This window comes from Canis lupus, chromosome 21 (assembly GCF_048164855.1).
Source record: "Canis lupus baileyi chromosome 21, mCanLup2.hap1, whole genome shotgun sequence".
NCBI classification, from domain to species: domain Eukaryota; kingdom Metazoa; phylum Chordata; class Mammalia; order Carnivora; family Canidae; genus Canis; species Canis lupus.
Genome location: NC_132858.1, coordinates 46,230,953 through 46,365,513, shown reverse-complemented (window position 1 = coordinate 46,365,513; position 134,561 = coordinate 46,230,953). Strand labels below are relative to the sequence as shown.

Below are 134,561 nucleotides of genomic sequence, written 5' to 3'. Positions count from 1 at the left end.
CAGGGCCTGTGCACGAGGGGCCGGCGCAGAAGTCTAGGGAAAGGATGGGGCCATTGTGTGGGTAGCGGTGAGCGTCCAATTGCAGTTGGTTGCTGGGGGCAGATTCTCGGTAAGCGAATGGAAGTAGCAATAATGATGCCTGGAAGAAGCAATAATGATGCCTGGAAGAAGCAATAATGATGCCTGGAAGAAGCAATAATGATGTCTGGAAGAAGCAATAATGATGTCTGGAAGAAGCAATAATGATGCCTGGAAGTACCAATAATGATGCCTGGAAGTACCAATAATGATGCCTTATTTTGCTTTTAGAGGAGGGTGAGGGTAAGATCTACCAAAATGAGATAGGGAATGGCGGGGATGGGGTCAGGGAGTGCCATTTTGGACCTGGCCCATTGAGTGCGGTCTGGCAGTTGCCGCCTGTGTCTAGAGCTCTGGGGAAATTCTGGGCTGAGGTCAGGGACACCACAGGCTCGCATCCCCACCTCCAAGCCCACTGCAGTCTCCTCTCATTGAACAGTCTCAAAACCACTCCTTTTCCTTACCTTCTTGTGGGAAGATTGCTGAAATAATCACCTTTTTAAATCCCCCGTCTGGTAGTACATGTCCATCCACACATGCTAACACCCAAATGTCTCCCTGGTCAAGACTAGAAAGGTCAGGCTTACAGAAAACCCAAATATGGCCATGTTAGCTAGTGTAGCAGCACAAACTCCTAAGATGGAATGCCATTGTTAACGTAAAAAAAGTTTTTAAGTTTAATCATTGGCGATAAACAGCTTATTTAAAGCAGCCACAAAGGATTGTGACGGGAGGTTGCACAAATACCTGTCGAATGGAGAGCCAGGAGGTCGACTTCCAGAAAAGTGAGCAATGGGAACACAATGACGGTCAACCTCGAGTTGATTAGTCAGCCTGTCTCAACTGCTTCTTGGCTGTTGAAAGCCAAGCTAACCTACCTGAAAGCAGAAATAGAATGGGTCGTTTTCAGCAAAGACTTCGGAAAGCTGCAAATAACAAAACCCCTATAAATAAGAGCTGCAACAGCAAACCAAAGACTATGGGTTTTTATTTGGCACTTTTGAATGTAAACCACGAGGGACTCTCGCCTTTAGTTCTTAGATTATTCAAATATATTATTCTCAGTTTTCTTAGAGTGGAAATACATGTAGGTGTATTAACAACCAGCTAATGGATACCATACTGAACTGGAAATGAGAACAATGATCTCGAGGCCCCTTTATGTTCTTTGTTCACCATATGACCCTAGCACGGTCACTTAACCTCTCCATGCCCTAGTTTCTTTGTAAAATAGAGATAATAATAACCCTCTACTGGCCTGCCTCTCGGAGATATTATAAGAAATAACAAATTAATGCTTTAAGAGCTCTTTGAGGTACTTGGATGAAAGGGTATAATTGTAACTATATATTATTAATAATTAACACTAATATCCAGTAGAACTCATGAGCATTCCTAAATTTGCTGCCTGGGCAACTTCAAGAACATGAAGGATTCTGTTTTTGAAATAGGCTTAAGTTTACAACAACAACAAAAAAGATAGGCTTAGATTTATTCCTGTGTTTAATTTTCATTATTTATGATCAAACCTTGTCTATTAAACATAGAATAAGTAAAGAGTAAAAGATTTTAGTAACTAATTCTTATGTTCACTGCTATTATAGCTAATCTGTGTTTTGGACATATACAGGTAGGTATGCTTTTGTCAGAATCTTGTTTTAGAATTAGTCATTAGTTTACTGTAGTCATATAACTGGAATTTTCTATGAAAGCATTACTCATGTCCCTATAGAATAAAAAGTTTTACCTGCAGTTACATGTTTGTCTGAAACAGGAAGCATTCCTGTGAATTATCTGTCATTCTCATCATTGATTAACCAGAAATACAAAATAAAAAATGTATAGGCCTATGAGGTTTTGTCCAATGTCTACCCTGCAGTAGATGAAGCTTTGCCCATTAGATTAGTAGATTTATAGGGATCTGGGTGGCTCAGTTGGTTAAGTGTCTGCCTTGGGCTCAGGTCATGATCCCGGGGTCCCAGGACAGAGCCCCACATCGGGCTCCCTGCTCAGTGGAGAGTCGGCTTCTCCCCCCAACCCCGCCCCCCCCCGGTTGTGCTCTCTTGCTTGCTCACTCTCTCAAATAAATAATCTTTTAAAAAAGATTAATAGCTTCATTATTTCTTTTTTGAAAGGTATATGCATATGTAAACACATTTAAACATTCATGGCTATGTAATATGCATATTTTTATACACATATGCCAATTTATAAAAATATGAAGGTACATTAACTACACATATAGTAACAACTGTCAACAACAAAACCCTCTGGGTGTATTGGCCAGATAAGAAAGCAGTTGGTTATTAGCAATTTGTCACTATTGATGGAGAAGCAACTCAAAATACATGTTATTGTCTATAATATCCACGATACCTTTAACATATTACTTCATTTTGTATTCACAACAACTTTGTGAGGCACACGTTGTTTAAAAAAAAAAAAAAGGCTCAGCAGACTTAAAGACTGGTTACAAATTGTCAAGTAGCAGAGTCAAAGTCAGACTTTTGAGCCTCAAATGCACTGTTCCCTGTAGTACTTGATACGTGGTTACCAGCTTGATATGACAGTTGTGCCAGGATGTATTTATAATATGGACATTTCTGGCTTATGATTGATTGCAGAATCTAAAATTCAGCCAGGCTTAATTTTTTTTAAACTTAAGCTACTATTCTTATGTTTATGCCTGTGTCTTCACCAAAAACTTTGGTTTGTTCATCTTCGTATCCTTTGTGACGTCAGGTGTAAATATTCAAAGTATTTTAGGGATGAAAATAAAAAGTATATTGTGATGATCAGTTGAAGAAGAAAAAATACCCATATATATAATCCCCTCCAAAACTTAATGTGTGTTTTCTGCACATTCAGGTAAAGATCATTTGTTTTAGATTTTTTTCTAATTTAAATTAGTGAGGCCGTTGCCTCAGTTTCCTTCTTCATTTTTATTGACATCGGGCCTTGGAAGGGTAGGCCTATACAGGTACTGTAGATGACAGTCACTTGTGTGATACCACTTCTAATATTTCTGTTTGGACTTAAATATTCTAGATAACTCTTGTTGTGGTCACTCTGTTGAGAATGTGTAAGGAATGGCGGTCTGAAAACTTAGGCTTTTATTATAGTTCACCACTTCATGTCCACCCTTGAGGGCCACATATTTCCATACTTTTTCCATCAGGGAATTAGATGATAAGACTGTGAAATGAATGGTCCCCAAGTGCTGTTGCTCATCAGAATCACCTATACCACTTTAAAGGAAAGTCCCAATCTAAACAAAGTCAATTAGAAAGTCTTGGGTGAAGCCTTACATACATAGTTACATAAATGCAAAAATATAACATATAAACTATAACACCCTCTTTTGAATTCTGATCGTCAGGTTTGGGAAGCTCTGGTTTCAGTAACTTATCCAAGGTTACCCCAGAACCGTAAATAGAGCCAGAATCAATCTCAGATCTTGTAAGTCCAAGTTAAATATCTTTTCACTGGACTTTTACTGATTACATATGATAGAGTAGGAGAGAAAAATAGCAACTTTAAATATTTTTTTTTTTACCATATCCTCTTACATGGTTTTATTTTTACTTATTTTTTTAAAGATTTTATTTTTAAGTGATCTCTATACCCCACATAAGGCTCGAACTCGTGACCCTGGGATCAAGAGTTGCAGATTGAGCCAGCCAGGTGGATGCCCCTCTGTTACATGGTTTTAAAATTAAATGAGTTTCTACCTGTAGGGTGCTTAGAACAGTACCTGGCATGTGGCAAGAAGTGTATGTGCTAAGATTGATAAGACTGTTAGATATAGGCATTTTCTGTGTAGAGAAAAAGTATGTAAAGAAATGGAATCCTCAGTCTTTTTTTTTTTTTTTTTTTTGGTCATAGAAGCTCTGAATTTGTAGAGCTGAGAGTATTTCTATGTTGTTTCTTTTCGTCTTTCCTGATACATTAAAAAAATGTTGATAACATACCTTAATAGGTATGTTTTGGACTTGTAGTTTTATGGTATTTTCTTCATTTTCTTTAAGATACAGTTATAGTTAAGGTGCATGAGAGGATTCACTATATTTGATATTGTCCTCCTATCATTAAACTAGTTCCAAAATCAATTCTTATTGTTGTGTAATTAAGTATTCATCGTTTGGAAGCCATCAGTTGCTGGGATTCATCTTTCAAATGATATATTCTTTGGAACGAAGTAATAGAAGCTTGGTTCTATTTATTTTCTCTTCTTCTCTATAGGTTTCTCTATAGTCTTTCAACCTTAAACAAATTTTTATACTTGTTAACTATGAATAAAACTGTGCATTTTCATCCCTAGTAAATGAAGAACCCAATTTTATATTTTTAAGGGCTTTTTGATATAGTTTGACAAACTCCGTGAAAATATGCCTTTGGTCAGCCTCTGTGACTGTGAAAACTCCTGCCCATCTTAGTTTTTGTTCAATTTTATAAGTTGGATTATTTTCCAGAGGAATTATCAGATACCCAGCAGCAATTTATAGTGTATTCTTTTGTGTGGCAGCGGAGGGGGCCAGGGTATACACAGAATGCCTTCACATCTTCATGCAGACTATGAATTTAGTCTTTAATATACTTCATTAAAATGAATTATACTATCATAAGTTGATTTGTCCTGGAAAAGGGTAGAGGTGTGGATAGGCCAGAACAGAAGGTATTTACAAAGTCAGGAGGGACCTGGTAGGTAGAACAAATCCTATTATTCCCTGCCTTTTAAAATGCTTATATTGGGGGTGCCTGGTAGGCTCAGTCAGTTGAACATCTGACTTTTGATTTCAGCTCAGGTCATGATCTCAAGGTTGTGAGATCAAGCCTTGTGTTGGGCTCCATACTCAGCGAGGATTCTGCTTGTCCCTCTCCCTCTGCTTCCCCCCCCTTCATGCTCTCTCTCTCTCTCCCTCCCTCTCCCTCCCTCTCTCTCTTTATCTCTCTCAACTGGATGAGTGGATAAAATCTTTAAAAAAAAACTGTATAAGGGCAGCCCGGGTGGCTCAGCGGTTTAGTGCCCAGGGCCTGATCTTAGAGATCTGGGATCAAGCTCCCAGCATGGAGCCTGCTTCTCCCTCTGCCTGTGTCTCTGCCTCTCTCTCTCTCTCACTCTCACTCTCTCTGTCTCTCATGAATAAATAAATAAATATTTTTAAAAATACTGTATAGTTTATTAAAAGAATTAAAAATTACATGAGATAGTGCGTATTAGTTATTATAATCAAACCCACATCTTTTGAACCATATCCATTCCTTCTTCATTCTTCCCACAGTAGAAGATCATCACTCTTTCTGCATCCTGAATCTCAACTCCTCCTGTCTACTGGAGCACCTAGCTCCATCAATGGTTTTCTTTTTGTTGTATTCACCCTCTCACTCTACTGGTTCCTCGCCATTAGTATTTTCATTTGCCGAAAGTATCTCCCTCATATCCTCCCTCCCTCTAGCTTCTACTCAGATTCTCCTTCCTTTCACTAAAGAAAATTTTCTAGAGAATTTTCTGTGCTTGCTATCTCCCCTTCCTCTCCTCCAAGTCACTCAACTATTTGTAATCAGGCTTTCATTCCCAACACTACTTTGAAACTACTCTGATAAAGTCTCCAATATAACCCCTATTACATGATGTCCTTTTATTCTTTTCTTTTTCTTTCTTTTTTTTTTTTTTTGAGGGTAATGGTGAGAGGAAGAGAGAGAATCTTAACCAGGATCCATGCCCACTGTGGAACCCAACACAAGGCTTGATCTCATGACCCTGAAACCATGACCTGAGCCAAAATTAAGAGTTGGATGCTTAGCCAACTGAGCCACCCAGGCACCCCATGATACCTCCAACTTTTTGATGTTTCAATAGCATTTGAATTTGTTGAGCATTCCTTTCTTTTTGAAACAATCTGTTCCCTTAACTCCTATAATACCATACTTCATTGTTTCCTTTCTGGCCACTCCTTGTTGTCCTTGGTCCTTCTGTCTTTGTTCAAATTTTGTCATTCTAAGGAAGTCTAAGGCTCTTATCACTCTAGTCTAGTCCACACATTCTTCTTGGATGATCTCATTCGTGTCCATGGTTTTACTATCTGTATATAGATGACTTCTTGCCATTAGCTCACTCCTGAGCTCGAAACTCATTTTTTTTTTTAAAAGACTCACTGTTGAAAAATTTATTTGGTATTTTAGTTGGTATGACAGTTGGTTGCATTGTCTTTTTACATTATATGGCAATGTATACTATATAGTACACAAAATAAGATCCTTTAGAAGAGTTATGCACAATACATGCAATATTGAATTTATACATTGGATCCCGGAAGAAAAAAAGATGGACTAGGCATGTCGGGTGTTGGGGTGAAGGAATCAGAAGTTACAGAACAGAGTAAATACACATCTGTTTTGAGGAGTAACTGCAACATATATGACATTGGCAGTGGTGCCTCTGAGATGGTGGAACTATATTACGTTAACCAATTTAGGACTACACAAGACAGGTATCATCCAGCATCAGGATACAGCTGCAGAATTTTGTGAACCATTCGCATTTGTAACTTTCCTTTTCTGATTCTGCCTTGTTCAACTCCCTTGAGAATTCCTCCACTATGGCTCATGCCTTCCGTGTTGGTGCTCCCAGTGTTCCATCTTTGGTTCCGTTCTTGGAAACACCCTATCTCTGGATGTTTCATAGGAATCCAGCTCAAACGCAGAATGTCCACACTGAGCTGATGCCATCACCCACCCAAATGCCCAAAACCAGAAATCTAAATGTTTACTTTCCATTTTCCATCTTCTTGCTCAACATCCACTCTATCACCACAAGCTTTTAAACTCTCCTCCTTAGTATATCTCAAAGCCATCCATTCCACTCCATTTCTCCTTCCACCTTCCTAATCCGAACCACTATTACCTGCTTACTATTACTGCAGTACAGATGAGTGGCTTCAGTGTATTTCCCCCCTATATCCACTCTTCACGCTGAAAGCCTCATGATCTTCTGGAGACAAACAGGTTCATATAACTCCTCTGCCTTAACCCTTTCAATACTTCAGTAATCTCAGGATGGGCTAAATTCCTTTGTGTGTCTTATGCAGCCTTATACAATCTATAGTCTCATCTCCGGTCACTTACCCACTTACCATTTCCCTCATCACACACACACACACACACACACACACACACACAGATCTAGCTCCTAGAATACAAGTAGTTGTCTGCTTCTGTACATACTATAGTCCCCCAAAATGTGTGAAAGTTAAATAAGCAAGAGGTAAGACATATTATACCAGATTATAATAGAAATACTAGAATATTCCTAATTATTGTACAAGGGCTTTATTTTTTAACTCCTGCCATAGGCATACATAATATATTTTAAACCTAGGTTAAGGGCAGCCCTGGTGGCTCAGCGGTTTAGCGCCACCTTCAGCCCAGTGTGTGATCCTGGAGACCTGAGATCGAGTCCCACATCGGGCTCCCTGCATGGGGCCTGCTTCTGTCTCTGCCTCTCTCTCTCTCTCTGTGACTCTCATGAATAACTAAATAAAATCTTAAAAAAAAAAAAAAACCTAGGTTAAACATTAAAGGTGATAAATTTCTTTTCTAAATTTCTTTTTAAATTTAGATTCAATTAACATATAGTGTATTATTAGTTTCAGAAGTAGAGTTCAGTGATTCATCAGTTTTATATAATTCCCAGTGCTCATTATATCACATGCCTTCCTTAAGTCCATCTCCCAGCTACGCCATCCCCCCACTCCCCTCCCCTTCAGGAACTTTCACTTTGTTTCCTATGTTTAAGAATCTCTTATGGTTTGTCTGATTTCATCTTATTTTATTCCTCCCTCTCTTCCCCTATGATCCTCTGTTTTGTTTCTTAAATTCCACATATGAGTGAGATCATAGGGTAATTGTCTTTCTCTGATTGACTTATTTTACTTAGCATAATACCCTCTACTTCCATCCATGTCATTACAAATGGCAAGATTTCATTTTTTTGATGGCTGAGTAGTAGTCCGTTGTGTGTGTGTGTGTGTGTGTGTATATATATATATATATATATATATATATATATATATATATATCTCACATCTTCTTTACCCATTCATCTGTTGACAGACATCTGGGCTATTTGCTTGGCTATTACAGACATTGCTGCTATAAACATTGGAGTGCAGGTGCTTCTTCAGATCACTCTTTGTAACTTTGGGATAAACACCCAATAGTGCAATTGCTGGGTCATAGGATAGCTCTATTTTCAATTTCTTGAGGAACTTCCAAACAGTTTTCCAGAGTGGCTGCACCAGCTTGCATTCCTACCAGCAGTGTACGAGGGTTCCCTTTTCTCTGCATCCTCACCAATATCTGTTGTTTCCTAACTTGTTAATTTTAGCCATTCTAACTGGTGTGAAGTGTATCTCACTGTGGGTTTGATTTGTATTTCCATGATGCCAAGTGATGGTGAGCAGTTTTCATGTGTCTGTTGGACATTTGTAGGTCTTCCTTGGGGAAATTTCTATTCGTGTCTTCTGCCCATTTCTTGATTGGATAATTTGTTCTTTGGATATTGAGTTTGGTAGGTCCTTATAGATTTTGGATACTAGCCCTTTATCTGATAAGACATTTGCAAATAGTAAATATGAGAAATTTCTTACCACACATTCCAGTTCTCCCATTTAAGGTGGCATTTAATAGACAAAATTCATTTTCATGTTGGAAAGAAGTTGATGTATATTTTGTAGAGTATTGATCATTTCTGTTAATGTCTTACAAACTTTGGAAAAGTACTGAGAGAAACTTGAATTCAGCTTTTTCTTGGTAGCAGGTTTATCAGTGAGGTGCACCCCTATTCTGTTTGCACCATGTTCTTTTATTTTGAGTCATGGGAATCCTTAAGGATGGCAATTATCAATCCATAATTTTAACCATCTCTCCATTTCCTGTGTCACTGTATCTTATGTTTGAAACACAACTGTCAACGGTAAATTTCCAGTATTTTCTAGATGTGCTTAAATATAGTTCTTTCCTTTCATTGAACTCACAGGAAATCAACTTCCACAAGCCCATCTTTGGGCTTAAAGATTCACAACATGAGGAAAACCTAATGACTTTTTTGGCCTTTGTCTCAGTTATACTGTTAATAACAACATTTAATGTTGTTATTATTTTAATGTTTTTCATTAATTTTTACAAAATATAAAGTTCTAGTGCAGTAAAATATTCAAATAACTGCACAAACCCGGGTGCACAAAGATGGCATTATCTGAAAATCAGCTGTTTGTTGGTGATGAACACCGCTGTGTAATAACTGCTTCACATTCTTTTCAGTGAGTATGTTGTGATCTCAGTTCAGCCTAGATGAAGTAGAGGGTGGAGTGGGATTGCATTAAGTGAAGTCTAGTACCACCCCGCGTGGTGTTCTTGTCCCTGGAGAAAAATCTCTCTCCTCCCCCTCCAACCTCCTACTTCCCCTTAGCTCCTCTTTCATATCACTTCACAACGACTCATCACTACTTTCTATTCTCCTTTCACATCTCATCTTAGATGTCACTGCATCTAAAAGAACTTTCCACACCTTCCCTGACTACCGCAGGTGACCTAGGCATATGCTCCCTTTGTGTCTCTGGGTTTTGCTTAGCACCTATCACTGTGTATTGGAATCAGTTGTTTGTATTTCTTACTCGCTAAAGAGGGTAGGAATTATATCTACTTTGTGTACAGTTACATCTTATCTTAGATTGATATCAACCCTTTAAAAAAAGATTTAATTTACTTATTTGAGAAACAGAGAGAGAGAGAGAGAACAAGTGCATGAGTGAGGGGAGAGGCAGTGGGAGAGGGAGAAGCAGACTTCCTGCTGAGCAGAGACCCAGGACTCCATCCCAGGACCCCCACATGGGGCTCAATACCCAGGACCCTGACACAGGGCTCCATCCCAGGACCCAGAGATCATGATCTGAGCCAAAGTCAGATGCTTGCTTTGGACTGCGCCACCCAGGCACCCCAGATATCAACTTTTTACATGAATGAATCACGGGGAGAATTACTGAGGTAAATGCCTTCTGTACTAATCAAGATTAGCTAGGCTATACTGCAGTTACAGAACATTTTGCTATCTCAGCGGCTTAACATCACAAAAGTTTATTGCTTGCCTGTGCTCCACGTCTGGTGCCAGATTGCTGGCATTCTCTGCTCTTCGCTGTCCTTAGGAACTCAGCAGTTGGAGGCACCAAGTGACATGTGTTTCTACAATCACCGCAGGCTCAGAGACCCCGGCGCATCCTGCACTGGCTCTTAACATGACGTATTTCTGCTCTTGATTCATTGGCAAAACACATAGTCGCGCCAACTACATTTGATTAACTGTAGATTGCAAATCACTAAACGGTTTTATATGGCTTCTCAGAGCCACCATATAATGCTCTCTCAGATTTTGAATTTTTTAGATATCTGGGTCTTCTAATTTGCCTCTCAATCTAGAGAGAAAATACAGGGCATACCCCTGTGTCTGCACAAATATAGCGACTGGGATGTTGTCTGTATCCCACCATTCACCTGGTTCTACCTCCATGCTCGGAAGAAATCACCCAGGTAGAGTAAATTTATGCAGCACAGAATCACTTTTTCTTTTTGTTCTTGCTGTGAGCACAAAGTAATTGCTGTCAAAGAGAGTGAGAGTAACAGCCTTTGTTCCTTTTGTATGTGATTTCCTAATGTTAAAATAAAAACTGCAAGTGAATATTGAATAACATTCTTTTCATTGCTGGAAATTCATTTAATGAAATATGAAGTCTAAATCCCAAATATCTCTATATTTTTGAATTGGTCATTTTAAAATACAATCTATTGTTCTCTCTTTTCTACTTCTGACTCATTTTGCTCAAATTTCCTTTTTCTCTGAGCACAAAAAAAGTAAACCTGGAAGTCTCAAAGAGAAAAAAATTATGGAACCAATAAATTAACATAATAATGGGATTTTGATGTTCTAGGAAACTTTTGAAGTGGTCTAGATCCGAGAATTTCTCAAAAATTGTTTTACCATGACCTCTGGAGAAAGGGCAAAAGATTCGGGAGCCTGTTTCCATTTTCTTTCCTTACCACTTTAAAAAAAAAAATTATTTTTAAGTAATCTCCACACCCCGTTTGGGGCTTGAACCCAGAAACCTGAGATCAAGAGTTGCATGCTCCACTGACTGAGCCAGCCTCCCTGTTTCCATTTTCTAATGAGAACTCAACAACGATGAATGGATCAATAAAAATCAAAGTTGAACCAGAATTCTAGTTTTCCCCAGACCAGCAATAAGTAGAAAGGATAATCTGCAGAACATGAATCATTCATCTGTAAGAACTGAAGAAAAGACACTCACTTTGTGAAAAATTGTCCATCCATGTATGTCAGGGTTCTCTAGAGAGAACCAATAACAGATATCTATCTATCTATCTATCTATCTATCTATCTATCTATCTATCATCTATCTACCTATCCATCTATCTATCTATCTTATCTAGAAATTGGCTCACACAACATGGAGGCTGAGAAGCTTCAAGATCTGTGGTCAGCAAACTGGGGACATAGAAGAGCCAATGATATAAATTGCAGGCCAAAAGCCAACAGGCCGGAAATTCAAGAAGAGCCAGTGTTTGTTTGTTTGTTTGTTTTTAAATTTTATTTATTTATTTGAGAGAGAGAGTGCATGAGAGGCAGGGGAGGGTCAGAGGGAGAGGAGAAGTTGGGCTCCCTCCACTGAGCAGGGACCCAGGACCCTTGAGATCATGACCTGGGCCGAAGGCAGACACTTAACCGACTGAGCCATCTAGGTGCCCTGAAGAGCCAGTGTTTCAATTTGACTCTGAAGGAAGAAAAAGGCTGATGTCCTAGTTCAAAGCAATCAGGTAGGAGGAATTCCCTGTTCCGTGCAGGAGGGTCATCCATTTTGTTCTACTCAGGCCTTCAACTGATTGGATACAGCACACCCACATTAGCGCAGGTAATCTGCTTTACTTAGTCTCCTGATTGAAATATTAATCTCCTCTATAGACACTCTCACAGACACATTCAGAATAATGTTCAACCAAATATCTGGACATACTGTTGTCCAACGAAGTTGGCACATAAAATTAACCATCACAGCCCATGAAATAGGGTGCCAGCTTACAGTAGGTTACAAAGTCACTCTGACCTGATCTGGTTTCCCACCAAAGCAAGAATTTCTCAATAGCACTGCTGTGAGCTGTCCATGTTCATTTGACCTGAAGGGTGTCTCACTGTAATTTCAGCCAGTTGTCCTACTTCTAACCTGTGGAACTACTCAGAATATATCTGTACTGTATTCCACATACTAACTTTTTGAATAAATTAAGACTCCTATTCTCCAAGTGTTCCCGTCCCCCCAGGTTAAATAGCCCGAATTTATTCTTCTAATTCTCACAGTACAGGATTTCTTTGATACACTCTACTTTTGTCAGTTTTCATAAAATGTGATGCCTTGAACTGAACACATTTTTCTAAATGGGTTCTAAGTCCTTTATGCTGAAAAAAAACAAAAACCTTTGAGTCTCTGTTTATATTCTTCCCATAAAGCAAAAGGAACTTGTGAGAACCACTAAAACCATTATTTATGACTAATAATCAAACTAGCCTTAATATAGAATATACTATACTTAGTATATATATATGTGTGTGTGTGTGTATACACACAAACTACAAACCATATACATGTGTGAGCATAGCTCTTACATATCCTACAATGTATCATTTTCCCTGAGACTCAAATACTGGTGGAGGTTACAGTGTATGTCCAAAATCTTGATTTTTTTTTTTAGGTATCCACCCATACCCGCCTTGTGACTCAGGTGCAGATGACTCATTCCCAATCCAGGAGTAAATCTTGATTGGTCTAAGCCAATTACGGTGTTTCTGGGTGGAAGCAATCTCCCTGGTCAGGAGATTGGTTTAACGGCAGGTGTGTGATACAGTTCTGGCAAATTAGATGTGTACGGAAGTCTGCTGGGGTTGCTTCTTGGAAAGATTTCCTCATTCATAAAAAGGAGATTCCGAGAAATGGACTCTTTCCTGCCTCTGGATATTATATCGGGATGTATTGCCAGGAACTGCATTTTGCTGTCAGCTGGAAATGTCAGAGTGAAGGTATTGAAAGCACCTAAGTCCTTAATGTCAACCAACCCCTCCTCCATATTTTCTGCCCTTCCGACTTACAAGTATATGAGATAATTAACTATCTTATAATTTTTTTTAATTATTTTTTTTAATTTTTATTTATTTATGATAGTCACACAGAGAGAGAGAGAGAGAGAGAGGCAGAGACACAGGCAGAGGGAGAAGCAGGCTCCATACACCGGGAGCCCGACGTGGGATTCGATCCCGGGTCTCCAGGATCAGGCCCTGGGCCAAAGGCAGGCGCCAAACCGCTGCGCCACCCAGGGATCCCATAACTATCTTATAATTTAAGTCAGACTGAGCCAGGGTTTTCTGTCACTTGCATCTAAAGTCCTCTTAATTGATAAACTCTGCCCTTGACCTATTTCAAAAACTGAGTTAACCCTCATCTCACAGTTGGTGGGACATCCAGAATCCTCCCAATGTTTCTTTGGAGCTCCTTGGGCTAACATTCTTCATGTCCAACTTCTTGATTCTATTGAAGTCTTTTTTTTTTTTTTTTTTTTTTGATTCTATTGAATTCTTGATCACTCATCTCATCTCCTGTGGCAAAGCGTTTCCTTACGCTAAGTGTTCATCCAGCCATGGAACATGACTTCTTTTCCTCACTGTGAGTTTTAAATAATATGTTCCTCCTTCTAGCATTCTTGTAATGCTAATACAATCAGTGTGTGAGAATATTTGCAAAGTGAATCTTCTCAGAAACTTTGAATCTTTTTGTGCGCTAAAGACCTGGACAGGGGATCCCTGGGTGGCGCAGCGGTTTGGCGCCTGCCTTTGGCCCAGGGCGCGATCCTGGAGACTCAGGATCGAATCCCACATCGGGCTTCCGGTGCATGGAGTCTGCTTCTCCCTCTGCCTGTGTCTCTGCCTCTCTCTCTCTCTCTGTAACTATCATAAATAAATAAAAAAATTAAAAAAAAATTTAAAAAAATTTAAAAAAAAAAAAAAAGACCTGGACAGAAAAAAAAAAAAAAAAAAAAAGACCTGGAAAAAAAAAAAAAAGACCTGGACAGCATGGAAATTCCTCCTATTCATGCTAAAACTTTGAGTAATATAAAACACGACTTTTAAAAACTCTTAGAATCATATTGTCTGCATACCTCTCTGCAAGTGTCTTAGGTATCAAGGAAGCCAAACTGTGTCACTGTTTTTGCTTCGATGATGTATTGGCTGGATTGGGCTAGAGTATGATGTCTTTCTGGCAGCAGCAGATTAGTGAATTTTCAGGGAGAGACCATATAGGCTTTGTGAGTGCTAAACTTAACCATGTCTCTCTAACCAGATATTCTCTTAGGTCTCCTTTCTGACTGGCTCTTTTTTTGAGTCACTCTAGTCTGTTTCCAAAAAGGATGGAGGTAGCAAACATGAGAATTCAAAAGAAATAGTGCCATAAGCAGATTTGCTTACTAGTGATACTTGGCTCTGTAAACATTTTATAATGTTTTCATAAAAGCAGTAGAGGTGATTACAGAACTTGGACTCCAGTAAAATGAAACAATGAGATTTATTCTGTTGCTGACCTCAGTTTGCTTCCTGTAGCTACCCGCTTGGCCAGCTGTCATGTCAGATACTGAGCATGGCTCTTGGCATAGAGCTTAGCAATATGATGCCATTTCCAAAAAACTTAGATAACTTTTTAGAATTGTGCCTACCCAAAAAGTGATTTCATTTTGCTCTTGATATGTTTGGTTTGAAAAACATTTGCTTATGCAAAATAATACTAACTAAAGCTTCTCTTTCAGAAGAGATTCAAACCACCAAGAACTATACTTATAAATAAACATACACAGTTATTTTAAAGATGATGATGCAACTAACTTATTGAATTCATTTCCTTAGGCTGCTGTAACAAAGTGCCACAAACTGGGTGCCGGAAACAGGAAGACTACACAGTTCTGACACTAGACATTTAAGTTCAAGGCGGACAGGGGTTGGTTCCTTCTGCCAGGATGGGATTGTGAGGGAGAATCTGTTCTGTGCCTCCCCTCAGGTTTCCTTTGGTCCATTGACGATCGTGGGTGATCCATGGCTTGCAGACGCATCACCCCATACCTGTCTGCATCTTCACAGGATGTTGTCCCTGGTGTATGTGTCTGCCCCCAAGTCTACCCTTTCAATAAAGCTATCAATAATACTGGATTAGGGACCTACACTTCTCTGGTATGACCTCATCCTAATTATATCTGCAATTTTTCCAAATAAGATCACATTCTGAAGTACTGGGGATTAGGACTTCAACATAAGAATTTGGGGGTGGGGAGGAGCACCCGGACAGCTGGATGGGTTAAGCCTCTGACTCTTGGTTTCAGCTCAGGTCATGATCTCAGGGTCCTGGGATGGAGCCCCGTGTCAGGCTCTGTGCTCAGTGGGGAGTCTGCTTGAGATTCTCTCTCTCTCCCTCTCCCTCTGCCCCCCTCCTCATTTGCTCTCAAATAAACTAACAAATAAACAAAATCTTAAGAAAAATAATTTTGAGGGGACACAATTCAACCCATATCATGTGTAATTAAAATTATGTTTTGTAATAATTTTTCCTCCATCCCTCAACAAATATTTCCCATTTGTGCGGCAAGCACTATGGTAAATACTGGCAATACCATAATAAGGAAGACATACACCTTGCCTTCAAAAACCTTTAGTTCATGGATTTGTGCCCCTTTTCACTTCTGAGAAAATGAAACAAAACACAAAGGGACTATAAATGATCATAAACCATATGGCAGGATAGCTAAAAAAAAATAATAATGGCCAACATTTGTTGAACATTGTGCAGTGTCATCCTGTAAATTATCTCATTTAACCCTTAAAACAACACTACAAAGCAGGAATTATTATCACTTCTACTTATAGATAAGGAAACTGAAGCTCTGGGAAAGCTAACAGATGGCCGTGTAAGAATTTAACCCTAGCTGGTCTGGCACTCCAGCTGGATTCCCCTGCTACATAATCCATACACTGACACACATCTTGTAATGGCTGGAAGAATCGAAAACATGTCTTTCCATCATCTTCCAATGGTGTGTAAAATAATATCTATGGTTAATCCAGGATAGAGTCATAATTCCTTCTCTTTCTCTTTGTTGCTTTCTTTCTGACTTGTCAACCTTCACAAGACCATTTGTTTCTTTTGTCAGCATTTCTTCCTGTGTATCTTACTTTGCCTTCCTCCCCCTTTTCTGTAGAGGACTTCTCTTTCTACCCCGAAAGTGAATTTGTGCCACAGAGTCTGTGAAATCCAGGTTCTCTACTGAGAAGTTTATTTTTCTTTAAAAGATTTTATTTGTTTCTTCATCACAGACCAGAGAGAGAGGCAGAGACACAAGCACAAGGAGAAGCAGGCTCCCTGAGGGGAGTCTGATGTGGGACTTGATCCTGGGACCCCGGGATCAGGCCCTGAGCTGAAAGCAGACGCCTAACAGCTGAGCCACCCTGGTGTCCCCCTACTGAGAAGTTTAGTGGGAAGGTAGTTGGCATACTATTCTAGGTCCGGGAACAGAGAGCATCCTATCTTTTAGAGATAAACCTTTTGGAAATTGTAGGGGTGGGATTAAGTTCTTTCCAGAATAGAAAATAATCCTGTTTTCAGGCTGTATCTATTGACTCCACCCCTTCCTCCATCAAAAGCCCAGTATCTTGGTGCTACTGCTAATACTGGTTTCTTATTGACCTGGTGACAGTAGATAAGGGGTTGCTGTCTCATCAACGGTGTATTTTTTTCTCCAGGATGTAAGGCAAAATCTTAACTCAGCAATGACACCTTTGTGAAAAAAACCAAAATGTAGTAAACTGAGGCCAGCTAGTTCTTAGAGCTGATAAGTCTCCAAAATTAAACTCATAATAAATTAACCAAGTGTCCAGTCATACATTCCACTGTCTCTTTTCTAATAAGTGACACAATTCTGAGGGTGAAACCATTTTGTTTAATTATGTAGTGCATTTTGGGTAATACAAGAAGGGTATCTGGACTAAATAAATAAATATATATATATATATATATATATATATATATCTTTTTACATTTCCTAAAGACTTTAATAGGATTCTTTCTACTGTGAAGAAGGCACAGTTCAAAAATAACTCCATTTTAGGGACAAGTCTTGGATTTCCAATCTGTTAAATGATGGCAAACCCCACAGTTACTGTGACTTATTCCAGAAATGTCTTTTAAAGTTTACTTACTAAGTATCATTGGAAGCACAAGTGGAAAGGTCAACTCCAGTTGATGTAGAATCGTATGTGTTTCTAAAATCTTTCTCTTAAAATGTTTATAGATATGTCCTGTTTATTTATTGTAATGGTAATTAATTTCCCTACATTAGTTGCAGCGTGGGCACAGTCATTCATTTATTTAACAAACGTGTATTGAGGATCTACTTTATTTCAGATACTGACCTAAAAGCCAAGGAATCAAAGTGAAGTGAGAGATAAGAGCATATCCTTAAGGAGCAGAGTGCCTAATATGGAAGACACGAGGTAAATAGGGCATTTTGATGCAATGTAGGAAGTCATAGGATGAAAGCATGCACAGAGAACATGCAAGCCATAGCCTAAGCCAGGCTTGTGAGGTGAGCGGAGTCAGGAAAGTAGCCCAGGAGATGGAAACATTTAAGCTACCTCGTGAGTAATATCTATTATTAGAGGTTACTTGCAGATCGCCGGATCCGGTAAAGTTAGATTTTGTCAGTCCCCAAATGTTCCAAATAATAAGTGCCTTCCTTTTGCAAACTCTAAAAAAAAGTATTGTTTTGATGATGGAGAATTCAGCCATGTGTGACTTCCTGGGACTTCTCTGGCTCAATTAATTAAGACCAGAGATATTAAGAAAAAAATGTGTTCAATTGGAGAAGGACAATCATTATATGGTCTCACTCATACGACGAATATAAGAAATAAGGAAAGGGATTGTAGGGGAAAGGAGAGAAAATGAGTGGGAAAAATCAGTGAGGGTGACAGACCATGAGAGACTCCTAACTGGGAAATGAGAGTCTCCTAACTAGAGACTCCCTAAAGGGGAGGTGGGAGGGAGTATGGGGTGACTGGGTGATGGGCACTGAGGGAAGCACTTGATGGGATGAGCACTGGGTGTTATGCTATATGTTGGCAAATCCAACTCCAATTAAAAAAATACAAAAAAAAAAGAAAAAAGAAAAAGACGCATTCAAAAGAGAAAATGAACAACCAGGCAGGAACTTAGCTGCTTAGTTAGAGAAAGAAATATCCTATATACTGTCTTAAATAGAAAAAAGCAGGTATGATTCCTTCCTATCTCAGGAGGGCTTGATGTGAGACAGCTTTCAAATATACTCCTTAGATACAGAATCTCTGTTTTTTCCATCTTTAAGCCCAATCACTCCAGACTTCAAAGTCAGCCATGTATCTGTTTACTGCCACCGCACATATCTTTGAATGAGCGTGATGATAGCAACAATAATTGTACTGGAGAGTCAGAGCTGAGGGGCCCATTTCCCCTTCCATTTTTAAAAAGGTTTTTATTTATTTACTCATGAGAGACATAGAGAGAGAGGCGGAGACATAGGCAGAGGGAGAAGCAGGCTCCATGCAGGGAGCCTGATACGGGACTCGATCCCAGGACCCCAGAATCATGCCCTGAGCCAACCACTGAGCCACCCAGGCTTCCCTGGGTGGGAGGAGCCAACCCTCCCTCTCCATTTGTAATACAGCAGTTACTGAAAAAGTTGTTTAGGAACATTTTACTCAGGTATTATTCATCCTTAAAAATTATAGTATGATATGTAAATTATATCTTAATAAAGCTGTTTTTTTAAATGTTTTTTTAAAAAAATTATTTACTTATTTGAGAGAGAGAGAGAGGGTGAGCAGGGGGAGGGCAGAGGGAGAGAAGCAGACTTCCCCAGTGAGGGCAGAGCCTGTGGGGCTTGATCTCACAACCCTGATGCTGGACTGAGCTGAAATCAAGAGTTCGACGCTTACCTGACTGAGCCAGCCAGGTACCCCAATAAAGCTGCTTTAAAAAGACATTTATAGTGTGCTCCAATCTCATCTCCCACAGCCTCAGTGAGACCAAGATGAGGGGAGAGGATGTCCTCTTTCCAAATGTCTTATTTCTAAAAGGTGAAAAAAAATCAAAGCGTAGTTTGGTAGGGAGCAACGGGGTTGGTATAATTAAATACAATACAGAGGTCTCAATATGGAGCAGATTTTTCTTGGTTAAAGAAAAAAATGAGGTTCCACCTCCATTAATGGTTGAGTAGCTTGTATCAGATCAACCGTTCCATAGGTAACACGTTTAAGCTTTGTGAAAAATAAAACAACTGCATGAAAGCACTGAAAAGTGGCCAAAATAGGCAGACAGTAGAGAGAATTGACACTTGGAAGAAGGAAAGGACATCCGGTGAGTTTTCCATTTTTTGTGACTCTAGCTGAGGGCAGACTCCTGCCAGGACCATGCAGTGTAGCTGAGGCTCAGAAACTGCTGATCTTACAGGTTAAATGTTCAGAATCAGTGCTTGGAGCAAGTGCAGCAGGAACATGAAGGAATAAAATCCAGAAAGAGGAGAGCCATCGAGGGGTCTCCAGTTTATAAATATAAACTGCACGAGCATCTGGTTAACCCCTGCCCCATGTGGGTGCAGGGAAGAACCCAAGCAGCCTCTGTAAGCCTCAAAGAATTGAGCCGAGATTTCAGTGGCCAGGTGACATAGAGGAGTCAGAGTTGGGAGCCCACGTTCCGCCCAGCTGTCTTCTGTAAGAAAAATTGATATTCTTGAGAACATAATGGAGTTCAGTCTCTACCGTGTATCATTCCACATGTCCAGCACACCATCCAAAATTACCAAGGAGGAAACCGGAAAGTGTGACCAGTACTCAAAGAAAAAGATAATCAATAGGCAGCAACCCTAGGATGTCTCTGATTATAATGAGCAGAGAAGGATTTTAAAGGCAGTTGCTATAATATACTTAAGTATATAAAAGAAAATATAATTGTAAAGAACAAACATATGGGACATCCCAGCAGAAAAACAGGAATTAAATAGCCAAACAGGGGCACCTGAGTGGGTCGGTTGGTTAAGCACCTGACTCTTTTATTTTTTAAATATTTTATTTATTTATTTATTTATTTATTTGAGAGAGAGAGTGTGCACATGTGCATGCATGCGCAGTGGGCAGTGGGAGCAGAGGGGGAGGGAGAGGGAGAGAGAAAGAATTTCAGGCAGACTCTGCACTGAGCATGGAGCCCGATGTGGGGCTAGATCTCACAATCTTGATATCATGACCTGAGTGGAAACCAGGAGTTGGACGGTCAACCACCCAGGTGCCCCAAGTGTCTGACTCTTGATCTCAGCTCAAGTCTTGATCTCAAGGTAGTTGAGTTCAAGCCCACTGGCCATGGAGCATACTGAGAGAAAGAAAGAAAGAAAGAAAGAAAGAAAGAAAGAAAGAAAGAAAGAAAGAAAGAAAGAAAGAAAGAAAGAAAAGATAGAAGTAGCCAAATGGAAATTCTAGAACTATATATTAAAACACCTAATATAACAAATTCACTGGATAACTTTAATTTCAGATTAGAGATAACAGAGGAAAAGAATTAGTACCCTTAAAGATAGGTCAATGAAGTTCTCCAATCTGAAAAAAACAGAAGCAACCCTGGAGAAAAATGAGCAGAGCCCCAGTGACTTGTTGAACAATATCAAGAAGTCTCACATTGTTTGTAAATAGAGTCCTATAATGAGAGAGAGAGAGAGATGTCTCCAAATTTGGTGAAATATCCAAGATTCTTGGCAAACTCCCAAGCACATTAAGTACAAATAGAACCACACCTAAGCACATCCTCTTCAAAGCACTGAAATCCCCAATCAAAGAGAAAATCTTTAAAGCAGCCAGAGAAAAACAGCACATTGTAAACAGAATGATACATAATAATAGCTGACTTCTTACCCAAAGCCGGTAGGTAATTAATTGGCATATGTAAAGTGTTGAAAGAAAAAAAAAAACCTTGGAATTTCATAACTATTTTATATCTAGTAAAAGTATCTACACTTTTACATCTGGCAAAGATACCTTCAAGAATAAAAATGAAATAAAGGCATTTTAATGTAAATGAAAACTAAGAGAGTCCTTTGCCGGTACAGCAGCATTTTACAAAAAACTAAAGAAACATGGAATACTGTGTGCCAAACAGGATCCTTCATGTTTTATGTAGTTGTTTGTGTTCCCGAGAAGCCACGCCTGGAACAAAGTTTCATTTGGAGTAGTTGATTTAGTAGAGGTTATGGGCTGAATCATATCCTTCCCAAGTTTGGATGTTGAAGTCCTAACCCTGTACCTCAAAATGTGAGGTGCCGTATTTAGAGATATGGTACCTTGAATTTTGAACATTTTCAGAGAAAAAGAGGTGATTAAGCTAACTGGAGGACTTCTGGGTGGGTCTTGATCCAATATGACTGATGTTTTTATTTTATTTTATTTTTAAAAAAGATTTTTTTTATTTATTTATTTGACACACACACAGAGAGAGAGAGAGAGAGAGAGAGAGAGCGTGAGCAAGAGAAGCAGGAGAGGGAGAGGGAGAAGCAGCCTCTCCACTGAGCAGGGAGCCAGAAGTGGGACTTGATCCCAGGACCTTGAGATCATGACCTGAGCCCAAGGCAGATGCTTAACCGACTGAGCCACCCAGACTTGGCACAACTGATGTTTTCCTAAGAAGAGGAGATACAGGGCAGCCCGGGTGGCTCAGAGGTTTAGCACCGCCTTCGGCCCAGGGTTTGAACCTGGAGGCCCGGGATCGAGTCCCACGTTGGGCTCCCTGCGTGGAGCCTGCTTCTCCCTTTGCCTGTGTCTCTGCCTTTCTCTGTCTCTGTCTCTCATAAAAAAATAAATAAAATCTTAAAAAAAAAAATGAAGAGGAGATACAGACACGGAGAGATACCAGGAATGTGGATACATGAAGAGATGACCCTGTGGAGGACGAAGGGGGAAGGTAGCCATCTGCGAGCCAGGGAGAGAGGCCTCAGAAGGAACCACACCAGCTCACACCTTGATTCCAGATTTCTCGTCTCCAGCACTGTGAGGACCTACATTTCTGCTGCTGTGTTAGCCACCCGGACTATGGTATTTTATTATGGCAGCCCCAGCAAACTAATGCAGTAGGTGGTCCCAGGAAACACAGCAGAAGAGTGGGGAAGACAGAAGGGCCCCCAGGGCAAGGTGTATTATGAAGCTCTGTGGGCAGCTGCCAATGTGGGCACTCCAGTGGACAGGCCTGAGGGGAGTAGCTAAAGATCACAGTATTTAGGGGGACAGGGTTTGCTGCCAGGAAGGCAGGGGTTCAATCCTCCTGGCTCTTAGTTTATCTGTAAAATGGGGATAACAGCACTTAAATGAGAGTAAAATAACAGTTTCCGTGTAGACCCCTTAGATGGTGTTTGACATAATCGAAGTGTTCAATAAGTGTCATGATTTTTATCATTTAACATATAAATAATTAATAATAAATAATCATTTCATGACGATTCTGTGAGATTAGTGTAAGTGATGATAATTATGTCGAAAGTATCTCCACTAATCGAAATAATTAAAATTTAAGTTATGATGGGAATCTTAACTTTATACGTGTTTAGCATATTATCTTAGAAAATAATATACTAAGTACTTAAATATGTAGTGTATGTTCGGTAGTAATCCACTTACATACACATGTGATTTTCATGTTGCTGGGGGCTGTGCTGTACTGAAATTACACTCCCTTGTGTTCTGAATTTCCTGCTTCTACAATCACAAACTGTAAAGTATAACACTTACATATTTTATTCGTGACATATGTCAGGTGTTTACTTCCTCTAAGTCCCAAGGTTTGGAAAGGGACTTTTGGTGAGTCATCCTCTCAGTAACTCATGATGTATGACCTTATTGTCTGCCTGCTGCCTCCGAGCATGGCTTCCTGAAATAAGGCTTCATTTCCCTAAATGCTGACTGGTTGCAGCGGCTTTGTTACTGTCTACATGCTGGGGCCGGATTCCTGGAATCGCCCTTGAGGGGCCTCATGGTGCCTCCTGGCAAACTCAAGTGAATTTTGTAACAGAGGTATCAGGTACTTCAGTAAATCACCTTCAGGTATGGAAAACACGAAGGCTCATAACAGCTTTAGTGATCAAAACGGATTATCCTTTCACAAGCAGTAGTCTTAGAATCAAAATCTATCTAAATACAGAATTACTATGGTCACGTTTTATTCTTTTTTTTTTTAAAGATGTTATTTATTTATTCATGAAAGACACAGAGAGAGAGGCAGAGACACAGGCAGAGGGAGAAGCAAGCTTCCTGCAAGACCCCAGGGTCACGCCCTGAGCTGAAGGCAGATGCTCAATCACTGAGCCACCCAGGTGCCTCTATTGTCACATTTTAAAAAACAATTTTCAGATTATACGACTGAAACTGAATGGGCCAATTCACTTAAAAAAAATCTTCATTAAGAGAATGTTGAAAACACATTTTTGATAATTTTGTTTCTATGAAAATCACAATAAGCATTTTATTGATTTCAATGACAGGAAAAAATCATTTTGTGTGGGCATTATAACCAATACTAGGACTTGGGGGATTTAAAAAAGGGTTTGACTTAAAGTATTCACTCATCCATTTAAGATCTTTATTAAGCACCACATATTGCCAAGCACTAGTCTAGGTGCCCATAGTCACAACTGTGAATAAGATACAGTTGTTTCTTGAACAACCTAAATTTGAACCATGTAGGTCCACTTACGCATTTTTTTTTACAGTAAAGTACTGTAAGTATATTTTCCCTTTTATGATTTTCTTAATAACATGTTCTTTTCTCTAGCTTACTTTATTGTAAGAATACAGTATACAATACCCACAACATATAATATATGTGTTGATTGTGTATGTAGTCCGTAGTCTTCCAGCCAAAAGCAGGCTATTAGTAGTTAAAGTGTTTGGGGAGTCAAAGTTATACATTTTGATTTTTGACTGTGCGGGAGGTTGGCATCCCTAATACCTGCATTGTTCAAGGGTCAACTGTACACTTAAACAAATAACTTTTGGGGTGCCTGGCTAGCTCAGTCCACAGAGCATGTGACTCTTGATCTTGGATCATGAGTTCAAAGCCCCACATTGGGTGTAGAGATAGCTTGAAAATAAAATCTTAAAAAAATTACTACTTTCACATTTGAAAGAATTATTTCAATCAGCAAAATATCTGGAATAAATTATGAAAGAAGAATGAACAAAAACAATTCCTGACATTCAGCAAATGTCAGAGAAATAGCCAAATCCCAGATGATGAGTCAGGGATAGGCCAATTACTTCCAATTTGGAAAATGACTAAAAACAAAAGAAAAAACCAAAATAGAAACAATCACACATTACACATAATCAAAAAAAAAAAAAACTACCATAAAAATGGTTAGGCAATAATTGCACAAAACAGTCTAGGAATGTTCTTGGCCATTTAAAACTTAGGCCCAGGCGCCTGGGTGGCTCAGTTGGTCAAGCATCTGACTTCAGCTCAGGTTGTGATCCCCAGGTCCTGGGAATGAGTTGTGCATGGGGCTCCTGGCTCGCTGGGGAGCCTGCTTCTCCTGCCCCCTCTGCCTACCACTTGCCTACTCATCCTCATTCTCTCTCTCTCCAAAATAAACAAAATCTTTTAAAAAACTGCCACAAAGCCATGTACCCATAAGCAATCCCAAATGAATCTATATATAGCTATCAGATCCAATATGATAAAAGTCTAGGGATGGAATAAAATAAACGAGGAAGAGCCAACAGTCATCTGACCATTCCCACAAGGTCCATGTCTTGATGGGTTCCCTTGGATGCATGAATGTGTGTTCAGCACATTCTATTTTCTCTGTTCAGAGCAATCAAGTTCTGTCAAATGGCGCCGTATAAACAAAACTCAAGAGACCTAAACAAACCAGACCAGTCACGTCACTTTATTTATTAGTATCTTTCCAGGGGACAAAATCCTCACAGACATTCAAGATAACCTTCCGCAGAAAATAAAGGGACTTGGAATGAATTTAAGGAAGTCTCATCTAGGCTGTGTGAGAGAGAACCATCCCATGGAATGTTATCTGTCCAAAACATACATATTGAGCACTTACTAGATGTCTAGCACTGTACTAAATGCTGAGGATCCAGATTTTAATAAAATCTGTTCAATCCCTGTAAGAGCTCACAGACTAATGGGGCAACCCTGAGGACTAATTATAACACGTGATGTGGCAGTGTAGGAGGTCCTAGGGAGGCCAGGAGGAGAAAGTCATTACTTGGGCCCTCACAGAGTGAGTAATGGCTTCCTAGAGAACTTTAGTTTAGTGTAAAGGAGGAGACAGTGGAAAAAATTTATTCCAGGCACAGCAATAAATGCTCAGAAGAACACGGAGTCCTTAGGGAACAGCATGTGTTACTATCACTGGTGGGTGGGTGAGGCTTTGTCCTACCAACAGGAGATGACGTTGAAGAGGAGAACTGGGGTCAGGGTGCCGGGCGGGCGCAGTCAGAGGAGGAGCGTGCGACTCTTGATCTTGGGGTTGGAGTGTGAGTCCTATGTCGGGTGTAGAGATTGCTTAAATAAATAAATAAATAAACTTAAAAAAATTTGATTCTCCTTTTCCTCAAATCCACCCAAACAATCAGCAAACAAGTAAATCGGTATGTTTATCTCCTGTTAGGCATTAGCCCTCTATCTCCCCCCTGGACTTCAGGAGATCATCTAGATCACTGACAAGATTTTAAGAGAGGATAACTAGTATGTATTGAAGCCTAACAGTTAGGTGCCTTACCAGATAGGTAGGAAACCGGTCTTTTGTTTTACCAGGATTCCTCAGGTGTTTGGGAGTCAAAAGACAATACTGCCTTTGGGGGGTGGGGTGGGTCAGATTTAGACTATTTGGGTTAAATACCAGCTTGAAGAAAATCAGGTTTCTTGCATAGCTAAGAACCAAGTTTGAGCTATTTTATACTCTATCCAAAAGACTATGGGGACCTTTTCTAAAACCCAAGAGGATTTGGGATCCCCAGTTACATAAGAAAAGATAATTTATCTATAATTTATCTATCTATATCTAAGAAAAGATATAATCTAAATATGTCTATAAAATGAAATTATATAAGAAAAGATAATTTATCTGTATTTTTATACACATCAATGAGACTGAACACTATTATTTTCTAATTAAGCAATTCAGATGCTGCAAAATTGACATCCCCCCAGGATGCATTTCAGTTTTGGAACACCGCACTTCTTTGTTATGAGTTTAAGGACGTTCAAAACATAGCTTCAATTTCAGATTTCAGATCCTTAAATACACAGGCTCTTGAGGCCACTGAACTAGCTATATAGAAAGTTACATAGTAGGAATTTTTATCTACTGCTACCATTTTTCAAAACTCATCAGTTTCCAAGGTAAATTAATTTCTATTGCTTCTAAAATGACCACAAGCGACTTACTTTATAGCTTTTTTATTTTACAATAAAGTAAAGCAGATTTTGTAAAGTGTATTAGTTTTTAAAGTAAATCCTAAAAGTAAATCCACTAAAAGTGGAGTGTGATTTCTTTAGAAATCAGAAGCAAGCAAGAAAATAAACAGGAATCTTGGTTGATTAGTAAGAACAAGTAAGTGGAAGTAATCTGTGAACAGCTTCTAACCAAATAGCCACATACTTGGTATGAGTGGGGAAGCCTTCTCCTTCAAGAGGAAACTTATTGCCAGAAAAGAAACGCTGGAAACTCCTGTCCCTGATGGGTAGTATGTGGGGTAGCTGTGATTTTTTTTCCCTCTTCCAAGCTTTGGCGAGTTTACAAGGTCCCTGCAGGTACAAAGGACTAAGTGTCACTACTTTTCAAAACCAGAAAGTCCACAGAGACATGTTAATTAAATCTAGGCTGGAGCAAAAAAAGACTGGAGAAAATTTAACATCTCCTAGAGACAAATATAGTTTCAGAGCTTTTAAAAGCCCTGGGGGAAAAAAAGAGAGGAAAAAAAAAAAAAAAAAAGCCCTGGAAACCAGTAGAGACTAAGAATAAATTGGAGCCAATTAGCCAAGAAAAGGAAATAAAGAAACTAAACAGAATTAAAAAAAAATTAAAAGTAGTGAAGAGGGAGATACATATAAAAGTTTTTGTTTTCCATTATTTTATCATAAGTTGCTACCTCTAAAGCAATGGTTTTTAGATGAAACACTTTTCTGTAAGCAATATGTTTTCCATAAGTAGTAATGTATTCTTGACTCCCTCAAAGTGAAATTTATAGTAACTTACCTATAGACATAATTTTAAAAAATGTGATGGGGGCACCCGGGCGGCTCAGTTGGTTGGACCTCTGACTCTAAATTTCTGCTCAGGTCATGATCTCGGGATTGTGGGATGGAGCCCTGGGTTGGGCTCTGAGCTCAGCACAGAGTCTGCTTGGGATTCTCTCTCTCTCTCCCTTTGCTCCTCCCCCTGCTTTCTCTCTCTCTGTCTCTCTCTCTCTCTCTCTCTCAAATAAATTAAATAAACTCTAGGATTCCTGGGTGGCTCAGCAGTTTAGTGCCTGCCTTCAGACCAGAGCATGATCCTGGAGACCCAGGATGGAGTCCCACATTGGGCTCCCTGCATGGAGCCTGCTTCTCCCTCTGCCTGTATCTCTGCCTCTCTCTCTCTCTCTCTCTCTGTGTGTCTCTCATGAAAAAATAAAATCTTAAAAAATTAAACTCTTTTTAAAAAGGGCTGTAATTATAATATAAAGGAGAAGTAAAAGGAAAATAATTAAACAAAAGCATCAGTATTTTTTTAGATTTTATTTATTTATTTGAGAGATAGAGGGTGAGACAGAGAAAGCACAGGATGGGGAGAGTCAGAGGGAGAAGCAGACTCCCCCCTGAGCAGGGAGCCTGATGTGGGGCTTGATCCCAGGACTCTGGGATCATGACTTGAGCCAAAGGCAGCCGTTTAACCACCTGATCCACCAGGGTGCCCCAAGAAAGGGTATTTTAAGATGTAAATGTGGGGCAAGGCATGGCAGGGTCTGCAGCCCAGAGGGGTGGTGTGACAGATAAGTTAGTAGCATCAATGACTTGATACCAGGAGCAGTTTGTTGTCACTTGGCAAAATTTCAAACACAACCCATTACAACATTCTTTTCAGGTAGTAATTGCATCTCCAGAAAAATTCTCTGTGTACAACCAGTACAAAAAAAAAAAGAAAAAAAAGATATTGTTGTTTTTAAAGAAACCATGGCACAAGGATGGCCAAGGAAGGGGTGGTAGAACAAAAGATTGAACAGAAGGTCGGGACACCTGATCCCGAGTCCTGAATGTCCCCCTGGTGATGGACACTGGCTGTTTTGAGTGCCAGGCACCTGAATCTCCTTCCTTGATTGGGGGATCCTCCCACCATATGAGGTTCACTGGCAGACGCAGCTCTTCCCCTGCAATGTGAGGCACCGCATATTCCTCTTGCCTGCCCCTGACAGGAACACTGGCCTAGAACTTAGAATCTGAAGGGAGTGGAGAACAATCTTGGAGTAGTGATGGATTATTTGTGGGGCAGTCGTGTTGCAGAGTTAAATGGCAGGCATGAGAGCCCATGTTGCTGGGGGGCCCATGGCTGGGTGAGCTGTGGAGCGCTCCTTTAACTTTCTGGGCTTAGTCCTTGCTTGGTTTCCCAAGATCCTGTAAGAAATAATTTTGGGGGGCTTCTGTTGACCAGCCACAAGCTCTGACAGGTCCCACTTCCCCTTGGTCTCAGTTAGCTCCCATGTGTGGTGAATAAAAGTTCCTTCCAGACTTGATGGTGTCCAGTCAGTGAATCCATGAAGGCCACCATTGGGGAGACACCCTTTACACATAGTCTGAGCTTTGGAGTTTCCAAAGGGCTCTCAAGTCTATTATTGCATCTGGCTTCGAGGTACGGGGAGTAAGACACTGTAAGCAAAGTGTCTATTCTGGTGCCTGGAACACATGAAGCCCTCAATAAATAAATGACAGTTACCACTGCAGACATAGGCTGACACCTAGAATAGATTATAAAGTGAACAGATAAAGCTGCCTTTTTTTTTTTTAAATTTATTTATGATAGTCACACACACAGAGGGAGAGGCAGAGACACAGGCAGAGGGAGAAGCAGGCTCCATGCACCGGGAGCCCGATGTGGGATTCAATCCCGGGTCTCCAGGATCGCGCCCTGGGCCAAAGGCAGGTGCCAAACCGCTGCGCCACCCAGGGATCTCAAAGCTGCTTTTTGTACAGTTGGTATGATTTCATTTTAGTAGGCATCTTGTTTTGCACACCAGAGTATCCTCTCTGAAAATACTGCATATTCGATATGTATCTGTTGGAACAATGAATTTCTGTAAAATAAAATTATGCCATTTGCTAGTATGTACCTGGGAAGATTCTAGAGGAATCTACAAGGGTGGTTTATCAGTTTCTTCAGGCTTCCATGACAAAATATCACAGACTGGATGGCTTAAAGAAAAGGAGATTTATTTCCTCACGGTTCTGGATCAAGATGAGGATGTCAGCAGGTATGGCTCCTTCTGGGGCCTCTCTCCTTGGCTTGCAGACGACTGTCTTCCCCAGTGTCCTCACATGGTCTTTCTTCTGGATCGCTGTATATGTTCACATTTCCTCTTCTTGTAAGGGAAGATTGGATTAGGGCCCCTCTACCAGCCTCATTTTAAGTTAATCACCTCTCCAAAGGTCCCATCACCAAATATAGTCACATTTTGAGGTATAAGGGGCTAAGGTTCCAACACAAATTTCGAGGGGACACAATTCTGTCCATAACAGGTAGCAGTATGGAAGATTTACTTTTCCTAAACAATAGTTTCTACGTTGTTTCTGTAGTGTTTAAATACTTTACAAGAAACCTAGTGATTTTGTAATTTGAAAAAGCAATAATGTTAGGACAAAGAAAAACCCATTTGTGTTCCTATGTAATAAGTAGTTAGATTCTAGGCTTATATAATTACAAACAGATTTTTTCACTTATGTAAATGTCTCCTGGGGCAGTTGAAAGTCGAGAGGGATGCAGGACCGTTCTATGTTGTGAAGGGTTGACCTGGGCAGTGCAGGATGTACAGTATCCTCTCTCTGCAACTCTTGCCACTAGCACCTCTCCTCCATCACTGTGACAACCAAAACAATGCCCCCAAAGTTTCCAAAAACTCTCCCATTGGTCATCACTTTAAAGTATAATTTTATACTAATATTCATAAATCTTTAAAGCATTTTCTTCTTTCCTCTATGTAACCATCTTACCTCTGAATCCCTGCTAAAGAAAAAAAGAGGAAGAAATCATACTAGTTACCTTTATTTTTTTAAAAAGACTTTTATTATTTATTCCTGAGAGACACAGAGAGAGGCAGAGACACAGGCAGAGGAGAAGCAGGCTCCATGCAGGGAGCCCAATGTGGGACTTGATCTCAGGACCCAGGATCACACCCTGAGCTGAAGACAGACGCTCGACCGCTGAGCCACCCAGCTGTCCCCACGCTAGTTACCCTTTAGCCAGGCCAGTGGGAAGCTCAGCTGTGTCTGAATCATAGCAGAATTTCATGATAACTAGAGTTGTCTAAAGACAGCTAAACCTCTTGCTGTAGTTTATCCAAATTGCAGGCATGATGTTCAGGAGAAAATAAAATAAATAAATAGCTGATGTGTAGCGAGAACTGCAGATGTACCAGGCATTGTCCAAAGAGCTCCATGTATACAAACTTATTCATTCTTTTCAACAACCCTATGAGGGAGGCACTATTATTTGAGAGATGAAGAAACAGGCACAGGAAAGTGATGGGACTTGCACATGATGGAGCTTCTGAGCAGACGATCTGGTTTTGGGGCCGCCATCCTCAGCTGCCAGAGAGACTGGCTTTCCCTACTGACAGTTTTCTGGGTATCCGACATTGAGGAAGCAGTTTACCTACATACTCTATGGCATGTGATCCTCAGAGAAGCAATGAAATTGCTACCATTACTTCTGTTTTAGATTTGGGAATTGAGAGGATCAAATCTGTTTGCAGAAGTGGATGGCATGTATGCATAGTTTGTTAACATGTACAAATAATGGCAAATTTGACCAATTATTGCCACAATCTAATCAACATGGAGAACCAAAGAAATGATATGACTATATATCTATATATTCTCTTCCAAATCTATTAAACTTAGCAGTCAGTCACCTCTTATTGAATTCTTTGAGGTTCTGAGGATATTATTGGGGAGGATGTATTGCATAGAAATGATTCATATGTATGATATTGGTTTTTCCCAGGAGTCAACGAAGAATAACTCAATCGGGTTAATAGGAATTCCAATTTTGTGAGCTGATCTTTCTCTTTAAAAATGGAAGCAATATTGTGACAAATCCAATAAAAGACTTTATTTTATTTTTTGCTTTGTTTTATTTTGTTAAGACAGCCCCAGAGATTTTTAAGGCCAATCTACTCCTGCTACTGAGAATCTACCCAGATTCCTGGGGCACCACCCAGTTGGTATAGTTGTTAATATCAGCTGAAGTAAAATCTTACAAGGGCTGTTAGATGGCTTCTAGCATACCCCCTTTCTCTTCCATAGGGGTTTAAAGTTGATTATGTATACTTCAAAGAATAAATTTCAGGTTTTGATATAATTGAAAAAAATTATAAACTTTATGAATTTTTTAAAAAAAAATTTGTTGTATACCCCCTCACCAGATAGTAGTCTGGGGATCTTTTTCTGATCCACTGTTTTTAAGTGCATTTGCTTTTTTTCCAGCTTCTGATTTTCAGGATAAAGCACATGTGGTTCCTTTTCCTAAAAAGGAATAGTTTTCCAAATATTTTTCTTATTGTAAAACAGCACAACATAAAAGAAAATTCTGAAAAAGAAAAAAACTCCCCTAATCCTACCACATTAATACATTACCACATCTGAGAATAATCTTCCAGTGTTTATCTGTAAAATACACGTTTTTAAACATATTTGTCCACATAGATATGTAGCATTTCACAGTGGCTTTCACTTAAAAATACTCTATTACTCTATAAGTATCTCCTGTTTCTCATAATGGTAACCTGTAATGGGTGTGTAACACTGCTGTGAATGAGATTATAGTTTACTTAGGTATTCTCTTTTTTTTTGTTTTTTTTAAGATTTATTTATTTGTTTGAGAGAGAGTGAGCAGGGGGAGGGGCAGAGGGAAAGAATCTTGAAGCAGACTCCCTGCTGAGAGTGGAGCCCAAGGCAGGGCTTAATCCCATGACCCCAACGTCTAGCCTTGAGTCAGGACTCAAGAGTTGGATGCTTAACTAACTGAGCCACACAGGTGCTCCTTATCTCTCCTTTTAGTGCTGGTCATTTAGGTTGTTTCTAATTCTTCCCTACTTCAGATAGAATGTGGCAGTGAGTATCTTTATGTTGAGTTTTTATTACCTATTCAATCATTTCCTTAGATCAAATCTTAGAAGTAGGGTACTTTGATTTGATACATGCACCACCATATCAACCCAAAAGCTGTATGATCTTTAGCACGCTTCTTTGTCAGCCTCTCTACTCATTCCTTCCATCAACTGAACAATATCTGTCAATGGCCACTTATTTCGCCTGACCTTTCTCCAGTTGTCCCTTGGTTACTTCCCTTGAGACAGTGGTAACCTGGGATGAGGTCAGAAGTCTCATGTTCACACTAAAGGGGTAGAGCCTGTGAGCAGCTGAGTGAACGAGGATCACATCTCTGACCTTGGGTGCTGCTGCTACTTTCATGAAGGCAGTCTTTTGTTCTAGCATATGGACAGAAATAAAAATGGTCTCTGAGCTGACAAATGGGGTCATAACGAACACTGCCAGATTGCAGACATTGTGGGAACCTCATACAGTCCTATGAGAAGATTAAAACACAGGCCAATCATATATTATTTGGCATCTTGAGTAGCAAAACAAAGTGATTTCAAATGACAATAGTTTAATTGGCTCCCGCTTGGGATTTAAATGTTTAAGTGCATTAAATGAGTTTTCCTACTTTATTCAACTCCATGACAATAATTTCTGATACAGATGAAATATTTGTGGTTAGTTTTTAACAAGTAAACAGCGTTATCACTGAAGGTTCCTAAAGTATGACTTGATGTTTTATGGTATAGTTTATAATCACAAATGAGAGTCCGCGATTATTTTAGGGTCTGATTTTGAAAGAAATATTTTGTAGTGTTTCCAAAGAAGAAAAAGAAAGATCTTGTATTTTCAGGTTATTTGCATTATATTTACATCATTTTGGTCCAGTTTTGCTCTATTGGCAAGGACTGTCAAATCATTTTTATTATTACAAAGGATCTGACATGTCATTATATCTTATGTTAAAAAACTTCTTATAGAACTTATATACTTATTTTTAAAAAATATTTATTTATTTATTCATGAGAAACACAGAGAGGAGAGAGAGAGGCAGAGGGAGAAGCAGGCTCCATGCAGGGAGCCTGACATGGGACTCGATCCCGGGTGCCCAGGATCACGCCCTGGGCCAAAGGCAGGCGCTAAACCACTGAGCCACCCGGGCTGCCCTATACTTATTTTATAAATAATATTATGTAATGGTGACCATGCAACTCCCCAGGAAAAAAGCTTAATAGTAGTTGGGAAGAGTTGTATTTGATGTGAGGAAAATCTCTGGCTGTAGACTTGATGAAAAAAAGTGTTGTGACATATTGGATAGGTTGACTAAGTTGTCTCTCCTTACTTTTAAATCCTGAGTAGTTTGTGTGTGTGAGAGAGAGAAGTAGAGACACACAGACAGAGATGAGATAGAGGGAGAGAGGAAGGAGGAAAGATGGGAGGGAAGGAGGAAGGAGGGAGGGAGAGAGGAAGGAGGAAAAGATGGAGGGGAGGAGGGAGGAGGAGGGAAGGAGAGAGGGAGAGGTTACAATAATTTGAAACATTTTAGGCACAGTCCTGCCTGACAAAATAGAGATGCTTCAGGCCAGTGAAATTATAATTTTGTATCACTTCTGATTAAAGACCATATACTTTGGGTTCTAGGTGTTTATTTTTAGGCCTCAGGTATTGGGAGAATAAATTTTTTATTTTTATTTTTTTGGTGAACAGGTTTTCTTATGATTGGTTATTCTGATTTAGAAAAATTCTCAGCACAGAATTTAAAAGGTGGGAAGGCATCCTTGTTTCCGGAGTTTCCTGACTCCCCGCGATCCCAGCGCTCTGGATGACCCCGACCGGATGACCCGGTCAGGATGGTCCCTTCTGGATGGCCCTGTCGGTATGGGCCCGTCCAGATGCCCCCGTCTGGATGGCCCGGTCCGGATGGCCCCTGTCAGGATGATCCTGTCGGGATGATCCTGTCGGGATGATCCCGTCTGGATGACCCCATCTGGATGGCTCCTTCTGGATGGCCCCGTCCTGACGGCCCGGGTCTGCGGGGCGCAGCTTGAGCGTTCCCTTAGCCTCCTGCCTCGACCAGGGCGACCGAGCCGCGGGCTCAGCACACGGCGGGGTGCAGCAGCGCCACCCCGCGGCCAGCCGGCCGCACCGCTCCTCGGAATTCCCGGGATCCAGACCCTCCACCGCCGCTCCTGCAGCCGCGAATCCCAGAACCGCTCAGCGCGCCGGGAAGAACGGAGGATTCACCTTCCCAACTTCCGCAGCACTGAGCCCATCACAGGTAGGTCTTGTGGAAACGTCTTTTTGGAAAGATCCGGCAAGGAAATGGCGTTTGGTGCGGGGTTAGGACTCTCGGCTCTTTGTGACACATCTGTAGCAATGCATGTGTTTGTAAGCGGTGAGCCCACACCCTGCTTCTGAAAGTTGAGTAGAAATTTATGAAAGCTAAAGGAGCATGAGCACAAAAAGAGGTGGCACAAATTATCCTCTCCATGAGGAGTGTAGAATGCCTAGGGAGTCCCAGGAGAATTTAATTTCTGAATATGCAAAAGGAGCTTGGCTGTACCACTCTCTGCATGATACAGATTCTCTCCCTCCCAGGAGGGAATGGTATTTTTCTTTTTCTAGATATACAGCAAACAAACTTCTGGTACATTTTTTTGTTCTTTGTAGCTGCTGATCATTATGGACATTTTATTAAAAAGTTATACTTGCAAACTGGAGATTTGAAAAATGCAGAAAAGTAGAAATGAACAGTGAGGGGGAAATACAGTTCATCATCCCTCTACTAAACACAGCCCCTGCGACTGGGCTACTACTCGGCACACATCTACCCTGAGAACAAACTCTGGAGCTAGTTTTGCCTTGCTTTAAATCTCACCTGGGCCATGTAGTAATGGGGAATTGAAGAGTTACTTTCTCTCAAGGCCTCAGTTTCTCATCGCCAGGATGGGGATAATTAATAGCTCTGCTTCATGGGATATGGTGAGAAATAAGCAAATTATTATATGCAAAGTTTTCAGAATAGTGCACACCGTATTTGTTAGCTATTTCTCAGTCTTCCATTTCCTCCAGCTCCTTAACTGCTAGCAGAGATTATGTATCGGGCATCCTGCTAGAAACAAGTATTTTTTTCATTGCAGTTTTTTTTTCTTGTGGTTTCTTTCTGTCCTTTCTTTCTTCATAGCTGAAACTACTCCAAAAATAATTTTTTTAAAAAAATTTAACTGTAATTTTATTCACTAGTGCATTTTTATTATTTTTTAAAGTTTTATTTATTCATGAGAGAGAGAGAGAGAGAGGCAGGGACACAGGTAGAGAGAGAAGCAGGCTCCATGCAGTGAGCCTAAAGTGAGACTTGATCCTGGGACTCCAGGATCATGCCCTGGGCTGAAGGCAGGTGCTTAACTGCAGAGCCACCCAGGCGTCCCTATTAGTGAAGTTTTAAATGATTGGTAAGAAATATTGCCTTTTTCCCCCCAAAGATTTATTTTGGGGGGAGAGGGAGAGGGAGAGAGAGAGAATCCCAAGTGGACTCCCCACTCAGTGCAGAGCCCACAAGAGGCCTGATCTCAGAATCATTATTTCAGGTTTTTTTTTTTTTTTTTTTTTTTTTTTAAGAGTTATTTATTTGAGAGAGAAAGAGCATAGGGGAGGGGGATAAGCAGAGTCTCTGCTGAAGAGGGAACTCAACACCAGGCTCGATCCCAGGACCTTGGCTGGGATCATGACCTGAGCAGAAGGCAGATGCTTAACTGAGCCACTCAGGTGTCCTTCAAGGCGTGTTTTAAAGTAAGATGGATAAACTCCCCATTGGAAGTAGGGTATGAAAGCAAACGAAAAGCAGAGAAAGACTTAAATGTTTCTAGCTTTTATACATTTCTGGTTATAAAATAAATGTCATGGGGATATAATATGTAGCATGGTGACTACAGTTAATAATACTGCATTGTATATTTGAAAGTTACTAAGGGAGTAGATCTCAAAAGTTTTCGTTACAAGAAAAAAAAGATAACCGTTTGTGGTGATGGATGTTAATAGGCTCATTGTGGTGACCGCTTTGCAACATATACAAATATCGAATCATTATTAACTGGCCACCTAAAACTAATATAGTGTTATATATGAATTACGTCTCAATTAAAAAAAAGATTCCTGGCTCTTAGTGAACAGAGATGACATGAAAAGATTGCAAATGCAAAAGGCAATGCAGTTTGGGTGTGTGTGGGGGGAGAAAATGGAAATGAGGTCAGTTTTAGGCATGCTTTATAGCTAGGCAAGAGACAGGCGTGAGAAATTGCAGTTGGAACTGCAGGTCTAGAGCTTGGGAGAGGAATGGGGTTTGGAGCATCAGCTTTAGGACAGTCAATATAATTGAAACCGTGGGAGCAAGTGAGACAATCTGGCTAGAGTATAAAAACCAAAAGACGTCCAAGAATGAAGGTGTGGAATCTTCAGGCGGGCAGAGAAGGGGAGACTTAGCAGGATGGGAAGTAGTGAGAGAACAGTGTAAGCAGGACAAGAAAACGTGCTGCTGTAGAGGACAAGTGGAGGGACTGGCAAGGTAGGGGATGGTCACCATGTCCAGTGACAGAGGAGACAAGTCAGAGAGGGCCAGTTGTGGGACTTTGGCCATCAGTGACCTTAGCAAAAAGCAGTTTGAAGCTGAGGAGTGAATGAGGAGAAAGCAGTCTGAGAGCGACAGCAGACTCCTCTGCTAAGTTTGGGAAGAGGCAGTGACAGCAGAAGCAAGAAAGGCTGACTATGGGTCAAGTAGCATCAAGATGGAGATCAGAGGATTTCTGTAGAGCCAGAAGTCTGGTTGGTTCTTTGTTAACATAGCCTATGACATTTACTTCATCCACTGGTGTGAAATTAGTTAAGATTTTTATTTATTTGAAATTAGTAGGATCTTAAAAATAGGTTAAGGACTTTTCCTGTATATATGTGTGTATGTATCTACCTACCTACCTCTCTTAGACTGGAACACAAAGCTTTAATTTGAAGATGGGTGAGAATCCCAACTTGGACTTGGTTCAAAGCTTTTATTTTGGTTTACCACAAAAGCACTTAATAAGCAGTGCTAAGGATATAAACGAGATAAGAATACAGGTAGGTATATTTAGCTGCCCACTTCCTATTGTCTATCACAAAAATGTTGGTGGCCTCAGCAGCTCTAGCATCTGTAATGTCCAAAAAGCAAAGTATTGTGGACTCTTCCTCCCCTTAAAATGAACAAAAAGGCTCCAGGGATTTCAGCATCTAGAAATTATTTAAGGTGAAATTTGTTTGTAAGGAGGCCACATCGCTCAGACCTCACGGATGTGTTCTGGGCCTTAGAACTCTGGCTGTGCCTACCCTGGGGTAGTCTTGCTTTACCTTTATGATCATCTAGGGTCTTTTCATGGCAACAACTGGCAGGCCCATAGCATATAAGTCAGGACAAAAGACACACAGCAAGCAAGCTTTCTTTCCCTCGCTCTTGCTACTTCTAGTACAGAGGCTCATGTTGATTAGACAGGCATAACAGGCATACCATTAACATTCCTCTGCAGTCCGGAAACTTCTTTAGAAGGCAAAACAAGTTTAAGAGATGTTTTCGACCAGTCTCATCAACTCAGCTAATTCTCTTGATTTCCTTTTCTATGAACACAACAACACCATATTATCAGTGGTGGCAAGGCGTATTATCTTCAGAGAATCTTAGTAGGGTGAGCCCAGATAAAAATCTCGATATATTGCACTTGTCAAATTTTCACTCAGGGTGATTTTCTTGAGATGCATCATTAGCTAATAGTATTTCAAGACTTTAGAAACTGCTTATGACATCCCATGTGGATTTGAGATTTTGGCTGGTTCATAAATATTGGAAATATATATAGACATAACAAGACAAATTAGTAAATATCTGAAATGGTATTTACATCTAGGGAGATATAAGCACTTAAAAAAAAGAGATTTGTTATTTTTTAAAATTTTGAGAGACAGAGGGAGAAGCAGACTCCCGTCAGAGAGCCTGATGCAAGGCATAATCCTAGAACCCCTGAGATCATGACCTGGGCTGAAGACAGATGCTTAACAAACTGAACCACCCAAGTGCCCCAAAAGATGTATTTATTTTAGAGAGAGAGAGAGAGGGCGTGTGTGCAGGGGGAGAGGGTGGGGCACAGGGAGAGGGAATCCTGAAGCAGACTCCTTGCTAAGCATGAAGGCCAAAACAGGGCTTGATCCCAGGACCCTGAGCATGACCTGAGCCAAAACCAAGAGTTGGACACTCAACAGGCTGAGCCATCCAGACGCCCCTAAGCATTTTAAGTAGCTGTCAAATGTTAATACCTTCAACATGTTTTAGAAATTCTCAAACAGTATATGGTCTTCTTTATTTTTAAAAAAGATTTTAAGTAATCTCTACATCTAACATGGAACTTGAACTCATGACCCCAAGATCAAGAACCACATGCTTCTCCAGTGAAGCCAGCCAGCCACTCCAGTATATGGTCTTCTGACTTCAAATTTGTTGCTTTTATTTCTTAATGTTCTGTGAACCTTTTTTTTTTTTTTTAAATATTTTAAGCAATCTCTATACCCAAAGTGGGGCTCAAACTCACAACCCCAAGATCAAGAGTTGCATGCTCCAACTGAACCAGCCAGGCACCCCTCTTGATGTTCTGTGAACTTAAAAGGAGGTTGTGAGATCACAGAATATTTTATTAATCTCTTGATTTTATCAGATTTTCTGTCTTAGTATATCTATGTTTCAGAGAAAAGGTCTGGTCTGAAGGCACCTCATACAACTTTGTATTTTAGCCAAGAGAGTGCTGAAAATTTTTTTTCTGATCTCATATGCTTAGGTACTGGAGCAAAAGCTTGAATCTAATTTTGTCTAGGCTAGACTAAGAATATCGCTACAAAGTAATATAGAAGTCAGTGGTTTTGGTGTTTATTCCTATGTGACTATGTGAGAAAACTGCAGTTTAGAAATAATGCAGCACATTGTTGGACACCACTACCAACTCCTTAAAACTTGGAAAAACCAGGTACTCGAGGATGAAACGTATTTTGTATTTTCCATGGAACTGTGTGTCCTTGCCTTTAACATAAAACTAAAATGAATTTTATGGGAAGCCTGGCTGGCTCAATTGGAGAAGCATGTGACTCTTGATCTCGGGGTTGTGAGCTCCAGCCCAATGTTGGGTGTAGAGAATACTTGAGAATAAAACAAAAACAAAAACAGAAATGAATTTTAATATTTTGTTTTTAATCATGAGTATAAACATTTCTTCAGTTTCTTACACTTATAGCCTCTTGATTTCAATATATATATTTCTATATATCTATATATGTCTATTTACAATGTTACCCACTAGATTATTTATGGTAACTTTGGTCTGATTAATTGGTGGTAAGATACCTGATGGTGACAAGAGCAGAAAGCAGGGTTAAGTCCTTACAAAATGTGATTCTTGTTCACTGCTGCTAAATGCTTGATTTTGATCAGAAACTTGAAAATGACCATGGCAACTAGAGTTTCTAAGCATATCTTAAATGACATAAAAATTACCAGTGACAAAGAAACAAGCCCTTATTACATTTAATAGTGTTAATTTTGAAGACATTGCAAACTTGCATGAAGGATAACCTACCTACGAGTGATGTATGTATTCAACGTAGAAACCGGTACAAATTTTGGCTAGTTTGTTAAGAAATAAAATGTTCTAAGAAATGTTCTGAACGCTACTTTCATTAGAAAAGTGAAGAAAATTTTTATAGTTGTTTGAGGTGCTGTAATACGTCAAGTGATATTCCCAGCTGTTTTACTAAACTGGCTGTCTGTTCTAAAATCCAAGCGAGGCTTGGGTTTTCAGAATGTGCATGCTTCTGTAGTCTACAACATTCTAAAGATGAACAATCTGCCTCACTAAGACTCTTGCTACAGTTTTTGTGAAGCTCAGCATTATTTTCACAGAGTCTTTCATCTTTAGCTTCATCCATCTTTTTCTCAGCTGGAGCTACATGACAAAGGTCCATATCCTGAATAGAGTCCAATAAATCTACAACATGGGGCTGAGAAGTGATTGATTTTAGATGTTTGAGCACATACTCTTCACACTGGCCAACTGCATCCAGAAGATTATTTATTTTACTGATCAGAGCCGAACCATTATCATGAAGGTGACACCAGGAGAGCAAAGCACTGAATGAAAATATAAGCAAGAGTTAAATACGAAAAAAATTAATCATAGGCTTTTCCAATTTTTGATGCTAAACCCTACATGTTTCCAGATAATACCATGCAAAAATGAATTAACAATAATGCAAGCCAAAATCAGGAAAATAATGATGCTATAATGGATTTTAAAGTATATAAAGACATTATCTTTTGATAGAAATTAAACAGCTAGAAGTAATCACAAAAATTGCTTATAATTCCTAATGCCTCCTTCACAACTCCATATCCACTTTTCTTGATTTTAGATTTTCTCTATGACTGTGTAGCTTCTGCTGAAGAGGGATGCTAGTCAGGGAAAGAGGTCACAGAAATCAGTACCTCCTTCAGGGATATCACACAGTTTCTGGACCAGTGATTCTCAGACGTGGATGTACATTAGAATTACCTGGGCGGCTATATCATATCAAGGCCTATATTATATCCCAGACCAATGAAATCAGAATCTCTGGGGATATTAGTTTTTAAAGCTTCCCAGCTGATAGCAGGGTGCAGCCAAGGTTGAAAACAATTATTCAAACCATATGGTTACTTGCCATCAAAACTAAAGGGTAGAAAAAAAAGTTTTGAGGCAACTTTTCTTTCCCTGACTTTGTTATAATCACTGTTTGTTGAGCTAACTAATACATTTCTTGAAGAAGGTAAGAATGCTTCTAATCCTAATATTTTTTTTCTAGTACAGAAAAGACTTCTGTTTTCTGCCATTTCAGATTGTTCAGATAATCACGACATAAAATGATTGTTGTGAAAAGTAATAGCGTTTGTTTGTTTTTTTTTAAAGACAGGGAGAGAGAGGTGGAGGGAAGGGCAGAGAACAAGGGAGAGAGAGAACCTTAAGCAGGCTGTGTGCCCAGTGCTGACCCTGAGATCATGACCTGAGCAGAAATCAAGAGCTGGATGCTTAACTGAGCGAGCCACCCAGGTGCCCTGAAAAGTAATCATGTTTTAAAAATGTAATCAGTTGACATAAAAGATTTAGCAATAAACTTTCTGTACTTATAAAAGATTTATGTAAAATGAATACTTGATCATTTTCCTACTGTAGACTATAAATTCTGATTTCTGACAGTTGAATTTTCTAAAACCTCAATGAACTTTTTTGTTTTGATAACTTTAAAAATTTTTTAAAAACTAATTTAAAAATTAGTGATTCTTCGAACCATTTTATGTTTTTATTTTTTTTCCTAATTTAAAAGGTACAAAGTCTCCAAGATGACAAGCATGTCATTATCCTAGCTCCTTCTGCCATTTGACCTCTTGGCTCTGATATGTGCCATTATTAGTATGGAATCTTGACAGGTATTCAGTGTTCAGCACTAAAGTAAATGGAATCATTTTTCTATGACCAGATATAATTTTCCTCATGCACTTCTAATCTAGAAGTCTGTTTTATTATGCTCTACCACATGTCCAAGATTAAAAGCTTTATTTAAAACCTGAAGATCTTTTGAATTACTTTTGAGATACAAATCGGTGGTAGTTCAGGCAGCACAAAATATACACGTTCCTATCATTTCTTTGCAGTAAGAGACAACACCTGACATATATTAAAGTAGATGAACTGACGGTTCAAGTAGATGACTTTCTGAAGGCAGTATTATTTTATGGTCACAGTACTCTTTTGTGGATTTAACACTAGGAAAAGCACTTCAGTTTAAATACTTTATTTTTACATACTACTTTTATAAAAGGCCTCCAGGAGTACTGAGGTTAAAATGACTCAGCATATAAGTTTAAAAAATTACCTCAGTGTTCCTCTGAGTTGTCCGTAGTTTATAATGATTTCTGCACCTTCCTTATAACCTTGATTGAAGCCTTGTTGAAGAGTAACAGCTTTGCCAGCATCTATTCCATCTCTATAGCCTTCCTAAAAATAAGTAATGAAGAAAACTGCAGCTGTAATTAACACCAAGTAAACCACTGTAGGTTTTTCTGGAAAGTCATAAAACCGATTTAGAATGTTGATGAAATAGGCCTTTACTGCTGTTTACTATTTAACATAATGGTTCTACAACCTATGGCACAGCCACACAACCCGAGCAGATTATGCTTCCCAGCAAGGTTTATTATTCGCATATCCCGCTTTAGGAGTCGACTTATTTGGCACATTTAAAAATACAGATTTTAAAAAAAATATATTCTATTTATTCACGAGAGACAGAGGAGAGAGACAGAGAGAGAGGCACAGACACAGGCAGAGGGAGAAGCAGGCTCCATGCAGGGAGCCCGATGTGGGACTTGATCCCGGGACTCAAGTATCAGGCCCTGGGTCAAAGGCAGATGCTAAACCACTGGGCCACCCAGGCTGCCCCAAAATATAGATTCTTATACAGATTTTAAAAACCCTGTGTTAACAATGGCTTCACAGGAAGGAAAACAGAGAGTTAATGTCTGGCCCCTTGGCAACACTGACTGATGAGCGTTGGGTGAGAAGGTAGGGCAGAAAAGAGGTTATCAGAGGTCTTCAATAATCAGCTCAAGGAGGGAAAGAGGAAACTGGGTGAGTAAAAAAAGATGCAAAGTACGGTTTTAGAAATCTTGCCTGGTATCTAAATTTAAATAAACGGCAAATTCCCTGTGGGCGGAGATACTGTCCTGCGTCTCCATCTCCTCTGGTGCCACTGCACTCCAAGGCCGGTTGCGACTCACTGGTCTGGCCCCCACCTTACATCAAGCGTTTCTGAAACTGGTAACGTGGTGGTTGGGCTAAGCAAACATTTCACTGAAACAAACAAGGGCCAATCGGGCAGTATTTTGCTTGGGAAAGACCTTGGGTGGAAGTGGACCTGGCCGTGTGAACTCAGCTCCCACTGCTCCACCTGGAGACTGAGGGCGTGGCATTAAGCTTAGTTTCAATGAACAAAGCAGAGAAAGATAATGCACACCCAGCAAATAAAAAAGCAGCCAACTTTGGTATTCCTTCACCTAGCCCCACGGTACTCCACAGCAGCTTTCCTTTATTCCTATTTGACATTTCTTTTTATCATTATTACTATTTAAGATCTTAATTTTTTTTTAAAGATTTTATTTATTTATTCATGATAGAGAGAGAGGGGCAGAGACACAGGCAGAGGGAGAAGCAGGCTCCATGCAGGGGGACTCGATCCGGGGACCCCGGGGTCACGCCCTGGGCTGAGGGCGGATGCTCCACCGCTAAGCCCCCCGGGCATCCCTGCTTCTGGACATTCGTAGGTTCACCTTTCCCGTGTGTCTCCAGTAATAACCACTCCCGGGCAGCCCGGGGGGCTCAGCGGTTTAGCGCCACCTTCAGTCCAGGGCGTGACCCCGGGGTCCCGGGATCGAGTCCCGCATCGGGCTCCCTGCGTGGAGCCTGCTTCTCCCTCTGCTTGTATCTCTGCTTCTCTCTCTCTGTGTCTCTATAAAAAAAAAAAAAAAAAAAAAAAAAAAAAAGTAACCACTTCCGACGTTGGGCTCGTGACCCGTTCGAGCAGCCCGTCCACGCCCTCCGCGAACCTCCCGGCACGGCGACCCCCGCCAGGTCTACACCTAGCTCGCGTCTGCTCCCAGCGTCCAGCGCGCCCCGAGGTCTCGCGCGCTTTCGGGTAACCCCTCGGTAACCCCCTGGAAAGCCCTCGCGGGCCCCGCGGCCTCCACCCTCGCGCCCGCGCTCCGCTCTCTCCACAAGCCGCCGTGTGTCCCCCGCGCCCGCCACGCAGCCTTACTTTGACTCGTCTCTGCATGTGGCTCCGCCATTCCCGCTGCACCAGGAGAGACTCGTCCGCCTCCTCGTCAAACACGTCCCCTTCCTCTCCGGGACCCCGGACCAGCGGGGCCCTCTGAACCCACGACATCACCGAGGCAACCGCAGGGCGGCCGGGCGCCGGAAGCGCCCGCAACGTCTTCCGGTCCGAGGGGCGGGGCGAAGGCTGCGCGTCGGGGCGGGGGGCTGCCGCGCATGCGTGCGTGACGTCGGGTCGGGCCGCGGGGCGGGAGTCGCTGCTGCGGGACCCGGACCTCCTCGGAGGGCAGCCGGGACGTGCGGGGACACGCTTTGCCTTCCGGCCGGGGTGGAGCCGTTGGAGGTGGTTCAGTGGATGCGCGACGACGGGCCGAGGTCTCGGTGTCTGGGAAGCTCCCCGCAGCGCATCTTAGGGGTTTGACGTCCACGGGCCTTAGCCGTCAGCGGCACAGGACTGTAGGGCCCGAAAGGTAGCTCCTGCGGCCAGTCCGAGCTCCATCCATGCGGGGCGCCCCTGGAGTGCGCTTCTCCCGGGGTCTCGGGGCCCGCCGCTGGCCCGCCTGGCTGCGGAGGCCGGCCCTGGTGCACCTGCAGGGGCTCGGCGCCGCCTGGTCCCCACCCGGGGCGGGGGCGCTGGGACGCGTGCGGGTGACGGAACCCACACCGGGGCTCGGGCCGTTCAGCTTTTTTTTTTTTTTTTTTTTTTAATATTTTGTTTATTTATTCATTAGACACACACAGAGAGTGAGAGGCAGAGACACAGGTAGAGGGAGAAGCAGGCTCCATGCAGGGAGCCCGACACGGGACTCGATCTCGAGACCGGGGTCACGACCTGGGGCCAAGGCAGGTGCTCCACCGCTGAGCCCCCCGGGCTGCCTGCCCGCCGTTTAGCTTTTTGCGTGGTGATGGGGTGGTGATGATTTATTTATTTGATGCACTTTGTGGCGCCAGGCACCGTTGCAGCTTTCGGGGTACGTCAGGGAAGGACAGACCTGACTTAGCAGCTCTCCTCCGCTTTACGTTCCGGTGGAAGGGGCAGGAGGAACCAGAAGCACGGTATAGGTGAATTACGTAGTTTGTTACCAGATCATAAGGGATACATGCTGTGAGACAGAGAAATAAGTGAGCTGGGCAGCCCGGGGAGCTCAGCGGTGGAGCACCTGCCTTCCGCCCAGGGCGTGACCCTGGGGTCCTGGGATCGAGCCCGCATCGGGCTCCCTGCAAGGAGCCTGCTTCTCCCTCCTCCTGTCTCTGCCTCTCTCTCTCTGTCTCTCATGAATAAATAAATAAAATCTTAAAAAAAAAAAAGTGAGCAAAGTAAGGGGAACCATGAGCCTGTGTGTCAGGGGGAGTGGGTGGTTTAGGTGATCATTTTAAATGCTCAGAATTTTGCATTTACATGCAAAATTTTAATTTTATGTATGTTGCATATATATGCATACTATATATAGTAGTTACTATATATTATACATGGAATATATATTGTGTATAATATTGAATACATTATACAGAATACAATATATATTATGTATATAATGCATATATATTTTTTACTTGGTAGGTCCATGGAATTATGTATAAGAATACTCCATAGTTGGCCACATAAAATACCTTAACTTAAAAACCCGGACGTTTTATAAGTCATATTCTCTGATCATGATCCAACAATAAATAAATTCCAATAATTTATAATAGCCAGGTGTGAGAATCACCTTTTTTTTTTTTTTTTTTTCAAGATTTTTTTTATTTGAGACACGGAGAGAGCACCAGCAGGGTGAGGGGCAGAGGAGGAGCAGACTCCCAGTTGGCAGGGAGCCTGAGCCTGGACTCCGGGATCATGACCTGAGCCAAAGGCAGAGGCCCAACCAACTGAGCCACCCAGGCACCCTAAAACCACCTGTGGAAATAACAATTGGATCAAAAAGGAAATAAAAATTAAAATGACATACAATAAGCAATTAAAATCTGAACACTTCCCACCAGAAAACATGGGAGCAGATGAAAGTTGTACAGAGGCAATTCTATAGGATTAAATGTATAAAAAAAAAAAAAAGACATGTTGTATATCTTAATTAGCAACAAAAATGCTACTAAGAGAAGCAATAAAAATATCAATTGAAATTAATACAGTAGAAAATCTCCAAACTTACATAAATAAATCCTAAAGCTGGTTCTTTGAAGAAACCAAGAAGATAGATAATCCTTTTTTGTTTGTTTTTAGTAAGCTTTATGCCCAATGTGGGGCTTGAACTGACTACTATGAGATCGAGTTGTGTGCTCCATCAGCTGAGCCAGCCAGGTGCCCCAAATGTGTGTGTGTGTATTATTTTTTACTTCGTGTTTTTTTAAATAAGCTCTACACCAAAATGGGGTTCAAACTCCTAACTCTGAGATTAGGAGTCACATACTCTACCAACTGAGCGAGCCCGGTGCCCTAGATTATCCTCTTTTGACCTTCATTAAAAAAAAAAAAAGTTATATAAGGTAGAAATGGGAAAGAGTAATGTTACAGAAATAAATTCAAGTACTATACTAATTAAGATTTGAGAGCCACACATTTGAAAACCTGGGAGCCTTGAATGGCTTTCTAATAAAACTGACCCAATAAACAGAAAACATGAAGAGACTGATTATCTTAGATAAATTAGAGGTTAAATATCCACTTTAAAAAATAGCAAAGACTTGACATACAGGTAAATCCATTAAATCTATTTTAATCTTTAAAGAACAATGGATGGAGCACCTGGATGGCTCAGTTGGTTAAGCCTCTGACTCAGGTCATGGTCTCAGGGTCTTAAAATCGAGCCCCAAGACGGGCTCCACACTCAGTGGGGAGTCTGCTTTAGATTTTCTCTTCTCCCTTTACCCTTCCTTACCTCTCCTGAAGGAAATAAATCTTTTAAAAAAACCAACAATGCATAACTAAATATTTTTTACTCTTAGGCAAAGAAAAAGAATCTCCCTAAATCATTTTGTGAAGCCAGCCTTAGAGTAATATGATGTAGTATAAAAAAAATCTCAAGTTCAAGTTAGCTTATGAATATGTCAATATGTCTTTAAAAGAGAATCCAGTACCTTATCAAAAGAGTAATTCAGGATGTTTTTACAAGGGAAGCAAACTGGAAAATCTATAAGCATGTTTCATTGGAATCAGCAATCTAAAGGAGAAGAGCCTTATACTGTCTTTGCTGCAAAGTCATTTGAAGAAATTTAACAAAATAAAATGAAATGGAAGGAAACTACAAATTGATAAACACTTTATGAAAAATCCAAGTACAAATAGTAGTCTAAACACTCAGATATTTCCTTTAAGGTAGAGAAAAGAAAGTCCATCTGGTGATGTCCATTATTCAACGTTCTTTTGAAGACTAGTGAATGCAGAAAGAGAGGTAATCTATAAAATGTTGGATAATAAAAGATGAAGTTTTTTCTTTGTGCTGTTTATATGATTATATGCATATGAAACTCAAAGGAATTCTGTTAAAAACAACAGGATAAGGGAACTTGATAAGGCCACTGGCTATAAGAAAAATAAACTGACCAACAGCCTCTTTATTTTCTAGCAATAATCATCTAAATGTAAATGAGATAAATATTCCACTTGCAATACCAACAGATACTATTAGGTATAGTATTTATATATTTGTTTAGTATTTAGTGTTTATTTAGTATTTATACATGCCAGGAATACATTTTGAAAAATCATTTTTATTGAGGTATAATTTACAGGTAGTAATATGCATACATTTTGTGTGTAGGGTTTGATGAGTTTTGATAAATATATACCCCTGTGTAACCACCACTGAATCAAGGTATAGAAATTTCCATCACCCTAGGAAATTTCCTCATACTTCTTTGCAGTCAGTTCCTCACTCCTTGAGGCAAACTCTGATTTAATTTCTATCACCCAAGATTAGTTTTGCCAGTCTTAGAATCTCATAGAAATGGAATCATACATCATGTCCTCTTAAGTATTGGCTTCTTTGACTCAGTCTTTCTGAGATTCATCCATGTGATTGCATGTACCAGTACGTTGTTCTTTTTAAGGGCTAAGTACTCTTTCCATGGTATAGATATACTAGAATTTGTTCATTCACTTATTGTTTGTATCATTTCCAGTTTTTGGCTATTGTAAATAAAGCTGCTACAAACATTTTTGAATAAGTTGTTTTGTGTACACGTTTTCATTTCTCTCAAGTAAATGTCTAGAAGTGTAATTGTTGAATCATATGGTGAATACAAGTTTAACTTTCTAAGAAACTGCCAAACTGATTTCCAAAGTGATTGTACCATTTTACACTCCCACCAGCAATGTATGCAAATGTCAGTCGCTGCACATCCAATTCCTCACTTGGAATTGTCAGTCTTTATAATGTTAGCTATTCTGATAGGTGTGTAGTGGTATCTGTGCTTTTACTTTTCATTTTTCAAATGTCTTTTGATATTGAACATCTTTTCCTGTGCTTGTTTGCCTTTGCATATCTTTTTAAATGAAGTCTTTGTTCATCTAAAAAAAAATTGGGTTGTCTTATTTTATTTCAAAGATTCTTTGTGTATTCTGTCCTTTGTCAGATACGTGAATTGTGAATATGTCCTTTGCTTTAGTTATTATGTCCATTAGGAAACAGCTGCGGAGGTAGAGTTAGGAGTTCATGAAATTTCCTGGGACATAGGGAACATAGCCTGTGAAAGGTAAAAGCTGAGGAGGCATGATTAGGCGGAGAAAACCTACGCAAAGGGACGCTCATCTGATCCCTGTGATAGGAAGTTCCACAGGGTAGGTCTCAGAGAGTCCTGGACAACGTAAAAGAGCCCAGGAGAAGAGAGCACAGAGGAGTCTTTTGTTAGGTGCACAGGGCCAGACTTTGGTAGCCCTGCTGTGCTCAGTTACTGGCCGAGCGATGCCCTGGAGGAGTATGACCTTGGCTAGAAGTCTGAGACAGAGGCTGTAGGTGCTAACATCTGGAGGCTGACAGCTGTACTCCTTTGTCAAGAGCCAGATGATCTTTCAAGGTCCTTTCAAGTGTGTGATTCAATTTTTTCCAAAATAGCTATCCTTTTCCTTTATTTTTTTTAATGAACTGTAAATAACAATGACATCCCCTGCATAAATTTTGGTGTCACGATGTGAATTTAAAGTATTTAAGCAAACTTATCTTGCAGCTCCATATCTCTTATATAAATACTCTGTGATGAGGTCAACCTTTAGGATTCACTCTATCCTTTTCCCATTCTTCTGCTTATCGTTCATCCTTGTCTTTTCTTTCAAAGCCTTCAACAATTCTTTTTTATGTCCTTCTATTCCCCATCTCTTGCTAAGTTTCATTCTTTATCTCAGTCTTCCACACTTTATTTGTGCCTTTGCAAACTGCTGTTTTGTAGTTGGTATAATAAACTCTAAGAAGGCACAGACCTTTTCTCAGTTTCTGTTCTGGGTTTCTAGCGTATTGGCTTTAATCATTAAGTCTCTGGCAGCCAGCTAGCAGAACTCCTAATTTCCATATGCCTAGTGAAGAAGTTTTCTACTTTCCCTTGTCCTTTTCTAAACTTTCATATTATGTTCTACAATTCTCAGCGGTACTCAGTGATTAAGTTCTTGGCTGCCATCCTTTTTTTTTTTTTTTTTTTTTTTTAGTAGGCTCCAACATGGGCTTGAACCTATGACCTGAGATCAAGACCTAAACTGACACCAAGAGTCCTACCCTTAACCAACTGAGCCACCAAAGCACCTCTGGGTGCTGTCTTTTAATTGCTTATGTCGGGTTTGCTCTGAGGGCATATGAAATATAATATATGTAATAGTAATATGAAAAATAAAATTGTTGTTGGTGAAAATGATAGGAAAGCATTCAATATATGGCTTCTAGAATAAGGCTAGTAGGTAGTAATTTGGATCCTGAGCAGAGTTTCCTTCTTTATTTTATGGTATTGTGTCCATAGGACACCCCAGTTATAAAATAGCTGTCAAAGCTAAAAGGAAAGTTATTCGTTCCAATATAGACTGTTCGTTAACTATTAGGATGAAGTGGAAATGTCAGGGAAATGTCAAGATCCTAATTGATCTTCCTAATGGCCTGTTGATGGACAGTTGTGTCTAATACCATTTAAGCACGTCACGGCAGTCTTATCTTAAAAATCTTAACTCTGCACTGTCCTTTAGCTATTGCTCTGTGCTTCTCTTTCTCTTTACAACTAAATTTTTGGGGTCAGTGTCTCCACCTCTATACCTTTCAGTTTTGAACCCGCTGCCATCTGGCTTCCAACTCCATTATTCCATTTAAAATGGGAAGGAGAAAAAATAAAATAAAATGGGAATGAGGGGGTGGGGGCAACTTCCACAGGACACAGGCTGCCCTGTGTCCAAGTCTTGTATATTTAACACATGTCCTTCTTCCATGTGTTACAGTCTTTACCACCTTATATTATAAAGGCCTAATAGTCTGCATGCCCCACTAGACTAATAAGCTCTTTGAGGCAGAGACTGTGTCCTAGTTAACTATTTTATCCTTTTTGCCTGGTATAATCCTCCATTAAAATTAAACAAATGAAGGAATTTCATTAAAAATTCTTCAAACACTATATTCTAAGCAGTTCCATGTTGTAGTTATTGTAGTAATGAACTGTGTCTAGAAGTCCAGACTAAATAATAATTAAGGTTAGGTTGGTACAGGGCAGCCCCAGTGGCACAGCAGTTTAGTGCTGCCTGCAGCCCGGGGTGTGATCCTGGGGACCCTGGATCGAGTCCCACGTTGGGTTCCCTGCATGGAGCCTGCTTCTCCCTCTGCCTATTCCTCTGCGCCTCTCTCTCTGTGTCTCTATGAACAAATAAATAAAAATCTTAAAAAAAAAGAGATTAGGTTGGTACAGGAGAAAGTGGGGTAGGCTAGAGAAGATACAGGAAGTTACAACTAAAAATATCATTTTCACTGATTTTTAAAAACTTTTAAAAAAATTTTTATTTATTTATGATAGTCACAGAGAGAGAGAGAAAGAGGCAGAGACACAGGCAGCGGGAGAAGCAGGCTCCATGCACCGGGAGCCCAATGTGGGACTCGATCCCGGGTCTCCAGGATTGTGCCCTGGGCCAAAGGCAGGCGCCAAACCGCTGGGCCACCCAGGGATCCCCTAAAAACTTTTCCTTTAGATTTTATAACCATATTTTTAATAGTTATTTATTTCAAATTTTGTGTATTTACTTGATTTTGGCATGTACCCTGAACCTTAGGCTTCTTGGTCTTGCCCATACTCATGTTTCTAGTTTTAACTTGCCTCTTAGTTTTGAGGTCTTTGGGGTTCCCAGTGATGACTTATGAGTGACATATTTTCTGAGTCCATGTATACTTGATGTCAACATTGTCATCCTTGTTTCCATTTTACTTGTATTTGTCTGATATTTCTTTACATGTCCTGTTATTTTGAACTTTTGGATCACTTTTTATAAGCTTGTTCCCTGAACAAATATGTATTACATATGTATAATGCACACACAGACACATCCTGTGTGTGTGTGTGTATGGTGTTGGTATGATCTGAGATACACATGTTGTATATATGTGTGTATATATGTTGTGATATGACCTGAGTTTTATTTATTTATTTAATTTTAACTTTATTCATGAGACACAGAGAGAGAGAGAGAGAGAGAGAGAGAGAGGCAGAGACACAGGCAGAGGGAGAAGCAGGCTCCATGCAGGGAGCCTGATGTGGGACTCGATCCCAGGTCTCCAGGATCATGCTCTGGGCTGAAGGTGGCACTAAACTGTTGAGCCACCCAGGCTGCTCTGACCTGAGTTTTAACAGGGAACATTTAGCCCATAAACATTTGTTACACTTTGGCCATGTATTAGAAGTATAAGCCATATGGAGGGAGCTTTAGTCTGTCCTTTCATGAGAGCAGAGTAGAGGGTAATGGGGATTAGAGAGCAACTCCTTGGAAACAATAGGATCCAGGAGCTCCCACAGGCTGTCAGCTTCTGATTTTAAGACGTGTCAGAGGTAGGTAGGGTGGTGGTTGTTGGTGGTAGTAGCAGAGACTTCTGGCTTCAAGGAGTGTTAGCGAATTCCTGCTTTGTTAGCAAGAGGTAAAAGCAACCAGATCTTACCTTGCTGGATCCTAATAAACATCCCTGGGGATTTTGGGGCATAGAGATATAGAGAAAATTCATCAGGGAAAGATTGGTAGTGACTCCAGTCAGTTATTAATCATTTTCTCCCCACTGTGTCACACATTTAATGCAATAATTACTGAGGCAGTTGGGGTGGTAGCTACTGTGATAGGTACTGGGACAGAGGTAAATGGGGTTCACCTTCTTGCCTTCTCGCCTTGGTCTTCTTTCCCTCTTGTGGTTTTCTGTTTCTTTGAGATGGGCCTAGTAGAGGCAGCATTTGTGCTTCCAGCTTTCCATAAGATCCAGCTCTGGACAAGTGAGGTTGCACTGCACTGTACCTACGTGACCCCTGACCTGTGGAGGCCACAGAGCCTAGTAAGATCCTGGTCTTGGTGGGGTCACATTCCCTAGGGGTGATCTCTTGAGCCAGTTCCCTCTGTGTATACCTAGGAGTGAATAATTATGAAAAGGCCCTGCCTCTGTTCAGTTAAGTTTGCCTAGAAGATTCTCAAAGATCCCCTTTGATGGAATGACATTTGAGACTGCTTCCCATAGGAAATATGGTGGAACTGCTAATACCCACCATTGCCTGCTTCTTCTCTGACTTGTGTCAATGATGCTCTTCACTCCCCAACCTCAGCTGTTTAGACTCCTGCCTGAGCTCCAGCTCTTGCATCCCCTGATGCAGCAATCATTAGTGCTTATGGATCAAGGTGGTGGAGACACAAGGTGAAGCCAGCCTGGATCTCCGAGTTACCACTTAGAGGGAGATTCCCTAGAGAACCATTGGACCTATAGAAGACCTTGTGTGTAGGATAAATGAACTTTAATTTGTTAAGCTACTAAGTTTTAGGGGTAAATATGTTATCTAGCACAGCCCTACAAATTCAAGTAGATCAGAGCACTCTGATCTCTCTGGGTGTTTTTTAATACAGTCCCATGACTTCAATGTCCTCTAGGTGTTTCAACGCTCCCTCTCCTCATCACTATGTCCATCCCAGACTTTTAGACTGCTTTAGACTTGCATATTTAACTGTAAACAACTGAATATCTGCAGCCAAAGTTACCACAGGAAGTCCTACTTAATATGTCCAAACTAAATGCATTGTCTTTCTGCATCAAACCTGGTCTTCCTCCTGTATTCTCAATATCAGATAGTGGCAGCGCTTTGCGCTCTGTTTTTTGATGGGCAATGTCACAGAGAAGTTTGAGTGTGGGCTCTGAATGGATAAACAGGTGGTGGTATATTTATACAATGGAATATTATTCAGCCTTAAAAAGGAATGAAATATGGACAGATTTATTTGAGAGAGAGAGAGAGCATGTGAGCGAGCAGGGTGAGGGGCAGAAGGAGAGGAAGAAGCAGACTCTCTGCTGAGCAGGGAGCCAGATGTGGTGCTGGCCAGTGCTGAAGGCAGATACTTACTGACTGAGCCACCCAGGTGTCCCCGAATTGTACACTTTAAAAAGTGAACTTCATGCCATGAGACTTATATTTTAATTAAAAAGATTACCAGTAGAGAATAATGAAATTTAAAAGATTGTACGTCTAAATAAAACAGAAGATCGAAGGTGAGTTTTGAAGACAATTTGCATAAATTTCACTTAAAGAATAAAACACACCATCAGGGGTTGGGAAGCACAACATCTCCAATAATGATATAACATTAGTGTTATACCTTGAAGCCAAATTCAGCAGCACAATTTATACTAAACAATATCACTTCAAGATGGCTAGCAGAATAAAAATGGATACAGGGAAGGGACACCTGGGTGGCTCAGCGGTTGAGTGTCTGCCTTCGGCCCAGGGTGTGATCCTGGGGTCTCTGGATCGAGTCCCACATCGGGCTTCCTGCATGGAGCCTGCTTCTCCCTCTGCCTGTGTCTCTGCCTCTCTCTCTCTGTGTCTCATGAATAAATAAATAAAATCTTTTTTAAAAATGGAGACAGGGAAGAAGTTTTAAAAATGTGTTAAGTTGAAGCATATACAAGTGTAAGATTACAAACTACATCGTGCAACTTAGGAAATAAAAAATGTTTTGTGGAATGTGAGTTCAAGTTATATTCACTTGTGCAGTTATTTATCATTTTATTGAAGTCTAGCTTAAAAAAAAAAAAGAGTATGGATTCTGGTGTTATGGTGCCTGGGGTCAATAAAGACCAGCTGTTTTAGCAGACCTTGGACTTAACTTTCTTATGCTTCATTTTCCTCACCCATAAAATTGTAAAATGTGCCATTATTAGGTACCACTAAAAAACAAATGCTGCAGTCTAAACCACAATGAGATACCACAAAATACCCACTAGATGACTATAATCAGAAAGTAGCTGAGAGGGGTGCCTAGGTGGCTCAGTCAGTTAAGTGTCTGCCTTGGGCTCAGGTTGTGATCTCCGGGTCCTGGGATCCAGCTCCATGTTGGGCTCCCTGCTCAGCGGGGAACCTGCTTCCCCCTCTCCCTCTGACTCTCCTCTCTCCTTGTGCCCTCTCTCTCTGTGTGTCTCAAATAAATAAATAAAATCTTAAAAAAAAAGTAAATGAGAGACTTCAGTTTTGGGGCTGGCACATAAGCAGCTTAGAAGTTGTCACCTCATCCTAATAACAATTAAAATGCGGAACAAACTGAAAAATCAGCAACTCTTCTTGGATCTGTCAGAGAAGTGAGCTCACAAAGCAAACCTCTGTTCCCAAAATTGGAGAGACAGACCAGCAGATAACAGAGAATTACAATTTACTAGAGTGCAGAAACCTCTGTGGGAACCAGTGCCCGGGTAGGAAAATCTGGACTGTAATTGACAAATTTCTTGAAGCCCAGTGTGAATAACTCTGAGAGTTAAAAATTCTAGGGAGACCCAGTAATAGGAGGGCCTTTACTTGGAAGCAAGTAAGATGTCTTTCAGTAGATGAATGGGTTAAGAAAACTTGGTACATCAGGGCAATGGAATATTATTCACTGCTCAAAAGAAATGAACTATAATGGGATGATGCCTGGGTGGCTCAGTGGTTGAGCATCTGCCTTTGGCTCAGGTCGTGATCCTGGGGTCCTGGGATTGAGTCCCCCATCAGGCTCCCCATAGGGAGCCTGCTTCTCCGTCTGCCTATGTCTCTGCCTCTCATGAATAAATAAATAAAATCTTAAAAAAGTGAACTATCAAGCCATGAAAGGATATGGAGGAGACTTAAATGCATATTACTAAGGGAAAAATCCAGTGTGAAAGGCTACATACTATATGTTTCCTACTATAATGACATTCTGGCAATTGAAAAATTATGGAGATAGTAAAAAGATCAGTGGTTGTCAGAGTTTAGTGGGGAGAGGGGAATAACTAGGTGAACTACAGAGAATTTTTAGGGAAGTGAAACTACTAGTATATTTTATCATGAATAAGTATCATTATAAATTTGTCCAAACCACAGAATGTACAACATCAAGAGTGAACCCTGGGACGCCTGGGTGGCTCAGTGGTTGAGCGTCTGTCTTTGGCTCAGGGCGTGATCTTGGGGTTCTGGGATCGAGTCCTGCATCGGGCTCCCTGTGAGGAGCCTGCTTCTCCCTCTACCTGTGTCTCTGCCTCTCTCTCTGTTCTCATTAATAAATAAAATCTTAAAAAAAGAGAATGAACCCTAACGTAGACTATGGACCCTGGGTGATAATGATACATTCATGTGAGTTCATCAGTTGTAAAAATGGGCCACTATAAGGCCAGCATTACCTTGGTGCCAAAACCAGATAGACACCACTAAAAAAGGGAACTATAGGCCAATATCCCTGGTGAACACAGAAGCATAAATTCTCAACAAACCAATTAGCAAACTGAATTCCACAATACGTTAAAATAATCACTCACCACAACCAAACAGTTTACAAGGTGGTTCAATATTTGAAAACCAATCAGCATCACATCAATAAGAGAAAGGATAAGAACAATATGTCATTTTAATAGACACAAAAAGCATATGACAAAGTACGACATCCATTCACGATAAAAACCCTCAACAGAGTAGATTTAGAGGGAACATACCTCAACATCATAAAGGCCATATATGAAAAACCCACAGCTAATATCATCCTTCATGGGGAAAACCTGAGAACATCCCCCCTACGTTCAGGAACAAGATAAGGATGTTTACTCTTACCACTTTTATTCAACATAGTACAGAAGTCCTGAAAAACAATCCTAAAATTTATATGGAACCACAAAAGACCCTAAATAGCCAAAGCAATCTTGAAAAAGAAAAGCAGGGATCCCTGGGTGGCGCAGCGGTTTGGCGCCTGCCTTTGGCCCAGGGCGCCATCCTGGAGACCCGGGATCGAATCCCACGTCGGGCTCCCGGTGCATGGAGCCTGTTTCTCCCTCTGCCTGTGTCTCTGCCTCTCTCTCTCTCTCTCTCTCTGTGACTATCATGAATAAATAAATAAAATCTTTAAAAAAAAAAAAAGAAAAAGAAAAAGAAAAGCAAAGCTGAAGGACTCTCAGTTCCAAATTTCAAGTTATATTACAAAGCTGTATTAATCAAAGCAGTATGGTGCTGGCACAAAAATACGTACATAGATCAATAGAACAGAATAGAAAAATGCAAAAATAAACCCACAATGATATCGACAATCTTCAACAAAGCAGGAAAGACTATCCAATGGAAAAGACCGTCTCTTCAACAAATGATGTTGGCAAAACCAGACAGCCACATGCAGAAGAATGAAACTGGACTATCTTATACCACACACACAAAAAAATAAACTGAAAATGGATGAAAGAACTACATGTGAAACCTGAGACCATAAAAATACTTGAAGAGAGCACAGGCAGTAACTTCTTTGACATGGGCCATAGCAATGTTTTTCTAGCTACGTCTCCTGAGGCAAAGGAAACAAAAGCAAAAGTTAACTAAAAAGCTTCCGCACAATGAAGGAAACAGCAAAACTAAAAGGCAACCTACTGAATGAAGAGATTTGCAAATGACATCTGAGAAAGGATTTGTATCCAAAAGACATAAAGAACTATACAACTCAACATCTCAAAACCAAATAATCCAATTAAAAATGGGCAGTAGACATGAATAGACATTTTTCATCCAGATGGCCAACAGACACACGAAAAGATGCTCAACATCACTGATTATCAGGGAAATGTGAATCAAAACTACAATGGGATATCACCTCACACCTGTCAGAATGGCTAAAATCAATAATACAAAAAACAACAAGTGTTGGTGTAGATGTGGAGAAAGGCAAACACTCATGCACTATTGGTGGGAATGCAAATGGTGCAGCCACTATGGAGGTTCCTCAAAAAGTTAAAGATAGAACTGCCGTTTGGATCCAGCAATTACACTACCGGGTATTTACCCAAAGAATAGAAGAACACTAATTCAAAGAGATACATGCATCCCTATGTTTGTATCAGCATTACTTACAATAGGCAAGATATGGAAGCAGCCCAAGTGTCCAACAATTGATGAATGGATAAAGAAGAGATTTGTATTTTAAATTCTAGTTTTTCATTGCTGGTATATAGGGAAGTGATCGACTTTTGTATATAAACCTCATATTCTGTAAGCTTGTTATAACTGCTTATTAGTTTCAGGAGTATTTTTGTTGATTTTTTTGGCTAATGTTCTACATTAGGTCTCCAGAAATTATTTATCTTCTAACTACAAATTTATGCCCCTTGGCCAACACCTTCCTAGTCCCTTCCCCCATCTCCAACCCCTGGTAAACCACCATTCTATTCTGTATTTCTAAAAGTTCAGCTTTTTTAGATTCCATATATTAATGGTGTCATAGGGTATTTGTCTTTCTCTGACTTATTTCACTTATGATAATGCTTTCAAGGTCCATTCATGTTGTCACATATAACAGGAGTTCCTTCTTTCTCATGGCTGAATAATATATATTCATATATAATTATTTATGGATTATGGATACTTAGGTTGTTTCTGTATCTTGGCTATTGTGTATAATATTCCAATAAACATGGGAATGCAGGTATTTATTTGATATCCTGCTTTCCTTTCCTTTGTATGTATACCCAGAGGTGGGATTGCAGAATCTTATCATAGTTCTACTTTTAGTTTTTTGAGGAACCTCTATGCTGTTTTCTGTAGTGGATGAACCAATTTACATTCTCGCCAACAGTGCACAAGGGTTCCCTTCTCTCTACATCCTAGCCAACACTTCTCTTGCCTTGAAACTATGGATGGCTTTGGGGAGGTATCAACATTTTAATAATATTAATTTCCAGTCCATGAACGTCGGTTATCTTTCTATTTTTTTGAGTTTTCAATTTCATTTATCAAAATCTTACAGTTTTTATTACACAGATCTTTCACTTCTTTGGTTAATTTTTAAAAAAGATTTTATTTATTTATTAGAGAGAGAGTGGGGAGAGATGCAGAGGTGGGAGAGAGGGAGGAGAAATAATCTAAAGCAGACTTTGTGCTGAGCATGGAGCCCAAGATGGAGCTTGATCTCACAATTCTGAGATCATGACCTGAGCCAAAACCAGAGTCAGACGCTTAACAAACTGGGCCACCCAGGTATCCCCTTCCTTGGTTAAATTTATTCCTAAGTATTGTCTTTGATGCTATTGTGAATGGGATTGTTTTCTTTATTTCTTTTTAAGGTATTTCATTGTACATAGAAATGAAGCTGATTTTTGCATATTGATTTTTATATCCTGCAACTGTACTTAATGCACTGATTAGTTGCAATAGTTTTTTTTTTTTTTGTTGCATCTTTAGGATTTTCTCTGTATATGAATATATCATCTGCAAATAAAAACAGTTTTAATTCTTCCTTTCCAATTTAAATGCCTTTAATTTTTAAATTTTGTCTGATTGCTGTAGCTAGGACTTCTAGTACTATGTTGAGTAAGAGTGGTGATGGTGGGCACCCTTGCCTTGTTCCTGATCTTAGAGAGAAAGCTTTCAACCTTTCGTTGTTGAGTATGATGTTAGCTGTGAATTTGTTGTATATGACCTTTACTGTGTTGAGTTATGTTTCTTATATATCCAATTTGCTGAGGTTCTTTTTTTTTAAAACATGAAAGGTTTTGTATTTTGCCAAATACTTTTTCTGCATCTGTTGAGATGATCATATGATCTTTATTTTTCATTCTATTAATGTGGTGTATCACATTTATTGATTTGTGTATGTTCAACCATCCTTGAATCCCAGAGAGAAATCTCACTTAATCATGGTGTATAATCCTTTTAGTGTGCTGTTTTGGCATATTTGTTCTCATTTTCATTAGTTTAGAGATGTTTTTGATTTCCCTTTTGATTTCTTCTTTGACCCATCGGTTGTTCAGGAGTGTGTTTAGTTTCCATATGTGTATAAATTTACTTGTTTCTTACGACCTTGACAGCTCTGTGGAGTACTGGCTAGATATCATATAGAATGCCCCCAAATGAGTTTCCTTGATGTTTTCTCATAACTGGAGTTTTGAAAGAGTACCACAGAGGTGAAATGCCCTTTTTATCACATCATATCAGGGCATAAATGACATCCACACATTATTGGTGATGTTAACCTTCCGTATTTGATTAAGGTAGTGTTTGCCAAGTTTCTCCATAGTAAAGATATTATTTATTACCTATCCTCACCATTAGAATGTAAGATCTATAAGACTAGAAATGCTATATGATTTGTTTACTGCCATATCCCCAGGGACTAGAGCAGCGCATAGTCTTAGGTACTCAATAAATATTTGTTGAATGAATAAATATAAGCATGAATTCAATGATCCTTAGCTTCCCAATTTGCTCTTTTAAACAAATTATTTTGGGGTGTGTTGGTGGCTCAGTCAGTTAAGTGTCTGACTCTTGGTTTCAGCTCAGGTCAGGATCTCAAGGTCATGAAATTGAGCCCCAAGTTGAGCTCTGTGTTCAGTGCAGACTCTGCTTGAGATTCTTTCCCTCTTTCTCTCCATTCCCTTTTACCCTCCCCCAGTTTATGCTCTCTTTCTCTCAAATAAAGTATTTAAAAAAAAAAGTTTTGACTGTATTTTTGACCAGCGAGCCTTATGTTTTGCTAACAGCAATTATATTAGGGCATATCATCTATATGCATGAGATGTACAGTGCATGCCACCAATTACCCAACATATATGGGTATTAGCACCTATTGGTTGACAGGTGACCTACTTACTACAGGTGACTTACTTATATTTAATTTTGGCTTGAAAAGCCAGGGCAAGATTATCTAGGCTAACTTTGTCCAGGTCAGGAATTAACATAGGGCATTTGAATGAGCTTAGGTTTTAGTAAGACCTAGATTTTCAAATCTTGTTTCTATCAATTCTTAGCATTGTGTCTCTGGGCAAGTAATCTGGCCTCTTGGAATTTTCTCATCCCTGATATGGGAGTAATCGTTCTTGTCTTATAGATTGATATTAGCGAAGTCACACAGCAAGTACCTGCTCAGTACCTGGCATTTTGATCAATAAATACTGGTTTTCTTGCCTTTCTACAACTTCTGAAGCCCGTGGTTGAATTAATTCTCCTATTCCGGGACAGTCATTTTCTATGAAAGAGCATCTTTTATTTGGAAGATCAGTGCAGACAATTCCATTTCATTAAAAAGCTGATGATTTAATAATTTTTTTAGAAATAAGCTGTGGCTTCTTTCTAAAGAATAATAAAATTCATCTGGCATATATACAGAGAACCCCTATTACTTTCCTCTGGCAAGAAAGCTGATGGAATATAAACAGCTTATACCAATGTGTACAGCATAGTTTACCTTCATGCAATGCCTGTACCTTGAAGAAATATCATATGGTGCCCTGCAGATGTGGCTTAACATAAAATTTGTCACTTCCCAAGGACTTGAAATATCGCCCCATTTCTTTTACCCCTGCATTGCACATGCTTATTTGGTAGTGTCAGTCTACTTCCTTATTTCAGTAGCTAAAGTGACATAGCCCTGTTCCATAATTTGCCAAGGGATTGAAGGTGCCACGCAGGTCTGTATTATCTCAGTAACGTCACTGATTCCTAGTGCTTATAGAAGAGAGGACAGTGGGCACTTAGCTTGAGGGTGATGTGTTCTGTGGGAATGTATATTCTTGGCGAGTTGTTTATGACTTTTTTCTTCTGTACCACCAAAGGAGCAAAGGAACATATTTCAAATTCCCATTGGCAAGGGCTCCCAGTTCTTTTATAAGGATTTGTAAAATGCCATCCCTTTGAATCTTGTCAGCAATCTCTGGATGTCCTCCAGGCTTTCTTTCATAAAGCTTTCAACACACAGAGCTGAGTGGGTTGGGCAGGGAATATGCATGTAAGACTGTGTGCTTGCATGTGTGTGCGTGTGTATTTATCTGAGACTTCTTGATTGAAATGCCAATATTATGTTGCTTTCTGGTTTGAATTTACTACAGCAATAAAATGGAAGCATCCCCTGCATAGTGAAGTAAGTATAGCAGGTGAGTCTCACCATATATTTAGTTGAGTCAGTTTAATGTAGATCAGTGTTCAGGTCTTCCTTTTGGTTCCTTTCTTGTTTCTCTTCTTCAGAGCTTCTCATCAGCTGTTGAGTTTAGAGGAAAAACATTTCCCTGGAGCTGTGATAGTTCTCCATATGGAGAGAGAAGGGGATCATGTTCAGTCTTCAGGGATGATGGGTATGGTGGTATTTGCTACATTTCATTGCTTGAAAGCATGCACATTTTCTATTTGTAACTTCTTTTGGAAAGTATAAGTCACCAAATATTGGTGAAACAGTTTTCACTGCTTCCCAAATCATCAGATAATTGATATTGGAGGTTGTCTAACCACACAAGTTGGTTTGTGGTTTGCAGGTTCAAAAAAACAGTTTATATTTGCTCTTAGAATTCGGCCTGGCCTGAAGCTTTTGAGGTTTAGGAGCAAATGACAGAAAAGCAATAATCAACTTACTAGGAGGAAAGACCTCAGTGATTTCTTTTATTCTTTACATGTTGATTCAGATTCCAGATTCTTTGGTCTTGAACCAAAATTCTGGGTAAAAAATAAATTGAGTAGTAAGCATAGTTGAAAAGGTTTGATTTCCTTCTCCATGAGCCCTATGATGGTTAATTTTATGTTTCAACTTGACTGGGCTAAGGAATACCAGTGTAAGCTGGTAAAACATTATTTTGGGTGTGTCTGTGAGGGTATTTCACGAAGAGATTAGCATTTGAATCAGTAGACTGATGAATGAAAATTGCTGTCATGAATGCAGGTGGGCATCACCCAAAGCACTGAGGGCAATAAAACAAAAAGACAGAGGAAGGGCATATTTGCTCTTTGAGCTGAGATGTTTAATTCTCCTTCATTCAGATATAGGTGCTTTTGGGTTTTTGGACTCAGACTGGGACTTATGCCATTGTTTCCCTGATTCTTAGCCTTTGGACCTGGACTGAATTACATTCCCCACTCCTAGTGGGGGGTACATCTTGGGACATCTTGGCCTGCATAATCAAGTAAACCAATTCCTAAAATAAATCTCTTCTTACATCTCTCTGTCTTTCTCTCTCTCTCTATATCTTATTGGTTCTGCTTCTCTGGAGAACCCTGATGGATACAAGTCTCATGTGTAGAAAAGAACAGACCTTTTACTTCAGATTTTGCACATGTTCCGTGATCATTCTCTTGAGGCTGATAGTTTCATATAGCACTTTGGAGTTTGCCTCATTCATGAAATTATTCTGTGAGTACTAAGAGCCAAACACCAAACCAGGTTGTGAATACAAAGGTAATTCAAGCTAGGATCACAATATATCTCTCTGACTTGGGTGTGAGTTCCTTGTTAGCAAAGGGTTTATAGTCTAGTAGGGAAAATGAATGATGAACATCAGAAAACTGTACCATAAGATAGAAAGTGACATGTCTTTAAAGCATATAGATAGAGGTAGAGATTAATTATTCCAAAGTAGAGAAAGATGACATTTGATGGAGGGATGTGGTAAGACTTTAAGAAAGCATTTGAGCTGGATTTCAAATTTATAGGAAAAGAAGGCAAACATTCCAGGTGGTCAAAGGCACAGACATGGAAAGGCCCAAGACCTAGAATATAGACATTTCTTGTGGTGGTGAGCAGGGAAGATGAGAGGAGAAAGGGACAGTTTCATAGCTTAGGGCCTGTTTTGGATTTAAGATTCATGAAATTCTTGGAGTACTTTAGGGGATCCAAGGAACACAGTTAAGGTTAGATGGTACTTGGGGTGCAGGGGTTGGGGTAGGGAGTTTGGGAGTGTGTGATGTTTTCTGACACCACTTCTGACAACAAATATGTGTCATTTTTCTACACCAGTTCTCCAATACTCTGACACCAACTAGGTGTCCAATTCAGTTCAATTTGGATACCATCTACTTGGAATTAGTGTCAAATCCCACAAATTAAAGAACCCAGTCCCACAAGACTAACCCTGCTTCAGATGCCAGCTGCAAGTAGGGTACCCAGGTGACCCACATTTCTGCCCAGCCAACTACATATTTGAGGATTCCCATGACCACCCCTCCCCCAACTTTGATAATTCACCATATAACTCACAGAACTCAGGAAAGTACTCTACTTATTATTACAGTTTATTATAAAGGGTACAACTCAAAAGAGCCAAATGAAAGAGATGCATATGGCAAGGTATGGGACAAGGGTTGCCGAGCTTCCATGCCCTCTCCAAATGCACCAGCCTCCCACCACATTGGTGTGCTCACCCACCCAGAAGCTCCCTGAACTCTCCTGTTTAGGACTTTTTATGAAAGTTTTGTTACATGGGCACGATTGATTTAATCATTGGCCATGGGTGATTGAATTTCATCACCAGCCTTCTCTCCTCCCTAGAGGTTGGTGGGAGGGAGCGGATTGAAAGTTCTAACCCTCTAATCATGTGGTTGTTTTTTCTGGTGACCAGCCCCCCCCTACTCCCCCGGGGGAGACCTCATGAGCACACAAAAGACAGTAGATTCCAAGGATTTTAGGAGCTCTGTGCTAGGAATCAGGGACAAAAATAAATTAAAAAAAATTTTTTTTAATTAAAAATTTTTTATTATACCACAGAGGCAGAAACCATTTACTTCACAGTCTTGCTGAGAAGGAAATGCTAGAGCAGGCCTGGATGAGGGAGATGGGGCCAGCATGGAGTGCAGCTCCAAGGTAACAAGCGGGCAACACAGCTTGGGTCAAGGCTGAGTGTGCTGTGGCTGTTCTGGAACAGGATGTGGGCTTGTGCCAAGGTCGGGTTGGAATAATAACCCTCATGGAAAAAGGAAACTGTTCTGAGGTAGGGTCAGTTCTGGGATATTCATCCAGGGTAGTTACTTTCTCTCTCTTGCTGAGGATGATCCATCTTGTTAATAATTAAAAAGTACATGTGCATGTAGAAAGATTTGAAGAACATGTTGACACGCTGGCTTGAATCATTGAAAATATTTATACTTCCCTGCGTCTGGCAGAAGGATCTTTGTAGGCAAGAACTTGGCTGAATGGTCCTGACAGTGAAACAAAGAGGGTGCCTCAGGACTCCACAAAAACTGAAAGTTGACTTTTTTCTTTCATCCTACAGATAGCTCAGAGGTCAGTCCACATGACATTCTTGAGTGCTCTGAGGAATCAATCTTAGAATCTGTCAGTCTGTTCAGCTGCTGTAACAGAATAAGGTGGACTGGGTGGCTTATGAATCACAGAAATTTACCTCTTCGGGTTATGGTGGTGGGAAGATCAAGTTCAAGTTCAAGTTCACCCATCGAGCCTGGTTGGTTGTAGATGAAGGTCCTCTTCTGGGTTGCAGACTGGCGACATCTCATTATGTTCTCACATGGCAGAAGGTGGGCAAGCAGCTCTCTGGGGCTTCTTTATTAAAGGTACGAATTCCATTCAGGGGGGCTCTTCTCTCATGACCTAATCACCTCCCCAAGGCCCCACCTCCTACAACCATAACATTGGGTATTAGGAATTCAGCATATGAATTTTGGGGGATGTATCCATTTAAACCATAGCAGAATCTATCTTTGTAAAGACACCCAAATGCCTTGAAAGGTACAGAGAAGGACTAGGAGCATGCTCTAGGAGTAGCATAGCAAGAATGCTAAAAAGGAAGGAAGCTCACATTTCAAGAGCACTCACCATATGCCAGGCCTCATGCTGGCTGCTTTACCTACATGATCTTTTCATTTTCCCAACAGTTCCGTGAGGTTGGCTTTACCCACTTCTACTTCCAGATACTGAAGCTGAGGTTCAGAGAAGTTAAATAGTTTGTCTAAGGTCAATGTGGTAATCCGTACCACGTGGTGGCCCACACCATGTAGTGGTCCATACCATGTGGCGGTCCATTGACCACAAGCTATGCTCTTTCCAATGCATAACAAAAGAGTTGTGGATACTGACAGTATCAGTAGAGACTGATTTTAGAATTAGAAGTAAACTTGGAGTAAATTGGCAGCTGGTACTAAATAGACTTAGAATTATTTTTAGTGATTACCCTCTCCCATACCTATACCAGGTGGTCTCTGGTTTCAGTTTTTCTTTCGGTTGGGGTAGCCCAGCAAGTTGAGGAATGATTCCTTCCAAACATCACCTGCAAGAATAGAAAGATGAGAATGGGAGAAAGTGTGAAAAGAAGATTAATGGAAAGCAAAGGGATAATCTTCTGAGAACTTTAGAATATTATATCTCTGCAATAATTAGTTAATGTGGCTCAAGAATAGACTCAGAGATGAATGGAGGAAAATATATATTTTTGTGGAAGCAAACTCTAAAAGTCAACACGCAATAAAGGAAATTCTGCAAGTCATTGAGAGAGATTAGATTCTCTCATTTTTTTTGTGGAAATTTAGATAGCTATATGGAAAAAAATTAATGCAAATCAGACCTTATGTCAAGCCCAAATAACTTCCAGGTACATTAGTAGATTGTGTTTAAAAAGTGAAAATACTAGAAGAAAATTAAGATTAATATTTATCTGAGTGGGAAAGGGTATTTGAAACATAAAATCTGTAAGAGAAATCACAAAAGAAAATATGGATAGATATAACTATATACAAATTAGAATTTTGTGTATATAAAAATATAAACAAACACTTAAAATAATCAATAGTTTGGAGAATATTTGCAAGAAGTATGACTAAGGGTGAGTATCTTTAATATGTAATGTGCTCACACAAATCAGTCAGAAAAATGTTAATGCTTTAAATTTAAAGTGGGCCAAGTGTATCGCTTCTTGGCCTTTTGGCTAAAATCAAGTGTAAAGTAGGCCAAGTGAAAGAAGAGATAAATTACCTCAGGAGAAGTTATAAATGACTAGTTAACATTTATTTGAAAAGATCACCTTCACTAGTAATCAAAGCAATGGAAATGAAAAATTTTTACTTAATCACTAAGAATTATCAGAAGTAAGATTTAAAGCTTTTGTGGGAAAATGTGTGTTCACATGTTGCGGGTAGAGAGCAATCTGCTAATTGCTGTAGGCCTATCTCTGACATTTGGGAGCCTGGGCCAAAAGTATAAATAGAAGCTCATAGGCCATTTATCTAGAAAATTAAAATATGTAATTGTATTCAAAGGATATATATCTGGAAGCATCCCCATTACACATGGAAATTAAATTAAATAAATGTTAAATTAAAGCTATGTATTATATATATTTTTAAAAAGTTATTTTTCTTCTAAAACATTCAGAATTATTTTAAGATTAAAAGGTGGAGCACTCGGGTGGCTCAGTCAGTTAAGTATCTGACTTTGGCTCAGGTCATGATCTCAGGGTTCTGGAATCAAGCTCAGCAGGGTGTCTGCTTATCCCTCTGCCCCTCGCCCTACTCACACTCTCTTTCTCTGTCAAATGAATAAATAAAATCTTAAAAAAATAAAATTAAAAGGGAAAATGAAAGATAATGAGTATCAGAATTTTATTTTTTTTCAAAGATTATTTATTTGAGAGAGAGAGAGAGAGTGCGAACAAGTGTGAGGAGGGGGAGGGTGAGAGGGAGAGGGAGAGAGAGAATCTCAAGCAGGATGCCCACTCAGCACGTAGTTGATGTGGGGCTTGATCTCACCACCCCAAGATCATGATATGAGCTGAAACCAAGAGCTGGGCTTAGCCGACTAAGCCACCCAGGTGCCCATGACTATCAGAATTTTGGATAAGATTTATTTAGATAAATTTTAGTTTAATTTTAAATATTTAATGAAATATTAGTAAATGTTTTTATGAAAATAAAGCTACTCTAAATTGTTCAATGTCAATGTCCATGAAGTTGCTAAAGAATTGTTATCCAGTATGGCGCATGTTATATCTTTACCTGCATAGACTCAAATTTAAGAGTAATATAAATTGATTAATATTGCAAAGTGCTCTCCGCAAAGTGCTCTCCTCAAAGTGCAGACAGAGCACAAACTCATGAGTGTGTCAGGAGCTGTGCATTTGGCATAAGGGAAGCTGGAAGATAGGCACATAGTCTCACTAGCACATGATACTTTCTTTACTAAGAAGTTATTGCATTGGTGTTGACAGGAAAGTCTTGTCAGGTTAATGTATCTTTCTCTTACCTATGTGCTTTCTATCCCTGAAGAGAAGTGTCTATCTCGGATGTGGCAGTGGCATCACTCATAAATCTTAACAGGTATTCAGATGCAATTCCTTTATGTTTAAGGACATCTGGCAAAAGAGGTGATGCGGTGTGTCCCTGGGGCTTGCATAGTCTTATTCCTGAAAGCGGATGTTTAGGGTTGTGGATAAGGCTGGGTCCCGAATGCTGATTGATTCTGGTATCCATGTATTCTTTAGTAAATGTAGTGTGTGTGTGTGTGTTTGTGTCTGTGTTTGACATTGGTGGCCTTCTGATGTATGGGGCCAGGGCAGGATTTCTTGTTATCTGGGTTTGGAAGCACTTAGTACAATGTACATCAAAAGCCTTAGAACCATGAAGACATTGCCATTACATCTTTGTTAGGCTAAGTTAGGGTTTGAGAAAGGAATTACATAGACTGTAACTCAGTGATTCCATTAAGAAAAAAACTACCCTAAATAAATACTGAATGAATACTAGAAAGCGGAAAAAAAAAAAAAAGAAAAGAAAATGTGAACAAAGATTTGTATACCAAGTTGCTATTTATTTATTTATTTATTTATTTATTTATTTATTTATTTATTTATGATAACATTAATTAAAATGTTCAAGAAGAAGGGAATAGCTAGATACATTGTGATATCTATATAGTGGAATACGGTGCTAGAACTTTTTAAGCCTGTGGGACATATTGTGACTATAATGTTAGATGACAATGTGAATTACATAAAATATGATCCCAGTTAAGAGAACCATATGCAAAGAAGCAAAGACAGGAAGGAAATGCATCGACATTTTATATTTTTATTTTATTTTTAAAAAGATTTTATTTTTAGTTTGAGAGAGAGAGAAAGGGAGAGAGAGCACAGAAACAGAGGGAGAAGCAGACTCCCTGGCACAGGGCTTGATCCCAGGACCCTGAGCTCATGACCTGAGCAGAAGGCAGATGCTTAACCGACTGAGCCATCTAGGCACCCTTAATAGTGCTTATATCTGAATTGTGGATATGATTATTTTATCTTTTTAAATATGCTTATACTAATTTTCCTGGTTTAGTATTATGAGCATATTATTTTCAAAATGAAAGAAAGCAAGTTATTTCAAAGAGCTTTTTTTTTTTAAAGATTTTATTTATTTATTCATGATAGTCACAAACACAGAGAGAGAGAGAGAGAGAGAGAGAGGCAGAGACACAGGCAGAGGGAGAAGCAGGCTCCATGTACCGGGAGCCCGACGTGGGATTCGATCCCGGGTCTCCAGGATCGCGCCCTGGGCCAAAGGCAGGCGCCAAACCACTGCGTCACCCAGGGATCCCTTCAAAGAGCTTTAATGTTAACATATTGCTTCACGTGTGCTGCATGGGAGCCTTAGAGGCAATGCCTAATTCATAGCAGAGAGCAAGAACTGGAGTGGTGGTTCTTGCTAAGAAGGGGGAGTTGGGATTGTTATAAAGCTTTCTTATATATCTCTATGATCAAGTAAGTTTGTCACATTTTTGGTAAGCATTGTTATTTTATTTTATTTTATTTTATTTTATTTTATTTTATTTTATTTTATTTTATTTTATTTTATTTTATGATAGTCACAGAGAGAGAGAGAGAGAGAGAGAGCCAGAGAGAGAAGCAGGCTCCATGCACCAGGAGCCCGACGTGGGATTCGATCCTGGATCTCCAGGATCGAGCCCTGGGCCAAAGGCAGGCGCCAAGCCGCTGCGCCACCCAGGGATCCCCGGTAAGCATTGGTTTTAACTAGGGCGCACTACAGAGTTGTTTCTGTTAGGCTATGTTCTGGGGGATTCCTTTAGGTCTCCTGAGAAGAAAACCAAAAGAATTAAAGATCCTCAGTTTGATAGGAGAATCGGGAGATGGGGATGCATGCAGATGGTAGAAAAAAAGCTTTTTATCTTGGCTTGCTTGGTATGACGATCTACCCCAGCCCTCATCCACTCCAACTTCAATGACCGTCACCCTCACTCACTCAGGGCCACCCACATTGGCCCTTTTGGTTTTTAGAACACAGATACTACCTCAGGGCCTTTGCCTGTGCAGTTCTCCCCCTACCCCCCGCACCCCTTTGATTCATTCCTCAGTTATTTTTATGGCCTACTGTCTCACTTCATTCAGGTTTCTGCTCAAAGTCACTTCATCTGAGAAACTTTTATTTTTTATTGTGTTACATTTATCCTATGTAAGGTAAACATGTAAAACATGTAATATGATAGGTAGTAATAAATGATTAGGAGACAAAGAAAGGAGGTAAAGGGGGAGAAGTTTTGTTTTGTCCTATAACAATTTTCAATAGTCCAGGCCAATGTGACACCTTAGTAAAGAGTTAAGAAGGTGATGAAGTGAACCATGTAGGTATTTGGGGAAAGAACATTTCCAGCAGAGAAAGGAACAAATGCAGTGACCCTGAGACAGGAATGGGCTGGGCCTATTGGCGAACCCATGAGCCATTACTAGCTTGGTGGCGTTTCACTGCTGTTGACTTCTCTTTCCCCTCCCTTACCTTTGTAAATATTCAGAGTACTCAATTACTCCTCATAAGGGTGCCATCTGTTTCCTTCAGGGACCTGATAGCTATGAATGAATCCATCCTGCTCAGGAAGGTTGTATAGTTTATAAAAAGAAATGCTGGAGGAGTTCAGAGCAGGAGAAAATCATTGTAGGATGAAGCGTGTGAATCTTTGTTTCATCCCTGAGGGAAATACAGTAGAACCAAACTATTTCTATGACCGTGCTCCAAAATTAAAGGTATCCCTTCAACCCCTGGCCTCAGCCAGAAATCTCTCTGGGTGTTATCTCGCTTGGATTCTTCTTTTTTCCTCATCCCAACAGCTAATTGATCCCTAAATCCCATCTGATTTTCCAAATCTCTCTTGAATCATGCTTTGCAGGTCCTTGTTATCCAAGGTACCTACAGTAGCTACCTACAGTAGCCTCCCTTTTTTTAGTCTTACCCTTTCTCCAAAGCGATCTTTGTAAAATGCAATTTGACTATATTATTGCCCCTTTTAAAGCCACTTACTAGCTCTTCCTGGTCTACAGGAGAGTATCCATATTCCTTGGCAAGCATTTCCAGCCTCATTACCCACCACTCTTCCTTTTGCACGTTATGCTCAAGCTGTACTCAGTAACATAGGGTTCTTGTGTGGTCATGCTTCTGGATCTTCGCATTTGCTTCACCAGATGTCAGCAGTGCCATTCCCTTGGTAAACAACTCTGGCTCGTCCTTCAGGACTCCGCACAGGTGTCACCTCCTCAGGAAGTCATGCTTTCAACAGGTATTTGTTAAGCCAGTGTCAGCCCTGTGAAAGGACTGACCTAGGCATTTTGTGTATAAAACACACAAGAGGGATCCCTGGGTGGCGCAGCGGTTTGGCGCCTGCCTTTGGCCCAGGGCCTGATCCTGGAGACCCGGGATCGAATCCCACGTCGGGCTCCCGGTGCATGGAGCCTGCTTCTCCCTCTGCCTGTGGCTCTGCCTCTCTCTCTCTCTCTGTGACTATCATAAATAAAAAAAAATTAAAAAAAAAACACACAAGATCCTTGTTTTCATAAAGATTTTGTCTACTAAACATTATTTTGTTCTTAAAACAAGGCAGCCATTGGACCAAAATGGCTCTAATGTCTTGATAGCCTACACAAGCAAACTGAAACCCAAGCCAGAGTCAATTCATGAAAGCCTCAAGGTTAGGAAATTGGTATTATACTGAGTGAAATAAGTCAATTGGAGGAAGACATATGGTTTCACTCATATGTGGAATATAAGAAATAGTGCGAGGGACCATAAAGGAAAGAGGGGAAATTGAATGGGGAAAAATCAGAGAGGAAGACAATCCATAAGAGACTCTTAACTCTGGGAAACAGTGAGGGTTGCTGAAAGGGAGGTGGGTGGGGGATGAGATAACTGGGTGATGGGCATTAAGGATGAACACTGGTTGTTATACTATACCTTCACAAATGGAATTTAAATAAAAAAGTTAGGAAATTGAAACTTCAGGACAATAAATCACAACCAACCAACTAGGCTTTCCTATATAAGGCAACTCAAATTATAGTCAATCAGGTAATTTCTTTGCTATGTTTCTGTGTCTTCTCTCTAAAAGTCCCCTAGCTTCTGTCAGTGGAGCACCTCAGCTCACCTTTGGTTTAGCACTGCCTGAGTCAAGTCAATAGCTGTTCAAATAAACTGTTCAAAAATTTAATGTCCCTCAGTTTAGCTTTTAACATATTACTTGCTAACAGCATTTGTTTGGAAAGACAAACACTAAACATGGAAATACACAGATAGATATATAGCAAAAATCGTGGGAGTTGCCTTAAGGGAAAAACCAGAGAACAATGAAAGTGACTATAGGGGAAGGATGGGTGGGTGGGATGAGTAGAAGGCTGAGGAGGTGACAGTTAGGCCAATACCTGAAAAATTACAATGAGCTAGCCAGGTAATCCAGGTGATGGTGTAGGGAGTCACTGAGAGGATTCGGGGCAGCATTTCAGGCAGGAGGAGCAAAAGGGAATGAGTATGTAGGAAGGCTCTGTGCAGGAAAGGAGAACCTGGTGCATTCTAGGAACTGAAAGCAGGTTAGTAATGGAGCTGGAATTTGGTGGGTGGGCCATGGAGGGTGAAGGAGGTGGAGGTGCAGAGGTGGGCAGGGCCAGATCTTGTGTGACTGTGTGCCCACGCAGTAAGTTTGGGTTTTGTTTGAATGCATAGCAAGTCCCTGACATTTGCTAAACAGAAGAATGACCTGTTTTCGTTCATGTTTTAAAAAGCTCACTCTGACTACAGTCTGGGGAATGGCTCTAAGGGAGATCAAGAGGGAAGAAGTTGATGTCTCCCTCTCTGAATTAGGGGTCCCTCCAGATATTCCTGGAGTACTCGGCACTTCTTTGAGGGTAGCATTTATATTGCTCACAATCACAATGTTCTGTTCACTTGTCCATTGCCTCCACCAGCCTGAGCACTCCTTCAGGGTAAGGATTATGTCTCTTATCTCCGTGCAGAAATGGTAAGTGTTCAACAAATGTCTTTTTTTTAAGGAAGGAAAAAGTCTCAACCAAGGACCTATTCAGTTACAAAATTCAGTAACCATTTGCTGGAGAAAAAAAGGACATTTTGGTGAGGCATCTTAGTAAGAGGTCTGAAGCAGATCGGACTGAACCAGGTACATGCTGGAGGTGGGGTGTGGATAAGAGATAAAGGGAGACTCGCTTGACTGGAGTAGGTGGTTGAGTAGCCATTTTTAATTACTGGAGTTTTTCTGGATTGTGAAAAAAAGGTTCTAAAGGTAGGGAGAAAACTGCTGAATCTCCCCACATTCATCAGAGCAGTAAGGAGGCCAATGTCCTCTTGGCCAGACCACTGTCAGAGCCCATTCTGACTCCTCTACCTACAGCAGGGAGTGGCACACTCTCGATGCTCCGAAGTCTGTACAATGAGAATTTATATACCAGGCACCATAGCACAGTAAGATAAAAAGTATACCAAGTGGGGTGAGTGCAATTAAAGATAGATATGATAAGATAAATTTGGCATTTCATCAACTCATTTTGGAGGAGGGAGAACTTATTGGGTTGCGAAAATGAATCATGGGGAGAACAAGGTCCCCCTGGCAAAGCATCACTCACTGCAGAGTAATTCTCCCGTTGTCGTGGGGTTCTGTGCAGAGGGTGGATGGATGATGATCCCTTCTTTATTGAGATTTTGGGCTCACATCTCATTTATGTTTATGCCTGCCAGATGGCAGAAGCCTTTATCTGTCACTGCATTCCTTAGCCATTTCTTGATCTCCGAGGCTCGAGTGCAGAGAGGCTGAAATGGTACAGCAAGGATGCCCGGGAAATGCATCGGTGAACGCTAAGAGAGACAGACAATGCCAAGGGCAGGAGTTTATTCCACGGGATAACAGGGATGAAGTTAAGAAGAAGAAAGATTGGATGTTTAATATCAAGGAAAAACACCCTAGTCATTTGACTTTAAGAATAACTTCCCAAGGGAAGCTGTGAAAATCCCGCTACTTGAGGCATTTGAGAATAGACCGGATGATGTACTGGAGATTATCCTGCAGGGAGTCAAATGTACTCTAGTCCAGAGAGTGAATGAAAATTGCCACAAAACCCACTAATTGGTCTTTTGTGGTTATGATTCTGGCAGCCTGGGCAAGTCTTGCTTTATTGAATCCTCTGCTTACTCCACTATGAATTTCCCCAGGCCAAACTGAAGAACTGCCGCTTGGGAGTCTGTGTGGGGCCCCCATTTGCATGGCCTGGCTGGGTAAGCATCGGTCTCACCCATTGACTGGTACAGCCTCTTCCCCTCCCCACTGCTCCCCTCCCCTCTTTATCTCTTCTTCTCAATAAAAGAAATAGGTATGAGGTGACAAAAGCTTGGGAACCATTCTTCTGAGTCATTCTGTTGTGTCTGTAGGATGCTTGCTCTCTGCTGCTCACTGTCCTGTGGTTTGGTGTTTGGAGGAGAATATGAGTTTAAGTCCACCAGGGTCAATGTGAGACATGGGAACTGCTGAGGTCTGTGGTCCATTCCACGATGGACAAGCCCTGTAATTCCTGCAGAATTGCGCTAAAATCTGCCCCCTGCTTTCTGCCTCAGCCTGCCCAGGGATCTGCTGGTGGTTCTGAGTCTTCTCTGTTTTACAGCTATTGTTCATGATTTGGTGGAAGGGAGGGGAGGGAGGAAGGTTTTCATTTCCCAAGGACAGACTGCACTTGGCATTCAACTTGAGCTATAAGAAACTCCTGAATGAAAATGTTGAAGGCCAGATGCTCATTTTTCCTTCTTTTCTTGATTAATTGCAATTGATCTACAAACACATGTATTTGGGGAAAGTCTCTGAAGCTAGACCTGGGACAAGTTGCTGACATGGTCACAGAACTGAAGCAAGTGCAGGAGTTCAGGCAAGTCAAGTGGTTGAGGAGGACTCGTAAGTCAGCTCTTGGGGAGTTTCCACCTATTCAATTTATTCCATACATTCTCATTTGACTTAGATAGACAGCAATTTTCCCATGGAATAGACTCTGGCCATTTATGGTTGTAATCTTTTTATTTAAGTCATGTGAGCGTGATCTGGAAGTCCTTTTTTTTTTAATTTAAGATTTTATTTGTTAATTTGAGAGAGTGAGAGCATGAGAGAGAGCATGAGTGGGAAGAGGGGCAAAGGGAGAAGCAGACACCCCACTGAGCCGGAAGCCCAGTGCAGGACTTGATCCCAAGACTCTGGGATCATGACCTGAGCTGAAGGCAGACACTTAACTGACTGAGCCACCCAGGTGCCCCTGGAAATCCATTCTATAAGGTAAAATGCAAAATGTTGCCAAGGCATGAATTTGAATCACTGAAACTAAGGTAATGGTGGCTGAATTGTTATCTAGTGACTAGACCCTCTTGTGGGCCAATCTCTACCTCTACTGCAGGCCTTCTCATTGTCAGTCATCATTTTGTGTGAGAAGTTTGGGGAGACATATCCTTGGTGAATGCCATGATTCAGTGCCTTGTCACTATGCACCATAGTCCAGCCCAGCTCAGCCTTCCTAAACAGACACAATCCTAAAGATCCGAGGAGCAGTCAACACAAAAAATGGAACCTGTTCAACATTGTTTATTCATCTTTTATTGTGGGCCAGGCCCTGTGCTAGGTGTTGTAAGAAATACAAAGACGAATAAGACCTGGTTTGGGCTCTGAAGAAAATAGAACTACTAGGAGAACCCCATTCTCTCCCCACAAAAACTCAACACCAATGACCATAATAAAGAGGAGTGCCAGATAATCACTCTGGGGATGTTTTCTGTGGAGGCCGAGAAAAATTAAGGCCATTCCACCTAAAGTTTAGCATTAGCACAAGTACAGCCATCTTAGGCCCCTGTGAATAAGAGCTGAACTTTACAGGAAAAACTGCAGAATGTTCTCGGCAGGGAATCCCATATCAGAAAGACAACAGAGCCCACGCCGTGGTAGAAAGTCCCATATTAGAATGAGAACAGAGCTCAATGCCCTTGAAAGCCCTATATCAGAATGTAAACAGAACTTGAGAAATTCCTCCACCCCTTCTAAAAATCCCCTAGACCAGCCTATAAAAAACCCAGCTGTAACCCACTTCGGGGTCCAAGTCCCTGCTCTGCTGTGTCAGGTATACTTGGACCCAAGCTCGAGCTTGTAAATAAACCCTCGTGTGCTTGCATCGGTGTTGGCTCCTTGGTGGTTTCTCAGATTTGCAATCTTGGGCACAACATTTTCCACACCAACAACCAATTCTCTGATTCTCCGGATACCAACTCAGTGTTCAATGATTCAATTCTGACACTACTTCGTATTAGTGCAGACCCCACAGGTTAAGGGCTCAGTCCTACAAGACTGTCTGCCTCCCACTTCAGATACTGTCACTGGTCTTGGGCCTCCCAGAATTGACCAACTCGTTATAAATGGGTCCACCCACCAGCTATAAATGGCTACAAATTACTCCCTCCTTAGGTTCAGTAATTTGCTGGACTGGCTCTCAGAACTCAGGAACATATTGTACTTACATTTACTGATTTGTTACAAACGATACAATGATCAGCCAAATGAAGAGGTATGTATATGGGATGAGGTCTCGAGCATAGCAGCATGGGGATATGTTGACCAACCCAGATGCTCTGTGAATTATGCTGTTTAGGGGTTTTATGGAAGTTTCAGTACATACGCACGATTGATGAAATCATCTGCCATTGGTGATTGAACTCCACTCCAGCCCCTCTCCCATTCCTGGAAGTTGCAGGGTGGGGCTGAATGTTCCTAGCTTCTAATCAAGGCGTGGTCATTCTTGGAAGCTGGGCCCTATCCTGAAGCTGTCTAGGAGACCTCAATGGCCAGTCATCTCATTAGCTCAAAAGACTCTCACCACTTTGGAGATTCCAAGGGCTTTAGGATCTGAGTGCCAGAAACCGGGGACTAAAGCTAAGTATTTTTTATTATGCCACAACCACCACAAGGAAATTACATGGAAAGTGTTGTGTGACTTTAAAGAGGAGAAAGATCAGATCCATCTTTTTAAGACTTCATATTGTGATATCATGCAATGTGAAAGAACTTGGATTCTGGAGTCTGCCAGCCTGGGTTTGATTTCTGGAGCAAATCCCATAGCCACTCTATAGCTTCTTCATTGGTCCGTCACAAAATAGAACAATCTCAGTTCCCCTGGAAGGAGTGTAAGGGGTCTCAGGTCTCTTACGGGACGGGACCGTCTTGTTGCAGACTGTTATTTTGCTTGTCTGTTCAGTCCTCTGTAGAGCTCAACCACGTTGTTTCCCCCCACCCCCCCACCAAGAGATCACAATAAGATGAGGAGATTACTGCTTGAAACTTGCAATCCCATTATCTGTCAGCCTATGAAAGATAAAAAGTGCCACTAGTGTATCCAGAAAGTCATTTTTCAGTAGCCATGGGTGACAAGAATTACATTTCTTTGCCAGGACATCTTGATGTGGCATATCATAAATATTCAGGTTCTGTAGACTTTTAAAAAAGATATAATATCTCCTTTTTTGTATAACACTAGCTTCAAGGTCAGATTCAGGATGACTCAAAAAATAGGAACTAGGAATTCTTATGCATGAGCAAAAAGCAGCAGCTGGGGAGTAGGCTGAAGGAGGTAGAGGAAGTAGAAACTGAAAAATGAGGTAGGGGTCAGGGTATGGATTTGGAAATCATATGCTGGGGTGTATTACCCTGGCAGGTGGGCCTCTGCTCTGGTCCTATGCTTTCATGGGCCTGGCTCTGGCCCTCTTCCATCTATACCTTTTCTATGGGAAGAGAGGTCCAGGAGGCTAAAGGATGTGTCCACGTGGAGTCCATGTGCCCCTACTTCAAAACCATATCCTAGGTACCAGGGATACCAGAATTCCTAGCCCAATTGCCAAGACCTGTGTAAGTGTCTCACTCAGCTCTGTCCTTTTGAGTAAGGACTAATAGTACCACCTGTGCGTACCCAAAGGGTGGCCAAGGGGTGGTGGTGTGGTGGGGGTTGGGGAACTAGAGATAGCCTGGGTGAGCTGGGAGGCCCATGTGCATATGGAAAAGGTCTTTTATGATCTGAGAAGAATTAGGAGAGATAAGAGAGAAACAAGTGACTTGTGGGTCAAGGGTTTCCATTTGTACCGTTGCCCTTCGCTTGTAACTGTTAGAGGTGGGCCTGTGCAGGAGTCTGGGCTTATAACACTCGAAGCAGAAACCATGAATTTGCAAATAGTTCCTGATAAAATTGAGCTGGCTTGCCCTTGTACTAGATTCAATCCTAATTGTTTTTATCTTTATCTGCCATGTTGCTAATAGGGAAAATAGTTCATGGAAATAGCACTAGGATCTCCCAGTTCCGAGCTATGGTCCTTGAGATACAGGAGTAACTTAAAGAGAAAGATTGTCTAGCCTTGAATTTAGGAGAACCCCACGTTGTCCACACAGTGAGAGGAAGGAGGCAGCATTCCTTCTGAGCCTGATTTAGAGAGGTAAACTTCCAGAGAGACTTTGGTATCAAATGCATCTTGTCCTACAACCTGGCCCAACCCCACACCTCAGGGGACTCTGCTCTTTGAAGTGCGCCCTCCTTGAACTTTTCTCATTCCCTGCCCAATGCTGGAGACAGGCAGGAGTCGGCAGTGCCATCCAGGTGGGACTCCTTGGGCCTGTACCAGGACACATGTGGGCTCTGGTGCCAATTTCTCCCCTGTAGGGCTTTCTTCCATCTTCCATCACTTGTGTGGGGTTGACCAGATGCTCCACAAGATCTGAGACTCATTCCTGTGATGTTATTCCTGGACTGGGACTGGGACCAGGACCCAGACCCGGTTCCAGGAGGGTGATCTGGAGGTTGGATAGCTCCTGCTGACTGGTTGGTATTTCTTTCACGAGCTCATCTGAAGTTGGGCCACCAGATGTGCACATATGCCGATTTTGGTGACTCAAATAGTTTATATATAACTATTTATATATTTGCCTGGGCCCCATCCACCCTAGGAGCAGCCCTGGTCAAGCGCTTGTGCAAATATCAATCTTTTCTCCAGTTTCTCTCCTAATTCTGCATCTCCTAAATCCCATCACAAGATGGGATCCAAGGTTCTTGAAAGAGCAGAAACACAGAGGCAGAGGAGGAAGTCCTGAGTGTTTAATTCCTGTCTTCTCTGACATAGATGACATAGTTTCCCGACTTGCATCTGCATGAAGTCTTGCCTTCAATTTTCATGTGAGACAGTGGCTTGATTGAATCCTACAGACAGGAAGACGCAGGACGCCTCAAAAGTTCTGGGGGGGTTACTTGGCAGGGGCTTTAAAGAAAATAATGTCAGCTCTGGTGCAGCTAGCGGCTGGAGGAGGAAGTGACATGGAGGGGATTTCTGCCAACAGCGTGAAGTTCCCAACATGTTCTTCCAGGTTTAAAGTGAACCCCTCTACTACCAGAACCCCTGTGGTGTCTGCTCTGAGAAAGGGCTCATGGAGGAGACGAGATGAACAGGAGCTGAGAGACAAAGCCATAGGTGCTGCTGATCCCATTGAGAGTAGTGACTCATTCTGACCTGGCACCTTCCCTCTATGACCTGCTTTGCTCCAAGTGGTGAAGTTCAACGTGGGTCCTGCTATTATCTCCACTCCACAGATCAGGTAACAGAGGCCAGAGCTCGGAAACCAAGTGCCCACGGTCATGTAGCTACTGGATGGTGGAATTGGGTTGGAACCTGGGGCTGTTGGACTGCTCCAGGCCTGCTTGGGCTCTGAGGCCCTTTCTGCTGTGGTGGGGTGAGGCACTGCTACCCTGCAAGAGAAACTCTGGGGCCTGGAGGACCCCACTGGGGCTCGAGAGTGAGCTCTTGGATGGGCTCTGTTCGCTGTTTTTAAAAAGCCCTAAAGTACTTCCAGTGCCCAGCTCTTCATTCCGAGTCAGTGGGCTTGGAGCAGGGTGCACGTCAGCTGCTCTTAAAAGGTGACTGAAAAGTAGTGAGGTATTGACATCCTACCCCCATCCAAAAAAAAAAAAAAAAAAAAGATTATATCATAGCTCTTTTCACCCCAGTATTTCAAAACCTTTCTAGAACACCTTGTTTGGGAAATGCTATTATCACACTTTGCAAAGTAACAACTGACCATCCGACTGTACTCATTCAGGAAACCAGTGGCAGATCAAGTGTGATCTGGGGAAATGGAGCCAGGCTTAGGCCCCTCTCCCAGCCCAGACCCAGACTATTCTTCCATCAACTGTCCTTGCAACTGGGCCAACCTGGTCCCGCGTAATTTAATTTGGAATCTACGTTGTTGGTACATCTCTTGTTAATTAGCTTATATGTTTCTAACAAATTTCAATTATTTGTTTGTTTGTTTATTTGGCAGAACTGTATTAAGGCCTCCAAGAATTCCCGAAATATGACTGGATGGCATAGAAGCATAAGAAAGAAGTCAGACAAGAATGGTCAACAGATTGGCATCTGTGAACAAGGCAAAGCCAGGCCCAGGTGAAATTGGAGCTTGTCATTCTTCAGTGAGGCCCCTGGGCCCCTCCGACTGCCCTCAGGGAGCGCTGTGCTCAGCGACCTGTACCTGTAGGACCCTCCCTCCTGTCCCATGCGTTTCTTGGTTTCATGCTTGGAGCCCGGAAGATCTGATTCCAATCTGGTTCCAAGTTTACTGTGTGCTTTTGGACAAATGATCTAAGGCTTCTGAGCCTCAGTCTCCTTATCTTCAAGAAAGGATAATAAAACCCGCCTCCTTGTATGGTTTTGAGGAATAAAATGAGAAGACAGATGCAGAATACCTAGTGCTATGGCTTGAATGTTTGTGTCCTCCGACAATTCCTATGTTGAGCCCTAGCTCCCAGGGTAAGAGCATTAGGAGGCGGGGCCTGGGGAGGTGACTAGGTCGTGAGGGTGGAGCCCTCTTGGATGGGATTCGGGCCCTTATGGAAGAGCTGTCTCGCCCCTTCCCTGCCTCCCAAATGTTAAGATATAAATTTCTGTTGTTTACAAGCTACATAGTCTATGGTATTTCTGTGACAGTCGCCCAAATGGATTAAGACACTTAGAGCATTCACACCTTGCGGACTCTTAGCAAGGGTTATATATTTCTCTCCCTCTTTTCTTTCTTTCTTTCTTTCTTTCTTTCTTTCTTTCTTTCTTTCTTTCTTTCTTTCTTTCTTTCTTTTCTTCTTTCTTTCTTTTTTCTTCTTTCTTTCTTTCTTTCTTTCTTTCTTTTCTTCTTCTTTCTTTCTTTCTTTTTCTTCTTTCTTTCTTTCTTTCTTTCTTTCTTTCTTTCTTTCTTTCTTTCTTTCTTTCTTTTTCTTTCCTTCTTTCCTCAAGTTTTTCTTTTGAAAAGTGATATAATCAATTCAATTTTTCATTTGGAATTGGTCAAATCTTAAAATGTTTTTCCTTGGAGAGTACACAGGGCAAACAGATTTCCTAGGGGGGTGGGATCCCAAGGCACTGGGCACAGTTTCTGAGGAAGATTAGCCTCCAGGTGGTCGGTCCACTGTGGGGCAAAGCACAGGGCTATAGCTGCTTAAAGCTAGGGACTTGGGGGCTCCCAAAGGAGAGGTGTGTGTGTGTGTGTGCGTGTGTGTGTGTGTGTATAAGTGGGCACTGGTGTGAGTATATTGTGAGAATGTGTGAATGTGGCTGTGCATTTGTGTGAGTGTGTGTGGGTGTGTACGTGGGCACTGGTGTGGGTATATTGTGTGAACGTGCAGGTGTGGCTGTGCGTTTGTGTGAGAGTGTGCATGCGTGCATGTATAGGATCTGAGGGAATAGTCTGCATGTAGCACAAGACTTGCCGTCTACCCCAAAGGTGAAGAAACTAAGAGCACCCTTCTCAAACATTCTGTGTTTGCTGGAGACTGGGTGGGGGGGAGTGTTTCCTCTCTTGGAAATCCCTTGGGGAAAATGTGGATGTAAGGGGAAAAGTGTAGGGTCTTCCTGGACAAAGGCCCTCTTTCCTCAGGTGTGAAGGGCTCTCTGGGGTCCTGTGAGGTGTCCCCCTACCCCCTTCTCCTTTCTTTGTTCCTTCGTCTCGCTTCTTGCTTCCTGCAGCCCCCACCCCTGTGGACCCCGTGGGGTCTCTCCCTGCACCTCCCTTCTCGATCCTTCTCATTTCACTTCTTGCCCCCTTCTTTGCTTTTCATCCAGGATGAGGGAAGCCTGGTGGAAAGCGTCTCTATTTCTCTTCTACTCCTATCCCTGTTAACAACCCCAAGGGCCTGAGAGGCATCTGTTTCTTGGTCTCCTGTTTCTGGAAACCATTATTTATTTAACGTTTTTCCCTGGTTTAATGAGTCTCCTATTCTTCTGTGGAACATTCCTGCAGACAGGACTCCAGGGCTCGCTGCTTAGAAGCCCTGTCATTTCCTTCTGGTCTGTCACCAAACAATCGCCGGCCTCCTTTCCTGTGAGCGAAAGTGGGGAAAGGAGGCCAGCCTGGTTCACCCACCCCGACCCGTGGGCCTACCTCTGGGCGCGAACCTCCGTGGCCACGGGGCCAGAGAAGCTTTAAAACGTACATTTTTTTTTTTTAACCTGAGCTGTTCCTCCTCTTCTTGTTAGTCATAATCTTTCTTTAAACATGTGTCTCTTATTTAATTAATTTATTTTAAAAAAGATTTTATTTATCATGAGATTTATTATTCATGAGAGACACAGAGAGAGAGGCAGAGACAGGCCGAGGGAGAAGCAGGCTCCCTGCGGGGACCCCAATGCGGGACTCGATCCCAGGACCCCGGGGTCATGACCTGAGCTGGAGGGAGACGCTCAACCATTGAGCCACCCAGGTGCCCCATGTGTCTCTATTTTAATAACCAGAAAAGGAATTAGAGTCTAACTGGTTCCCAGCAGTAAGGATGGATGCAGATTAGTTTTTATAATTATTTGTAGGCTGTCCGTGTCTGAGGTCTTGAATTCTTGATGCTGTGATAGCTGCTAGGGTGGGCGGGACGCAGCCCTTTCCAGAAGGCAGTGGCACTGTGAGCAGCTGAACCCACGGCTGGCTCCCTCCAGCTTCCCAAACTTGTCGCTGCCTTCCACACAGCTCTTTCCTGGGACAGGGAGCAGGATCCTCTGTGGCTTTTGCCACAGGTGGGTTCAGGCCGCCCTCTGCTAGTGACTAGCTGTGACCCTTTGAACGAGTAACTTTACCTCTTGACACCAGTTTTCTTCTGCAGTCTGAAAGGCAGAATGTTGACAGGAAAGGTTGTGAGGAATAACCGAGAATGATACTTGAATGTGGAGCTCACTGCTCTAGAAACTCTTTAGTAGACAGTAGCCCCGCAGCAGAGGGAGTGTATTTGAAGCGACAGCCCAGGGCAAGGGTGAAATGAGTGAAGGCAGCTGTTCCTAAGATCCTACTCTTACCTCCTTCTCGAGAAATGAGAGAACTTTCTCTGAGGTCTGTGCTTGTGGCCGAAGAGGTTGTGAGTGGCCCTGGAGGGAGTGGGGTAAGCATCCGGGTGGGGGAGGGTGGGCACTGCTGCCAGAGCAGTAGGTGACACGCAGCCAGGCTTGGAAGTCACAAAGCAGGGGGACCAGATCTGTGTAGACCCGATTTTCCCCTGTTCTGTCATCTCCTTAATGAATTAAGGTCACTCATTAAGTCTTGCCTCTTCCCTCCTCTTTCAAAGCATCGCTCGTGTTTTCATTTTCTCACACTGGTCTTGCTTTGGCCCAAGCCCTCATCTCCTGCCTCAGTTATCGTCAAAATGTTTCCTCACAATGGAATGTGGCTGGGCCATAAGAAGAACGATCAGGTCTTGCCATTTGTGACATGGGCAGGAACTCGAAAGCACTATGCTAAGTGACATAAGTCAGAGAGAGAGACAAATACCATGTGATTTCACTGTTATGTGGAATGGAAAAAATGAAAAAAAAAAAAAAAAGAACAAGCAAACAATAAAAGGAGAAATGGACCCACAAATACAGAGAACAAACTGGTGGTTGCCGGGGGTGAGGGGATGGGCAAAATGGGTGAAGGGGAGTTGGAGGTACGGGTTTCCAGTTACAGATTAAGTCCCGGGGACGTAAGGTACAGCACGTATAGTCAATGGTACTGTGATAGCGTTGGGTGGTGACAGATGGTGGCTAAGCTTGCACTTGGGGTGAGCCCAGCATAATGTATAGAATACTTGAATCACTGTTGCACTCATGTAACATTGCGTGTCAGTTGGGCTTCAATGAAAAAGTCTTTCCTCACCCTGTCCTACATTTAATCTATAAAAAATTAAAAGTAACTTCAATTGCTTTTTATTATTAAAGATTCATCATAGAAAGGTAGGAGACTAAAGAGAAGTTAAAAGGAAAAATGCAAATAATCTCTCCACCTAGAGATAGCAAGCAATATCTGTGATTTTTTTTCCTACTCATGCATGGATATATTTTAAACAACAAAAAAAGAATCATAGTGTGTGTAATATTGTGCTACTTGCTCTCCACTTAAGAGCACGGGCATGCTTTGGGGATATCGTGGGCTCAGTTCCGGACCACTGCAGAGTGATTGTTGCAATAAAGCAAGTCAAATGAATTTTTTAGTTTCCCAGTGCATATGAAAGTTATGTTTACACTATCCTTAGTCACTTAAGTGTGCAATAGCATTATGTCTAAAAAGACGATGTATATACCTTAATTAAAAAATACTTTGTCGCAGGCACACCTGTATCACTTAGTGGTTGAGCAACTGCCTTTGGCTCAGGTCATGATCCTGAGGTCTTGGGATCGAGTCCTGCATCGAGCTCCCTGCATGGAGCCTGCTTCTCCCTCTGCCTGTGTCTCTGCCCCTCTTTCTGTATGTCTTTCATGAATGAATAAATAAAATCTGAAAAAAAAATTTATCACTAAAAAATATGAACCACCATCTGAGCTTTCAGTGAGTTGTAATGTGATCACAGATCACCATCACAAGTATAATAATAATAATGAAAATTCTGAAATATTGCAGGAATTATCAATATGTGACCATAGAGACAAAGTGAGCAAATGCTGTTGGGAAAATGATGCTGACAGATTTGCGTGACGAAGGGTGGCCACAACCCTTCCATTTGTAAAAGACACAGTGTCTGTGAAGCACAATAAAGCAAAGCACCATAAAAAAGGAGCGTGCCTGTGTGTCTACTGCTGTGTAACAAGTAACCCCAAACTTAGCCGCTTAGAGTGACAGGGCTCAGCCGTGGTGCAGGCTCAGGCAATTGCATAAGGTTACAGTCAGGATCTCACCCAGGGCTTCCATCACCCGAAGGCCTGGCCAGGGTGGAAAGATCCGCTTTTAGTATGACTCACATGGCTGTTGCCTGGAAGCCTTGGTTCCTTGCCACACGGACTTTTTCCAACACGGCAGGGGGCTTTCCCCACAGTGAGTGACCCAGGAGAGAGCAGGAGCAAGGCAGAAACCACACTTTTTTTTCTTAAAGAGACCTTTTTGAGATATTATTCATTTACCATACAATCCACCCCCTTCACAGCCTGCAGTTCAGCATTTCAGTATATTCAGAGGTTTGTGCAACCACCACTATTATCTAGTTCTAGAAGTTTTCAGTACTCCAAATAGAATGCAACGACTCCCCATTCCCTCCTCTTCCCAACTCCCTGGCTACCACGTTCCATCTCTGTAACCTTGCCTACCCTGGACACTTTGTATAAATGGGATCATATAATATGTGTGGCCTTTCGTGTCTGGCCTCTTTCACTTAGCTTAATGTTTTCAAGGGTCATCCCTGCTATAGCATTTATCAGTATTCTTTTTCTCTCTTTTGGTTTTATATGCCTCTTTATAAAAAACCCCCCAAAACATCCCAAACCCCACAATGTGCAGGACCCAGAACATGAAAAGGTATTTAAGAAACAGGCCTACTGTTCTCATCCCTTGACATATTTTCTTTGTCAAAATTGGTCAAGGTAAGGGCTGAGCCATCAAGATCAGAGAGGCTGGAGCTGTGCCTGGATTTCCCCCCTCTCCTCCACAGTCTGGTGGCGTGTTCTGGAGACATCCCTCCCTCTGGGTCAGCATCCCATCCTGTGCTTGAAGAATAGTTCTGGTGAAGGATCCATGTCAGAGCAGCGGTTGCTTTGCTCTGGGGAGGGCTCAGATTCCCAGTTCTGTGAGAGTGATGTTGGCTCCTTGTCTGGGAACTCCTCTGACTCCCGGTGAGCAAGGCCTGTGACTCGGTTTCCAGACCGCATCCTGGTTTTGTGGCCCTGGGCTTTCAGAGCCTCACTGGGGCTGGAGGACTTCTGGGGGCAGGGGCAGGAGGGCACATGGCAGTCTTCGCTGTCCAGGGAGGAGCTCGTGTAATGCCACCGACGGCCACAGCAATCCCAGGTCAGAGAGCCACCTTTACATCCATTATTCCAGATCTTTCAGAAGAGTGAGGCCTGGGGACGCCTGGGTGGCTCAGCGGTTGAGCATCTGCCTTCCTCTCAGGTCATGACCCCGGGGTCCTGGGATCGAGTCCCACATTGGGCTCCTGGCAGGGAGCTTGCTTCTCCTTCTGCCTAGATCTCTGCCTCTCTCTGTGTCTCTCATGAATAAATAAAATTAAAAAAAAAAAAGAAAAAAGAAAAATGGGGCCTGAATTTTGGCACTTAACCACTTTGCCACCAAAGGGGTGGATCTTTGATGTGCAGTTCAGCCAGCTTTATGGGCGTGCTCGCCAGCAGAGCCAAGCCATGGCAAGGCCCAGTCTGCTTGGGCAGTACAATAATGGGAGCCTCTTCCCTTGGGTTTTGCAGACCTTTTCCGTCATTTAGCTCTGCCTCCATCAGGATTTTCTTTTCACTGCTGAATAATGTTCATTACAAGCATAACATTTGGTTTATCCACTCATCAAATGAGGGACATTGGCTTGTTTGCACTTTTTGACCAGTATGAATATGCTGCTATGAGCATGCATGGGTGCATGATTCTATGTGGACATTTATTTTCATTTCTCTTGGGTATAGATAGAAGAGGTACCGCTGAGTCATATGGTAACCATAGGTTTAACATTTTGGGGAACTGCCTATCTCCCAGACTGGCTGCATCATTTTCTGTTCCCATCAGCAGTGTCTGAGGTTTCCAATTTTCCCGCATCCTGGCCAATGCTTGTGAACTGTGCTTTTCGGTGTAGCCATCCTAGGGGTGCAAAGCTGTGGTTTGGATTTGCATTTCCCTCTTGACTCGTGATGCTGAACTACTTGTAATGTGTTTATTGGCCATTTCTCTTGAGAAATGTTTATTCAGATTCTTCACCATTTATAAAGTTGAGTTGTTTTTTTTTTTTTAAGATTTTATTTATTTATTCATGAAAGACACACAGAGAGAGGCAGAGACATAGGCAGAGGGAGAAGCAGGCTTCCCACCGGGAGCCATGGGTTGTTCTTTTTATTATTGAGTGGTATGAGTTTTTTTTTTTAACATATGCTGGATATAAGTTCCTTATCAGATATATGAGTTGCAAATATTTTATCCTATCCACATCCTTCATGGCATTGTTTGCAGCAAGAAGACTTTGCACTTTGGTGTAAACCAAGCCACACTGATTTCCAGGGGGCAATACACCATTCTGCTGCCATATTCTACTGGTTAGAATGAGTTAATCCGGCCCACACTCAAGGGAGTAGTGGGGACCACATTCTATCTTTTGAAGGGAGTAGAATCAGAGAACTTTTGGACATGTAAAAATAACACATGTATTAATATTCATTTAAAATGTCATATTTAGTAGCTACCAAATAAGAATCTGCATCCAAGGTAGCTTTCAACTATGGCTTCATCACATAAATACAGTGTGATCTTGGGAAGAGTGCTTGATTCTTGATGCCTCAGTTTCCCTAGCTGTACAAGGAAATGATGATGATGATACCTATTTCTGCTTTACTATCATACGCCTTCCATGCACATGTTCTGCAAAATCATGTGCTAAAATTAAGAGGGCCGATGGGAAAGATAGAGTTGGGGCATACCAAATGAAGCCTATGGGCCTCTGTAATCAGGGTGCTAATGAAAGAGTCCCAATCATGATAAAAACATGAGTGTGGTTCTCTGCAGGGTCTAGCACCTAGAATCACGGTCGTCAGTTCTTGGCAGCCTTTACATTTGGGCTGATGTTTCCTCCTGCAACTTGTGGGTCCTGGAGGGCGTTGTTTCTCATCTTCACGAATGCCCCTTTTGATAAGGAAGAGAATTCTCACACCCTTTTCATTAGCATGTGTGTTTTCTCCAAACGGATCAATAGGGTGGGAAACCAAGTGGTCTGAAGCCTCAACACCAGGCATCACTTGCATTAACGAATGGCACTTTGATATTCCCCACCCCACCTCCCACGTTTTCTCGAAGTCTCTATCTATTGCTAAGTCTCCTCTTTCCCCATGAGAACACCCATCTCTGATGACTTTACAACATTAACGAGCTGGGAAGAATCAGGCGTGGGCTAGTGTGATGTGTTACCAACCCCACTCTCTATTACCAATGGTGCATGAGCTCATTAGTAACAAAGAATCGTGCAAATACATCTCATGGGGTGGCTTGAGGTTTACATTGGATGACATGGGTTCAGCAGTGAGAAGAGCACTGGCGGGGAGAAAGGGCTCAAAGCTAAATTGTTTTGATTGTGTCCATAGTTGTTTAACCGATTCCTTCTGAGCTTTCCCACTCCAGTACAGGAGAACAAGGCACCCCTGGAGAACTTTTTTTTCAGACGACATATTTCTCATTATTAGATAGTTCAGAGTCCTCATTAATTTCTTTCAGGCCTTGGGTCCTGGGGCAGGTTAAATGTAAAACTTTACAAGTATGTGTTCACTTAGAAAGTGTACTCATGTGTATATTGTCTGGCTGTAATGTTTTCCTGCACTCAGTTTTAGGAAAAAGTGTAATGGTAAGACACCTATATGGGCTTTAAGGTACCCCCTGAGTTCTGGGTAGGTGTTTGCCTTCTGTGTGTACACTTTATTTTTAGAATGATAACTTTGAGGCCCTTCAGGAACAATCAGAGCTTCTATCATTTCTTATATTTTCTTGGGGAGGGATGGGCACGATGGGCACTAACTCCCTATTTTACAGGGACATTCTAAACCTTGGAGAGAAACAGACTTGATATTTTGGTTAACCTTTTTTTACGGATAAAATTCAATTAGGGAACACTTGCCTTTAGGATTTTAATTACTCAGGGCACCTGTGTGGCTCAGTGGTTAGGTGTCTGCCTTTGGCTCAGGTCATGGTCCTGGAGTCCTGAGATCAAGTCTCTTATTAGGCTCCCTGCAGGGAGCCTGCTTCTCCCTCTGCCTGTGTCTCTGCCTCTCTCTGTGTCCCTCATGAATAAATAAATAAAATTTAAAAAAAGATTTTAATTAACTCAAGGGGTTACCTCTTTAATAATAAAGCTGTTTTTTTTTTTTTGAAAGGGAGAGAGAGAGGATCTTAAGCACACTCCATGCCCAGAGTGGAGCCTGATGGGAGGCTTGATTTCACAACCCTGAGGTCATGATCTGAGTCGAAATCAAGAGCCAGACGCTTAACTGGCTGAGCCATCCAGGTGCCCCCAAACTGTATTTGTTAGATTTTAAACTATTATTTCTGCCTCATAAAAGGCAATTCATTGACAATTTGCAAAAGCTACTATATCATAGACACTACAAATTCTCTTGAGCCTCCCTCCTTTGAGTTCTTTCGGTAATAACAACCATGACAATAAAAACAAAGGTTGCTCTACCATTTATGGTGAGCCATGCCCTGTGACTCACCAAATAAATGGCAATGCTAAATTGTCTTTTATTTATTTATTTATTTTTAAATTTTTATTATTATTATTTTTTATTGGAGTTCAATTTGCCAACATATAGCATAACACCCAGTGGTCATCCTGCCAAGTGCCCCCGTCAGTGCCTGTCACCCAGGCACCCCAACCCCCCGCCAACCTCCCTTTCCACTACCCCTTGTTCGTTTCCCAGTTAGGTGTCTCTCATGTATTGTCACCCTCGATGATATTTTCACTCATTTTCTCTCCATTCCCCTTTATTCCCATTCACTATTTTTTTATATTCCCCAAATGAGTGAGACCATATAATGTTTGTCCTTCTCCGAATGACTTATTTCACTCAGCATAATACCCTCCAGTTCCATCCATGTCGAAGCAAATGGTGGGTATTTGTCATTTCTAATGGCTGAGTAATATTCCATTGTATACATAAACCACATCTTCTTTATCCATTCATCTTTCGATGGACACCGAGGCTCCTTCCACAGTTTGGCTATTGAGGACATTGCTGCTATAATCATTGGGGTGCAGGTGTCCCAGCGTTTCACTGCATCTGTATCTTTGGGGTAAATCCCCAGCAGTGCAATTGCTGGGTCGTAGGGCAGATCTATTTTTTATCTCTTTGAGGAACCTCCACACAGTTTTCCAGAGTGGCTGCACCAGTTCACATTCCCACCAACAGTGCAGGAGGGTTCCCCTTTCTCCACATCCTCTCCAACATTGTCTTGTTAATTTTCCCCATTCTCACCGGTGTGAGGTGGTATCTCATTGTGGTTTTGATTTGTATTTCCCTGATGGCCAGTGATGCGGAGCATTTCCTCATGTGCTTGTTGGCCATGTCTATGTCTTCCTCTGTGAGATTTCTGTTCATGTCTTTTGACCATTTCATGATTGGATTGTTTGTTTCTTTGCTGTTGAGTTTAATAAGTTCTTTATAGATCTTGGAAACTAGCCCTTTATCTGATATGTCATTTGCAAATATCTTCCCCCATTCTGTAGGTTCTTTTAGTTTTGTGGACTGTTTCTTTTGCTTGCAGAAGCTTTTTATCTTAAGTCCCAATAATTCATTTTTGCTTTTGTTTCCCTTGCCTTCATGGATGTATCTCTCTCTTTTAGTTTTGTGGACTGTTTCTTTTGCTTGCAGAAGCTTTTTATCTTAAGTCCCAATAATTCATTTTTGCTTTTGTTTCCCTTGCCTTCATGGATGTATCTCTCTCTTTTTTTTAAAAAAGATTTTATTATTCATGAGAGACAGAGAGAGAGAGAGAGAGAGGCAGAGACACAGGCAGAGGGCTCCCCATGCAGGGAGTCCGATGTGGGACTTGATCCTAGGACTCCAGGATCATGCCCTGGGTCAAAGGCAGGCGCTAAACCACTGAGCCACCCAGGGATCCCCTTGCAAGATGGATGTATCTTGCAAGAAGTTGCTGTGGCCAAGGTCAAAAAGGGTGTTGCCTGTGTTCTCCTCTAGGATTTTGATGGAATCTTGTCTCACATTTAGATCTTTCATCCATTTTGAGTGAAACAGAGTGGTCTAGTTTCATTCTTCTGCACGTGGCTGTCCATTTTCCCAGCACCATTTATTGAAGAGACTGTCTTTTTTCCAGTGGATAGTCTTTCCTGTTTTGTTGAATATTAGTTGACCATAGAGTTGAGGGCCCATTTCTGGATTCTGGATTCTGTTCCTTTGATCTATGTGTCTGTTTTTGTGCCAGTACCACACTGTCTTGATGACCACAGCTTTGTAGTACAACCTGAAATCCAGCATTGTGATGCCCCTGGCTCTGGTTTTCTTTTTTAATATTCCCCTGGCTATTCAGGGTCTTTTCTGATTCCACACAAATCTTAAAATGATTTGTTCTCACTCTCTGAAAAAAGTCCATGGTATTTTGATAGGGATTGCATTAAATGTGTAAATTGCCCTGGGTAGCATTGACATTTTCACAATATTAATTCTTCCAACCCATGAGCATGGAATATTTTTCCATCTCTTTGTGTCTTCCTCAATTTCTTTCAGAAGTGTTCTGTAGTTTTTAGGGTATAGATCCTTTAACTCTTTGGTTAGGTTTATTCCTAGGTATCTTATGCTTTTGGGTGCAATTGTAAATGGGATTGACTCCTTAATTTCTCTTTCTTCAGTCTCATTGTTAATGTAGAGAAATGCCACTGATTTCTGGGCATTGATTTTGTATCCTGCCACACTGCCGAATTGCTATAGGAGTTCCAGCAATCTTGGGGTGGAGGCTTTTGGGTTTTCTATATACAGTATCAAGTCATTTGTGAAGAGGGAGAGTTTGACTTCTTTGCCAATTTGAATGCCTTTTATTTCTTTTTGTTGTCTGCTGAGGTTAGGACTTCTAGTACTATGTTGAATGGCAGTGGTGAGAGTGGACATCCCTGTCGTGTTCCTGATTTTAGGGGAAAGGCTCCCAGTGTTTCCCCATTGAGAATGATATTTGCCGTGGACTTTTCATAGATGGCTTTTAAGATGTTGAGGAATGTTCCCTCTATCCCTACACTCTGAAGAGTTTTGATCAGGAATGGATGCTGTATTTTGTCAAATGCTTTCTCTACATCTATTGAGAGGATCCTATGGTTCTTGTTTTTTCTCTTGTTGATATGATCTATCACACTGATTGTTTTACGAGTGTTGAACCAGCCTTGCATCCCAGGGATAAATCCCACTTGGTCATGGTGAATAATCTTCTTAATGTACTATTGGATCCTATTGGCTAGTATCTTGTTGAGAATTTTTGCGTCTGTGTTCATCAGGGATATTGGTCTGTAATTCTCCTTTTTGGTGGGGTCTTTGTCTGGTTTTGGAATTAAGGTGATGCTGGCCTCATAAAATGAGTTTGGAAGTACTCTATCTCTTTCTATCTTTCCAAACAGCTTTAGTAGAATAGGTATTGTTTCTTCCTTAAATGTTTGATAGAATTCCCCAGGGAAGCCATCTGGCCTTAGAGTTTTGTGTCTTGGGAGGTTTTTGATGACTGCTTCAATTTCCTCCCTGGTTATCAGCCTGTTCAGGTTTTCTATTTCTTCCTGTTCCAGTTTTGGTAGTTTGTGGTTTTCCAGAAATGTGTCCATTTCTTCTAGATTGTCTAATTTATTGGCGTATAGCTGCTCATAACAAGTTTTTAAAATTGTTTGTATTTCCTTGGTATTGGTGGTGATCCCTCCTTTTTCATTCATGGTTTTATTAATTGCTAACATTGTCTTTTAATCTGAATATTACCTACCTATGTGAACTGTGTTCATCAGACTTTTGTGCAGTTAGCATTTTTTTTTAGATTTAATTTATTTATTCATGAGAGACACAGAGAGAGAGGCAGAGAGAAGCAGGCTCCGTGCGGGGGGCCTGATGTGGGACTTGATCCCAGGACCCCAGGATCACACCCTGGGCTGAAGGCAGATGCTCAACCACTGAGCCACCCAGGTGCCCATGTAGTTAGCACTTTTACTTTTCATTTTATTGGCTTAAGAGCGATTAGAGAAGTTAACACCAGGTGTCGCTAAAGGACTGAACTTGGAAATAGTTCCTGCTTTTACTTAGGACTGAGACCTGGGCGATGCTCTTTATTTAACCGGTGGGTTAAAGGAAAGGAAGGGCAACGATTGCCCTTACCATGCCCTGTTACCAGCTAATGCGAAGGATTGACCACATCAAATTGTCTAGGTCCTTTCCCTGGAGAGTTGGCGCTCCCTAAGGCTACTGAGCACACAGTGGCTTTCCTGAGGTCTCAAGTGGCAAAAAAAATATTCACAGGTTTTCCAAAGGAAAATGAAAACAAATCTCACATGAAATTGCTTTTTGGAGTGCGTTCACTCCTGCTCTCACCATTGTAGCTACCTAGGAACGTAGATTGGACGAGGGTAGCGAGAGGAGAAGATAAGGTCCCCCTGAAACTCCTTCCCCCAGGAGTAGCCTGAGCAAAACCAGTTTCATCCCTCTGCACCCACACACTGTAGGGCACCTGGGATTGCAATTCCCACCAGCTCAAGCTCAGGCTTTATTACTTAATGCAACCCCCCTCCCCTTTCCTTGAAGTCTCCAGCGTGCTCATAGGTGTTTCTCTCTAGGGCTGTTACAAGGAAAATAAAATCTTGAAACAGAGATGGTAGGTTTAAAAATGAGAATAAACTTCCTGGGGGCCTCCGAGGGTCCGGGAAGGAGAAGAGCAAGTGGTTAAAAAGATGCAGGAGCCAGGAGATGCAGGAGCCTGCCACACGGAGGCCACCAGGTTAAAGAACGACAGATCCCCCTGGAAGGACTCAGGCATACAGAAGGCACTCCTGGGAGGTAACTGGTGGGCGGTTCTACGGAGGGGACTTTCCGGGGCGGGATGGGCAAGGAGGGAAATCTGAAATGTCCGCCGTCAGCTCTCTCTTTTCTGAAGTCAAGTTCCCAGAAAGAGCTGGCCCAGAGGGAAGCATCGTGCTGATTGCTTGATTTACACGAATCCTTATAGGGTGGTTATGGGCACTTCTCTAGAGGAAACTGCACATCACCAGGGGACATTTAAAAAGTTTTTTAAAAAAAATATTTTACTTACATTCAATTTGCCAACGTCTAGTATAACACCCAGTGCTCATCCCATCAAGTGCCCCCCTTTAGTGCCCATCACCCAGTCATCCCATCCTTTCACCCACCTCCCCTTCTGCAACCCTTTGTTTGTTTCCCAGAGTTAGGAGTCTCTCATGGTTTGTCTCCCTCTCTAGTTTTCTCCACTCAGTTTCCCCCCTTCCCTTATGGTCCATTTCACTATTTTTTATATTTCTTATATGAGTGAAACCACATGATAATTGTCTTTCTCCAACTGACTTACTTCAATCAGCATAATACCCTCCAGTTCCATCCACATAGAAGCAAATGGTGGGTATTCCTCCTTCCTGATGGCTGAGTAATATCCCACTGTATACATAGACCACATCTTCTTTATCCATCCATCTGTTGAAGGACATCGTGGCTCCTTCCACAGTTTGGCTGTTGTGGACATTGCTGCTGTGAACATTGGGGTGCAGGTGTCCTGGCGTTTCACTACATCAGTATCTTTGGGGTAAATACACCAAGGGACATTTTTGATTTAACTTTTGGACCAAGTAATTCACCCTCTGTCCGTGGTTCACCATCTTGTCTAACCTGATCATTCCTGGGTCCACATCGCGTGTGCATTTGCTGTCATCTCCTGTGCAGCTCCCCTCTCACTGTCAGAAGGGAGGCTCAGCACAGAACCTCCCCAGTGGGGTGAACCCTACTTACAGTAGCACCAGGAACTGGGATGCTGACCTGAAATGGTTTATTCCTCTCTCCCCACTCTCTTTCCTCCTTGTTTCAAGGTCCCCTGTGAGACAAGGGAGAGGAGAAGGTGGTGGGGAGAGAGTACCCACTGCGCATCTTCAACCTAGTTTTTTTTTTAATTATTTAAATTCAATTAGCCATCTTGCAGGGCATCATTAGTTTCAGATGTAGTGTTCAATAATGTGCAAATATAACATTTTCAACATAGTTTCAATCTTTTTGCTTCGTGTCACCTGGACGGCAGGTCATTCCTTGGCCAACAAAGGACAATGTTTTCTCCTGGGTCTTCTGTGCTTGTTTAGTTTATCTCAACATTCTACTTTGGAACTGCAATGTAGGGCTTTGGCGGCTGATGGAAAGTCATTCAGGGGCCCCTGGGTGGCTCAGTGGTTGAGCATCTTCAACCCAGGGCATGATCCTGGGGTTCTGGGATCAAGTCCCACACTAGGCTCCCTGCATGGAGCCTGCTTCTCCCTCTGCCTGTGTCTCTGCCTGTCTCTCTGTGTCTCTTATGAGTAAATACATAAAATCTTAAAAAAAAAGAAAGTCATTCAGCCTCTGGAAGCAGGAGGACCAGAGGAGGCATGTTGTTAACTTTTTCAAGAGTTGGTTCTAAGGTTAGAAATGAGATTAAAAGGGGCACCTGGGTGACTCAGCCAGTTCAGTCTCTGCCTTCGGCTCGGGTCATGATCCTGGGGTCTTAAGATCGAGCCTCGTGTCAGGGGTCCCTGCCCAGTTGAGGACTCTGCTTCTCCCTCTGCCTCTGCCTGCTGCTCCCTTGCTGTGCTCCCTCTCTCTCTCTCTCTGTGTGTGTGTGTCAAATAAAAAATTTATTTAAAAAATAATTTTTTAAAAAAGAAATGAGATTAAAATAAACTTCTCTTCCTAAAGACAGTCAATGATTCTACAAGAAAACAGATATTACTCCACACTATGGTATCTCTCTTTTAAGGCCTCAAAAGGATTCTATAAATATGTGCTCATGTGGGTGGAAGTGTAAGATAGTTCCCCCCTCCCCCCCAGTTTCATTGACAGGTGATGTTGTATAAGCTTAAGATGTACAACATAATGATTTGATAGATGCATGGATTGCAAAATGACCACCGCACTAAGTTTGATTAATACAATGAGGTTTAAGATGCAAAAATCGTTTAGGCAAATGAAGGCAGTATTTGGAAACCAGAGTACAATTCTCGGCATGGATGATTTGCTGTGGTGTAATCTCTGCAGGGCCAAATGAGTGTAACCCAAGGGAGGTATCCCCTTCCCTCATCTGTACCAGGAAAGACAGGTCACTCCCTCTGACACCCCTGTCCTCAGATCTTGCCTTTCCAAACCGACAGGAAGATGATCCACTCTCTGGCTTGTGTTAGCCCGACTCGCTGGGGCTGGTGGTGTTTCGTGCTTCTGTTCCCCGCAGCAGAGTCCCTGTTTCTCCGGGTCCTACAGGGAGGACAAACAGTAGGACCGGGGAGCCTGAACCTATAGAGGACTGTCCTTTCCTAACTGTCCTGACAATAGGCAAAGCCACCTCTCTCTTGGTGGCCGTGCTACCTCAGGCTGTTATTTTGAGTGAGTCCTTTCACTCTTTTGCACAATGGCTTCTGTTGACACAACTTACTATCTGGTGATTACAAAGAGACACCATTATATTGGGCAGTGGGGCAGAAAAAGTGTGGGGGGTGTGTTATCCAAGGTGGTTAGGACCAGGGGCATCAGCCTCCGTTGTGTCCACTCAGAATCCACCAGAGCAGAGGCCTCTGCTGCTCTCAATGGACAGTACCGGCAGCACCAGGCACTTAGGATTAGAAGGTATTTAGAAACCACTTAACAAAAGGGGCATTTTGATAGTTCATATGTATCATCCAGGTTTGTTAATAACTGCAAAGTTTTAAGCAAAATGTGCTATGAAAAACATCTCCACGTTCAAGCTCCTCCGTGTGGCTGCATGGGTATGCATGCGCGTGTGCAAGCTGGTGCTTGGTGCTCACTTACTGTCATGCTGTTTGTATTTTAATGAATGTATTTGTCATGGCAGGGGGTTTATGTACAGATGCATTTTTCCTTCCATCACTGGAAGCTTTTAAGGAGTCAGAAAATTTGAACTAGGGATAATGTTTTATGTAGTTCCTTAGTGCATTTGTTGAGCACATAGTCAAAGGAGTTCATTGAAATAAACACTGCAGTTGAATTTTTAACAATGGCTACATAAATATGGGGCCATCTATAACCTTTATGCCCATGGGAGCCAGGAAAATGATCTGTATAATTAACCCCTTGATTGATCTGGTCCTTCAGCTGTCAGGGTGGAGAGTCTGATTTCTGCATTGAATGAGATTTACCCGAGAAGCTCAAGGTAGCTGGATATTTTTGCAGAGGGAAGTTTCTTTTGGAGGGCTAAATGGCCATTCGTTTGACAAAATCCTTAAGTTAATCTGTCTCCTTAAGTGTCTCAATTTAGGCCGAAGAATTGGGAGGCATGGAGAAGTCATCTGGGATCTCAGATTGGTGACTCTGATTCAGTGGTGTGGCAAGTAGAGTTCTGGGATGGAACACGACGTCCCACCCCATGTGTCATCCCCTTCCCTCGAGTGTGGGCAGGACATATGAATATGGTGGGTTGTCACTCCCTCAACGAGCTTAGGTATGTGGCAAAGGTGATGAGATACTCATCATGATAATGTAACATCTATGGCTTTGTTCCAGCAGACTGGAGAGATTCAAATCTAGAGAGATCTCCTGCTGCTGCCTTGAGGAAGCAAACTGCCGTGGTGTGGAAGAGGCTGCCTGGCAGGGAACAGTGGAGTCTCTAGAAGCTGGACTGGACCCGAGCCAGGAAGTGAATTATTTTTCCAACAACCAGTGACCCTGGAAGAGGACTCTACCTTCAGATGAGATCACAGTCTCTGGTAGTGCCTTGATTTTAGCCTGGTGAGACTCTGAATGGGACACCCAGCTCACCAGTCCCTACCTCCTGATCCATGAAAACTGTGAGATAACACACGTGTGTTGTTTTAAACTGCTTACTTTGTGGTAATTTGTTATGCAGACAGAGAAAACTAAAGAAATAGGTCTAGGTGGGCTGCAGCTGAGAATTTGCATCTGTAACATGTTTTCAGGTGATACTCAGGCTGCTGGTCCAGGAGCTGCCCTTTGAGAACTACTATTAGACTTCAGCTTTTTCTGGCAGTGGATTTTCTTCATGGTGTAATGAATAGACACCCATTGACCCTCTGGAATATAACCAAGGTAAGCCAGAAGGGATTCAACAGTGTGTTTTAAGCCACAAATACATATAAGCAATATGGTTCAGGCCTTTAAAAAATAATTCAAATGTGGCCAACCACAATAAATACAAAATACAATGTTAGAAAAGCCATTCAGGTCAGGGCTTAGACATAATGTAAAGCGAGGCATGATGTTGGCGTGCAAAATGCACACATTGCTATTAGTCCACACCTATGTGGCAAGAGAGACTTAGCTATTAACTCCTATTTCTCCCTTTGAGAATCATGCCCCATCTATACTACTTCTGAACAAACTTCAAGCTCTGACTATACCTCAATTAAAAAGTGGAGATTTTTAAAAAATATTTTATTTATTTACTTATTTGTGAGAAAGAGAGGGTGAGTGTATGAGAGAGAAGGAGAAGGGGGAGAGGAAGAGGGAGAAGCAGGCTCCCTGCTGAGCAGGGAGTCCGATGCAGGGCTTGATCCTGGGACTCTGGGATCATGACCTGAGCCAAAGGCAGGTGCTTAACTGACTGAGCCACCGCCACCCAGGTGGCTTAAAAATCTTAAAAAAAAAATTTTTTTTTCTTTTTAAGGAGAGAGAGAGAGTGCATGTGTGCGTGACCACGGAGAGGGGAGGGAGGAGCAGGGGGAGAAAGAGAGAATCTTAAGCAGGCCCCACGCCCAGTGTGGAACCCAATCTGGGGTTAAATCTCACGGCCCTGAGATCATGATCTGAGCTGAAATCAAGTCAGGTGCTTCACTGACTGAGCCACCCAAGCGCCCCTAAAAAGGAAGTGAAGATTTATAACATCACACGAGCTTTCCAATTCCCACCACTATGGAGAGTCTGAAGGATGGGGGGCACACTTTTGTAATTCTCGAAAATACGGGCCAAGTGTCTGGCCTAACTGGGTACGTGTGGCTAACTGGGGGGGCCCTTTGCCCGCAGGTAGATGGATTCGGGGTCTCCACCTCTGCACATCAGCTGTCTTCAGTTGCCTCCCAGCCCCTGGGTGACCGACTTTTCTGCCCCTGCCCACCCCTGACTCTCTCCCGTCTTGCCTTGGTTTTGTTGAGCAGTTTCTGAAGTTAAGAATGTTGAGCTCCATTGGGGTTTTCCTGGTAGAAACCAGCTAGAGCCTCGCTTAATCCTGAGGCCGTTTGCTTCTCATCTGCCAGGCCATCTCGGTGCCGCCTGGTACAACGCAAGCTCACTGCTGTGACTCCATTAGCTGAACCATCTGCGTTGTTGTTGTTGTTTTATTGAATTCTGTACCGATCACCCAAACGTGAAGGCTCTGCTCTCTCCAGGCCTCCCCGTAGCATGAGGTGTTGGAATAGCCATGCCGCCAGGCCTGCAGGGAAATGTTCAAGACTCGATTTTGAAACTGTTTTGAATGTCGCCTGGTGTCATGACCGTCCTGGCCAGGTATCTCAGAGGTAGGGGTGTGAACATGGGTGTGAGAGTACATGTGTGTGAGAGTGTGTATGTGAGCATGAGTGTGCAAGCCTGAGCAACTGTGAGTGTGAACATGAGCAAGTGTGTGTGAGTAGGTGGGTAAGTGAATGTGAGCGTGAGTGGGGATGTGTATGAGGGTGAGCACACATGAGTGTGAGCATGAGTGAATGTGGGTGTGAGAGTACATGTGTGTGAGTGTGTATGTGAGCATGCATGTGCAAGCATGAGCAAGCATGAACAACTGTGAGTGTGAGCATGAGCAAGTGTGTGTGTAAGTAGGTGGATAAGTGAATGTGAGCATGAGCAAGCATGTGTATGAGGGTGAACACATGTAAGTGTGAGCGTGAGTGAGCATGCATTCGTGTGTGAGTATGAACACAATGTGTGTGAATGTCAGCATGAGTATGTGTGTGCATATGAGTGTGAGTATAAGCACGAGAGGACGTTGTGCACCTGCGTGTGTGCGTGTGTGGCGGGCGGGCCGGGGGCTGCAAGGGGCAGGAGGGAACAGCCATCTCGAGTGTTCGAGAGAAGGTCTGCGCAGCATCGTGGAGGTGGCGATTCTCCTGGGACATACACCTGCTGTCCAGACCCACGGGCAGTTACCTAACTCAAATATTTTGTTCAGCCCTCTTGAAATGGTAACTTTATTTTTATAACCTTTTTTTTTTCTTTTTGGAGATTCCCGAGTCTTTTCTGCAGCTCAAACACCAGCCAGAAGGTGAGAGTCTCCAGGCCTTTTGCCCCACTGTGTCCCCCTCTACTCGACTCTGTGTTACTAAGAAATGACTTTACATGCATCACCAGCCCTTGCGGGGCCACATGGCCTTGGTCCTCGGAGTTAGGCTCCTAATTTAATTTTTTTTCTGGGTAAGATAAGAAGTAGAAAAAAGAAACATTTCATATTTTCCTTCCGTTTTAACTTGCATTGTCTTCCCCCATTAGTAAAGCTTTAGAGACAAATAAAAACGTGTGTTTGGAACAACTCGTTTCCCGGGGGCTGGGGAATCACATACAAACTTGTGAAATGTGCGTGCTTCTCATGTGAAGACCCAGCAAGGTGACTGGAGTGCTTGTGATGGCCTCTGTTTTGTAGAGTAGGAAATGGGGGTGCAGAGGGGAGGTCGGCTTCCCGTTTGTGATGAGGACTCTGGTCTACACTGCCAGTCTGCACATGTGCAGCCTCTTTAGGCAAGATTATCACCCAAATGGAAATACAGATGAAAGACTTTGCTTGGTATTTATGGCTTAAGAAATCTCAAGCTCGGGAGGCTGAATTCCATTTCTATTCTGGAGCAGTTACAGGTCCTTGATAAACCCGCTGTCTGAGGGGCGCCTGGGTGGCTCAGCTGGTTGAGCGTTGGACTCTTCAGATCAGTCAGGTCTGGATCTCAGGGTCATGAGTTCAAGCCCACGTTGGGCTTCACGCTGGGCATGGAGCCTACTTAAAAAAAAAAAAAGTCATGCTGGTTGACAGTGAAATTTCTCTAGAAAGTCCATATTCAGGTTTTAAAAAATTGTGTCCTAACAGGTTTATTTGTTTAACAATAGTGACTTGAAGGCTAATAGTGTGAGATCCACCGACGGTGATTAGTAGAGATTGTAAACTCTACTGAGAAGTTTTGGGTTCTGGTAAGTCCACCTCTCTCATGCACCTGTTCTCTGTAGGAGTAACTTCTCTGATGATGGCTCCTTACCCTCACCTCTTCAGGTTTGTCCAACTGTTGCCACGGAAGTCAGTTATCAGGTGGCCAAGGATGATAGGATATCTGAAGAGTTGGTTGGCTTTGGGCATGGATCTGAAGTTTGGGGTGTTTGAGTCTATTTGTTAATTGATCTCATAAATGACCCATTTATCCGTGGGCATACCCTACTTTTTACCCTTAAGCCTGCTGTTACATGATCTTGGAACATTGACCCAAGAACAGCTTTGAGAGCTTCCCTTTGAGGACGCTGCCACTGGTGTGGCTGGGATTCCGCCCAGAGACACACACGAGCTAGCACATGTCAGCTCCTTCGGAATGAGTGGTGTGAGTCAGCTCAGTGATTCCTAGGTGGTTCTGGATGTGGTCCAGCCTGGGCGAGCCAGCTGGGAACTGATGAGAGAGAAGTGCTTGGTACCCAGGAAGAGCTGCAGTAGGGATGGCAATTTAGCTCAGCAAGACCAGCGTGGGCTTTTCGCTCAGAGCCTGTGATGTTGCTGACGATGCCATTGAGACTGTGTTGGGGAGACCATGGAAGAGGGCCAGTATCTCACGGTACTCACCACAGGGCAAAATTTCCTCAGCTGTGTTATGCCAAACATTAGGGTTTGTCAAGATGTCAAGATTTTTCGAAGATCAAGCAAGTGTGGCAAACACTCCATAGGACATTCTCATTATGACAGTCATAATGCACATTGGCTTATTAAAGATTCCAACCAAAATTCTGAGAACAGAAGCCTACTTTGTTTAATTGACTGCTTAACTACACTCACCTCACCATGAAAATGCCTTTAGCTCTTAGTTGGCTTGCACACGAGGAAGACCTACAGATGGTCAACGGGTGACCAGCCCTTCCTGGTCCAGGTTTTTAATCCTGTGGTTTTCTCTCTGGTGGTTTCTAGATGCTTCTGAGGAGCACTGTGAGTGAGGGCTAATTACCGTTTTTAAAAAATCTAAAATACCTGAAACATACATTAACAGCTATGGTCACTGTTCTCTCGTTATCCTTCCGGCTTATAAATGACTTAAATTTTTACAAATTTCCATAAGGGTCCATCCATTCCGAAGATGAGTAGATATTCTGAAATCCTGGAAACTTGGATTTTTGGTATATAAAATGCTGTTCTAAGATGTTGAATAGGAGCATCAGAGAGACCACTGTATACATCAAAGAAGACTATTTTAGTGGGGAAAAAGCAATTTCTCTAACCTGTTACATAAAATACAATCTAAATATTCCCTATCTGTAGTAGGGATGTCTCATGCTCTCTCAGTATAGTTGTCTTCTTTTAGGGTATGCAGATAGATCTTTCCCTCTCTAGAGTTAGGCAGGTCCACAGGACAAATTCTGGCTAATGCACCATGAGTAGAAGTGACTTGTGTAATTTTCCAGCAGAGCATTTAAGTGCTGGTGTGAAAATCTCCAACTCTCTCTTCCTTTTAGGCTCTGTTTTCTTATTTGTTTGTTTGTTTGTTTGTTTTTTGAGGCTTTCAGGTCCAGATGATGATGCCTAGATCCTTGGGTCTCTGTGGCCTTGGAGGGTCACCCAGATCCACAGCTGAATCATATATGTATTTGTCATTTTTGTCGATTTCAAAGGAATTGAGGATACTTTGTTCTTGTTTTAATCTACATTTGTTCTATTACTAAGGGCCTTCTCTCAAGATCTGTTCAGATGCTTCTTCACAGTATCTGTTTCTCTAGAATAATGATTGGTGGTTTGTTTTTTCTTTATTAGTTGGAGAGTTTCAAATTTACGACATCATGTTGCTTCCCCTACCTGATAGATATTCCACGTCTGTCACTAAATATTCTGTTGTATAGCAGGTGTGTTGGTCTGAGTTCTGATGAGAAGCATATGTCAAGACAGGAGTAAAAGTAGAATGACTTACTAGGGGAGACATCTGTGTGGGAGAAGACAGGAAGGGAGCTGGGTGAGGATGGAAGAGTCATCAGGCCATGGAGCACACCTGATCCCCTGAGCAGAAGAGAAAGAGGCAAGGTTGGATGAGAATGTCCTTAGAGTGCCTTGCAGTTGAAAGCAAGTGTAGTTATATGGGTGTCCTTGGGCCAAAATTTTCCTTTAGAGGGGCCCTGCATCTCCTGGGGGAGGCCTGCCTTGGGAGTCCTGCCATGCTAAGTTGTTGGCTGGAGCACCCAAGGGAAGCGTGGCCTTGGCAGATACCATGATGGATTTCAGAGCACAGCAGCTGGGGTCCCTGGGTGAATGTGCTCCCATAGTGGGTGGGTTTGGGAGTCTTAATTCTCTTGCCCTGTGGGGGTTCTCCTCTAGTGGAGCAAACTTGCTAGAATACTGTTTGTAGCTGGGATTACCAAACCTTTTAGAGAACATGAGATGGGGGAGCGGTTCTGAGTAAGGCCTCCTGCCTGGTTCTTGGCTCTGCCTCCTGGCCCCGTCCCATGAGGGCCAAGAAGGGTCGGCAGCTACAAATAACAAGTAAAAGGAACTGACTCCCCTAAAATTTCTGAAAGACACACGTGGCATTATTCTCATATTCTTCTAAAAGGGTAACATGGAAAGAAAGAAGAGAGGTGTTCATTGTACCAGTGTCTTAAAATCCTAAACAATAGCGTATTTGCAGGCTCTGGTCAGGGGGTGGGTGGTAGAAGTAGGGAGCTGCAGTGGTGCTTAGGCCGGGATGGCCTCCCCCTGACTGAGGGGTGTTGTCAGAACAACAGAGGAAGCCTGGAATGGGGTGGGGGAAGTGAGAGAGAGAGAGGAAGGAAACTAACTTCTGATAGACTCCTCAATGAGCCACATGTAGTAGCCCTTGGGAATTCTCAGAGATAGTTGTGGCTGGGTATTGGGAGTGTTCTGGGAGGCCAGTTGGGTAACTACCTCTGTTTAGAACTGGGGTAATTTTAGGGCACTTCTCAAGGACTCTGTATCAGGCTGGGTAAAATAGCTGTAGTAATATACCCCCCCTCCATACATACAGTGGGGGGCTAGTGGGTTCAAACAACAAAGGAACAAAGGTTTACTTCTTGCTTCTTTTACTTCAACAGTGGGTTGGCCAAGGGCTTTTTTCTGCATCATTCCTTCCTTATTCCAGGACCCAGTTTAAAAGGCCATCATTTCCTGGAACACTGTTGGTGCCCTGGCAGGTAAAAAAAGAGAAAGGACTTGATGAAGTGCAATTAGGTCCTAAATGCTTTTGCCTGGGAGTGACGCTCATCCCACATCATTGGCTCAGACAAGCCACTTGACCCCACCTGAGGTCAATGGGGTGGGTCAAATAGTCCCTCCACAGGGTGGGAAAGAGAATGTTGGTATGGAGTAATCGGGTTTCCTGCAGCCCCTGTTCTGGGGGCTCTACCTCAGTTGTGTTCAGGCTTCAGAGCATGGAAAGGAGGAGGTAATAGGATGCCATTCCATAAATTAGTTCCAGGTATCCCTCCCTGCCTCTGCTGCACCAGTACAGTCATGCCAAGCTTATTTCCACTTTAAAGACGTGGCTCTAGCTGTTGCCTCTTCTAGGAAAACATTTCTCTCAGATGTTTGCAAGACTGGCTTTCTCTTGTCGCCTCCTCAGGGATGTCTTCCCTGGCTTCCTAATCCATGTGACCCTGGTCCTCCTCCCCAGAAGCTCTCCTTTTCACTTTACTGTCTCTTTTATTTGTGGCACTTTGTCAATCTGAAAACACACCCTAGCTGATGTCATAGGTTTTGGTGATGGGGTGGAAAGAGATAGGGCTGGGGGTGCAAGGAAAGGGAAAGGGAGCAAAAGCCAAAGACTGCATGTGTGGGGGCGAGTCCCAAGAAGAAACTAAGATTGAGACAAGGAGGTGTGTGGAGTGAATGTCTTCCAAGGGCCACGAGATGTGTGGAAATAAGAGGGAAAAAGAACAGGACTTTTAAAGAAGTGCTACTGAGTGTTAATCTTCCTTGAGAGATTCAAGAAAAGGTTACTCTTTAGTTATCTCAATTGCTGTGATGTGTGTATTTGGTCATGACACGCTAGATAAAAAGTAGCCGGGATTGCCCAACCCAAGAGGTAGACATTGGTAGAACATCATTCTCTGCTGAAATTCTGGTTGTGTGTATCACCCTCCTTAAAGGTAGTGCCTAGGATAACCCAGGATAACTTTTGGGTCTCTATTCCTGAGCCAGAACTTGAGGATTCTGAATAACCCCTCTCTCAAGTGGCTAGTGGGGCCAGCACAGCACTCAGAACATGATGGGCACTGAAGAAATATCAGCTCCTAGGGAAGCTGTGGTGTTCACGAGCCAGGTGGGGAGATGGTGGTGTCAGAGAGGTGGTCTGATGCCCTTGGTATTAGGTCAATGAGGGGATATTGGAGAGAGAAAATGGGCAGGAGGAGGGAAGGAGAATTCTCCTGCATGAATAATTTAAAGAATCATTCTTGGATTTGTCCTTTTGGAGAGCTCACTGAGAAGAGAACATTCTTTTTTTAAAAATTTTTTATTTATTTATGACAGTCACAGAGAGGGAGAGAGAGAGAGAGAGAAAGAGAGAGAGAGAGAGAGAGAGAGAGAGGCAGAGACACAGGCAGAGGGAGAAGCAGGCTCCATGCACCGGGAGCCTGACGTGGGATTCGAACCCGGGTCTCCAGGATTGCGCCCTGGGCCAAAGGCAGGCGCCAAACCGCTGCGCCACCCAGGGATCCCAGAAGAGAACATTCTAGAAAGAATGAAATAGGAACAGAAGACCTGGTACTACTCCTTCCCTACCATTTTAACTTGTAAAGTTACATACAGATTAATATGCTGTCCTCTGAATTGTGAGGCTACCCAGGTCATTTCAGTAGTTAAGTGTTAGGTAAGATGCCTCCAAAGTCCTGCAAATGGGTTATTTAAGAGAGAGCTTGACTGCATAGACAGATCTAAGCCTGGCAGCCCGATGATGAGGAGCTCTTGCTCTGGCAGATGGCTGGGGAAAAGGGATTCCGAGTCTGAGGTCCTTGATAACAGCATCTCATTACTTGAGATTAAACTCTAAGGATTAAAACTTCTTAGTGTCTCCCCATTGCTGTTCTTGGCTGGGACAGGCCTGAGGAAGAGGCGTGTGTGTATGTGTGTGTGTGTGTGTGTGTGTGTGTGTGGTGGGGGGACACATTCTGATATAGTTTTCATGACCAGGCCTGTAAATAACATGAAAAGAAGAGTACCATGTTGAATAGTTGAAGGCAAATTTTATTCTAAATTCTTTTTGAATAATAGCAAATCCTCAAGACATCTCTAGAATTAAGTATTTTTGTCAATTATTTAGTAAGTGCTTAATTTGCTCTTGCTAGGGAAGAAAATTACATGTTGTTCCTAAATTATTAAACAATATTTTGATGGCATTGACAGAGCAAGTAGCAAGGTATTGACCGGTTACCCTGCTATAGGAAAACTCTAGCAAAGCTCTAGGTGAAATTGAAGAGAAAAAAAGTCATTAACTCTTGTGAACGACATCGGCAAAGTCTGATGGAAAGTCAGACATAAAGTTCATTGTCCTTTATTGGACAAAGTAGAAAAACCCACAAACAAATTATTCTAAGAAATGCCTAAATGAACTTAGAAACCAAAATCTGATTACTGTTCCAAGTTCCACTGTCCTGGCTTCTTCAGGGAAATTTAGTTGGGTGGTAAGGTTTTATTCAAGTTTTTCTTTATGGGATTTCATAATCCAGCCTTCTTTGCCTTTTAAATTAATCTCTAAATCCTTCTCAACACCTAGCATGGTGAATAGATGAATGATCTTTCTGGAAAGGTTCTCCTAAGTTTGTCTTTCTTGTTGCATCTTCTAAGGAGGATGAGTTTGGGGAGAAGAGAAAGAGAAAAATTGAGATTAATTCTAAATCCTGAAATTAACTGTCTCTTGACTCAGTGAATTGCTCCAGCAGTTTGGTTTGGACTGCTGGATGCATCATCAAGTTGCTCTCCTCTGGAACCTTCAGGAACCTTCAGAGTTCAATGAATAAGGAAATAGGATCTTTTGGGAGAATTTTTGACTGGAAGACTGAATCCTCCTTTGTACTGCAGGGCAGACATAAGCATTGCCTAGACACAGTCTATAAAAATCAAAGAAGGTTTATTTAGGAAAAAGGAAAAAGGTGATTTATTTAAGAAAAAGGTGATTCTTTTACAGAACAACTACCGAGTGCCTGTAATGTGTTAAGTACTTGTGTCACTGGCTTTCACATCAACTCTGTGAGATGATTATTATTTCAGCCTCACTTGCTGAGGAAGTTGGAACTTCAAGAGACCCCATAACTTGTTCAAACTTTCACAGGTGGGGAGAGGAATGGCAGATGGTTGGGGGAGCTTGGATTTGAAACCATTATCTTTAACGTCCACTCACACCACGTGACCTTAGAAGTGCCTACTGAGAGAAGTGGTCACTCCACTGGAGGAGCTCACTGTATAGTTGGAAAGATGTGGAGAAGGGCTCAAAGTATGGTGGGGCGGGCAGGGGCGTTAGGATGTATTGAGCATCTACCATGAAGCAGTGTTCAAGTCTATTCTTTTTTTTTTTTATAGATTTTATTTATTTATTCATGAGAGACACAGAGAGAGAGAGAAAGAGAGAGAGAGAGAGAGAGGCAGAGACACAGGCAGAGGAAGAAGCAGGCTCCATGCAGGGAGCCTGATGTGGGACTCGATGCCGGGTCTCCAGGATCACGCCCTGGCCTGAAGGCGGGCACTAAACCTCTAAGCCACCGAGGGATTCCCCTCAAGTCTATTCTTTTTGAATCAAGACCTTTCAGATGGCTAAAGGGCCCGGAAGTTGGGCTAAGCAAGCTTAAGAAATTTTCCAAGGGTCTTCCCATCAGCTCTGGATCCCAGTTCAGTTTGATTCCAAATGTTGCGCCTCTCTAGCGCTTCACACTTCCACTTCCAGAAAAGGCCTCCACAAAATATTGTCAGGGAGCAATGTGTCCGTGGGATGGAAGGAAGGGAAAGGACACTGTAAGCTAATTAGAAAAGGTAGAACAATCTGAGCCAAAATAAAGGTTGGAAAGATGTGCCAGGAATGGGACAACATGGAATTCAGGGCTGACGTCAGTGGCGTACCTGGCTTTGCTAGCTGAGAGAGCATCGTAGCATGTGTGTGTGTGTGTGTGTGTGTGTGTGTGTGCGCGCGCGCGCGGAGTGATGGGTGCACCCGCAGTGGGCTCTGTGCTAGCTGAACTGCATGGCTCTTTGGGGGCTTCCCTGACCCCAGGCATCCGAGTGTGGCCCCAACAAAGAGAAAGTGGTGGGTGGATGGGTTGTCCTCAGGAGTTTGGGGCTTCCTGCTATACTGTGCGCCCCCTTTAGAGGTTGCACCTTTGTAACCCATTATGAAACAACGTTCCAGACTAGAAGACGGACCCACATACATCAGTGACTTTTTCAGAGGACATCGAGGGATGTTACTTAAGAGTAGGCCAGGGCTTTCTTCCGAAACATCTATTCACCGTGCTAGTCATAAAACTTTCATTCCTACTACACGGTTTAAGAAGAATAACTAAGAATTTGTTCCTTTAGAATGATTACGGAAAGACTTTTGACTTAGTCGTGGATATATTTTGAATATCTTCTTTCCCTTTCCACATTGTTTCAAGACTGGTTTGGTTTAGTAGAAACAAAGGATAGGGGCACTGTTACTTGGGCTGTCAGCAAATATTACCGGTCAACTGAGAATTTTGGCATCAAGTTACCTTAGAGCTGACAAAGTCAGAGGGGATCGAATCATTGTTTGTTTTAAAATATTTTATTTATTTATTCATGAGACAGGCAGAGACACAAGCAGAGGGAGAAGCAGGCTCCATGCAGGGAGCCCGATGAGGGACTCGATCCCCAGACCCAGGGATCACACCCTGGGCTGAAGGCAGATGTTCAACTGCTGAGCACCCCCCCCCGCACCCCCCCAGGCATCCCGAGTAATTAAAATCCATGCAAAAGGGTACTCTGCTCACTGAGATTACCGGGTACCAGAACATCCTGGGGTCTAATGGGACTTTTCTTCTTCCCAGTTGCAGGCAAGGGCGAGGAAACTTTCTTGCAGAACTTTGTTTCATCATCTAGTTTGTGTATTCAGTTTTGGGATAATCCACACTTAAAGAAAAAGAGCGGAGACCCATGCTATCAGAGTCGTACCCTGGGGCCACTAATTCGGGTGCTCTCGCAAATGGAGGTGTGGAGAGGAGCTGCCTCCTGCGGGGCCGGGTGCCTGCACCTGCTCTCCTCTCAAGCCCTCCCCTCGGAAAGCGAGCACTGTGCGCACGAGCCAGGTCCAGGGGGCAAGCTGTTAGGTGGGGTAACAGGGTGCTCTTGGGGCGTCCACAGCAATCCTGAAGCTCTTCTTCTTGAAATGCAGGTTTCAAGGCCGTCTCCTGCCACCTCTCCTTCTCCTGAGCAGGAGGCTTCTGATGAAGTCACTGTGGGTGATAAGGCTGAGACCTCGCAGGTCCCCTCCTGCTCCTGCAGGGACTGTTCCTTGCTGCCAGGCTGTTGGCTGTGTGGCCGCTGCCTTCGGCTTTGGTGTCTGTAGGGAAGAAGGAGGCGAGCTTCACCTTGGCAGCAAAGTGAGAGCAAACATCCCGGGTCGTGCCCCCCTCCACCCTCGGCCACTCATTCAGCGTGCTTGACACCGTGAGCGGCCACAGTGCGGGCTCGGGGCACATGGCAAAGTAGATTATCATGTCCCTTTGCACCGGGGGATGAGCCTGTGTCTTGGTGGCTTCAGTGGAGATGCTCTGGAAGCTTCAGTGGAGATGCTCTGAAGCAGGCCTGCAGGGCATGTCTGCGCGGGCACCGGCTCTTCCCTTCCTCAGCCCCTCCCGTTCCCAAAAGTTTACCATGAGGGTCGCAACTGTCCATTCAGGTAGCAAGTGTCACTGCTTTTCCTTGGGCTTGGATTCTAAGAACAACATAAATTTAAAGCTTAAAAGACCCTTCATTTAACACAATTCTTAATGAGTGATTTAATTTCCTTGGTAGTTAGATGTTTAGAAGACTGCCTAGGGCCGCCTGTGGGGCTCAGTGGTTGAGCATCTGCCTTGGCTCAGGGTGTGACCCTGGGGTCCCAGGATCGAGTCCCATGTTGGGCTCCCTGCGTGGAGCCTGCTTTTCCATCTGCCTGTGTCTCGGCCTCTCTCTCTCTCTCTCATGAATAAATAAATAAATAAAATTTAAAATAAAAAAAAAAAGACTTCCTAAAATATGAGCACTGCATCTCATAAAGGGAACTGCACAACCAGATTCAGTATTGTGTATCTTTGGACAATCAGATGGACATTTAAAGGGAAACTTCTTTACCCGGACAGAATCAGCTGCAATGTGTTAAACTCTTTTAAATGTGTCCCTCTTCTTTTTTTGCCAACAGAGTTGTAAATAAAAACCATCCTACATCAAAAACCTAGCCGGGAATTTGTGCTGTGTTGCCCAGCACAATGGAAAGCACAGTCATTTGAAGACAGCCCCTTGTCCCTTGCGTTGGTTTTTGCAATGATGAGCTCATGGAGGAGATGCAAAAGGGGGGATTCAGGTGCATGTCTTTTAGGGGAGATGGAAAGTTGAGAGGGTTGGGCATCCTGATCCTTGGCCCTGGAACTCCAAGGTTGGCAAGATTTCTGTCTCTGAGTGAAACAGAGCCCCTTGCTTTCAAGGACTCTCAGTGGTGACCAGTATGGCCCGAAGAACATGAGGGTGTCCCAGAACCTTTGCTCTGTCAAAGCTCCTAGAGCCTTTTTAGCACCCTGGAGATGGAGAGATATTTCTAGTGATGAGTGATGGTCTCAGAATCAGATTTAATTTGATTGGAAGGAAATAAAGCGAGTGATATTTACATATATTAGAGTCTGTGGAAGGACATTCATCCTGGCCACAGATTTAAGGGCACAAGCCAGGAGAAGCCCCAGAGGCCACTGACATTAGCACAAACGAAGAGTTGGAACTTGCCTGTTGGAAAAGTTTTTAGCTGAAGGAAACCTAACAGACAGGAGAGGGAAGAGTGTTACTTTATATGTGACAAAGACATTACATTGTCATTAATATTGCAGGTCACTGCTTTTGGGGGGAAATCTTTGTTTTATTTTAAGATTCTTAGTAGGGTTTATTCTGAGGCTTAGAAAACTCAGGAGAGTCAGGCCTTCCAGACAAATGCATTCGCCTTGACGAAACACATTTGCAATAGCTCTCCAACAATGGCCTGGAGACTACTCCCAATTCACATTGGACTTAAAAAAAAATATATATTTTTTACCCTGTTTTGAAAATGGACCGGGTTTGGGGCACTAATTCACACAGCTACCACACCCACTCTTTCTGCCCAGAGAGTGAAGAGAATGAACGGGTCAATCAGCTGACATATTTCCATCCAATTTCAAGGATAGAATGTGTTCATTTTCTAATGGCATGTCATTTTGCAGAAGCCTTTGGTTGTGAATTAATCCTGGAATCAAAACAGATTTTCCGGGGAGCAATCTTCCATCAAGTATTGATTTTTTTACACTCATGGAGTCTGTACTCCCTAATTTAACCTGACAATGATTCTGCACAATGGCCTGGGAGCACCTCGGCAGCTCACTGAAGGAACTTTTACTGTCTTTTCTTTCTGCAAAGTAGAAGGGAAAAAACCCACACCAGCTAGCCCAGTCAGTCACTGGGGGGCATTTATGACTTGATACTTTACTTCTGGCGATTTGGAATGGGCAGAAAGCTGCCTTCTAACTTTTAAAGAAGTGCTGGGAGAGAGAGAGCTTTGCCTTGCTGAGACTGTTCAAAGGAACATTTCTTTTTTAAACTGCCAATATAAAAGAAATCTTTAATATATCGTTCAGCCATGGCCAACGTTTTCAAATGATGCCATCTTGCTGTGCCCACTAAACATGAGAAAATGAGGAAGGATTTTCCGAAGAGAGGCTTTTGCCTCTGAATTTCAATAAACTTTGCTGTTCTTTTTCCCTCCTCTATTTTCTCAAAGGTGCTTTCGGATTCCTATACTGCTTGGTTCCTTTTAGATTCTTGTGAACTCAGCAAAGATGCTTGAGCTGTGCTAGGTTCAAAAAGGGGCCTTACCAAATTGAATATTACAGAGCTTCCTACTTCAAGGAGCTTAGGATTTGGGAAGTGTGGATAAAACAGGCACATTCCACCTATGGCAGAGACTATAAACTATGAGAGACATGGACATGGGCCCCTGGGATGTTGGAAATTTGAGGAAGATTGGGAAGTATTTTGTGGGAGAGAAGACATTTGAGTTGGGTCTTGAAAGATGGTGTGTCACAGACTGTTAATAAATGTTTCCTTGAATGTCTAGGTGCCTCCCATCGTCCCAGCTTCCCTTGCATGTGGGTTGGGACCATGTGACCAGTTCTGACCAACAGACTATGAGTAGAAGAGACACGAGTCACTCTTATGAGGGGACAATTGTTCCCTCCTCCATCTACTCTCTTCCCCGCCATAGTGACTGGATAGAGAACAGTCTTGCTCTCCAAAACAAAGACCTGTATGAGCAAAGCTTAAACTTATATCATAAACCACTAAGAAATCAGGGTTTTATTTGATTTCACAGCACGGGTTAGCCAAACTAATACAGATGAGTAGAAAGGACTCTTTAGTGAGAAGTGATGTCAAAATCCAGAGTGATGTAATTAAGAAGGTTTATTCACGGATAAGAATTTTGATGGACTCCTGCTCTGAGCTCATAAAAAGTAAGTGCTTAAGTAGCTCATAGAAACCAGTGGCAGGTTTTAAGTGAAGTAGAATTATCTTATTCTTACTGAGATTTTTTTTTTTGGAAGAGGACACGTTTATTACAGATGGAAAATATAATCAATAAACTGAATAATGCATTAAGCAGTATTGGAGAGCCCTGAGTCATGGGTATCCTAATAGATTAGTGTGGTTTGGAAGTCATATCCCCTGCATTCAACATCTTCAACCTGAATGAGCATAAAATTATCATTAGTGCATGAATTTAACAGGTACCAGAGTGACAGAAGAAATGAAGTAGAATTTTGACCCTTGAAAAACTTAGTCTGGTTGTGGAAGCAAGATTCCAAGCAGTGTGATGAAAGAAGGAAGTGAAGAGTGCTCAGCATGGGGAATAGCAGGTCAGAGAGGGCTTTCTGGAAGCTGAGAGCTGCGTCCTGGAGGAAGAAAGTTAAAGATTGGTGGGAAGGAGGTGAACAGATAGTACCACCGGAGTGAGTAAAGGATTGAATGGCCTAGAACCCATGGAGAATTTGTGTGAAAGCAATCTCAAATACCCTAATCAAAGAAGAAGGAGGCGATCTAAATAAGAGAATAGTGGGAAATTTTCTCTTCCTAACTTTTCCTTAATATTAGTCGTTTCTCACTGGCTTGGCCTTTCCATGAAATGTGACACATAGTTGGCCATGACGATGCTACACTTTGAAGAGTGGCCATCTTGCCTCTTAGATTTGAGCCTTTTTTCTTCCTCCCAAATTGGTTGTTATTGTCTATGGCAGCCATAAAATTACTCCATTAGGCCAAATACACAACCTAAAGAAACCAAGAGGTTGGCTTCACCAACACATTGTACTTCTTTCTGGTGCTGTGAACCTCATGAGCCTTAGTTTCTATATATGCAAAGAGAGAATTAAATTAAATGAGATAATTTATATAAAGCATTTAGTAAAGTCTTGGCTTAGGGTAGATTTGTAATAATTGGTAACATTGTGTTACCAATTTTAATTATTGCTCATCTATTTGTGTTCATCATTAAATCAGAATGCATTTGTGGCAGCAGCCCGGGTGGCTCAGCAGGTTAGTGCTGTCTTCGGCCCAGGGGCCTGATCCTGGGGACCCAGGATTGAGTCCCACATCAGGCTTCCTGCATGGAACCTGCTTTGTCCCTCTGCCTGTGTCTCTGCCTCTCTCTCTCTCTCTCTCTCTCTCTCTCTCGATCTGTGTGTGTGTGTCTCTCATGAATAAATAAATTAAAAAAATCTTAAAAAAAAAGAATGCATTTGTGATCCTAGAGAAAGCTCTTTTGGTTGATGATAAAAAATGAAAATGGACTTTCTCTTAAAACTATTTCAGCTCATGTTTACGTGCCCTACTGGAAATCCACATTTCCAAACTGTTGAGAACAAAGCTATTATTATTAATTATGGCTTTTAGCAATTCATTTTTTTTCCTTTCTTATATCATCAAAGAAGCTGCTTCCATATGTTCCACAAATGAGAAATAAATATACTAATTCATGTTTAATAATTTTTGGAAAATTCTCAATTTTCAAAAATGGGCAAGATACATCAGCTATTATGTTGGAACTTCTTGGAGCTTTTGACTTCCTGTCTTATTGCCCTCGGAGTGGGAGACTGTCCAGCTCTTTCACCTGTGCTTTGGCCTATAATGGGAGAAAGCTACAGTTACTATGACTGAGACTCCTGCCTTTTTTGTTTCACTTTAGCCACACAATGTTCAATTAAAAAAGAATAGATCAAATGTTATTTGAACAAGCCAACAGTATAGAATGAGTTTTGAGGAGGTTAAACTACAGGTTGTAACAGATGGTCATATAAAATCCCTTGTGTTTGAAACAGTGATTGAAGTGGCACATTTCAACAGCTCTACACAGATGTTGTTTTAAGGAAGAACTCTTTTTCTCTTCCCTACAAATTAAAGGAAACTTCCACTCAGTTGAAAGAATGCCACTTTTTTATTCCTTTTAAATTTTTTTTAAAATCAAAGTGGGTTTGTACATTAGTGAGGCACTTTAACCACCTTCACTGTGCACTGTGCATCCCAAAGTGCTTTATTATACCCAACTGCCATGTGGAGACAAATAGCACTTTTCATAACTGTAAATTTCAAACTTTCTCCCTTTTAAAAACATATCAGTGATTCTTTTGCAATAAAGATATTTAGATTTGAGTGAAACCACTTTTTGATTCTCAAAAGATGGTAACAGTTTATTATATTGGTGGTTTGAGCAATATTTTGGAATCAATCGCCAAAGCATCAAGAACAGCTAATTATTCCTCTGTGCCTACACGGTGGGAGTCGTTTGCAGGGCTGTACGCACTGGTTATTATGATCTGATTTCTTTTCCCCTGACTCCCAGGCATGAGTGATTGTCAGAGAACACATATGATATGTAATCTTCATTGCCCATGTAGACCTCCATGCTGAGAAATTTTAGAAGCCTCTGGAAGTTGGAGAAGTTTTGCTCTTTGTTTCCAGTAGAATGGATGGGGACCTTACACAAATGATTCTGAGGCTGGTGGCCCATGTCTTGGATGAGAAGCATATCAAAAATGAGGAGTATGCAACAAATATGATATGGGGGAGAGATTTAGGGCATGGACTATTAGCCAGATAGGCATGGGTTTAATTTCTACTGCTGATACTTTCTGTGTAACTTTTTTTATTTAAAGATTTTATTTATTTATTCATGAGACACACACACACACACACACACAGAGGCAGAGACACAGGCAGAGGGATAAGCAGGCTCTATGCAGGGAGCCCAATGTGGGACTCAATCCCAGGACCCCAGGACCACACCCTGAGCTAAGGCAGATGCTCAATTGCTGAGCCACCCAGGCCTCCCTTTCTTTGGTAATTCATTTAAACTTCTTAAGCTTTATTTTTCTTATCTTTATGGAGAATGGAGGTAATAAAACCTCTTTTGTTGTCATAAAATCAAATACCCACAACCCATGCATGTGCATATGCACACACATGTGTGCACACATACACATAATTTTTCTGTGAAGTACTAGCTCAGCTCCTGGCAGAAAGTTAGTAAGTAACAGTTATTATTCTTAGTAAATTTAACAAACTTTGCCAAAACTTCTATTGTGGCACACGAAAGGAGGCATTATAGGGTGCTTGGGTGGCTCGGTAGGTTAAGTGTCTGACTCTTGATTTTGGCACAGGTCATGATCTCAGGGTTGTGAGATGGAGCCCCGATGATCTCTGCACTGGGCACGGAGTCTCTTTAAGATTCTCTCTCCCTCTTCCCCTTTCCACCTCTACCTCTGTCTCATGGATGCATGAGTGCGCTCTCTCCTTCTCTCAAAAAACTTAAAAAAAAAAAAAGAGGCATTATTCAAAATGCAAAATCCAGAGAGATATGATTGCCTAAGATCTAGTTGCTGGTTAAAGTGAGATGAAGAAGAACTGACTTTCAGTTCCAGTTGGCCAGTGTCCTTCTGCAGGCGTCAAGGTTTGCCTCTCCTATCTGGTATTTAGGACAGAGATGCGACTCTGAACATCTGTGTGAAGTTCCCCTCATTGGTTATCGGTAGTATCCTGTTGCATTTAGATTGCTGAATAAAACCAGGTAGGAAAAAACCATGCCATTCTGTATTAAAGTCTGGAATCAGTTGGATTGTGTGCATTTTCAATGAGTATAATCTCCTTGGCAGAGGAATGAGTGAAAGGTTTAAGTTTGGGTTTCAAGATCTTAAAAGCCATTGAAAGAACATCAATACATAGAGCTGATTTACACGGTTTAGAAAAAAAAATGAAAAAAAAAAAGAAAGCTTAGTACTTTATTCTGATTTGGCTATTTGTTTTTATCATTTGAAAAGAACTTTAAACTGCAGTTGTTTCCTTTCTTTAAAATAGCCTCAGGGTCTGTTTTGTTCACTTTAAAAGATTAACCTGTGCTCACTAAGTGATACTTAATGATTCTTTGAAATAATGAGATTTAAAATCCCATACAAAATATATGTAGTCACACAACAGTACCAAACATTAAAAAAATTTTGTGGAGGTTTACATCAGAACAAAGAGAGCCATGAGCCCATAAAATACACTTTATGAAAGCAAAACAGAACAGACCAAAAGACCTGGTTTTCAGGTTTTCAATATATATATATATAAAGCTCTATAGTAATTACACAATAAAACATCTTGTAGTTGGCATACCCCTAAGATGTTTGCATTTGACTTTGGGGATTTTGGATCCTGTCTTATCAAATAAAATTTTCCTAACAAAATTTGGTTGACTTGAGCAAAATTTCTGACGTGCAATGGGAAAATAAGAACCTCAAACAGAAAGCAAATCGTCTTCGTGGATTTAATTGCCATTGACAGAGAAAGGCCATTGGGCTGGAAAGATAATCATCGTTCAGCCAAAAGGCATGATACAGTCTGAAATTAAGGAAAAAATTCTATTAAGTTAAAATAGCTGGAAGATGGAATTTAATAAAGAAAATATTTAATTTAAATGATTTGCCTTATATTTTATTTTTATTTTGGTCAGTGAAATTTCTCACTGCAAATGTGACATGTATGGCTAAATATCACATGTCTAGGCCAGGTATAAAGTGATATTTATTGATACATGTCAATCTTGAGAGAAAAAATAATGGACCCACTGCTTTTAAGTTTATTGCATTTCCATACCAAGCCAAGTTTCCCCGCCCCCATGGCTTAAGAAGAATCCTAGTTTATTTTACATCCAGGCCCAGGGAAGACATTTTGACCCAACAGTTCACTCATAAAGAGATTCAGACATGATCACAGCAAAGGAGGGGCTCCTGGGTGGCTCAGTGATTGAGTGTCTGCCTTTGGATCCTGGGGTCCCGGGGTCCTGGATCCAGTCCCACATCTGACTCCCTGCATGGAGCCTACTTCTCCCTCTGCCTATGTCTCTGCCTCTCTCTGTGCGTCTCTCATGGATAGATAAATAAATAATCTTAAAAAAAAAATCACAGCAAGGAGAACTCCCTCCCTTCCTGAGTTGGACCTCAGCTCAGATGGAGGCCTCGGTCCCTTCTACACTGAAGCTGCCACCATGGCTTGGTTTCCTATTTGTGGAGCTGCTGTAGTTCTTCTGTTTCCCATGTTGCTTCTTCTCATTTTGCTTCCTTTGTAAATGCCCTCACCTGGTCTACCCCTGCTGCAGGCCACTTTCTCCCAGCCCTCACCCTCATGCTGGAGGCTATGGCAGCTATGGCTTTTCCAGGTGGGCCATGTGATTGAAATAAAATCAGGTCTTGATGTGGACATGGCTGGAATCTGAGTGAGCTTTCCCTCCCTCCCCAGAGTCTGAGCCTCTGTACTGAAGACAAGACCGCATCTCCTGTATCCATATTCATGGATCTGAATGAAGTCCGTGGGCTAATATTTGCTTGACTATGAAGTCTTTCTCCAATCTCTTTTCTCCAAGAGACATTAAGTCTCCATAGTTAGGGGAGTCATTAATTCATCTACTTGTTTATTTATTTATTCATCTTGTTTTTCTTAGGGGCCACACACTTGCACCTGTGCCTGGAAATACAAAGATTATTGAGAAGAACCATTGTTAAGGGAAGACAGTTGTGCTTTAGACTGAGGTGGGATTTTCTTTCAAAGTTTCCCCAAGATCAGGCCCAGGGTGCAGGCGCCCTAGACTCAGACCTGCTCACTTGACTTCTGTTCTTTCTCATCAACACTGTCCCCAACCCTTGATGGATGCTTTAGCCTGTTGCCTCTCTCTTACTCTCTCTCTCTCTCTCTCTCTCTTTCTCTTATTTCTATCATTCCTGTTGCAGGAATGCAGGCCCAGAGTTTGCTTTGTATTTGGAGATGTGGTAAGAAATCATGGAAGACTGTATCTCAGGGCCTGTATGTTCTCTGTGGGGTAGGAGGTTAATGCAGTGGCCAGAGGCAGGGTAAGAACTAAGGAAAGTAGTCAGGTGTCACCGAGGTCACGCTAGCTCTGCATCTCCTTTTTCTTAGGCACGGTGGCCCTCAAAAAGCCCCACAAGTGTTTCAGGGGTTGCCAGAGAACCTTTTTTTTTTTTTTTTTAAGATTTTATTTATTCATGAGAGACACGGAGAGAGGAGCAGAGACATAGGCAGAGGGAGAAGCAGGCTCCATGCAGGAAGCCTAATGTGGGACTCGATCCCAGGACCCTGGAATCATGACCTGAGCCGAAGGCAGCCTCTCAGCTGCTGAGTCACTGGTGTCCCAGGCTAGAGCATCTTTTTTATGCTCAGAGGTATGTCCATTCCACTGTGTCAGGGTTTCCACAGTGCTCGCAGGCACTGTGGGTTTCTACTAGTGGCCCCAGCTGCTGCGCAGCCAGGGACCGAGGTCACTCCTCTGACTCTTAGTGGCTTCTCTGGGCTGTGGTCCTGCCCACTGCTTCTTCTGACTTGGTAGTTTCCTACTCTGGCCCCTCCAAGTGAGCTCTGTGAGCATGCTCCAGAGCTGTGTTACTAAGGGCTTCATGGGTTCTAATATGAAACCCCCCAGCTCTTTCCATTTTTACTTCTTTCTCTCTTGTATACAGACAAGTCCTCAAGGGCTGGCTTAAGCATACATCAGAATGAGAGCCACCTTGCTGTTCTCAAAATCCCTAGTATGCTCCACTGACTAAGGCTCTGTTACTGGTTAACATCACTGTGCTGTAAATAAATTCAGTCTTCAAGGCATCTTCAGATAGCATCCTCTCCCACCCTACCCCATTAATAAGTCTCGAGCCCTGAGTTGTCATGTCCAGACCTCAGACAACCCTCTCTTCATAGCTCCCCATGATGTCCACGCAGCCCAGAATGTGACAGCAGGAAACTAAGACTTAACTTAAAATCCATGCCAAGAAAGTTTTACAACAGCTGCCTAGAAGCTGGAGAATGTACCAGGATCAGAAAAGTTATGAAACTGCTGAAAGTTACAAAATTCCACTCATTTCTCCATGGAGACTAGCGACCTTCGATTGAAGTGGGAGCTTCTAGCATCTGTAATTTTTCCAGCAGTGTTGGGCAGCTCAGGGAGGAAAGAGAGGTTTGAATTGGATCAGGGTTGAGGATGAGCAGGGCTGGTAAGGCGTGGTGATCCAGAGCGTGAGGGGACTGAGAAAGTTGGTAAAATCGTCTTTGGGATGATGGATTGGGAAGCTCAGCTGGGTGGAGCCAAGAAGGAAGGGGAATCTAGGGAATTGGTAGAGTCATTTGTTTAGCAAGCATTTATTGATCCCTGATGATGGGCCAGGCAGGTACAGGCATAAGTGCTGGGATAACTGCCCTTGAGGACTTTATAGGCTAGTTGGGAGGTATTATATGGTGTAGCATGTTACCTGCTACAACAGTCTGGAATGCATAGGAGTACAATAGAACTTTATTTTGGAAAATTGGCTGGAGGAAATCCTATCTCCATGGAGACCAGGTAGGAAAGAAGGAGTTAGCCAGAGAGAGGAAAATGTGCTCTCAGGCAGATGGACCAGCATGGATGAAGGTGGAGGGGAGAAAGAGGATGGGGCATGAAGGAATGTAGAGGAGTCATGACAGATGCGGCTGAGAGGTCCGCGGGGAGCTGCATCAGGCAAGGGGTCATGTGGCCTCGTAGGATGCTTGCAGGGTTATCTACTCAGCCTGGTCCCTTCCCTTCCACCTGGACCCCCAGTAAACTGCCAGCAAGGGGAGGGCCCAAAATCCAAGTCTGTGTGATGCTGACTGTGCTTCCCTCGTCATAGCTGATCCAACCACTGGGATCACAGTTCAGCATATTCACAGAGGAGCATAGAAGGCTGGTGGAAGGAGAGAGAGAGAGAGAGAGAGAGAGATACTGAGAGAGGGGGAGGGGAGATTTATTGAGTAGCCAGCTTCCAGGTTTTCCAAGAGGTTGTAATAAACAACAAAGCTGTGTCTGTGTAATTAATTCCCCCTTTTTGAGCCCAGTCTAGGACAAGTGGGTAACTGTTTATTGCAACCAAAGGAGCTTTGGAGGGACACCTGGGTGGCTCAGTGATTGAGCATCTGCTTTGGCTCAGGTCGTGATCCTGGAGTCCTGGGATAGAGTCCCACATCGGGCTCCCCGCAGGGAGCCTGCTTCTCCCTCTGCCTGTATCTCTGCCTCTCTCTGTGTGTCTCTCATGAATAAATAAATAAAATCTTTAAACAAAACAAAACAACAAAAACAAACAAAAGAAACAAAGGAGCTTTGGACTAGGCTCACCAGGGAGAGAATATAAATGAGAGGAATGGGCCCCAGGCAGAACTCTGGAACAGCAATAAGGGTAATGTTGTTTTAGTTTTAAATAGTCACAGACTTTTCTAATCTAGGCTGTGGTTTCCTTGGCTGTACAAGTACAACTTCATGGCTTACTGAGTGCAGGGGTCAGCAAACTATGGTCGGTGGGCCACATCCAAGCCACAACTTATTTTCATAAACAAAGTTTTAATGAAACAGAGACACCCATTCATTCACATGTTGTCTACAGCTGCTTTGACCCTATAACCACGGAGTCACATAGTTATAAGGGAGACAATATGGCCTGCAAGACCTAATCTATTTCCTGTATGTCCCTTTAAAAAAGTTTGCTGACCCTTGATCTCTTTGATTCCTCTTAGTTCTGGGATCCACGCCCACAAACCTTTTCTAGACACACTTTTTAGATTTTTCGTAATTCTTTGAATTCTTGTTCCCCCTCCAGTATGGATGGAAGATCCACACTTTGTCTCTGTTGACTGAGATGTTCTTTCCATAGAAGGATTTTCTGGGCATCACACTCTTGGTGAATCTTTCCTCAGAGATGCTTTAACCCATTCAAAGGTTTTAACAATCATTCACAGTGGTGGTCTTGACTTGACCCTTATGAGATAAGGGTGGGTAATATCAGACCTTCTCCATTTTATCTTTTCCCAGGTGGTGTTGAATGGCTTTCTTCTTTCAGCCTACAAGCCTCTGAATTTCCAGATTTTCTTTTCTGTCTCATTCATACTTGCACACCTGCCAACACTTTTCTGAACTCGTCCTTTTCTTGTGCTACCTTGTCAACAGCAGCCAACAACAGCTACCACGTCTACTAATGCTCTGTCTTCTAATCATCTCTCTAGATCTGTGAGTTTATTTACCTTCCAAGTAATCTGAGGTGACAGTTTTACCCATTTGTCACCACTTTTTTTCATGCTGTGTATTGTCTTCCTCACCTCCAATAACTGATTCCTCAACACACTAATTACTTATTACCCAATGCAACATATAAGTTACTTCTAGGTACTATTGAAACCTATTTGTTAAATGCCACCAGGAAAACTCCTATAGTCAAACAAAATTCACTTCTTTGCATAGTAGGGGCACCGTAGGTGAGTGGCTTGGGAAGACAAGTCAAGAGAGACTTGCTATAGGACTTGAATTTGTGCAGGGTGATGGCAGGGAGAATTTAAGGAACCTCCTAGGAGGTTTAAAGAAGTGAGGGCTCATTCGAGATTGGGTGCTTTCAGGAATTGGGGAGCAGTTCAGTGATAATCTCAATAATTTTTATCTAGGAGATGAGGGGCACAAAGTGAGGCTAAGGTTGTCACTGGTAAGGAAGTAGTGATTATTCTTGGGGAGTAGTCCTGAGGCCTGTCCATGAGGACATCCAGGATATCCAGGAAGGACATTGGGACCAAAACCAAAGAAAAGAGCTGGTGATGAACAGCTCTTGCTCAGGACCGAGGAAACTTTTTTTGATCTCTGAGCCAACCTTGTTTGGATGACCTTCAGCACACGGCATAAAATGTGCCTTTAAATGTGCATTAAAAAAAAGGAACAAAAACTCTTGAGTGGCAAAAGGAAGCCTTTGGGACAAGGAACATCTACCTCTTTATGTTGCTTAATGTTACTGTCATAGAGGTGCCCAGAGACCTTGGCAGTGAGTGCATGTCTATAAATCTTAAAAATCAATCAACTGATCAATATGTAAGGAGGGCTGGTAGATGTGCCCACTTAAAGCACTAAATGCCTGGTCCAAGTTGGCCTTTCTCATTTTCGAGGAGACTTTGATAAACAGGGGATATGCAAAAGATCATAAAGATGACCCTTGTTTCTCTCTCTCCTTCCTACTCTTTTCAAAATCATGCATTTTGAAGTCAGCTGGGATCGAGGGAATTGAATATGCACATTTTGAAGAAAAGGAACCACTGGAGCATCTATAAATACTGAGGAATAATAACGGAAGGAAAAAGGACAAGTTATTGACTGTCGTTAAAAGTACAGCAAAGAATAATGGGCCTCTTCGGAATGAGGATGACTTTTCAGTTATGATGGATCCAACTTCTAACACTGAGGAGTGGGGAGTGGAGCGAGGTCTGCAGACAGAGGCCCCTCTCTGGCATTCAGAGCCAAGCAGATGAAAACTGAAAGAGCAAAAAAGTACAACCAACAGTATTGCCTCTACCAGGGGCTTTCCATGGCTCCATAGGTTTGTTTATTCAGCCCCAAGATCTAGAATTTTGTTTCTCTTTGTAAATGTTGTGTTGACTCACTTAGATTCCTTCATTTCTTCCCTCCCCTGCCCTCCAGTGCCTGTAGTTGTCTCTTAAAAATTTTATTGTGTGAGTCCAGTTTGCTTTTCTCTTCATGTTGATCCTTTTGGTACACTGAATGCGTACCCATGTTCCTCATTCTGGTGCCTTTCCTTGCAACTGTCTCCTGCTGGTGTGGATGCTAGGCGATTTGAACACAGTAACGCCCTAGAAAGAAATTTTTCTCTTACTCACTTTCTTAGCTCATGTTGCTTATTGCTATTCTTTGCAAAGCTCATGACTAAGAACAGTTGGTCAGTCATATTGTCTTTGTGCAGAAAGGATTTGAAGAAAAATATGTGGCTCCATTTATGCTGGAAAAATATGTGGCTCCATTTATGCTGGGATACCTGAACAAATACACTAGCATTTATATACAAAAAACAAAGCCAACAAAAACTAGACTATCCCTTGCCATAGCCTCCTTATTTTACCACTTACTGCCAAAGATCAAAAGTGTCTGAGCTTCTCTTTGGGAACTGCCCTTGCAGCATATTTATAAACCACATCAGAAAAGTGGTCTCATTACTTATTAATGACATCTTTCTATTTGACCTAAAATTATATTACCTAACATTGTCACCCATCTTATTTAGCTCAGTCTGCCTCATATCGCTTTATTTACAGGGTGATATCTGAGTGATAAAGTATTTGACAACACAGGTCATTCAGAAGAGATGCTGATTATGACCAGCAGTTTTACCTGCAGTGGTATATTTCCTCTGAATAGCAACTCTGCTCTCTGCTATTCCAAAACACTTTTTTGAAATAAAAATAACCTATTTATGGTGTACTTTGACATTTGTTTGACTTTCCAATATCCAATCCTAACTGCTCAATTGGGGGAATCCCTATTATGTGTGATCTTCATGATGTAGTGGGTGGTGCCTGGTCTCTTACTCCTGATGGTAAAAGGTCGGAGGCTTTCTTCTCCCTTTCAACTGGCTTCCAGACCTGTGACAGAGTCCTGACTCATTCAGTATTCTGTTGAGCAAATCCAAACAAGGCAAAGGTATTTTAGTGTTCATTCAATATGGAGGTGGCATCAAAGTCCTGGGTGATGACAATGGCATCTGATGGTGGTGAAGGAAGTATCTTAGGCCAGTGCTACTAAGGGATAAATGTGCTTCCTGCTTCTCAGTCCTCAAGAGACAGTTCCTGTACATCTTGCTAGCTGGGTCACCCTAGGACACATCAGTTTTCTGAGGTCCTAATCCCCTCTCCACAAATCCCCTCTTCTGATCTAAGAAAGCAGAGATGATTTCTGTAAAACTATTGGCTGAAGGCATCCATTAGAATCTCTAAAAAGTTGACCTCAGACTTGGAAAGCAAGCAAATGTTTTTGTTAAATGACAGAATTATAGTGAGGAACACCCTGGTGGGCTGGGATGTGGACCCAAACCAATGAGATGCAATTAAGCAAGTATGCATGTGAAATCCAGTGCATTTGGATTGAAAACATAAAAAGTTTCACAGGGTGGAAATTTGATATAGCAGTACTTTATGTGACAGTGTTTTGTGGTTTTATTGTAACCTAAAGTTCAATGTGGATATTCCCTGAGGTGACAGGACTATCATCCCCAGGGACAAGGAGGTGGCTTTAAGAGACTTATATTTGGTTCTGTGTATTTTTGCCTTGTGAACCCAAGTTAGTTTTTAGAAAGTTTAATCAACTGGCTGCCTATCTATTATGATTATTCTAGCTCTACTAATCTGTGTAAAATTAAAAAACATTTTTTGAAAGAACTGTTTAAATCCCTTAAGATTATTTAAAACAATTGTGTACACCTTCCTTTTTTAAATGAGATATCACAAAGAGCATTACAAATAGGGAAGAAAGCCTCTCATTTGCCTATCAAACTTCTCTTCAGAAATGATGCAAGCAAGAAGCAAGTGGAGTGAAATAAAGTGTTGAAAGAAAAAAAAATAAGTGTAGAAAGAAAGAAACCACCAACTTAGAATTCTGTATCCAATGAAGTTATTCTTCAAAAGTGAAAAATGGAGACAAACACAATGGGGAGAATTTGTTGTCAGAAGACCTGCCCTGAAAGAAATGTAGAAATAGTTCTTCAGGGAGAAGAATTTAATATAGGTCAGAAACATAGGTCTACATAAAACAAGAGTTTTAGAGAAGGAAGACATGATGGTAAAATGAAAAATTTTGTTTTTCTTGATCTTAATTGATCTAATTGATAATAGTTTGTTCAAAATAATAATGGTGATAATGCATTCAGTCACGTAGCTTAGATGTGAGTGAATGACAGCAATGGTGTAAGGAATGGCAGGGAAGGATGGGACATACTCTGCTTGAGCATACTTGGATTGCCCTGGGAGGTAGTATGCTATTATTTGAAAGTGGACTTGGGTTTATTGTACATGTGTACTGCAAATTCTAGGGCAACCACTAAAAAAATTAAACAAAGAAGTATAATCGATATGCTGAGGCAGGAGAGAAATGGAATCATATAAGATATTCAATAAAAACCAGAGAAGGCTGAAAAAGGAAGACAAAAAAAAAGAAATAAGGAATTAGAATAATGAATAGAAATGTTATAGAGGTGTCTGGGTGGCTCAGTTGGTTGAGCGTCCAACTCTTGGTTTCAGCTCAGGCCACGATCTCATGGGTGGTGGGCTCAAGCCCTCATCAGGCTCTATGCTCAGTGAGAAGTCGGCTTGAGGATTCTCTCCCTCACCCTCACTCTCTCTCTCTCTTTCTCTCTCTCTCAAATATATAAGTAAATCTTAAAAAAAAAGAAATCATTATAAATATGGTAAATCTTGATCTGTGTTAATAATCCCTTTAAATATGAATGGTCTAAATACACCAATCTGTCAATGGTAAAATGTCCAGATCCTTTAATCTCATTTTCTTGATAAAGACTCTATTATAATCATAAATAAATATACATATTTATATATAAATAATATATAAATGCTGATGGCATTGGTGTTAGAAGTTGGGGAAGGAGACTGACTTGGAAGTGAATTAGGGAAGACACTGAGCTGAGCTTGAGATGCCACTCAAGCTACTTTCAGGATGCTGGGGACATCCAGTCAATAGATTTTTCCATATACCTGTAGTCCAGGTCTATTTGTGTTCCCTACGTAACCTGGAGGTGCCCAAGGACCACAGTCCCTAAAGGATCAATCTGGCGGTGATATTGTATTTGAACTTAGTATTTGTTTACCACTTAGTGTATACTCAGTGTAGGTCCTGGACACTTGGAACTGAACAAGACACTGTTCCTGCGACCACAGTGTTGGACAGGTGGACATATAAATGAATTACATAAATAACGAGCAGCAAGTTGCTGGATTTCATAATTTATGAGTTATCTAGTTTTTATATTCAGAGGCCAAAACCCAATAGTGTTTAGATAGATTTTGTTTGGTCTACATATATTTAAATGTTTATTTTTATTTATTTTTTAAAGATTTTATTTATTTATTCATGAGAGACACAGAGAGAGGCAGAGACACAGGCAGAAGGAGAAGCAGGCTCATGCAGGGAGCCCAATGTGGGACTCGATCCCTAGACCCTGGGATGAGGACCCAAGCCAAGGTGGACACTCAACCACTGAGCCACGCAGGTGCTCCTATAAACAAAAATTTACATTTTTAAAAATTGCTGTCAATATTTATAAATGAGGATAATTCACATAAAAATAAGGGATTTCAGCTTTTCTGGAAAAACAAGAAACGAGAAGATCTGATGCCACTAGCCCTGCTTTCCCACACCGTGATAAGAGGCCAGAGCTGAGGCAAGAGTACGTCCTTCAGATAAGGCATGTGTTGTCCAGCTGGTCACATTCTATGTCACACCCTGTCGCCCCTGACATGGAGGCCACATGTCTGTTCCCTTTTATCCTTGTGCTTATATGTTTTCCTGGGTTCATTTTACATTATCTCTCGGCCCTGTAAGCGTTTGTGTTTATGAGCTCTATTATAACTTTAATTCTCATGAAAAGCAACATATAGACGAGTACCAAATGAGTGCTTTACTTCATCACCAATATTGAAGAGAGGTCTGCTTACGCCTGTTGTCCTTAACAGCATTCCCTTCAAAGTGCCCCCATGATGTGTAGCCAAAGCACACATTTATCATCAGCAGACCTTCAAATCACAGACAAGGAAGCATCCTTTTCATCTCTCTCTGCTCAGGTCTGGAGTGGAAGGCTTGGACATTTTGATATGATTTATCAGACTTTGGCTGAAAAAGTTCAACATTTGTTGCTATTTAGGACATTCATTGTCTCTCAAGCTGGCCATGTGCCTCCCCTCTCCGAGAGATCTGGGGTGGGAGCATGTGGTGAGCATCTGTAGGTGAATGAAGCACAGAGTCAGCTCTGGGGTTTCCACTAGCAATATGGGTGATCATGCTTTGTCCTGCTACGATTAGACTGGATGGAAGGGTGAAGAGACCCCGTGGCGGGTGTTGGGAGGGAAAATCATGCTGGGCAGAAACAGAAAGGAAGTGCAAAAAAGGTATCCTCATGCATTCCATGGGCATCTACGTTGGGGAGAACCTGCATTTTGTTGGTGGGCATGGAGGATATATGAGTACCCTGGTCTCTTATCTTCATTGTCCCACTGACTAGCTGGGGACTTAGGGCTGGAGGAAGCTTCTCTGTTTTGGTTTTCTTGTCCGCAAAAGGGAGGAAACTAGTAGTAGCTTCTAGAGTTGTTTGTAAAAATGAAATGTAAAAAACAACACAGTGCTTGGTGTGTGGCAATTGTTCAGTCAACAAATGGTAATTACTATTGTAGCTATAACCAGTACAGGAAAAAAAGAAGTTGCCCACGCCCAGTTAAATTTGAATTTCAGATATATATATATTTAAATATAAAGATGTCCCAGGCAATAATATTTGGGACATACTTACACTAAAAAATTTTGTTGTTCATCTGAAATTCAAATTTAACTGGTTATTTTGTATACTTACTTGCTAAATCGGGTGACTCTAAGCAAGTAGGCTCCCAACCTTCATTCATTCAGGCAACACATGTTTACTGAGCACCTACTGTATGCCAGGCACCGCTCTTATTGATGGAAAGTAAATCCAACAAGATTGCTGATTGTGAGTAGGTTACATTCGAGCAGGAAGAGACAGCAAGCAGCAGGTATTAAACAATTAACTTATGTAGAATAGGAGAGGATTATAAATCCTATAAGGAAAAAAAAAGCAGAGTGAGTTAGTGTTCAGGGAGTGCTGGGAGGCTGTGGTACAGATAGTGACATTCTTTAAGGAGATCCCTATAGGCCACTTAAAAGATGAGATCTGAGCAGAGACTGAAAGAGGGTGAGGAGCTAGGAGCTTTCTGGGCTGTGCACACAGTTGGAAAAACTGCTGAGCTAGGGTGGGTGCCCAGCACATTCCAGGAAAAGCAAGGAGGCTGAGTCCCTTGTACCCCATGGAGAGCACAACCACAAAGCTTGAGGCAGTACTTGAAGCCACCAATTTCTGCCTAGAAGCTGCTGTCTGAAGCTCTTCTTAGGCCGGCAAGAATTCTCCTTCCACTACTTGGACCAGCCTCCCAAAAAAGACCCTGACAGGGTGAAGTCAGTGAGGTGCCAGGATGTAAAATTTCAGGAGATGCTCACTCTCAGGCCTTGTCCTGGGTACTTCTTGAAAGTTTGTGCCCTCGGGGCCTCACTCATGTCATCCTCATCCTGGCTCCGCTTCTAGAGGTGAGTTCCTTAGCCTTAAAGCCTCTCCCCTTCCCACACACCCAGGATCCCCACTTCACCCCTACTGGGAACCCATGCTTTGGCTCTGCTGAAGCTTAGGTTGGTCCTCTCAGCCAGGTCCTTCCACACTCACCTCCACCTCCTCTCAAGGACCCTGCTTTCTCTCCCTCTAATCTAGGTCCTAGGAAGACGTTAGTGTCTCAGGTATTCTGCATATATTTGAACCCCAATTGTGAGATGGGCTTAAGGTCTTTCCCATAGGGCTCCTAGACCCAATGCAAATTTGGTATGTGTCCGAGCATCTGTTCCAGAGTCAGTAAACTTTTCATGGAGGCAAGAAGTTCCTAGAATATTATGAGATGATGCCTGAGGTCAGGTTCCCCCAGGTCACTGGTACAGAATTTTGACTATAAAGATTTTTGAGGCAGGTGGAAAGATGCATAGAGAACAGGTAAAAGAATCCTAACCTAAGGAGTCTGGGTGAAACAGAAGGCAAGCCTACTTCTGAGTCCATGGAAGACTTATGGAGACTCCGTTATCCCCCCAAACCAATGTAACCTGGTAGATTGGAGTGAGCAACCTTCAGTCTGCAGGCCAAATCCAGCCGCTGCCTATTTTTGTCAATAAAGTTTTGTTGGAACAATCATTCCCATTTTGTTTATAAACTACTGATGACTGCTTTTGCGCTAAAACAGCAGAGTATGGCCCTCAAAACCTACAGTATTTGCTATCTCTGATCCTTTATGGAAAACTTTTGCCAGGCCTCATAACAGATTCTCCTCTTGACCTCTGCTCCAAATATTCAATTACACATTTATTATGTTTTCATATCTTAGGCGTCTCATCTGGGCTTTGGATATAAGGATGGGGAAGGAGCAAGAAGACAAGAGAACATAAAATGTAAGGAGGATACCCTATCTAAGAAAGTTGAGGGGGTGTGGGCGAGAAACAGTGAATGGTCTCTTCATCTGGAAAGTTGATGATACTGCATACCCCTTCAGTTTTGGGGAAGGTGAGGAAAAGTAAGTATAAAAAAAGAGTAGCAGAAAACAAAGAACTAGGGCGAGAAGGAGCAAGGTCAATTGGCTGCTCTGCCATGGGTAGGGCAGGTGGCTTTGGTGTGTCCCCACAGTTTTGCTCTCTGCAGGAAGTACAAACAGTTCCCATAAAGGTTAATGCTTCCTGTGAAGGGGAATACTGCAGAAATTTTCTGTTCTTATCATCTTGGAGGCTTCACTTTCCTCTCTTGGTTCCTCCCAAGAAGTCTGATCGTTCTAGAAGCAGACATAAAGAAGACATACATACGTGGCAAATGCTTGAGCCACATTATTTTTTGGAAAGACAGGTTGTACTCTAACCTTCCAAAAGGAGAGCCAGGAGCCTGAGCAGAATTTCTCCCTCCATTTAAAGCAGAAGTAGGAACTGAACATTGATGGCGCGGTGAGAACATGTTAGAAGGTAAGCACGAAGCTTGTGTCATCGGAAAGAAACTATTAAAAACATTTGATGTGTGTGTGTGTGTGTTGAGGTGTGTGTTGTCAAATTAGATGGTGGAGAATGGGTTTGATGGGTTTAAGTCATCTTTCTATACTGTTACAGGCTAGACTGGCTCCGGTGGGGTGCATGTGTATAATGCTTAGTGAGAGCATGATATAAAAGTCACTCAAAGTGTTGATATAAAGATGAAACTATTTTTTTTTTAATGTAAGGAAGAGGCTGGGATCCCTGGGTGGCTCCCTGGTTTAGCACCTGCCTTTGGCCCAGGGCATGATCCTGGGGTCTGGGATCGAGTCCCACTTCTGGCTCCCTGCATGGAGCCTGCTTCTCCCTTTGCCTATATCTCTGCTTCTCTCTCTCTCTCTCTCTGTGTCTCTCATGAATAAATAAATAAAATCTAAATAAAAATATGTAAGGCAGAGGCTGTCATCCTAAGAAGGAATTCATGTTAGCTGCTACAGTCCTGCCGATACATGGGGACACCTACTTTTCTTCACTATTACCTCTTGATTGGTTAGTGGAGACAGTCCCAGGCATCACATCTCCCAGACAGCCAGGGTTGTTGTATTTTCCTCTAAGATGAGCTGTGTGATGGTCTATCTAGTTAAAATTTTGGGTGAATAATTGCTAAGTTTGAACAACTCATGCAGCTGTGGTGTTTCGCAGAAACGGGATTTCAAGGTACATGAGTTCCATTTTCGATTTCCTAATTTACCCTCTGTCTCTGTAGTTCAAGACAATCATTGGAAGCAGCTCATAAATGTTAAAATAGAACAATATAAAGATAAACAGTTGACCTATAATATGCTGACAATGGAAATACCTTTTTGTTACTCGGGATTTTCTGATTTTTCTACAACAAACAGATTAATGTAAAATGTAAGATATCAACAACAAGAAAAACTGAAAGCAAAAACAAGCAAAACTGTTTCCCAATTGATCTTTGCCTTCATCTGTAGTCATGATGTGGCCCAAGTAACCAGAACCACAGGATCTGAAGTAGACTTGTCAGAGACCCAATGATCCACTTCGAGGACACATTAAAGAGTTTAGTTAGTCTGGATGTAACTAAGACTTGATGGATCTTCCTCTCTGAGAGTATTTATTAGTAGCATAAATAAGTCTAAGCAAGGCTGCAAGTCTCAGATAACAGTGCAAGATTTGGAAATGAAGACAGTAATACTTTTATACGGTAGGAATATAAGAAATGCCTGTCTCTGCTTGTGTCCAGCATCTTAACAAGAGCATCTGTAAAGGACGTAGTAGTACAGTTCACCACCAGTGTTGTTGTCACATAGGGGTGGGTGTCGTACTCTTGCACTGAAGTTCAGTTTCTGGAGCTACTTCAGTTCTGAATCTGTGTGATTATATTGGCCTCCCCACCACTGCATATGGCATGTAGCCAAACATTCTAGAAATATGGCCACTTTCAGAGATAATGCCCTAGTGACTTTGATAATGAACCCCATTTACACATACAGATGCCAGACCCTTGCAGTACAGAGCAAAGAAGTGAGTGTGACTTGTTCCTAAGTGACAAATCAGCAGGTCTGGTGAAGCTAAAAGCACTTAACATCTGGGAGCACAATCACAATTCTTAAGGCTGAAGTGGGAGTATCAAAGAAAATTCTGGAGTGGACTCGCTAGTCCAGGCCTGAGGCCAGCTTCTGGTTTCTACACTTATTCCATCATATTCACTTGCTGATGGGATTAGTCAAACAACCTGTAGGATTTAGATACTTTCTCTTTCACTTTTCTGTTGGTTTCAACTCCTTTGCCTAGAACGCTGTATTCTTCCCTGATGCTCAGTGATGATGGAACGGCATGACATATAGAGGCGTATCTAATTTCCCTTAGGTATTTTTCACTATTTCTGCCAAGCAGCACTAATCATTCAGGCTATACTCACCTAAATCAAAGTGGACTTGGTGATTAGATAATTAGAATTTATCTTCAACAGCAGCCTTTCCTGAATGATACCATATATCAGATACTGTGCTTTATATACTGGTGGATTGAGAGACATGGGGGTATCAGACACCATTTCACTAGGGCTCAGTGTGTATCCATCTTGGTGAATACTCTAATTCCCAATATATTTAGCTCTACTCATGAACTCTGGGGTCTTGGTCAAGCCCATTAACTTTTATGACTCTTAGTGCTCATCTATAAAATAGAAATTACTACACTTCTAAGGGCTTATGTTATGAGCAAATAAAAAACAAACAAACATATAGCAGTGCCCTCTTATCCACAGTTTTACTTTTTGTGGTTTCTGTTATCCGTGGTCAACCACAGTCTGGAAGCAGATCATCCTTTTTCTGACATGTATTCAGATGGTCAGTAGTAGCTTAATGCTACATCACTCACTTCTCTTCACCTCATCACATAGCCATTCTATCATCTGTCATCATCACAAGAAGAAGGGTGACTTTTAGACAATAAGATATTTTGAGAGAGACCACATTCATATAACTTTTATTACAGTATAGTGCTATAGTTGTTCTGCCTTAATATTAGATAGTGTTACTAAATTTCTTACCGTGCTTAGTTTGTAAATTAATCTTTGTCATAGCTATGTGTGCATAGGAAAAAACATAGTATTTTTAGTGGTCAGTACTATCTGCGGGTTCAGGCATCCACTAGGGGTTTTGGCCCGTCTCCCCTGTGGATAAGAGGGGACTAGTATAAATGAAGGAAGTTCATCATACAATTATACAAATGTAAAATTACTGTTACTCTTGTCAGACAGGAAGACCTGTCACGTACAAATGACAATTGACTAAAAGAATAGATTGCCAAACTACAAGTCCATTGGGGAAGCCAAATCTGTAGGTCATGTAGAGGTCTCTGTCAGTGATTTTGTAACATGTAAATGATCCATATGCAAACTCAGTCCATGCTCTGATGAAGGCGACACGATGCCCGGCACATAGTAGAAGTCCAATAGGAATTGAATAGAATCGAGTCTTAAAGAGTGTGCAGAGGTTGGATAGGCCAATAGTGCAGTGGATGGACGTGCCAAGCAGAAGCACAAAATGTTCCCTGGGTATTGGAGAAATTTTCAGAAGTTTGGTTTGAGAGTTGATAAGAGATGAGGCCAAGAAGTAAACAAAGGCTGGGTCCCGAGAGGCCTTGTATCCTCTGCCTGAGGTTTTTTTGGGTCCATTCTGAAGGCAATCACAAGCACTGGAAAAATTTTAAATAGAAGATAAATATGTTCATATTGGCCTTTCAGAATGATTTCTTTGGTGGCGTGCTTTTGATGAGTAGAGAGTCCAGGAGCAGCATATCACGGTGGTCCAGGTGAGAGGTGGGTGGGTTTGAGATAAGTAGTGGCAGTGGAGGATGGAGAGCAGGAGACAGTTGTGAAGAATTGACATGACTGGAGTTTTTTTGAAACTGACCGGGAGTGGCTGGTGCAGAGAAACTGCCTTCCCTATCTTTGAACAGTTGTTTAAACAATTGCTTGAGAAGTCAGCAGGAGAATGGGCATCCTGGTCACAAGACCAGTGGTTGTGGATTTTCTGAAGATAGAGTGTTTAACCCAAGCAGCT

General features: G+C 41.9%; 1 protein-coding gene and 4 long non-coding RNA genes across 11 annotated transcripts; 2 read left to right on the top strand and 3 right to left on the bottom strand.

Moving 5' to 3' along the window:
- Window positions 1-25,175: 25,175 nt before the first annotated feature.
- On the bottom strand, window positions 25,176-44,717 carry YAE1 (YAE1 maturation factor of ABCE1). 3 transcript variants are annotated; one of them, XM_072791630.1, is made up of 4 exons: window positions 44,517-44,717; window positions 42,579-42,700; window positions 26,920-27,065; window positions 25,176-25,820 (listed from the first exon to the last, which is right to left on the bottom strand). In XM_072791630.1, exons 1-4 carry the CDS (start codon window positions 44,643-44,645, stop codon window positions 25,642-25,644), a joined length of 576 nt encoding a protein of 191 aa, XP_072647731.1. In that variant the 5' UTR covers window positions 44,646-44,717; the 3' UTR covers window positions 25,176-25,641. The 3 variants fall into 3 exon arrangements, with proteins under 3 accessions (XP_072647731.1, XP_072647733.1, XP_072647730.1); XM_072791632.1 differs by having other exon boundaries at window positions 25,176-25,799; XM_072791629.1 differs by lacking the exons at window positions 25,176-25,820; window positions 26,920-27,065 and adding an exon at window positions 39,844-40,800.
- On the top strand, window positions 44,309-81,164 carry LOC140613140 (uncharacterized). 4 transcript variants are annotated; one of them, XR_012014272.1, is made up of 9 exons: window positions 44,309-44,699; window positions 64,662-64,757; window positions 65,167-65,464; window positions 69,747-69,895; window positions 71,353-71,447; window positions 73,207-73,331; window positions 74,378-74,440; window positions 74,594-79,814; window positions 80,538-81,164. It is a non-coding gene; the product is annotated as an uncharacterized lncRNA (long non-coding RNA). The 4 variants fall into 4 exon arrangements; XR_012014275.1 differs by having other exon boundaries at window positions 44,335-44,699; window positions 79,587-79,814; XR_012014273.1 differs by lacking the exon at window positions 44,309-44,699 and adding an exon at window positions 44,761-45,003.
- Window positions 64,659-83,958, bottom strand: LOC140613141 (uncharacterized). The gene is made up of 3 exons (XR_012014276.1): window positions 83,543-83,958; window positions 66,094-66,177; window positions 64,659-65,528 (listed from the first exon to the last, which is right to left on the bottom strand). It is a non-coding gene; the product is annotated as an uncharacterized lncRNA (long non-coding RNA).
- A 12,253-nt stretch (window positions 83,959-96,211) lies between these two features.
- On the bottom strand, window positions 96,212-102,301 carry LOC140613138 (uncharacterized). Of its 2 annotated transcripts, XR_012014271.1 has the most exons (4): window positions 102,171-102,301; window positions 100,565-101,345; window positions 99,508-99,800; window positions 96,219-96,655 (listed from the first exon to the last, which is right to left on the bottom strand). It is a non-coding gene; the product is annotated as an uncharacterized lncRNA (long non-coding RNA). The 2 variants fall into 2 exon arrangements; XR_012014270.1 differs by having other exon boundaries at window positions 96,212-96,655; window positions 100,565-102,297.
- A 49-nt stretch (window positions 102,302-102,350) lies between these two features.
- Window positions 102,351-124,610, top strand: LOC140613137 (uncharacterized). Its single transcript, XR_012014269.1, has 3 exons — window positions 102,351-102,527; window positions 123,384-123,715; window positions 124,446-124,610. It is a non-coding gene; the product is annotated as an uncharacterized lncRNA (long non-coding RNA).
- The last annotated feature ends 9,951 nt before the right edge of the window (window positions 124,611-134,561 follow it).

Bases quoted from the DNA above. Each gene is read 5' to 3' on its own strand.
- YAE1 (XM_072791629.1), bottom strand. From the start codon at position 44,645: ATGTCGTGGGTTCAGAGGGCCCCGCTGGTCCGGGGTCCCGGAGAGGAA. The intron at 42,701-44,516 runs GTAAGGCTGCGT...ACTTATTTTTAG, and splicing joins ACATGCAGAGACGAGTCAAA to GAAGGCTATAGAGATGGAAT. The intron at 40,801-42,578 runs GTAATTTTTTAA...ATTTTCATTCAG, and splicing joins CAACTCAGAGGAACACTGAG to TGCTTTGCTCTCCTGGTGTC.